The sequence below is a fragment of the Leptodactylus fuscus genome, chromosome 4, assembly GCF_031893055.1.
Source record: "Leptodactylus fuscus isolate aLepFus1 chromosome 4, aLepFus1.hap2, whole genome shotgun sequence".
NCBI lineage: Eukaryota > Metazoa > Chordata > Amphibia > Anura > Leptodactylidae > Leptodactylus > Leptodactylus fuscus.
The window spans coordinates 69510077-69623276 of NC_134268.1; the positions used below are offsets into that span (position 1 = coordinate 69510077).

Sequence of the window (113200 nt, forward strand, 5' to 3'; positions counted from 1 at the left end):
TAATCAATATAAGGATAATCTGAGAGGAATTGGTGGCTGCTCTATAATCTGTATATTACTCCATAGAGATGTGTTATAATATGGGGGTCAGGAGGCTGAGAACCTCACTGGGGGATTTCCTCACACACAGCTCCAATTTAAAGCTCTGATTTATGCCACAGCAAAAGCATAAATTTGCTTATGTCGCCTACAAGCTCCCACGTTACAAAGAAAGGCTTTCACATGCAGTTTTTAAAGCTAGAACCAGTAATGGGTTCAGACGCAGTACCTTCTCTGTGGCAGGGGCATAGTTATAGGAGGTGCAGTCAGTACTGGGCTCTGGACCCTGAGGGGGCCCAAAGGTCCTTCTGCCACTTAACATAAAGGTAACAAAGTAGCTAGGGGCTCCATTACAGATTTTGTACTAGTGCTTCAAGTTAGGGGGCATTCATACTTGCACTGCTGCCCGCCCACCGTGATTCCGCCGAAATTGCAGAAAAACAGCTTGGGATGTCTCGCATATGGTCGGTTTAAAAACCCATTAATTTCAATAAGTTTTTAAAGCAATCCACAAGTCTCTGTATGCGTCCTCTCCACCGTGAAACTGCTTTTTTTTTCTTTTTTTTTTGCATGGACACAAAGTCCTGCATGTCCGACGTTGTGTTTGTGCAAAAAAAGAGGCGTTTCACGGTATAATGTTCCATAGCGGTCCCTCCACACCGTATAATGTTCCATAGCGGCCCCTCCACACCGTATAATGTTCCATAGCGGCCCCTCCACACCGTATAATGTTCCATAGCGGCCCCTCCACACTGTATAATGTTCCGGAGCGGCTGCTGTCTGAGAGACCCCCCCAAGTATAATAATAGCTGCTTCAGGCCGGACGTAACGTAACTGCCAAGTGAACCTTGTGAGATGAATCTTGTGGGGTTCACCCAACACATACTCTTGCTGTGGGCCCGGCTTACTGATCCCCACTCCTGGCCACGACCACCTTTGCTTCCACTTCAGCCCTCCTTCAGAAATGGAAGCGAAGGTGGCCATGGCCAGGAGTAGCAGCCGCAGTCAGGTGTGAACGTTGTCTTATTATCAACACCTGGCTTTGGCTTTAAAAAACTGCATGCAAAAACCTGAAGGTGTAAGTGCAGTGTGAATAGAAGGCTAGGCTAGCCTGTGTTCCCTCCTTGCTTTGATGCCTGTGTGAAGGTGAGAGTTGTTAGTAAGCACTGCTGCTAGGTAGCAGTACAGCGCCCACCTCCTGCCTCTGGGTGAGCTGCAGCCTCCCTCCCCCGCAGCCCTCCCCGGCGCCTGCGCGGCCTCTGTCTCTCTCTCCCACCTCCCCGCCCGTCTGTGTATTTGAACAGGAAGGCGGACATATTTGTGTAGCGCTTGTGAGTCAGGAGGAGCTTGCGGCATCATCATCAATCCGGGAGCCGCAACAGGGAGACCAGCCCTGACTGTCGTGTGTGCCCGCGGGCGGAGGAAGGAAGGACAGCGCTAAGTAAAGGGATGAGAGTGCGGGCCGGATAGTGACGCCGGGCGGGGGACACACACTGAGCCGGCTGCCTCCTAGTAGTGTCTGTCAGCAGGGCCCCGCTGGGCTGTGCCACCTCCGGCCCGGGCCTGTGTGTATGTGTCCGACGGAGGCCCGTGGGGAGGATGCCGGGGTCCGATACGCTACAGAGCCCGGCACTGAGGTGGGGGTGAGGGAGCACGGAGCTGTGAGACACGCAGGCAGCTTCCTCCTCTGTCCTCCGGCACTGTGAGGCCTCTCCGGGGAGCCAGCATTGCATCTACTAGGACACGGTGACATCTCCCGCCTGCAGCCATGTCTACCGGGGAGAGCTTCGAGTCCCGCTTCGCCAAGATCGACGTCCTGTTACGTGACCCCAAATCGGAGGTGAACACGGACTGTCTGCTGGTGAGTGTCCCTGGAGCCAGTGACAGCGGTGACAAGGTGCCAGCCTGACAGGCTGCCACTGATAATGCCTGCTGACGGCAGCTGCCACTTGACATGGCCTCTGTGGGGATGGGGCTCCTCTATTAACCCTGTGTGCTTCATGCATTGCCATATCTTCTGCACAGCCCTATAGCCACAGGCTGGGCCGTGGTGGCTGCTGACTGGCGCCCTTACTGGCCTATCGCTTCTGTGGACTTGCGCTGTTTTTGGACGTTTCGTGGTTGCTGCCCACTAACAGTCTGTGTGTTTCCCAGCTATACTTTAGGCAGATGGGACCCAATGACTTTGGTTGTGAGACACGAAGATGGTATTGTGGCGTCACTAGTAACTAATGTGAACGTGGCCACGGTGTGACATACCACACAGCGTGACGGTGATGTGCCATGGCAAAAATATTTGAGCCCGCTGACTTTTTAGGTTGCATGTTACTTTGCCAGTGTAAGCCATGTGCAACCATGACTGACTGGTGACATGTCTGTTGGACTGATGGGGATAGACTACAATGTCTAGGTTTACGTGGTAACTTTGGTTACATGATGGGAGTCGCAGCCAAAGATCGCCAGATCACCCTGCAACTAATGTTAGCAAACGGGATCACACTGCAACCCCTAGTGGGTCACAATGAGGACTTATAGTCACAAAAATGTCAAGCAATGGTTGACATGAAGTCACGGGACCCCTGGATTGGTAATGTAGCCCCATTTAAAGATCTGGAATCTATAGTTATGCAATAAGCGACATAGAAGTGAATGGAGCCACAAATGTAAATAATATCGGGTACCCCTCTTGTCTTTGCTGGGGTTCCACTGCTTAGACACTTGTCCCCTATTCACTGGATGTGGTTTTAATGGAATAACCTCTCTAAAGTGGGCCTCCAGTGACATGCTTCACCTGTATGTGAGTTCTGAAGGGGACCTGCACCTCCTTCTAAAATAACATTAAAGGGGTTGTCTGGGGAGATGAACTTGACTTCCTTCCTTAGGGTCTTATTGCTGGACCTCTGGGTTGAGCATTAAGATACTGCTGTAGAAAATCAATTAAGTTGAACTCCATTGACAACCCCTTTAAGGCTTTGGCTTTGTGGTGACTTGTCCGTGTTGCGTATTGCATATCTATAGATTCCAGATCTTTAAATGGGGCTACATTACCAATCCAGGGGTCCTGTGACTTCATGTCAACCATTGCTTGACATTTTTGTGACCTATAAGTCCTCATTGTGACCCACTAGGGGTTGCAGTGTGATCCCGTTTGCTAACATTAGTTGCAGGGTGATCTGGCGATCTTTGGCTGCGACTCCCATCCCGTGTAAACCTAGGCTTACTGCTAGTGTATAGAAACCCTACTGTTATGAAAAGTTATATCTGCTTCTAAGACAGCTCTGAGAACCTTACAGCTTTCTTTTTCCAAGCTACAGAATGAAAAGTTCTTTGGGTTACACTCTCTCTTCTTTATAGTCCTGCATTATTAAGCAGGCTTGCTGTTCAGGGCTCCTGGAAAGCTGGGTGATGAATAGGGAAGCCTTAATGGTTGGCAATCTGAGTATCAAACTTAAAAACAGAGTGTGACAGAGGAAAGTATTTTCTAGCTGATGTGTATGTGTGGACTGACTGTTTTGCATTGTTTATGCTACAGGGCAGATGCCAAGTCTCTTTTAACCGGATTTCCCCTTTAAGTCACCTGATGATGAAATCTTTGGTGTATAGAGAAGGAGGGAAGTGAGTGAGTGTGCGGCAGATAATTACTATTTCTAGGTAGAATTGTCTGGGCAGGTTCTGCACTGACAGAATTGATGGTTGCCCAGTTATAGAAATCCTGACACGTAGCCAGAAAGTATGCTGTACCTGCAGCCCCAGATCTGTGATGGAGCGGGGTGTGAAATATGCCACCACTTCTGTATCCCCCTACTTGTCAGCATGAATGCTATAAAATATCACCTGTCGTCCCCCCCCACCCGACTCTTGTGTGACCAGATCTGTTTTAAGATCAGACTAACATATATATATTTTTTTTTTTCACCACAACCTCAGCATCCGTGTGCTTTTGGAATACCTATTATTGAGGATATGTCAACCAACCATGCCCTTTTTTTCTTTAATATCCAGTCGTAGAAACTTATAATTGAGTGACCATTCAAGTCTTCTTTGTCCCTTTAAATCCACTGGTCATAGCCATTTCATTGGATGAGGTAGCTGAGGGATGCTGGGCAGGAAGAGCTGTGCCTCTTACCTTGTGGTGTCTTACACTTGTGTGACTGGGAGGAGATGCCACCCCAAGCTCAGCTGCGGTACTAGAAGGCGTGCACAGGAAATGTCGTTTCTTTGAAGTCACTCTTGCATGTACTTACAGTTTGTGTTCTGTGCTATTTTCTATGCGCAAGACTCTCATCTCACTGAGCATTCTCGATTTTGTTTGTTTTGTTTGTTTTTTTTTTTCCCCCCAATGTGAAAGATAAATTTCTGGCAATGTTAGACTTCCATTTTTAGCCTTAGCACAACAGACTATACTATAACCTAAAGAAGCTGCATAAGTAAATAATGGCACATACAGTGCAGGGTGCAGGTATTTAAGGTGAATCCGTATAGTTGGTGGGTGTCATAGGCATTCTTTTTAAAGAATGATCCAAAAGTTATCTTGATACATACCTTTAAACGTGCAGGGCAGGTGACTACAGAAGTACCTCTCCCCTCCCTGTCTGAGCACCCACTGTACACTCTGATCTAGTTTGGTGATACTGTCCGACTCTACTGCAGGCCCTGTGAGTAAGGTGTGGGTGGCAATTCAGGAGGAGAGCCCTGTCTGTTAGTTGCACTCCTCCATTCAGGGATTCTCTGTGGTAATTGTATCCCATGGGTGGGAGAAGTATCTTGGTAAGTCATGAGGAACCCCTATACAATTCACAGGGCTTTTTCTGCATTTGTATATGTTATAACTGACTGCAGGTGAGACTGCTGACTCCCAAGTTCTAGGGAGCTATAGGGTTCCCAGCGATTGGCACAGATCCAATCTTAAAATTTATAGCATATCAAAGTGAAGTCTATAATTTGTTTGCAGAAAAAAAATCCTTCTACCGTGATGCCGAAATACTCTGCAAGATTATGAAGTGTTTTTCTGTGCAGACTCTTGCAGCAAAAATACCTGCTTTCAATCTGGTGAACGTTAGGCTCCCCCACAGGTTCCTCTGCAAGCCCCCCCCCCCCCCCCCCCCGAACCTTCTACCCTTATGGCAAATTTGAGTTTATGGCCGCTAACCCCCTACAAATATTGCCATTGATAGTACTGTGCAGCTTTCCATGGCTGGAGGTTCTTGTGACTGCTTAAAGGGGATGCCTGGGATGAAAATGTTGAGCAAAGGGGGGGGGGGGGGAAATAGGTTTCTAGGTCTCCAACACAGGAAATGCCTGAAAATTCTGGCCCTGCAGGTGACCTGTGCCACCCCTGACTGTGCCCTGCTTGTTGGATAGACCAGCAGCCTCTAGCACAAACTTTCTAACTACTGATGCTATCTGCAAAGGCAAATGCCCAACAATTCATGGTGCAAAAATATCTCCTGTTATAAAGTGCACTGAAACTAAAAATAACATAACAGAAAATAGCTTGGAACTGTAGATAGAGACTTGGCCCCCATCAGTACACCCTTCTGATAATAGTAGCCGCCCCCACAGTCATAGACGTTGGGGTTCATTATATGTCAAGGCATTAAAAGCCAGAGCCAGGAATGGCTTGAAGAAGGAGCAGCATATCTCATTTTTACTCTCTCCCATTATGATCCTCGTCTGCTTCTGGTTTTCAGAACCTTAACATGTAAAGGCCATCTTGCTGAAAATCTTCAGATGTTCACTTCCATAGCTAGGGGGCTATCGGCACAAATGATATTGCAGAATCGGTAGGAGGGGGTTGCAGTGTTATCTACTAGTTCATGATATAAACTATACAGTATGTTGCCTATATTTCCTCACCTGCCTCCCTACCTGGGTACAGCACTCCCAGCATCATGGTTATAGATGATGGTTCTACAGTACTAAGAATAGTACAGATAGGCTAAGGCCCCACATTGCAGAAACGCAGCTTTTTTGTTGCAGATTTAGTTTTTTTTGAGCCAAAGTCAAGAATGGCTAGAAGTGGAACAGGAAATATATAGGAAGTTCTTATACTTCTACCTTTTGTTCAATCTACTCCTGGGCTTTGGCTCAAAAAACCACAACAAAATGCAACAAAAAAGCTGCTTTTCTGCAACATGGGGCTTCAACTTAAAGCTGTGGGCAAGTAGGGATTTCAGCGTTGATCAGTCTGGGTCTCGGCTCAGGGCTTGGTCTAGGAAACATAGTATCATACATTAGCACTTCAAAAATTAAATATAACCAAACATTATTTCGTGATCTTCATATAAAAAAAACTTGCGCACACACAGATAATCGTAGTAGAACATCAGAAATGTACTTGATGTCAGCGTCCAAACGTTGCAATCGCACAGACCTTCATCCGCATGACACTTGATATGATGGAGTAAGCAGGGACAAAAATGCTGTCAATGGTGCTAAGTTGTTGACAGCCATCTTGTAGGAGTGTGAATACCATCACAGAGTTGGATTGCTTTCACAAAATCCTGATGGAATTCTTAAAGCGGTTTTCCCACAAAAGCAAGTTATCCGCCATCAATCTGTTCTGAATATAGCGGTGGTGGGGCAGTTCTTGCACCGCCACATTCATGCCAGTGGGGATGCTCAGCTATCTCTGTGCTCTCATTGAAATGACTGGAGCAGTGTGCGTGCTGCCCAACCAGTGCTCCATTCAGACTAATGTCCCTGGCTCTTATCAGTGTTGGTCTACTAATCTGTAAGCTAAGGCTGCATTCACACCTACACTCTGTTTTTGTGTAGGAATTCTGTCTCCCAGTCCACTTGAAAATAGTCCTAAGTAGGACTTCTCTCTTTGCATTTTTTGGACCCCACCATAGTCTGTGGGATCCATGGATTACCACGGGTAAGGGCTCGTTCACATCTGTGCCTGGTCTCCGTTTATACAGGTTTCCGTTTCCTGCCTGAAACTGGGCAGGAGAAGAAAACCTGCAGTCATTTGAATGGGTTTGAAAAGTGTCCAGTCATGAGCGCCGGTGAGCGTTTTGTGCTCTCCGCGGCGGAACAGTTTTTTTTTTTTTTTTTTTTTAAACCGGACACAAAGTCGCACATGCAGGACTCTGTGTCCGGTTTAAAAAAAAGTTTCGCCGCTGAGAGCATAAAACGCTCACCGGCGCTCATGGCCGGACCTGGTCTGACAGGTTTCTGTCTTCTGCTGGCAGAAGACAGAAACCTGAGTACGGACACAGAATGCTGGTGTGAACCCAGCGTAACCGCAACAAGCGGGTTGTTTTTTCTTGTTTTTTTTTTTTTCTGGTTCCCGAGCCGACGTGAAAAATGGAAACCCCATCGCTAATGTGAACCTATTTGATCCCAGAGGCTGCATGAGACGACTGCCATAGGTGACCAAAATATTCTCGCACGAGAGCAGCTGAACAGTCAGTAAAAGGTCCCTGCAAACAGGAGCGCAGATCTCAGCCAGGCTTATACGTATGAACTGTAGCGTTTTTCTAGTTTTCTGCAGAAATCTCTAAGCCTTCTTTGAAAGTTCCCAAATATTTTGGAGTTACTTAGCAATGTGTAACACGCCCCGTATTCTGAAGTGTAACCACAATGATGAGCATGGGAATGTGACTCTCCCAACAAGGTCTCTCATTTTCTTAAGTGATTGATAGTAGTGCTCAAGCACAAAAAACAAGTTTTTTCAGATTGCTGTGGGTGGTGGAAATCAAACTTTAACATTTTCCCTTTCACACTACTCTACTTCCTTTTTTTTCTTAGGACAGACACTTCATTGTTGCGTTTCTTCAAGATATTGTACTCTGCATATTAATAAGTCTTAAAGACAATAAACAAAGCATTATAAAAGCAATCTTCTGAGGCAGGGCTACACGTGGGCCTGGAGATTACCATATCCCAACCACTCCATGGCTGTCTCAGGAGACTTTCCCATAAGCCATTGCTCTGCCACCTGAGATTGAACTACAACTCCCAACATGCCCTTCATCAGGCTCTTCATGGCAGCATGCCCTTCTTGTCTAGTCACTGACTAGTGTCCAAGTCCCAATCTTTACTACCAGTTACTCTAAAACAAGTCAGAAGTTAGCACTTGTGGAGAAGCGGTTGCGTCACGTGCCAGAGGTTCTGTTTGCAAACCTTTCATCACCTGGTAAACAGTTTAGTCTGATAATAAATGAAAGCCTTCCTAGCTTTGAAAACCCAGATAACCCCTCACATGTATACATTAACATACATGCTAGGCACTTCTGGTGGAAGCTTACCTTTCTTGAGAACTTAAGGATTGGGTATGTTTAAATTCAACATGTCCAATAATTGTTCTACTCTTCCCCGTTTAGTTATTAGATGGTGGGTGGGTTTGGCCTGTATAAATGTGCATGGGAAGCCAAACTAAATTATTTAACATTAAAATGACAAGCCACTCCTCCCTTCTATGGGACTGTCAGAGGAGCCAAGTATTTGGCTGTCTCCTGCAGTCTCTTAGATGGCACCCCATTTATCTCATGACATCCCACCGGTCGGACTCCAAGTGATCATGCACTTATTTCCTTTTCAGTGAACCGAGGATGTAGTGTTACTGGAATACCACTTCAAGGAGTCATCCAGTTTTTTGGTTGATGACCTGTACTCATGATATATTAACAATATAAGTGGTGGTCTGACATCTGGGACCTCTGCTGATCAGCTATTTACATTACTCGCTGTCTGTCCCAAGTTCAACTACGTCTACCGCTTCTCTTCTTTTTATAGGTCCCAGTGATGTTTTTGTCGTTTGACATTTACAGCCAATCACATGCTTCAGCACAATTGACGCTTGATTGCCTATCTTAGTCAGTCATGTGCCGTTTGTGCAGAGGTCAATGCTCGGTTCTATGGTTGGCTGCTGTTACCTGACACAGCTGGCAATGAAAACCTCTTGTTGGAGATATTTGGGTCTTTGAGAGATTAATATTCCTTTTTAATTTGGTGTAAATATTTTATGGTTAAAGGGGTTTTCCAGGCTAAAATTTTATTTATTAGGCTGGGGGAGGTGAAGGAAAAAAACACTCCCTTGTCTCCGGTGCCCGCCACTCATGACCACTGAGGCCAGTGGAAAGGAACCAGGATGTCACAGCCAGTGACAAGTTCCACAGCAAGAAGGTGGCTGAGCAGCAGGATCAGTCCGCCCTGGGAGCATGTTTGTTTGGGAGAGCTTTAGCCTCTTGTTTTGATAGTCTAGGTTTGGTAGCTAAAATCTCCACGGAAGGCCTTTCTTAAAGGGAATTCTACCATTAAAACCCTTTTTTTTTTTTTTTTTTTTTTGTGGATAAGACATCGGAATAGCCTCTAGAAAGGCTATTCGTCTCTTACCTTTAGACGTGGTCTCCGCCACGCTGTTCCTTAGAAATGCCGGTTTTTACCGGTAGCAAATGAGTTCTCTCGCAGCGATGGAGGCGTCCCCACTGCTGCCAGAGAAGTATCTCCAAACGCCACCGCCTCCTTCATCTGCTGCGTCGTCTTCAATTTCCTCTTCCGGCGCAGGCTCATAACTTCTAGGCATCGGGCCTTGGGCAGAGCAAACTGCGCTGGCGTACAGGTCATGGGAAAATGGCCACTTGCACAGTATTGTTAGCGGCCATTTTCCCGTGGCCTGTGCACCTGCGCAGTCTGCTCTGCTCTTCTAGAAGTTACGAGTCTGCGCTGGAAGAAGACATTGAAGATGACGCAGCGGACGAAGAAGGAGGCGGTGCTTGGAGACACTTCTCTGGCAGTGGTGGGGACGCCCCCATCGCTTTTTGAGCGCTGGGGACCGCCCCCATCGCTGTGAGAACTCATTTGCATACCGGTATTTCTAAGGGCTCGTTCACACGTGAGCCCAGGGGAGGTTTTTGACAGCGGATTTCGCGTCCAAAACCTCCCCTTACAATGGTGGTCTATGCAGACCGCCAGGCTTCTTTTTTCCGCTAGCGGCGGGCTGCTGCTAGCGGAGAAAAGAAGCAACCTGCCCTATCTTCAGGCGGAAGCCGCACGGGCAGCACCCTCCATTCATTTGAGCCGACAGCGGAGGGGAAAGTCGCGACCGCGATGGTCGCAGCAGGCGGGTTTTGACCAGAGAGCCGCGTCTCTGTGTCAAAACCCGTGCGGGCAGTTCACGTGTGAACTAGCCCTAAGGAATGGCGCAGCAGAGACCACATCTAAAGGTAAGAGACAAATAGCCTTTCTAAAGGCTATTCCGATGTCTTATCCACAAAAAAAGGGTTTTAATGGTAGAATCCCTTTAATAATTTTGGGACCTTGGGTTGTTTTCAGTCCTGGAAAGAATCTACTGTGCTCATACAGGAAGACAATAGTTAAACCACATGCTGGGTCAGCAAGGAAAGCAAGAAGCATGCTTCAGGGGAAAGACATGTGAATAAACAGGAGCTGGTGTTTCCATTAAAGGTGACAGTCAATGTACAGTTAGAGATGAAAGATAAGAGTTTTATCTGAGATCAGTTCATCCATCTAAGGCTCTGTTCACACTTGCTTCATATGGGAGCCACTGTTGCAGCTTCCATTGTTTTGTTTTTTTATGCTGTATTTTTTTTTTTTTGCATCAAAATGTCGGTGGTGGTTGCCGCCATGGATGAGTTATGGTATTTGTTTACATGGCAAACCATGATGCAGCTAATGGGAGATTACTACTGGATTCCTATCTGGAGTACAGGGGTGCCAGCTGAATGGCATCGCTTGTGAAGACTTTAGGTAGATCTCCTATGGAAATTAGCTGTGCATCTGTCTGAAGAATTTACCCTGAGGATTAAAGAAGTGACTTGTAAATGTAGATAACAGACTTTTGGAGAGTTGTTCTTTTCAATACCGACGAGAGATTATATACACACGTGGACAGAATTGTTGGTCCCCCTCGTTTAATGAAAGAAAAACCCACAATGGTCACAGAAATAATTTGAATCTGACAAAAGTAGTAATAAATAAATAAAAAAATTCTATGAAAATGAACAAATTAAAGTCAGACATTGCTTTTCGCTTAAACAAATAAAAAAAAATAAAATAAAATAAAACTTATGAAACAGGCCTGGACAGAAATGATGGTTCCCATAACTTAATATTTTGTTGTACAACCTTTTGAGGCAATCGCTGCAATTACACGATTCCTGTAACTGTCAATGAGACTTCTACAGGTATTTTGGTCTCGGGCTTGAAGGGTGCCTTTTCCAGACGGCATGTTTCAGCTCCTTCCAAAGATGCTCAATAGGATTTAGGTTAGGTCCCCTAGAAGGCCACTTCAGAATAGTCCAATGTTTTCCTCTTTAGCCATTCTTGGGTGTTTTTAGCTGTGTGTTTTGGCTCATTATCCTGTTGCAAGACCCATGACCTGCGACTGAGACCAAGCTTTCTAACACTGGGCAGCACATTTCTCTCTAGAATCCATTGTTAGTCTTGAGATTTCATTGTACCCTGCACAGATTCAAGACACCCAGTGCCAGATGCAGCAAAACAGCCCCAGAACATAAGAGAGCCTCCTCCATGTTTCACAGTAGGGACAATGTTCTTTTCAAGACATACTTAATTTTTCCATCTGTTAACATAGAGCTGATGTGTCTTGCCAAAAAGTTTGAGTTTTGTCTCATCTGTCCATAGGACATTCTCCCAGAGGCTTTGTGGCTTGTCAGCAATTTTTATAACGTGACGGATTCAAGTTATTTCTGTGACCATTGTGGGTTTTGATTTCATTAAATGAGGGGGACCAACAATCTTGTCCATGTGTGTATTGTCTCTCATGTGTTAGTGAAAGTACTTTTAGACTGGGGTCACATGGTGATGCTTTAAAAAAGTGAAGGAGAAAGTGCCAGTAAAACACACGGAACTCCCTGGCAACACCTTATGTTGTGACACGGACTGTATGGGTATATTCACATGGAGCAGGTTTGATGGTAACATTTCTGCAACTATATGACTAACATTTTATTTGAATGGTAACTTGCTCAAGAAACAAAACTATTCTGATGAACACTCAAGACTTCAGATGTAAAAATGTCTGCGACAGAGCTGCTGCATTCTAGTACACCCCTAGGCCCCATGTACAGGTGTTGTATGCTAGACTTCCCTGCCTAGCTTGGGCTCCACTGTCTCCTACACCTACGTGCATTGTAGATTTCTATGATGTAGGGAGACAAACTTTGGACTGTTTAGTGCATTATACGGAATGGATTTTCCTGTCCATATTCCTTCATATGCATGGATCCCTGAAAGTATGTTTTTCCTTGCAGATGTTACTGTTTTTAGCTTTGTGGGGGGAGTAGTGTTCAGCGATTACTCGTAGCAATTGGCTGGTCCACCAGAGTCGTCTGCTTTATAAAAGTGGATAAATGGGGATATTCCCATAGTTCTGCATTACATAACACAGTAAATAAGGCTATTTCTGTGGCTCCCAAGTTAAGGAAATTCCTAGCTTGATCTGTTAAAGGGGCTCGATCACTGGGAAAAGTCATTTTTAACTAATCACATCCTTGCATAGGCTTTAGAAAGTCTATTCCACACCTACCTTTAGTATGTAGATTGGCTCAGTGGTTTCTGAATAAGTCCGGTTTTATTCATATGCTAATGAGCTTCCAGCCAGCACAGGAAGTTCCCAGCAGCACTCGTCTCTGCTATTATCTCCTATGTGTGTATAAACAGGAAGCTGAGTCAGCAGCAGCAGCCTGTGTGGTATACACCCATAGGAAACAATAGCAAAGGGGGTGCACAATGCATCGTGCACACAGTCTAATTAGCATATGAATAAAACCGGACTTATTCAGAAACCACTGAGGCAAGCTACATACTAAAGGTAGGTGTGGAATAGCCTCTCTAAAGCCTATGCAAGGATGTGATTAGTTAAAAATGACTTTTCCCAATGATAGAGCCCCTTGGCTTCTGTAAGTCCCATTCACCTCTGTTGCGTAAAATCTCATCTCTGGGTTTTTTTCCTTTATTTTGTAACCCAATGTTTCTCCACTTGCAGTATTCTCTGCCTCTGGATGTCATCCTTGCAAGTGCAATGAGCACTACTATCAGTACTGAACGAGACACTCATTGTAGTTACATGCACCTCAGGTAGAAAATGGTGAGCTGGGTTCAGTACTTGGTACGCTGCTTCCCTCTGCCCCTTGGCCTGCTGTGATGTTGGCACTGGGTGAGTTCTGAACACAGCTTACCACTTGCTTCTCAGGGTGCCTGTGACTGTAAGGAGAGCCTCCATTAGTACTTATTAAAGTGCTTATAAAGTATAGATGGCGTTTGTGGGTGTTTAGAGGGTTCGTGGAGTTGAGTGATCCATTCTACTGAATGTGAGGGCCATTATACTACATATAGTGTAATGCTTCCATCAAAGCTCCCACATGTGGGGGCACCGAGGGGGCTGCTTCATGATGAAGGCTCTAAATGAAGCTACCTTTGGTTAAAATTTATAAGTGACTGCAGTTTTGGGGGAATGAGGCTGGGTAGTTTTCTCACTTTGCAGTACTTCACTAGACAAGTTTGCAAAACTTGCTTTAGCCCACTAAAACAGGGTGTACTGTTGTGTTAAGAATGATGCTGTCACTACCCAGGGGTGCCCTTCTCTTTCTCCTGGCCCTGAATAGGGTCTCCTATTGATCAGTTGACCGGCAGACTGACTTGCTGCTAGAAGTCGCTGGTTTCTGTGCAAGCCTATGAGTGTGTTAAATCCAGGCTCTCATACCTTTGCATAGAATAAGTGAATTCTGGCTGCATTGTGAATTGGCAAGTCAATTTGTGAGTCCCATGACTAGCCAGGAAACTCATTTCATAGCAGAATAAAGTGGTTCTCCTCAGTGTGTGACTGCACAGTTCAACGTATACATTTGTCTTGCACTACAGTACCAATGAATACCCCCCCCCCCCAAAAAAAAAAATAAAAAAATAAAAATAAAATAAAAGTTCAGCGATAGAAATACCCTCTAAGGCTGCATTCACACTGAGTAACGCTGGCGTTTTTTGTGCTTAGTTTTGCACATAGCGCCGCGTTTGCGCCGCGCTATTTTGCGGTGGAGTTGCCCGGCTTTAACGCGGCATTACCCGGCGTTAACGCGGCGCTATGTGCAAAAAATAAGCACAAAAAACGCCAGCGTTACTCAGTGTGAATGCAGCCTAAGGGAGCCTTCACACGGAGTATACACTCCGCTCATTCTGAACATAAACTCGTTCAGAATGAGTGACGTTAAAACAGATCCCATTGGTTTCTATGGGTGCCGGCATACGCGCGTATCATATAGAAAGCAATAGTTAAAAAAGCCTCCCATTGATTTCAATGGGTAGTGCGTGTAACGCCGCTCATTCTGAATGAGTTTACGTTCAGAATGAGCGGAGCGTATACTCCGTGTGAAGGCTCCCTAAAGTGAGTCTTTTACTCAATACATTGCTTTATCTAACTTGCTCTTTATCCAATACAGCTGAACAAGGCTCCTCAATGCTTACAGCTTGTTGCCACCTTAGGCCTAACTCTAGGGGCCAGGCTGATAACTTAGTCCCTTTTCCCAGCCATCCTTGTTATTATTTCTCTGTACAATACACTTAGCTGCGGCGCCCTGCCAAGGTCTAGGACAGTACTGGATCAATGCTGCTATCATCTCTGGATGTAAACTTGGAGATAACCGTGTGCTGGTTATTCTTTGGGGCTTGATCTGTACATAACACTGGCTAAGCCCACCCACCAATTTGTCACTAAATCCAGGAAATACAGGGGAGAAGAGACAGGAGAACAGGCGAAACCCTTAGATAGGAAAATCCCTTTAACCATCTGAATTGAGTGTTAATGTAACTTATGGTGCTATCTTGCATATATTGCTACAATGTGTTATTTGAACTGGAATAAAACATGCACCTAAAATTCCTATTTATTACCCCCCCCCCCCTCCCCCCTTCTTCTGCTCGCTAGTAAAGTACAAGCCCTGTTTGATAAGCAGGACCTGGAGACATTTGCTGTGGAAAGTTTGTGTGTACTCTGTAGGGTGCAGATAAGCGGTGGCCATTCAGCTGTCAGTCTTCCTCTGCTTCCACTTGTGAGACTATTTGTAGGAATAAAGCTTGGAAATGGGAGTCTTATGATAAAGCTGGGCGCCTGTGACAGAGATTGTCAAGTGTAAAACCCTGAGCTTTCCATAGTAGTCTCTGACTACAGCAATGGTAAACTGCACTGCACAGCCTGTACTCCAAGACCTAAGAGTGGGTTCACATGTGGCTTTATTTGCTTTTGCCATGTTTTCTGCACGTACCCCCCCCCCCCCCCCCACGTCCCAGTGCTAATGTTCTGTGCATGCCCCGAGTTTCCTGAGGTGACCGGCCAATATCCCACTTGCCAGTCCTAGAAGCTGGGCACCCTTAAGGATGGATTGGGATGGAGGGACAACTCTAGGTTTGGGCCACTCGCACTCCAATACACGCCTGTAAAGGCAGATTTTCATTTTGGTGTGCGGCTTGTATCTATGACAACATGAAGTGTCTCCCACATGCCACGCTCAAAATAGCTGCTTCTCATTCCAGTCCTGAGCTCGCATGGCTATCATCCCATATTGTTACTAGATTAACTCTTTAGCTTGTGTCTTGTCTGAAATCTCCCTTTCTGCACCCGCCTCTCTCCCTGGTGCCTCCTGTGTACCCCCTTGGCAGTGGTGGGCAGTGATTCTGTCTGTCCTGGCACTGAGGTCATGGGTTCATTTCCTCCTAGAATAAGTTGCCTGTTTTTTTTTTTTTTCCTAGACTCCACAAGGCTTATCAGTACCAAGTAACTTCACTATTACATGCACTAGCAGAACGTGCCTGTGACTAGATACTGTTTCCATGACTAGGAGGGGGTGCAAGGGTTAAAGGGACGGCTTGCAATGAGCGCTTGCCAAGAACAGTAAGCCATCTCTAGAGACTTGTATGGGTTTATTAATAACATAATGGGAATTGCATGAATTACATCTGGATGGTATTTGTTTTCTTGCGTTGCGCCCTGCGAGCAGATACAGCCATAGTATACACTGCGTGAATGTGGACTGTGTATGGTAATCTGCTAATATCTGTGTCATTTTGTGGTATATGGTTGTTCAGACAAGTCTTAGATTTTGTGAATGGAAGCTTTGAAGCTCCACATCATCGTAACAAAGTACTTCATCTAGTTTTCGGCTTTAGCCATACTGTAAATTTTGTGGAGTAAAGGGTTGTCCGTGCGTCTGACCCACTTCTGCTAAGGTGGGGATACTCTGACCTCCTGGGGACATGGCCGTAAATAGAACTTGGTGTGCGCCATGTGTAACATTACATGTAATCCTCAGGTGAAATGGGGAATTGCTGGCAGCTTTCCCTGGTAGGAACAGCTGGTCAGGGGGACAAGCAGGATCTCCCGACGTTGGCTAGTTTCCAGAGTAGATGATCCCGATTTTGGAACAGCCCTTATAACTAGCAGCTATATGTTTGTGGAATGTTTCATTGGGCCTTCTGTGCAGCGCAAGGACAAGTTTCATAGTCCAATCTGCAATTTGCAGGGGACCCAAACAATGGAGAGGAAGGCCACTACAATGGTTGTTCCCTACGGAGCCTGCTGGACCCCACTAACTAGAAATGGAAAGCTGTACCAGTTGGGGACTTTGCAGATGTGAACATGGCTTTATGAGGAGCACTCCTCTCCTCCTCCCTATGACACACAACTGTATTTGCTATATCATAAGAGAGGATAAACCATTTGGGAAAAGTATTTGTGCTTTGTGCCAAGAAAAAGAGTGAAGAAATTTTCACTCTTCCATGGCCCAGATCGATTTAAAAACTTAGAAATGTGTATATAGTTAAGCGTTTTTCTATACTCTGTTGGTGTAACATCCTTTTTAATGTATGGATGGTATATGAAGAAACCCTTTTTGTTAGTTAACAGGACATGATATGACAAGATATGACATCATAGGATGTGGTTGGTGGATAAGTGAAGTTCTTGGTGCGGTGAATAATCCAGACTAGTGCATGTCTGTCTCTACTGGACATAGATTCTTAATGGGGTGTTTCACTCTGATGTACAGTTTCTGCCATCATTATTATGTCTCAGTTGACATGATGTCCATTCTGGTCCAGAATCCCATAATCTGCTTGCTCTGTGGCTGTGACTTCTTTCCTGTAAATTACATTGCATTTGTCCTGTGACGTATTTATTAAGGGTTCTGGCCTTGTCTAGCCCCCCTAGAATAGCAGGGTGTAGCAGTGGGTTGATCATATCAAGTGACTTGCTCTGATCCCTTACAACGGCTTTGCCCCTTAAAGTTTTTCAGAACTTGACACCATACTGTAATCTGTGCAGGACAGTATGTCGGCATAGATAAATGTAATGCAGGCCAACAATTGTTCACTATGTCAACCAATAATGTTTGCGTCTATAATAAAGATCTGTGATGCAATTAGACATGACCACATAAGTCCACGTAACACGGACGCGTTGCGACCATCTGAATAAGCCAATAGGCCTTTCATATCATCTGACAGTAGCTTACTGTAGCACAAACTTGTGTTCAGCCTTTATGAATCAGCACAATTGGTGCGAGTCTGTTCATAGGTAAAATGCTGCAATTTCAGGGCCTGCTCCATTTACTATAATCAGACTTGCATCTATACAATTACAGCTGTTTAACTGTTTGAAGTCTGCAGTCATGGGTTGTGCCTTCTGAGACACGGAAAATAGGAGTGTGCAGTGACCAGATGCAGATATCCAGTGGCCCATAGCATGGTGCTACAGGTGGGAATAAGGTTAAGGACCCAGTCGTTCAGCCTGGGTTTTTAATGGCACCAGAAAACTGTCAGATGAATGTCTGCCGGGATTTTTTTTTTTTTTTTTTTTTTTTTTTTTGTGTAGATTGAGCCCCAGTAAGGTTAAGGACCCAGTTGTTACAATGTATTTTTTTTTTTTTCCCCCATTATTTATTTCTTTTTAAGTATGTCTTTGTATAATGGGAGGAAATCCACGCAAACACAGGGAGCACATACAAACTCCTTGCAAATGTTATTCCTGGTGGGATTCGAACCCAGGAAAAACTGCGCTGCAAGGCTGCAGTGCTAACCACTGAGCCACCGTGTTGCCCCTGCCCGGGATATCTATTCTTGTGGTTGTAGTCGTGGTGTTGGCTATGAAGATCACCTTTCAGAAACCAGATGTTAAAGTCCTTTTGCGTTTTGGTTTACCACATACTAGTTGGGGTACTCGGTCACCAAATTACTAAAGTCATAGGAATGTACACTATTCACACCCAAATCTGCAGGCACACTTCAGTTCTGTAGCTTTATCTCAACTCTTATAGTGGTTGTATGAAAATATGGGCCATGTGGGCCATCCGTCGCCATCCATATTCACGTTTTATCTTCTGAAGTTATGTACTCTAATGTGGGTTTGTATTTATTTATTTTTTTGACTGTTTATTCCAAGTCCTTTTGCAGTTTTCTTGTTAGGTGGGTTACATTAATAGTGCGGCCTTGGCCATTGAGGTCAGCAGAGGTTTATTGTATTCACTAGATGGTATCAAATCCCTTGACCTGTATATCACTTCAGACAGAGCTTATGCTGTGGTTATTTTTCTTTTTAGATCCGAAAACCTTAGAATATGGAATTTGAGGAATTGCATATATTGCTTTGGCGCTCTTCCCAGTATTCACTGTTATAAATGAATCAATGGGTTATAGGGATTGTATGTGGAATGCTACTAAAACAGTCCTGAATTGGTGAAATATGTGGAATTAACCAACACTTGGTAAAATATTTATTGGAGACCAAACCCTGTTTCTTGATCTCAAATTATTCATTGATCTTATAAAGTAAGACCTCATTCAGATTTGGGTATTGTAGTGATTCACTTCTGCAACCCAGGAACCACAACAAACTGAATGAATAAAGTTTCTTCTCTTCTATTGTGTGATATGCGACATATTAAAGCAGTTACTATGTTTGTGTCTGTGCATTGAATGCTTGAAGGTTGGCCTAGAAAATGCTATTAATGTAGGAGTGTGTACAATCTGTGTGAATGTGTGTGTGTGTGTGTGTGTGTATATGTGTATATATATATATATATATATATATATATATATATATATATATAATTTTCTCCCTCTCTCCTTTTTTAATACGTTTATAGAGATTAAAACAAATGTATTACTCTCCTATCCCTGGTGTTCAGGTGTCTTCTCAGCTTGGTCCACTCTTTCTGCTCTGAAGTCTTCTCGAAGTGAAGTCCCCCACCAGCTGTGACGTCCTGGATCCCTTTGCTGATTGGCCTTGGTGGTCACATGACTGCTGAAGGCTATTAACTGCCTCAGGAAGAGACCCTGGGACGTCATGGGTCTTAACATTACATGTCCTTCACTGAGGCTGATTGGCCACAGCCGTCACGTGCAATGGACCATCAGAACTGGACTGTGCTGGGAGTGTGATTTTTATTTAACTTTCACCCCCAAGGCTTATTTTTATTATTTTTGGCCTAGACAACTCCTTTAGGTTAAAGCCCCACGTGGCATAACATGGTCTGGGACTGTTGGTCCCTTGTTGTCTTCCAGTGAAGGCACTTTCTGTAAAAAGCGCTGCAGAATAACTGTGATGCGTTGCCTCCACGGTTGTTCTCACAGCATGTGTGTCTCCCCCCACCCTTTGCAGCTTGCTTTGTGGGGCCTTAACCTTAAAGACATGTTGCTTTCAAATCTATAACCACATGGTACTCAAGTCGCCCTCTGCTCATCAGTAACGCCAAGATGGCATTAAATGTGTGTGTATTAAATATTAGATCACCTAATAGTTCGTATTTGTTAGGACATCTCAGAAATTCCTTAAAGTGGAGCTTTTTCTGGTGATTCCTTTTGTTGCCCTTAGTACCTGCACTCGGGCAGATCCCACATGTCCGCAGTCTTTATGCCTCATACTGAGACTCTTGTAAGGCCTCTTTCAGACGCTGGTTGTGAAGTCCACTAGTCAGAATGGACAATACTGACTGCACAACTGATATTAACTGAAGGCTTTCCATTATTTATCTTTTCTCAATACCTTTATTGGTGGATCACTATTCTCAAGATGGGAATATCCTGTATGGGTAACTACTGGTAACTTAGCTCTGTACAACCACAATGGCTGTGAGTGTTCGTGCGATTTGGTGAGCTGAATTCTTGGCTGGTTTTTGCTTGGCGGACCCACGTGTGGCACATTATCAAGGTCTTTGCATTGATGGGCTATGTTTATGACCATTCATAACCGGACTACAGGACATCTTCCAAGGGCTGAGACTTTGTCTTCATATGTCCTTGGACTGTTACTAGTTTGGCCCCATTCACTTGAATGGACGTTGCTTTTTCAGTGTTCCGTATTCTAAGGATAGACAATCAGTGTAAGATTTCCGTTTTTTTTTCGATTGTACTAGTGTGGTCATCTAGTAGTTCAGCCACATAGCTGACATAACTCTTTACTTGTGGGTGCCTGTTTTGGAATGCTATACATTGGATTTCAGTGATATTCAAGGCTTTCCATCTACTTTTTCACAGGTCTCTAATACCAAAGGAAGTAAATAGTTGGTAACTGTTACCATGTGTTATAGTATCCGACGGTGGCATTAAATGTGTAGGGTACAGTGGATGAAAACCGACAAGTCAGCCTGTATGTTTTGTTGGGTAACTTGTTTGGTCTCTACCAGTCTTGGTTTATGTAACTTGAGTAGACTGAATCTACCGTATTTTTCGGACTATAAGACGCACTGGACTATAAGACGCACCAGGTTTTAGAGGAGAAAAATAGGGAAAAAAAATTTTCAGGCAAAAAATGGTAAAATATTTAATATATGGGAGTTGTAGTTTTGGAACAGCTGCAAGGCCACATTGACAGGTGACCCTGCAGCTGTACGGGGATGTATAGGGCGTTTTTTTTGTGGGGCCAGGTGTAGACCAGGCATTTTCAGACACAGGGATACCTAATGTATATGTTTCACAGTAATGTTATACTTTTATATGTATTCTAGGGAAAGAAGGTGAACTTTTATTTATTTTATTTTTTATTATATTTTTTTTAAGTGGGTTTTTTTTTTTTTTACTATTTTAATATCCCCCGCCTAGGGATTGTATTGCCGTCTATGGGAGATTCTATACATTACTATCGCGGAGGGTCATAGACCAGCCGCGATAGTAATATATATCTATGACAGGCCTGGGAGCCTTCATTAGGCTCCCGGCTGTCATCGGAACAGGCCGGCTCCTGCGGCCTCGCCGTGCAAGAGCCGGCCTGCATCACTAAAGGTATGAGGCCGGGGGGGGGGGGGGGCTGGCTAACTGTCAGGACCTGCGGAGGAGCAGTGGGTTTGCAGCATGGCCGTGCTACTGCCACCGCTGGTTTTCTTCAGCGGCAGTAGCGCGGCAATCCGCAGGCCCCGGCAGCTAAGACAGTCCCCGGCATCTGCTGTAATAGACCGGCGGATGCCGGGGAGTGTCTTAGCTGCCGGGGCCTGCAGTATTGTCACACTCCTGCCGCTGAAGAAAACCAGCGGTGGCAGTAGCGCGGCCATGCTGCAAACCCACATTCAGACTATAAGACGCACCCTCATTTTCCTCCAAAATTTGGGGGGAAAAAAGTGCGTCTTATAGTCCGAAAAATACGGTACATTGAGAATTTCATTAGCTAGATTCAGAGCTTTCATTGTATGTGTGATTTTGAGTTTTCTCGTGTTTTCAGCCTATAATCTTGGCTTGTCCATGTATGGTAAATAAGCAGATCCTCATTACTTTTCAGCTACATTGGCTTACAAACTAATTTTCATACGCATTTGTTTAAAGGGGGCATGCAAGTAACTTACTTAGTCATTACGTGGACCCCTAGCTATGGAGCATGAAGGACATCCAAACTTAGCGGCCACAGTAACTAAATGGATAAACCAAAACCTACCATAGTGTTTGGTATAGGTGCTGTTTTCTTGTGTGACTAGCTTAGGATCGCTTTACTGATCAGACCGCCATTTGGGGATTGTCACAATATCGAACTGAGAACATCAAACAGCGGAGCTTCTTTTAATTGAAAATGGGTCTAAATTCTGGCACACCTTGCGCTGTAAAACTGGCACAATGCCATATACCCCATCTATTAAATGTTTTAGACACTTGCATGAAAGGGATATGGCTTAAGGTGAGACTGTAAAAAAGGGCCAAAACCTTGTTGGAAGCTAATCCAAAATAATCAATGGTATAAACTTAGACAAGACAATCTGCAGATATGCCAGATTTAGCATCCATTGCAATACATCTGGCACCGGTTAAAAATGGTTAGTGTAAACTTTTACAATTGGGCAGTTTTGGCAAATGTGCCCCAAATTGTCTAATCTTCCATTACTTTTTTTGTCTGCATGAATTGTTATTCCAGTTGTAATAATGGGATGCAGAAATGTAGATTTTCATTTGGATTTTGATAAAATTGCATAAACCCCAGTTGAGCATAATGGGCCAGGAAGTGGAAGTAATGGTACGTGTAAGACTCCAGACTGCTCTACGACCTGACCTCCTATAAGGACCCCTTCACACGGTGTAAGCGCGCCGCTCATTTAGACACCTGTCCGAGCACGGCGCTTCAAAACAGAGCCCATTGATTTCAATGGGAAGCACTTGTATATGCCGATATAAGCGCGCTTCCCATTGAAATCAATGGGCTCTGTTTTGAAGCACCGCGCTCGGACACGTGTATACGTGTCTAAATGAGTGGAGCGCTTACGCCGTGTGAAGGGGCCCTAAGATGTGTCATTATAGAGACTTTCCTAGTTCACTTACCCATATGATCTACAATTGGTCCTCCTGATCTTATATGTAACTGGGTCTAGTCTTGGAGAAGGAGATGTACATAACTATGGGATATTTTATAGCCAAGTATGATGTGTCCTTTGGCAGTGTGGGAAGACAGAAATTGGAAGGGAAATATCTGCTTGCAGATAACAAATTACAATTCCTTTCCTTCACATGCCTTTGTTGCAATTCTTTTTCTTGGGTAAGGACAGTAGTCTGTAACCTGCTGGGGAAGCGGTATGTAGAAAATAACTGTGTCCAGGAGGCTCCTTGTTTTCATTAGGCCTAAATGAAAATATGGAAGAGGTTTCTTGAGTCTCGGGTAACTGCAACTGCAATCTTAACATTCAGCCGTCGGCTTATTTCTGGATGAATCTTAAGGTTCATTCACACAGAGTTTTTTGACGCTGAAGCCGCATCAGAATCCACGTGGAAAAAAAAAGCCTCCCATTGACTTCAATGGGTTCCTTATTCCGTAGCTTTTTTTTTCCCACGTGGATTCTGACGCGGATTCCGCATCAAAATCAGCACCAAAAAACTGTGTGAAAGGACCCTTTAGAGATGCTAACAAATGATGCTTCAGAATTCATCCCCCTCCACACCCATCTTCATGGATTAAAGTACGGTATCTACTATTAAAAAAGCACAGGACATAAGACAGCCGCCCTTTAATTGTTGTAGCTAGTGCAGGATATTGTAATTTTGTGTTGTAGTGTATTCAACTTGGTGTATGAATTCCTTGGGGAGAATTTACTGATCTTCTCAATTTTCTGGTGCTGTTTGTGCTACTATCCCCATTTCTATGACTGGCAGGGGACTTCATTTCTGGCATATGGGACTTCTTGAGGTATGCCAGAATTAAAAGGCTGATGCCATTTAATATGTCTGGCACAATTGGTGCCAGGGCAGACAATATGAATTATTTGTGATGTGCCAGTCTTAATAAATTCACCGCCTTTTGGTTGTGCTGGGTTCTGGCCAAAAATCCTAAACCGTATTCAATCCAGTGCCAGTGAATAGGATTACTGCTCTGAATTGCATGCATGCCATATTTGTCATGATAGACCTGTTGCCAATCACATGACCCATTACAGTATGTAAGTGCTGTCCACAAAAATGTGACTTTAATGCAAAGGCCATATGTAGCCAGTCCCACTTTGTGATAAAATACACGCAGCGGACATGCTGCGGGAAGACAGCGATGCATTACTTCTGTATTTTTTTTTCTTTTTCTTTTTCTGATGGATGCCATGTGGGGCCTTAGCCTTAAAGGGGTTTACTAAGTTTTGAAATTATTCCCCTCGCTACAGGATAAGGGATAACTTCATGATCGACTGGGCTTTGTTGTGACCTTTCTGATCCTGAGAACAGGCTTGGGTGTTCACACCCTGGTGCTCCATTCATTATGTGAGTGCTGGAAATGGACAGTGTTGCGGTGTATTAAGCTGCCGGTATATTAGTGGAGCACTTTAGAACATGCTGAGGTTGGATCTATTAGTGCAGGCTGAAGAGCCTGTATTGAAATGGTTTCTGGAAACAATGGCGCGCTGCCAAGGCTCTTTCCACTGAAGCATGGGTAATGTACAAATAAACAAAGTGGTTAAATGGTTTTGTGTACTTCAAAAAGTTTTAAGATAAATTTTAATTTTTTTAAAGAAAAAAAACTTCTTTAAAAATAATAAAGTCCTATGCTTTTGCAGCATCCTCAGGACAGTTTCCATGACAATATGGCTATCCTTCGCCCTCCCCCCACCTGAAGATGGCGGTCTGATATCTTGTCTATCAGATGGAGCCAGAGCTGTTTGTTTTAAACACACCTCTCTGTTGCAATAGCGTGCGAAGACGGAAAAATAAACCTGGGATGGACGCGTGTAGAATAGTACAGTGTGCACATGTACAGTACGGTGACATAACAGTCTTGGAGTAATCCACTGCCTTAGCGACCACTTCGTGTTATAGGCTGAGGCCTTAGGTTGCGGAAACGCAGATTCCCCTCACCCCAGATTTTGCTGGGGTTTTTATTTATTTTTTGTTTTTTTGGGGGCCAAAGCCAGGAGTGGATACAGCAAAAACGTGGAAGTACTTTCTATACATTTCCCATTCCTTTTGTACCCACTCCTAGGTTTGGTTTAACCCCCCCCCCAAAAAAAAAAAAAAAAAAAAACAGGAAAATTTGCAACAAAAGAAGCTGGGGCCTCAGCAATAGTGTGTTTGGATTGTAGTAGCATTGGTTTGCCTTGTAAGAGTAAGTTCACACTACCGTTATAAATGTTTGTTGAAATGGATTTTACCCTTGATAGCGGCAGATGCAGACGGAGCCCGGCATTTGCATTAGCTCTGAAAAACTTAACGGTCGCTCTACCCCCATAATGTTTTATTTTTCTAATGGAATAATTTTTCTTCAGAACTTGTGTATTTTAATCCATGGTTTGTTACTACATTTTTAACTATTAAGAAGCCGCTGTTGTAGACGTCTTTGTGTTTTCACAGCCCCTTCCCCTGTTTTGCAGCTGGCTTTGTGGCTTTGCAGGATCTTGTATGTTTTCTCTGTTTTTATTCCGTATAACATCAGAGAAGTAATGTTGCTTGCCTGGTGTTCATTCAGCACTTTACTGCCATCATTCACTTGTAGGAATTTTGTTTTCTTTGGAAGCACATAAACCTTTCTCGGATTTCAGTAAAAATGCAGTTTAGCAATGTAGAAATATTCATGGGTTCATCCACCCCATGCCCACATGGACGCAATCCTGATGAAGGAATGGTATTGTCCAGGGTAACTCCTAGTGTCCTGTGCACGTATTGTGGAAGAAATGCATCTTTTTCATCATAATCTTGTATGCTTTCCAAGAATGCATTTCTTTCTTCCCATAATGGAGCACCGGGCCTATTTTTAGCCTGCTGAAGTCGCTGCTGCCATTGACGTCTGTAAAAGACATTTGGACCGCGGCAAAGTGTTTCTATACACTGTAATGGAAATGTTAGCACCTGCAGGTTATAAGGTGATGACTTACTAAATTTCCTTATTTTTAGTATGTTTTAAAGCTAAAATATGGTTCTGGCCTTGTTTGAAGTTTGCTTTTAATCTCCGATCGTGGCTTCACCTGGAAGCTACTTTGCTGCATCTGCTAGAGAATTGTATGAGTGGGTTTTCCATATTAGAATTCTTATAGCAGGTGTAAAGGAATGCTTGAAGGTGTCTAATGAAATGGCTTGATTTTAGGACCACCCTGGCATCTTTACTCCTAAGTAGTTCATACTATGTACATGATGGATCTATAGAACTATGTATGGAGGGGATGTCCATGATTATAAAAGCATGACCAAAAAAAACACCACCGCACCCATTATTCAGTTGTCCAGCATTTGCAGATTGGCTGCATTGACCTTAGTAGAGGACTAGGGATGATTTTTGCTTTTACTAGAATTCTCTACAACAGGTTCTCTTGACCAAATACTCTTATATTGTGTAAAGGCTTTCTATGAAAAGTAAGAAATTTAGAACTAAACAGATACAATATTTGCCCAAAACCTAGTTGTACTCGGATTCCCTTCTTCACTCACGTCCTCACCAATTCTTCCTCAGGTGTCAGTTTATTGAGATAAGGTATAAGTAATAATGTATTACAGCATTGTCTTATTCAAGTGAATAGGACGAAGCTCAATACTCTTGCACCACTGCTGTAAAAACAAAAACAAAAAAATGCATTTGTAAGTCCAATACCCTTTGTCCTCAAGTAAACACTGAACAAGTAGCAATCCATATCCACAGCTGACTAGTGAGGGGCCGACTCACAACACCCCACAAGACTAATTTAAAAGGCTGGATAATGGAAGACCACATACATTTTGAATACACCCGTTACCAGCAGGAGGCTGATGACTGTATCCTATACATGACCATCTTTAGTTGGTTTGTTTCGTAATTTGGCTCTCATTGTTGTATCCAGGACTCTGTTCAGCTATTAGATCTAGGCTCTGCGTCTCCTCTGAAGTTTCAAAGTAAAATAGTTAAGAAAACTCATCACCTTTAATTTCTTTAATAATTGATTGCGGTGACTCAACTGGGTTTTCTGGATTAAAAATCTAGATCGGGTTACTACAGGTCATCACTTGGATTAGGGTTGAGCACCAGTGACTACAGAGAACAGAGCTGTCTGCTTCAGATATTTATCACCTAATTTTAGGATAGGTCAAAAATATCTTTACCCCTTTTTATAAGGAGTTTACCTTCAGATTGGTCCATACGCAGCTATTAGTGTGTGTAGGGCTGTGTACCACGAGACTTGGGATTACCCCTGGTGCGACATTCAGCTCCTTTCTACAAGGGTCAGCTTTATTTCAGCATTTTGGAGGGAATGGGGGGGGGGGGGGGGTTTCAAAGCCCCAACATTAAGGGTGTGTTTGCATTACTGTTGTTGGTGTCCATTGCTGGCATCCCTTTATAAAATGTCAACTGACTGTAACAGGTCTGTCATAAATATGTTAATTCCATTGATTTAATTGGAAATTGATCTGTTTGCGTTCACCAAATTCTTCATGTCTGTTGTTTTGGCGGACATACTATGGGGTGTAGGACTCATGTTTTTCCAAAATAATGGCTTTATCGGATGTTTATCTTCAGTTAACCTTTTAACGTTAAAGTGATCCTATCACTTCAATCCCTTTATCTACAAATTCCATGTCAGAGTAGCCTTTAGAAAGGCTATTCTTCTCCTACCTTTATTACTCTGATCCATGCAAAAGTTTTTGAATATTCTTTTTTTTTTTTTTTCTTGCATATGCAAGTGAGTCTTTCAGAAAGCACGAAGAGGCCAAATGGACATGCGCAGTTGGCTCTGCCGACTGTTGACGCGGCCAAGATGCAGTAAGGAGAAGATGACAGAGGTGTTGCTGCAGAGCCTTTGGATAGCATCTTCTTACTGCATGTTGGCCGCGTCATCAGCCGGCAGAGCCAACTGCGCATGTCCATTTGGCCATTTTCATGTGGCCTCTTACACAAGTGTTCGTTCAACCACAGAAAAATGGCTGAACAGACATGCGCTGTCCGCTCTGCCGACTAGTAACGCGGTCGGGAGGAAACAGAGGCGGTGCTGGAGAGTCTTCGGATAGCATAGGAGATGCCCCTTGTGCTTTCTGAAGACTCATTTACAAATGGAAGAAAAAAAAAAAATCATAAAAAACGGCAACGCGCATGAGAATAATAAAGGTAGGAGAAGCATAGCCTGTATAAAGGTACTTCTGTCGTGGTATTTGTAGGAAAAGGTATTCTAATGCCAATGGCTGTCCGTCACATGTTTAAAGCAGACCCCTGTCCCCCAATAAGGACATTAGCAGGCACTAACCGATAATGTATCTTTTTATAACGTTTAATTCAAAACCATGGAGTAGGCAGCATCTTGAGACTGCCACAGTGCCGTACAGGTTTCCTTTGAGGGTATCTTTCTCCAGTCTTCTGATACAGCCAATCTCTGGTAACCTGTTACAAGTTATTCCTGTTTTAATAAAAACAAATATATCCAGAGCTTACCTGTAAATCAAACCTGAGGAAGTTCTAAAACCTCTGCGCACATATGATCTGGGATATAAACTATGGCCAAAAGTACCGGGGTGCTGGAGTTGGAGTTAAACCAGAATTTTTAGCCATTCCATTTTGAAGAGCTTTGGCTGGGAGGATCAGGATAGCAGTCTCCGTTCTAGTTCTATATTACTATATAAGACACTGTCCTTGGTGATGTAAGGCTTGCATGCAGCTACGGGCTCGTTCACATCTGCACCCAGTCTCCGTTCTGCAGGTTTCCGTTTCCTGCAAACAGAGGCAGGAGACGGAAACCTGCAGGACTCTTTCATACCCATTCATTTGAATGGGTTTGAAAGATGTCCGGCCGTGAGCGGTGGTGAGCGTTTTATGCTCTCCGCCGCGAAACCGCTTTTTTTCTTTTAAACCGGACACAGTCGGACATGCAGTACTCTGTCTCCAATTTAAAAAAAAAACGGTTTCGCAGCAGAGAGCATAAAACGCTCACCACCGCTCACGGCTTGACCCGGTCTGTGGTTTCCGTCTTCTTGCATGCAGAAGACTGAAACCACAGAACGGAGACCCGAGCGCTAGTGTGAACCCAGCGTACTTGGCCATGAAAAGCCATGCTATGAAGCTCTTGGAATGGGTTTTTCTGATGTTGATGCTAGATCAGGGGTGGGCATTTAATTTTCCCATGGGGCCACATGAGAAATTTAAACGGTTCTAGAGGGCTAGTTGACCTCAGTTTAATGTCCCCCCCCCCCCCCTCCATCTGCCCCAAGTTCTCTCCTCTTTCTCACACATACGGACCCTTCTCTCCTCCTTATCTTCCATCAGTCTTCACTCTCCGCAGCTTGCTCTTTCTGTGTAACACCGCACTTTCCTGTGTGGCTCCGTCCACTTAAGAGTCTTATCATAGCCTTGTCATCAAAGGTCCTTTAGCTCACATCATCAAAGGTCCTTTATCCGACTTGCCATTTGGCATCTACCTTTATACTACACCCTATGCAGGCTGGTCAGAGACAGAGGGCCAGATGTGGGCCGTACAATGCCCAGGTCTGTGGTAGATGAAGGTTGGCGCTCTGCAGGTACTGAGTCAGCAGACTGTTGGCGACTTTTATGCTTTATGTGCCTCAGCACTTGGCCATGTACTATGGTAAACGGCTACAGAGCTGAGGGCTCTGGGCGCTGAGTTGCAGTTCCTAAACGCTTCCACTTATAAGAAATACATCTCACAGTTGCCCATAGAATATCTAGGAGGGAAGCATTGTCAAAGCTGACTTGTTACACCAGTGCTGTCCTGTTACACTACCACACTGGGATTGTGAGCACCTCCTACACCTTAGTGACAGAATTGCTTGCTGTGAAGTCAGCCTGCATGACTAGGTGCTGGAACTATACGCCTGTGGTAATGGAAATGAATAGAGCACCTTAGTTCATTGATGGCTTTTATCCATATAATGTATTGTTTCCCTATTGTATCATGTCTACAAACCAAAGATTCTGAACCGCTGTAGAAGTTTGTCAACTCGGGAGGTGTTCACACGTAGGAATTTGGCACTGAATTTGACACAGAATCTGCTTGAAATCTGCCTCTCCATTCTCAATCATTTCAATGGAAGGCAGTCGCTTTTTAGCTAAAGGGGGGGAAAAAAGCATCTTGTGGATTGTGACTGGCTCAGAATTTATTAATATTCGCATGCTCAATTAGGAATTTGGGCCTGTCTAATAAAGGCTAAATACAGTGGCACTCTTCTCCAAAGTCTGATTCAAATCTAGCACCAAAATCTGCATCTTTAAAGGGGGCTTGATCAGCAAAATCATGCTGATAGAGCCCCACATATGTGTGAATAGCCTTTAAAAAGGCTATTCAGGCACCGTAAATGTTATACTAAACTACCCGGGCTCTAGGGCATTCAGGGTCCGACGTCTTCTTCATCTACTCCTCCTCTTCCTGCGATGTCCTCAGGTCCCGTCTTCCTCCGGCGCTCGCGAACTGACATTTGCTTAAAAAAATGGCCTGGGCATATGCACAGTAGCATGCTGCTTCTACTATGGCTACTACGCATGCGCCAAGGCCTTTTTTTTTTTTTAGCAAATGTCAGTTCGCGAGCGCCTGAGGAAGATGGGACCCGAGGACATCTGGAGGAAGAGAAGGCATGGATGAAGAAGACGGCGCACCCTGAATGCCCGCCCAGCGTGCACAATGTGTAAGTAGATCACATTGTTTTTTAGGGTATTATTTTAAAACTGGGGGGTAGTTTAATATAACTTTTACGGTGCCTGAATAGCCTTTTTACAGCTGTTTGTCGTGGACATGTCTTAAAATGAGCATTAGACTAAAGACACATGTTGATTCTCAGTGGAACTGGCCCGAACATTTTTAATATAAGAATATAATATCTTTACACCTTGAGCAGCTTTCTTTTAGTATGAAGGATTGTTAAATTTGCGTTATATCTGGCTTATAAATGTACATGGGGTTTCCATATCTCTGAGCTTTGTATGTTCTTTTTATCTTGCAGGATGGCTTGGACGCTATGGTGTATGACTTGGACTTCCCAGCTATGAGGAAAAACAAGAACATTGACAACTTCCTAAATCGATGTAAGAACTTTGTATTGTATTTTTTTTTTGTAAATGAAAGAAGAGGAGTCTGCAGAATGTTTTATGGAATAGTCTAAGAAGATCTTTCATACTATACATGACTGGCCTGTAGTTTCCTAGGTAAAGCTGGACTATAGATGTTGCTTAAGGCGTGGTAGTTCATGAGTAACTAGGTAAATATACTGTTGGTAAATGAGGAAACAACGTTAACGCTGAGCTAGTACTGTGCTTGGTACTATGTGGGCATAACTGACAAATTATGCCTTGAGAAGTGCGGTCCACTCTCTAGCACCAGTGTCTTAGACAATATTGCATGCTATACAGTATACACATACTTGGATTTAGACTAATGGTTAATAAGAGGACCGTGTAATTCATAATAATTTGAGCTTGTGACGAATGTTTGCCTCTTTATAAAATACATAAGTTCAGTTCCTAACCTTTTTGAGGATCTATAGTTTTGTCAGTGAATGGAAGCCTTCTTTACGTCTAGAAGATAAAAACATTACAAACCGAATGTCTAGGAGGTTACTCAGTTTTGTTTGCATTTGTTGCCATTGTAACCAATTCTCAAAATTACGTATTAGGCTTTCAAGCCTCCTAGATGTTAAAGGGTTTGTCCAAGTATTAAAGAGGCTGGAGGTGTAGAATGAAGCATACTCTCCTGCTACCTGTGCTCTGTCAGTCCATTCAATGGTCTCACGGCAGACAGGGATTGATAATATCACTCACGTACATAACTGGGTTTCTTACCAGTGTCTGCTGAGGCCACGGATAGGTCTCAGTATAATGTGGGACATGGGACTTCCAATAATAAGCTGTTGGGAATAGGTGAGTGTGCTTAGATTGTATTTTTTTTATTCATTACACCTTCTCTAGCCTCATTGAGAATACATTTTGAAAATGGTAATGGACTCCATGGTTACTGACTACAAATAAACCCTGTAGTCAGAAGCTGCAGTAATGCCTGAAAAAAAAAGTCCAATAATACGCCTGATGCTGAGTTCACACCAGCGTCCGGGTCTCCGTTCTGAGGTTTCCGTCTTCTGCATGCAGAAGACGGAAACCTGTCAGACAGAGTCAGGCTGTGAGCGCTGGTGAGCATTTTGTGCTCTCCGCGGTGAAACCGTTTTTTTTTTAAACTGGACACAAAGTCCTGCATGTCCGACTTTGTGTCCGGTTAAAAAAAACCCCCTGTTTTGCAGCGGAGAGCACAAAACGCTTACCAGCACTCACAGCCAGACACTTTTCAAACCCATTCATTTGAATGGGTTTGAAAAATGACAGCAGGTTTCCGTCTCCTGCCCAGTTTCATGCAGGAAACAGAAACCTGCAGAACGGAGACCCCGGGGCGCAGATGTGAACGAGCCCTGAGACTCTGCTCATGGACACTGCCCATGCTGAAACCCACAGCTAGTATTGGACCCTGCGCCACACCTGCTTTCCTGGCAGTAGTCTGGATCACCTTAAACTAGAGCGAATGAGACCTATTCTCATTGGACGCATGATCAGGCCCAGACAGGTATATAGAAGTACTAGGAATATTCTGGGTCTGAGAGAAATGAGGTGAGGAAAGCGGCCATCGTGCTGCCGCCTCGGGTGCACACTGGGGTTTTCAGTGACGGTAATTGATTACAGCTTCAGGTAACATGTTCCCTGCCATTGGCAGAAAATGGGCTAACTAAAGCCATAATCGAACAATGTCACAGAAAGCAATGAGTTGCAAAAAGACAAAAGGAATGGGAAATATATAGGAAGCTTCTTATACCTCTACCTTCAGTTCCATTTACTTTTTCAACAAAAAACGCGGTTTCCTCAATGTGGGGCCTCAGCCTTAAACAATGAGTCCTGTAGAGGGAGGACAGGTATTGGAAGAATAGCGAGTAATTTTCAGTAATAAGAAGTGTTACCACCTTTCATGCTTTGCTTGCACTGATTCATAGGAAACATTTGAGGTTCACTTTAAGACGTGACTGTATTTTGGCTGTGTAGGCGAGGTTGTATAATACTTAACAGTTTCTGACACTTTGTCAGTCGGATCTTCTTTTGGAGTTACTCCTCTCTTGAGGAACTGTTTTGTTTTAATGTCACTTTTGTGAAACTTTAAAGGAATCCTTGTTTTTTTGCCAGGCTGAGATGATTGAGCAAGTTCTTAAAAATCTGATAAGTTGCATATTTTGAAAGGGGGGGGGGGAAACCCTTGAATGTAATTTGTGGTGTTCTTTCTATTAAGCTCCAGCGGTTCAGTTTTTAATAGTGCTCTGTTTGGAGAACACTAGCATTCTCAACTTTTTCCATGCAATCTCATGCCAGTGTTGACCCTTGTGGATTAAAATAGCCTTTTTCAACCATGACCAAATTTGGAGCTGAACGATCTGCCCACTGGGAATCTGTAAATGTATTCTAGTTTCTGGAGTGACAGCTCTACACAAATTACTTATTCCCATTGCATGGTTTATGTTAAAGCCTATTTTTTTCAATGATAAAAATATGAATGTTGTAGGGCTGGGTGTCTTATAACCTAAATCTCAGTTAATCGGACTCTTCACCTTAATTACAATCTATGGTGACTAGGCCGTGCCCCTTTCAGTTTGTGTGTATGTGTTGGAGAACTTTGCGAGATTTGTCTCCAAATTGTTAAACAGGCGGTTTCATTTGGACCAAACCAAAACTTCTGTTATAATCTGGGGTCTCTTCAAACCCTCCAAGTATTATAAGCAGAGTCCCAGGGGCAATCCTAAATATCAGCGCTTCTCACCTCTCCTGGGCTTTGGTGAGCTCCCTGTTCTCTTTGGCACTTCTGACATCAGGGACTGCCTCAGCAATCGCATGGCGTTGTGACACTGCGGAAACGCAACAGTCTCTGACGGCAGTCAGACTACCGAAAGAGAAAATGGAGTTGCATCAGAGCACCAAAGTTTGCTCGCCTCCCCTGGGTCTCTGCTTATAATACTCTGGGGTCAGAATTGACCCCAGAGTGTGGCAATTTTTAGTCACACGTGTTTGGTCCCAACTAAACTGCAGGAGGAACCTCAGGAATATTTTAATAACTGAAATAATGTAGTGCTTAAAAATAGCATGTACAGTGAGGAAACATTTTTATTTTAGTCTTGCTTTTTATTTCCAGATAAAGATACAATCAGTAAAATTCGGGATTTACGGATGAAGGCTGAAGACTATGAAGTGGTTAAAGTCATTGGCAGAGGCGCGTTTGGTGAAGTCCAACTGGTAGGTTTTTTTTTTTTTGGTTTTTTTTGCCTGCACCATAGGAACATGGCACTTTTATACAACTTTCAACCTGAAACTCCACATGGTGCAAATGCTGCAATTTGGCAGCAGCATTTTACAATCCCTGCAGGGTGGATGGCATTCTAGCAAATCCCATCGACACTGCAGCGGAAATGCTGCGACTTCCCAATCTGTTGCGTTTTTGAAAACCTCAATGTGTCAGTTGGTATAGAAGGGCTTGCCATGCAGTATACTCCTCCTCACCTGAACTGGTTGGTGTAATTATTATTATTTATTTTATTATATTACACTATGTATGGTTAAGATTCCTTTTAAACGGAGTCTGCCGGCACAAATTTATGACATTAATGTAATCGTAGTGCCTTGTAGAGCTTCTGACACAATTTTCAAAGTGTAAATTGGGTGATGAGGGCTTTAGGGTCAGCTTGGGTTTGTCAGCACTGCAGATTACTACCTGGAGCTGCCTCAGAGGTCTGCATTTGCACTGCTTCTCTATACACGGTGTACAGACTGCCAAAGATGGCGGAGTACAGTTAATTCCAATTGACATTCATGGAATTCATAAAAATTGGATAATTTTATGTCTTATAGTTGTACCTCGAATTATTATTATTATTATTATTATTATTATTATTTATTATTATTATTTATTCTTCACTATTGGGTTATACATCTGATGGAATGACTCTTGTTTTTAAAGGTGAGACACAAATCTTCTAGAAAAGTCTATGCTATGAAGCTTCTAAGCAAGCTGGAAATGATAAAGCGATCAGATTCTGCTTTCTTCTGGGAAGAAAGAGATATTATGGCGTTCGCCAACAGTCCTTGGGTTGTGCAGGTTTGTTGGACACACAATAATTTATTTTCTTTGGTACTAAAATTTTATTATTACATCTCTTTAATAAAACTGTTAAGGAGCAATATGTCTGAATGTGTGCATAAAATAAATGACTGTCAGCCGGTTGTCACTACTTCTAAGTATAACTAGACAAATCTGTTGGCCTTTGCTTTCCATATCTTATATCTGTAACCTTGCTATATGTCCTTTTTAGTATATACTTGGGTATCCTTTCCGTATACAGGGCTGTCAATAGACTGCACACCTATGTATGCAATATGTGCATAATATGTCTATTGGTAATGTATTGTACAAAACCCCTTTCCAGTTCATTTTATTTTTCCCTTGTGCCTATATACAGAATTTTTACACTGAGAACATTGTGCTCTCTGCAGTCACATCTGAATATACTGTACATTACGGAGTAGGACAACATGTACGGAGTACTATCATATCTGTTGTATCTGAGGCCTACTTATGTGGGGAGGGGGGTTGTCCTAAGAGAATAATGGAAAAGCATAGTGTGAACTATTTACTGCCATTTTGGGTCTGTGCCAGACTAGAGGTGTTGATATATCTTCTTGATGTCACCTCTGCTGATGTCTCCATCCAACCCCACCCTCCCATTTCACTGCCAAGGCACAATTTTGGGAAGTGTGTGTGTGTGTGTGTGTGTGTGTCTGGTAAAACAACTCCTTTTTAGTTTTTATATTTAATACTTTGCAAGTACTTTCAGCGAGCTGATTAATCCATATTTCTAGACTACCGGGAACAGAACTTATCCCAATTATGGTGTATAATATGTTTTTATTGCCGATATTTTCACATGTCTGCGCATACTGAATTCTTTTTTTATTTTTTGAAATTTTTGTAGCAAGAAATGTAACCTGTATTTTTCCTGTGTGTGCAGCTATTTTATGCTTTTCAAGATGATCGGTATCTTTATATGGTAATGGAGTACATGCCAGGGGGAGACCTGGTAAATTTAATGAGCAACTATGATGTACCGGAGAAGTGGGCACGTTTCTATACAGCTGAAGTGGTTTTAGCCTTAGATGCCATTCATTCAATGGGCTTCATTCATAGGTAAGTTCAGGAAAGCTCTTCACAGTTGCATCAAGGGGTTACGGTCAGCGGCTTATTTTTATATGAAAAAAAGTGTATGTGTAAATTTGTGTGTATATAAAAATGTAAAAAAAATGAATAAAAAATACATTGTATGTAATATTTATCTTGAAGCTAGTGAGTGGTTTTCTGTCTTGCAGGGATGTGAAGCCTGACAACATGCTGCTGGATAAGGGTGGCCATCTAAAACTTGCTGATTTTGGTACTTGTATGAAGATGAACTCGGTAAGATGAATAGATGGTCCAATGTATTTGTTAGGCCTCGTTCACACTGGGCACGGGACTGCGTATTTTGGTCCTGATTCTGATGCTGGAAGCCACGTCAAAATAGGACAAAAATGTGCCTGCCATGACTATCGCGACTTCCAACAGTCACGACTTCCTGCTCCAGAGTAGGTCCAAATGAATAGGCCTAATCCGGAGGGTGCTGCCGCGAGGCGGACGCCGGGGCTGACTCAGCCGCGGAATCCGCTTGAAGAAAAGGCAGCTCGCTTCTTTTTTCCATGAGCCGGAACATACCGCTCACGGAAAAAAGGAAACTAGAGTTCTACATAGACCTCTATTGTGAGGGGGCGGATTCAGAGGTGGATTTGGCATCAGAATCTGCCCCCTCTTGCCCCATGTGAACAAGCCCTTAGTTTACGTTGGGTAAATATCTGTAGTTTTGAGCAATTGAAGTGCTCAGTAACTTCTATGGCCACCATTATAGCTGCCTCTGTCATAAACTAATATATGCCCCTGCTCTTATCTTGTAGTATGACTAGGTATATTTGCCATATAAAAGTCTGGGAACCTAGGTGACATCAGCAGTGGGAGTAGAAATGGTGACGTGTTGGTTCTCACTTATTACTTTAAGATATAATTAGAGGTGACTTGTCATCTCTCCTTAAATGTCTTAGCAAATGCTTCTATTCACCAATGAACAATGGTGCTGGAACATTGAAATTTTCACTGTTTCCCTTCCTGGAAATGTGGAAATAAACCAGTAACTGGATGTTGCCGTTCACTTGTTAGTAGGGCCAGTTGCTACACTCTTAGGGTGCATTCACACTGAGTAAACGCTAGCTTATTCTGAACGTAAAACACGTTCAGAATAAGCGGCGTCTAAAGCAGCTCCATTCATTTCTATGGGAGCGGGGATACGAGCGCTCCCCATAGAAATGAATGGGCTGCTTCTTTCACTCCGTGCAGTCCCATTGAAGTGAATGGGGAGTGCCGGCGTGTACGCTCCGGCATGAGCAGAGCTTGCCGTATACGCCGGCACTCCCCATTCACTTCAATGGGACTGCACGGAGTGAAAGAAGCAGCCCATTCATTTCTATGGGGAGCGCTCGTATCCCCGCTCCCATAGAAATGAATGGAGCTGCTTTAGACGCCGCTTATTCTGAACGTGTTTTACGTTCAGAATAAGCTAGCGTTTACTCAGTGTGAATGCACCCTTAGACATGCAGTCATTGCTCACAGGTTATAGACTTGTGCTATTGACTAGGAAAATGTCCACTGTCCTTTGATGTTCCTCTGTTGTTTCTCCTGGAACTTAACAGTCCAGAGCTCTAAGGGTATGTTCAAACTGATCATTTTTGCAAGCTGAAAAAATTCTCCTTCAGGAATCATAACTGTTTTGATAAATTTTTATTCTACACATTTGCACCCCTTCATGGTGTGGTTTTTTTTTTTTTTTTTTTTTTTTTTTTTTTTTTTTTTTTTTTTCTTTGTATCGGTTTGTTTCACATGAGCGACAACTGACAAGGCAGTAGTTAAATATCTGACAATAGGCTAATTGTAATAGACACGGTAAAGACATCATATGCCCACTTTGCGGTAAAATGAATGGGTTTGAAAAATGACTGCAAGTTTCCGTCTCCTGCCCAGTTTCGTGCAGGAAACGGAAACTTGCAGAACGGAGACCCCGGGCGCAGATGTGAACGAGCCCTAAGGGGATTAACCCCTTCGACATCCGCCGTAATAGTACGGCGCATGTCGGGTGTGTAACCCCTCCGGCGCCACGGTCAAAGGCGCCTGAGGCGCCATTTTCCCGGCGGCGCATGGGCGCCGCCATTTTGCCGGTGATCGCCGGCTCCTGGAGCATGCTCCAGGGCCAACGTCATGTTGCCATTACAGCCGGGAGCCTTGTTAAAGGCTCCCGGACGGTCTGCAGACTTTCTTTTGCAGGCTGATCTATGCAGTGAACGCCGTAAAACCAAAGCCCGTAAGAAAGTCGCAGAAATGCATTTTTTTTCTTCAAATCCACCCCATTCTGAATTTTTTTTTTTTTTTTTTCCTGCTTCCCAGTACATTCTACAGAATAATTAATGGTGGCATCATGAAGAAAAATTTGTCCCGCAAAAATTAAGACCTCATATGGCTCTGGGAGCGGAGAAATAAAAGTTACGGGGTTTAGAAGGAGGGGAGTCAAAAACGAAAATCAAAAAATGCCATCAGTGGGAAAGGGTTAAAAGTAGAAAATTGTAAACGGAGAAGAGATAAGGGCATTTGCTACCGTATATGTCCTTCTCTCTACTCTGTCCTCTAGTCAAGTCTTCTCCGAGAGTAAAAGAAAAAAATATCTAAAGCAAACGAACAGCGTTTGCTATCAGCATAAAAAGGTGTCAGTTTGCAATCAGTATGTGCATCAGTCCGTCTTTCATCTCAAACTGGATTCAAACGGACTGATCACCTAAGCATGCGTGGACCAAGCCTCAGTCAGGTATCGGCACGAGACTCATTCCTGATTAGGTTCATTCATTTGGGCCCAATCCAGAGTGCCGAGGTGGGATGCCCGTGCCCTGCATCCATTTTCCGCCGTGTGAACTTACCCCTAGAATCCCATCCACCTTGCTGTGATCGTAAAACGCTGCAGTGGTCTTTTCCATGTGGCCCCAGAAAGCCTTAGAAAGTCTTTGCTTTGTTGCTGTCTCTTCCCTCTGGTGGTTTTGGCTTGTGTGGTGATCTAGTAATGTATTTCCTCTTATACACAGGAAGGAATGGTACGATGCGACACTGCTGTAGGAACTCCTGACTACATTTCCCCTGAAGTATTAAAATCGCAGGGGGGTGACGGTTACTATGGACGAGAATGTGATTGGTGGTCTGTAGGGGTGTTCCTATATGAAATGCTTGTTGGTAAGTTACTTGAGATATATATCATCATCATTTAGTAGAATGTACTACATAGGCAATTTCTTTTCCCATGTTAGGCCGGGGCTTCATGGGATGTTAACGCCGCGATTTTTGCCATGGAAAAAATTGTGACGTTCTACAGTAAGGGCAAAGTGGATGGGATTCTAGCGAATCCCATGCCCACTTTGTGGAAAAAAGCCATGATGCGGACAGCATGTCAATTATACCTACGGAAACGCTGGCAGTTTCCCCGTAAGTATAATTGTAACAGAGGAAAACTCCGTAGACTTTGTCTAAATCGCTGCAGGAATAACCGCATGCGTTGTTGCCCTGTTTTTTCCGCAGTGCTTTTTTTTTTTATTGTGGAATGTCCTATGGGGCCTTAGCTTTAAGACTATTTTGCTTCAACATTTCCTATTCAGAATAAATGCATCTGATTTTGATACATTGGTATGTGGTCAGTCAGTGGAAATGTTGTGTTTCTGTTTTTGCAGGAGATACTCCCTTCTATGCAGACTCACTAGTTGGTACATATAGCAAGATCATGAATCACAAAAACTCGCTTACATTCCCAGAGGACAGTGACATTTCAAAAGAGGCGAAAAACTTGATCTGTGCATTCCTCACTGACAGGTAAGGTTTTCTTCAATAATTCTTTGTTAGAGGGGTGTTCCTATTTGACATTTAAAGAGGACCTTTCATGGTCCAGGGCACAGGCAGTTCTGTATACTGCTGGAAAGCCGACAGTGCGCTGAATTCAGCGCACTATCGGCTTTCCCGATCTGTGCCCCGGGTGAAGAGCTAGCGGTGCTGGTACAGTAGCCCTTCACAGTCAGAAGGGCATTTCTGACAGTTTGTCAGGGACATCCTTCACAGCAGCGCCTATCGCGCTGTACAGTGTGAGCGGGGAGGAACTCCCCCCTCCCTCTGCTCACAGTGCTCGTCCATAGACGAGTATTATCAGGATGGGAGGGGGCATTCCTCCCCGCTCACACAGCACAGTGCTATAGGCGCTGCTGTGAAGAAGGACGTTCCTGAGAGACTGTCAGAAACGCCCTTCTGACTGTGAAGGGCTACTGTACCAGCACCACTAGCTCTTCACCCGGGGCACAGACAGTGTGCTGAATTCAGCACACTGTCGGCTTTCCAGCAGTATATAAAACTGCCTGTGCTCCAAACCATGAAAGGTCCTCTTTAAACACGGTATAGGTCAGAAATACACAATAGATATGGTTCCCACCTCTAAGGACTGCATCTATCTTGATCCTGTAGCCACTCTGGATAGACAGATGGCTTTGCATGCATCAGTCTTTCCATTCATGTCCTGTTCAGCTAATTTTCAGACGCCCATAGAAGTGAATGAATAGACTTGCACATGCGTTGACCTCTGAATTCTGCGTAACTGCGAGAAAATTGATGAGGAATCTTTTGCACATTTATGATTAAATTTTGTGGATATTCGTGTTAGTTTTGAAATGCTCCTTTAAATTCTGCTTGTCCAACATCTGTAATTCAAAGGTTAAAAAAAAATTCAGACTGAGATGTAGAACTATTAGAATTGGGATCTTTTTATCTATTGGTTTGTATGCAGATGAATATTGTCTAGGTCTTCATGGAATGTCAAAAATTCAGAACCTAAGGCTTGTGGTAGACATGAGTGTTTATCTGCAGGTCATTGGCAGATGTAGCTAATCTTGGTTACATACGCTGTTAATTTCTTTGTGGAACATCAGATTTGTGCAGGTAAATATTCTGGGCATGCTTAAGTGTTAAAAGGTTGCTCCAACTATTACTTGTTAAAAAAAAAATATATATATATATATATATATATATATATATATATATATATATATTAATATATTATATAATTTTATTATGATTGCACTTTTTCACACGTTATTTCTCCTGACTTTGCTACAGGATGGCTTATTAGTATGTGGTCTGGGAGGAACAAATATAATATATATATATATATATATATATATATATATATATATCTACACACACGCACTACCTCTATACTAGCAGCTTCTGGCACTCAGAGACTTGGGGAATAGCTTATCTATGTCAGACCCCAGCAGATCACATACTGTTGACTTATCCTGTGAATAGGACATGCAAATGAAAAATTAAATTCTGTCTTGAACAATTCCTTTTAAGATAATTGTCACATTACTCTTAAACATTAAGGCAAGGTGTTTCCCTGGCCTGATGAATCATGGCTTATTACATTGTTTATATCACATCTGATATTATCCTAATTATCAAATAGTGGTTTAAGGAGAAAATCTAATTTGTCTGAGTTTGTGCAGAAGGACTAGACCACTTTATAGAAGTGTGCCCTCTATATTAACAAAAGCCACTTTCCCACTGTATAGTATTGAAATGACTTAATATCTCTTCCACTGCAGAAAGTACCTGTATTGCCAGTTGTCATGAGACTGAAGAACAAAGGGTTGAGGAGTGTTAGGGCTTGTGACTTTCTAGTGCCACTTTTACCTACTTTACACCTAGACTAAAGTAGATGCTGAAATGTACTTGCAATAAAGTATTTTGTGGTTCTTTTTTGCTATGTAGAAACAGCAAAAATGATGAAAGGCAAGCTGAGTGGATCCAGTACTATGCAACAGTGTGTTGTCTGGTTTCAGTAATTGGGTAAGCAGGGCCCACGTGGTGGCATACAGCAGTGCTTTGGAAGCGGCACCCACTGGCTAGTTTTTGCTTGGTATATTTGTGGTCGTCTTGTTGAGGGAATCCCTCTAAAGCTGGAGTTTCCAGGCAGTGAGGGATTTGTTCTGCTACAGAGCAGCTTGTAAATCATTCTCATGGCCTGAACATCTCAGTGAACTTAGTTTATGGTATGTCATAAATGCATCAGAAGTGTTCTGTGTGCACGATCTGAAGGCTGTGGATCTTACAGGTTTGCTTTTAGTGTGAGTGTGTATGTGGGGGGGTAAGATGCAGCAAATGTGAGCTGAAAAGTGGCAAATCATGGCTTGGAATAAATCTGTGTTTTATTCTACGTCCTGTAAATTGCAAAATCTAGTAAATGAGCAGTAGAAATGGTCCGTGCTCCCAGCACTGTAGTGGAAAGCCTTATAAGGCAGCAGGCAGGATGACTTGTAGAGGCTGATAAAATCATATATATATATATTCTAGGGTTTGCAAGCAGCATTGAATGCATTTAAAATCACTGTCTGGTGCTGTCATTTTTTATCTAAATAAAGCAAGTTGTGAGTATATGTAAGCCATGAAAAAGAACTGACAAGTGCCTTTGTAAGGAAATGTTTGCAGTCTGCGATTGTGTATGAAAATTGTGAAGGGTTATGTGTTGGAATTTCATTGAATTAATCTCTGCAAAAATGAAGAGTCTCTTGTGTAGTCTGACTTGTAGCTTTTATACGATTTTCTTAATGGACATATAGAACATGGACCAGTATAGCCAATATCCGTCTAAACGGGGGTGTGCACATGGAGAACAAATCTTATTTACCCTCCAGACACTTATTTTGGTTCTGCTATTTTTTAGGGTGTTCTGCTTTGTTGGTTTATGATGCCTTCTTGTGGGTATTAAAGGTTTTTGTTTGGGGGGTCTAGGAGATCGACATGAGATGTCTTAATGTCCACTTGCTACTCAAAGATGGGTTTAAGGATCTATATTTTCTCAGATAAATGCATGTTCCATATTCTGTGGGTATGCCATAACGTCTCAGATGTAAAAACCCCTGTAAGGTATACCCCTTTAAGGTGCTTCCCACAGCACACCCTCATCATTACTCCTTGTGGCTGTGTGAAGAGCCACATAAAAATGCCACTTGCAACAGTTTTTGGCACAAGCCGCATTTGTGGCAAATTTACACCAAATAAGCGACTTAAAGGCAATAGTAGATCTCCCTTAATGAGTCTACAGGGTTGGCTTTTGTCTTAGAGAACCTTTTACCACCTTCAACAAGTCCCATTTCTTAGCATCATTTATTAGTCTCTTCTCCATTGATTCTGAGCTCTGACACTGGCTGCCTCTGACTGGAGCTCTGTCACACCGCCCACCCATCACAACTGTCAATGCTTAAATAACACGTCAGGCATCAAAAATAAATGCGCTCATTGCTCGGGAATGGTGGATGCTTGATAGAAATTTCCAACTGTGCTGTAACCTGTGCTGCAGCACCTATTAATGGATGCTAAGAACTTGATTTGGTAAAGGAGGTGAAAAAGTCTGTCTAAAAATTGCTACAAGCCCTTACTGCAGCTCCAATCTGCTGATAGATCCTTCATGGACATACAGTGCATCTCAGCAGTCTTATTTTGTCCTGGGAGTCTCACTGCTCTTACATTGAAGTAGCCCCTTCTTTACTCTTGATGTTTCTTAGGCCTCTTGTTATAGTTCCGGCTATAAAAAAAAAAAAAAAAATAAATATCACTATACAGATATATTTATCCTTTATTTACCTCTATTATAGTTGTCTTTACCACTTCGTCTGTAACATGTCAACTGTGACCTGACGGCTACTTTAGGAAGAGATTTGTCCATAAGGAGCAGAGCCATTTCTTCAGTAAACACTGTTATGGTCTTGGAGAACCCATCATACTGAGATTGTAGTCCGCTCTGCATGCAGGATATTATAGGGCAGGAGGAGCCGATGAATATGTAGTTTGGTTATACTGAAGGTGTGTGGTTTTTTTTTTTTTTTTTTTTTTTTTTTTTAAACCATTTATTATGGCTGACAAGTTATTCTGGAACTTGCTTAACACCGCTATATATGTCAGCTCCTCCTGCTGTATAAGATGACGCATTCTTGTAAATAAAATGATCCTTAAATTCTAAATAGAGCTCCCATAAAACTCTTTATTCTCTGACCCATGAGAGAGGCTTATTATGTATATTGTAGTTCAGGTAATCTTCTTTATGGTGATCATATTTGTGAGATATTCACTCTGTCTGGGCCACAGAAAAAACCTTTTCATCTGACCTCACTTCTTATGTGTGGATAGGAAGTCTCTCTCCAGTAACTTCTATGTGAGTCTCAGGAATAAATGGAATAACTGACTTCCGCTCCACACATAAGATGTCGGGGAATCTCATAGCTGGTAACTTGACAGAGCTGTAACCCAGGAGAGGGTAGATCATTCACAAATACCGCCACCGATGACATTACCTGTATGACTTACATCATGTACCTTTTCTCACCGGCCAGAGTAACTTTTTTTTTTTTTTTTTTCCCTGAGGGAGTTCTACTTTAAATACAACTTTCAATAAACTTTACACAGCCACATCATAAGTTTGTCCTATTTCTTTCTTGGTGACATCACTTGTCTGGACGATGTGCTACACTGCTCACTATGGCGAATCTGTCTGTGGCTCTAGTCCCATGACCAAAGATCGCCGGGTTACCTTGCGACTCTTTCACTCATGTCTCATAGGGTGATGCTCTTGCGAGCAGTCCTATTGTGTGAATTGGCTTGCTACTCCTGTAAAGCCTCATTTTGCCTGTACTTGAACCATACAGTTTGTAAAGTGCTGCAGAATATGTTGGCGCTATATACATAAAATATATTTATTATATTATATTGTTAGTGAATGGAGTCTCATTGCACCCCTGAATGTATTGGATCTTTAAGTTGGAAAGAAATTGCTCAGTGTCTGATCGCTTTGCTACTAGAAGTAATTTTTGTAGCACCTGCTGGTCGCAATACATCTCCATTCACTGACCAAACTGTGTGTGGTTCTGAATGCCCGAACAGCTGTACTATTTGCTAACTTGCCACATATTACTGTGTCTATGGACCTAATCAACCTTTTGTCTTTTCAGGGTTTGTTATATCCATAGACTATGTTTAGGATCGGCCATCTATAATAGATTGAAGGGGCAAACAGAAAGGCCTCCATCAAACTGATCAGTGGTGGGGTCTGACTCTCAGACCCCACCAGTCTGCTATTGATGGCCTATATGCAATGTTAATCAGATTCTACTTTCAGACTGGCTCCTAAATACAAGCATATTTTTATTAGGTTTGTTTTGTCACTTACAGGGAAGTTCGGCTAGGACGGAATGGGGTTGAAGAAATTAAAAGACACCTTTTCTTCAAAAATGACCAATGGGCATGGGAGACTCTCAGAGATAGTAAGTTCATTGTCAGTGAAGATGGTGCTGAATGGAGCTCCTATATAATTTTTGAAGGTCTTTATTCTTAAAAGTTTTTGTTCTTATCTATTGGGGTTTATGACCTACTGTTGTATTGTGAAAAGGAAAAGCAGAACCGAAATCTAGGTAGGTTACAAGATTGATATATTGCCCTTGAGAACTGTTTGGCTATCAGGAGCTTTGGGGCCCCACTCTGGCAAAATGAGTGGCCCCCTCTCCTCCTCGATATGTCTTAGTTTCCTGTACACACACACACACACACACACACACACACACACACACACACACACACACACACACACACACACACACACACACACACACACTGTGTATATTATGCTCCCAAGGCTTGACCCCAGAGTAAGTTGGGGAGGTGGGTGAAAATAACACCTTCCTTGCCTCACTACTCCTGTGCATTTTCATGGTGTCATCTGCAGTCACTTTGCATCATCTTCAGGTGTCTTGTGACGTTATGATCCCTTGAGGCTAAACATAGGCCTCAGTGGACACTTGGTGATTGTGATTTAGGCTTCAACAGCGCCCCCGGGGGTTCTTGACGTCACAAGAGGCCTGACAAAGATGTCAGGAACATTGGCAGACTCTCAAGAGAGGTGAATATAACTAACTGTTATTTTAACTCCCACCCTCCCCCAGCACCCAAAGCTAAAAGCTGTTCAGTGCTCTGCTACAGATTTGGTGGCTGAGCTTATATCAGCCACCATATCGGGACTGTGTAGTGCTGTTATCCCTGATGGCTTGGCGTTGTGACACACAGTTTGGGAGTCGCTGGTCAATCACATGCTTTACTAATTTTGTATGTACTTGATTCCCGAAAGCTCTGTTTCTGACCAGGTCTTGAATTTCCTATTTTACTCCATCTCCTCCTTTCTGCGTTGCCATCAATGCTAAAAGGCCTCAGCAGAGCAGCACAAGGACAGCTAGAGCCAGTGCCATCTCTGGCTTCTAGGAAGATGGTGGAATTTTTCCTATGTGTTCTCTGTATAAATAAGCTAACATGTCTAACCTCATCACCATCATGAGGACCATTTTGATTTGTTCCATTTTCTTCTTAGCTGTGGCTCCAGTGGTACCAGATTTAACAAGTGACATTGATACAAGTAACTTTGATGATTTGGAGGAAGATAAAGGCGATGAGGAAACATTCCCAATACCTAAAGCATTTGTGGGGAACCAGCTTCCTTTTGTAGGATTCACATATTACAGTAACCGACAGTAAGTTCCTGTTGCCATTCTAGCTGAATAATCTGTGTGCATAGTAGGTTTGTGTCAAGTTTCTATCTTCTCTTACTACTCATTGATTTTATCTTCCAGGTATTTATCTGACCCTGCTTCAAGTGCTGATGACAATAGATCTAGTTCCAAAGTAGATAAAAACCTGGTATGTCCTCATGCTTGTATGTGAATTCTAGATAAAAGCATCGTGGTTCATTGCTCTGCATATTCAGCAATGTACACCTGTGATCTGAACAGAAAACATATTTGCATTATCTATAAATTAGTTGTTTCTGCCAATTGCCCTGACTACATTCATTTAATGTCAATTTAATCTGAATATTTGTTTAACCACCCTCCACCTTTTTTTTTTTTTTTTTTTTCCTCCCCAAGAAATCCTTGATTTTTAATCCTTTTGCTCATTCATTGTTTGGAATGGCCACATCATTATTATATGATCTGATCATGCTATGGCCATTCCAGACCTTATGGATTATTTCAATAATCCATTTTGTTTTTTTAGTTAGTCATAGTGACTTTTTTATATTTTTACCTTTCTTGCTGATTTTTGCCTAAAAGACAATTCATACATTTAAATTTCATAAAGCTTCTGTGAGAAACTCTATTCCACATGGTAAATGCTGTTGCCCTTCTCACATGGCAAGAGCTGTCGCATTGAGCTAGATTCTGAGAGCGAGATGCAATTGTTCATCATCTGCCTTTGTACAGAAGTGAATATTTCATGCAGATTACCCAGATGAGGATAACTATTGTTGTGGATAAACTGGTAGCTGAAACACTGAACAGTAACCAAAAAATAACAAAAAGAAACTGTTGGTTGAGGAATTTAAAGGGACGGTTTTTATAAATTGTATAATTCAATACAACATATTTCTAAGCATATCCCAATGTTTTGTCAAGGCAATAAACTAAAAATTAGATTGAGGGTTGCAAATTTTCTTCTTGGAGGGCTCCTACATGTATTGCATATTGTTCACTTTATGGTCATTAATAAACATCTGTACGTGTTCAGGTGGAGAACCTGCAGAAGAGCATATATCAGCTGGAGGAGCAGTTACACAATGAGATGCAGCTAAAGGATGAGATGGAACAGAAGTGCAGGTGAACTATGCTTCCTATTCTGTGGTCCTTTTAGCCTACAGCTTGGCACAGCCTGAATTTCCAAACCATTAATTTCCAAGTATCACTTATGTATGCTGTGCCTGGGCATGTTGGATTACTTAGTTTGTCAGCAGTTTCCACTCTTATAAATGGCTGACAGTGCAAATATATAGGTGAGATGTAAAGCAGTGAAAACCTACATACATTAAATGGCTCAAACCAATATGACTAAGGAAGTTTTATCTAACAGACAAAATTGACAAATTGACAAAATTCAGCAAGTCGAGAAGGACTCCAAATGAAAGGAGGTTTGGATAAAATCTTAACTTTTAATTAGACCATAAAACTGGATATATTGCAATACAAAATTTTGTGGGGAAAAAAAAAAGCATAAAAATCACTTATTCGTTTCGGGGGTCTAAGACCCCTTAGTCATAGCAAACACTTTGTCTTTTAAGTGTTTCTCACTAAGTGTGTGCTCTTTTTGTCACTAAATTTTGTATTTCCATATATCCAGTTTTATGGTCTAATTAAAGATTAAGTTTTTATCCCAACCTCCTTTTATTTGGAGGCCTTCTTGGTTTGCTGGATTTTGGGATATTTTTTTTCCTGTTTGAATACAACTTTTTCCAAGCCGAGGAAATAAGATTCCGAGCACTGAAGGCTGAATGCTTTCATTGGGACAATTTTCAATTTGAAGTTGGGCTGTAGTTTATATCTCTATTTCCCATGTAGAAGTATACTTATTATTCCAGTACCAACAAAACTTTTTTTCTAGAATTTTATTTAGTATTTGCTTCTTCTTACGCTAGGTTCACACCTGCGTTCAGCTGTCCGTTCTGTGGTTTCCGTCTTCTGCATGCCAGAAGACGAAAACCACAGACCGGGTGCGGCGGTGAGCGTTTTATGCTCTCCGCCGCAAAACTTTTTTTTTTTTTTAAATCCGGACACAGAGTACTGCATGTCCGACTCTGTGTCCGGATTATAAAACCCGGTTTCGCGGCGGAGAGCATAAAACGCTCACGGCCGGACATCTTTCTCTGAGAGAGACTCCTGCAGGTTTCCGTCTCCTGCTCTGTTTTATGCAGGAAACGGAAACCTGAAGTACGGAGTGCCGGGCGCAGATGTGAACGAGCCCTTAGTTGTTGTTGTCAATCAACTTTACGCCAGTTAGGGGCTGATCAGGGGTGTTTCTGACCACTTATCCTTAATCACAGTATTGGTGCTGTCATCCTGCTTGGCCACCATCACCAGTGGTTACTGATGGTTTGGGTACCATGTTATAGAGTCTTAAGGGTTAGTGCACTTGGAGTTTTTTGGTGCTGATTTAGACACTGAATCCGCCTCCAAATCAGCCTCCAAAGAAGCCTCTCAATAGAGTTCTATTAGGAGGCTTTTTTTTTTTTTTTTTTTTGGAGGTGTCAAAATCAGCGCCAAAAAGCTGTGCGCACTGACCCCAAGTCCTGGGTTGACTTCCCTCTAGTTAAATCTTCATTTGTGATGCTGTCTGGGCCTACTGGGGGCAGTGATATGAATGAGGGCTGGGGTGAGTTTAGTCAACTTTTATTCAGATACCGATCTCCTCCCCTCCCATGGCTCGCCACTACCTCCAGCTGTGACATTCTTTTGTGGCTCAATTTGGCTCCCTCACCCCAGATTTGGGCTTCTCTGAAAACAGAGCATCTCTTTGAACTTCAGACCATCCCAAAGCTTTATTGCATGGGGACCCGTAAGATGAAGAGCCTGTCCCATTGAAAAAAAAAAAAAGCTAACCTCTGTGGACTACATAGACTATAATGGGGTTCATCAGGTTTTCCATTCAAGACTTTTTTTTTTTCTCTCTCTCTCTCCTGATTTCGGACTGAATCTACAGATGTGAACCTAACCTTAGTTTGTTTTTCTCTTTGAATTTTGTTACATGGCAAACTTCATGTGGTTTAATATATTCATTTTTTTTTCTGTTCCAATGATAAAGGATGAACAACATTAAACTAGACAAGATAATGAAGGAACTGGATGAAGAAGTAAGACTCTTTTGATTTATATATTTTTTTTGAAGCTTAGCATGCGTAACTATGTTCTTTCAATGTTTTTCATAGTTTTCCTGGCTGGAAGTCACATGTTCATTCATGCAACTGATAGGCAGAAAAATGCTCATACCAGCTAAAAATACATCATTATGTAAGATGCAATCATTCACGGTTTATAACTTTAGGGTAATCAAAGAAAGAACTTGGAATCGGTCGTGTCTCAAATTGAGAAGGAAAAGATGATGCTACAGCACCGAGTGAATGAATACCAAAGAAAGGCAGAGCAGGAGAACGAAAAGCGGAGGAATGTAGAAAACGAAGGCAAGTTAATAATTAGTTACTCAACCTAATGTTGGTGGGCATGTGGTCTGTATCAGAGGTCTGAGCTGGGTAATTAGGAGTTAAAATTGGAGGAGGGGATTGTGTAATCACATTTGGACCTGATTACCATCTAAAAAGGTTAAAGTTCAGAGTCCTTTTAATCTGCCATATATAAATGAAGATTGATTGTATGCTAAATGATCTTGTATGTAGAAAGGCAGAATTAAAGGCTTTTATACAAGATTAAAGTATCTAGTCCATAGGTTATTTTGTATCTAGCATAAAGTATGCTTCTATACGTGTATCATCCCTCCTCATCCTGTCACTAAGCAGTAGTATTGGGTACATAGTGTACTGAACGTGCCCATGTTTCTTGCTGAACTATTGGATATCAGTACGGACTGTCAGTAGTAGTTTTATCAGCAATGGCGTTCCCCCAATATCTGATGTTGATCTAATATGTTGTAGACACCCATCTGCTCCCTTAATGTCAGAAAGCCTAGTTAGATGTGTGGTGGGGGATTTGATGGCAGTGTATAGATTTTATGCCGTTCCCCCACAGTTATATTTACCGGGGTTAATGTTAGGAGGTTGTGCTTACAGCAGAAGCCATATTGCTTATGTCAGACATTATATATATATTATATGCAAATAGAATGGGGTGCAAGGATGATCGTTTTTCTTTACACTTTCACACAGTGTCAACATTAAAAGACCAATTAGAAGATTTAAGGAAAATCAGTCAGAATTCTCAGATGACAAATGATAAGATAGCACAGTTACAAAAGCAAGTAAGTATTCATTTTAAAATTAATGTTGAGAACCTAAAAATTGAACACAATTATTTTTTTTTCAATGTTTATCATTTTCAATGTCTTTTTGCCACCAAAGACCGATGGAAAAACTATTCTCTTTGGTTATGGCCATAATGTATCTGTATGCGTCCTTTAATATCAATAGTTGCACATGTGGTTTGGTCTGATCCTTCATCAGTTTAAGGGCTAGACGGAGCTGTTACGAAGTACAAAATGCTAAATGCCATACATGCTGTGATTCTCCTGGTTTAATTTGGTGTTTTTCTTTTTTTTAAATCCGCTCTCACATTCAAAAGATATGTTTTTTGGAAGATTATGTGTGAACTATGGGTGCATTCACACTGAGTAAACGCTAGCTTATTCTGAACGTAAAACACGTTCAGAATAAGCGGCGTCTAAAGCAGCTCCATTCATTTCTATGGGAGCGGGGATACGAGCGCTCCCCATAGAAATGAATGGGCTGCTTCTTTCACTCCGTGCAGTCCCATTGAAGTGAATGGGGAGTGCCGGCGTGTACGCTCCGGCATGAGCAGAGCTTGCCGTATACGCCGGCACTCCCCATTCACTTCAATGGGACTGCACGGAGTGAAAGAAGCAGCCCATTCATTTCTATGGGGAGCGCTCGTATCCCCGCTCCCATAGAAATGAATGGAGCTGCTTTAGACGCCGCTTATTCTGAACGTGTTTTACGTTCAGAATAAGCTAGCGTTTACTCAGTGTGAATGCACCCTATCCCTGATTTCTCTGAGACTCAAACGGTTCCCGCCCTCATGGAGGATCAGAGTTCACATATAACCTCTCAGGGTCCGTATCTTTTGAATAGGAGGATGGATTTTAGGCCAGGGTTCTACAGGACGGAAACGCCGCGATTTGCCCACAGTGGAAACGCCATGGAAAAAAATTGCAGTGTTTTACAGTAAGGGCAAAGTGGATGTGATTCTAGCGAATCCCATGCCCACTTTGTGGTAAAAACAGCAAACTTGTTCAGGGACACGGCAAGAATCACAGTGATGTATAGCATTTAGCATTTTGTACTTGGTGACATGCCCTCCTTAAGGTTTAACTTTGATCTGGTTGTAAATCGGCTTGAGACTTGAGACATTAAGCTACATTTTGCTCGGCTTTGGTTTTTAAAGAAAAAAACAAAAAACCCTCTTTAAAATCAACAAAAAGCACACATTTTTTTTTTTCAGTCTGTTGCCTGCCTCAGGTTAAAATGCATTTCAGAATAGATTAGAGAAAGGCAGGAGAAGAAGGCTAATGGATTAGGTAAGACATGGCATTCTACAGTTTATATTGTAGTGCTTATACATATAGCTGTAGCCAAATGAAGCAAATTTTTCAATTAAATGCAGTTTAAAAGACAAATCTGAAATGCATGAAATAAAAAACTTTATAGAATTTTTTTTTTTTGATTGGCTGCCAAACTTCTAGTTTGTAGTTTTGCCCGCTTCTATTTTCTCTGGTCAGATCTATGAACTTGGCTAATAGTAATTATGGGGGATTTTTTTTTTTTTTTTTTTAAGTTGGAAGAAGCCAATGATTTCTTAAGAACAGAGTCGGACACGGCTGTAAGACTGAGGAAGGGTCAGAATGAGATGAGTAAGACGATTTCACAATTGGAAGCGCTTAATCGGGAGTTACAGGACAGGTGTCGGCTCTTGGAAAGTGCCAAACTGCAAGTGGAAAAGGATTTCTTTCAGCTACAGGCAGCCTTGGATTCCGAGAGAAGGGACAGGAATCAAGGATCAGAGCTTATTGGAGATCTACAAGGTAAACAAATGTCTTTATTTGATTTTTCTAACTGGGTTCTCTGGGATTAAAAAGGTAGCCACAAGGTAGAGAATTGTGTGGCTAGGACAAGCCATTTTGTTACTTTAATACGGTGATACTAAGAGTAGATTGTGTTCACGCTCTAAAGCCCAAATTAGTACAATTGGTATGAGACGGCTCAGACAACCGCAGAATCTAGTGTGTGTGCAAAATGGATTCTGATCTTTAATGGTGGATGGGGTGAACTTTAACCCCTAAACAACCCAGGAAGTAATAGTACGTCATTGGTTGTACACGGTGGATGCCGACACTGATCGCAGCAGTTAACTTTAGATGCTGCAGCTAATCGTGACCTTTTACCAATCGTTGCCCTCTGGTGATCGGTTGCCATGACAGCCGGGAGCCTATCGAGGCCTCCCAGGCTTGTTGTTGTCATAATTCTACTACATGGTACCATAGGCAACGTACAATAGAAATGAATGGATTTTACTATACCCTGCAATAAATTAGTATTCCAGTGAATAGTATGAGAAAACTTACTAAAATTGATACAAATGGGTACAATGTGCCACAAAGTAAAGTGTAGTTAGAGAATAGGAGAGTGTGCCTATCCAAACAGGACGTTTAATAATATAAACTTTATTGTTGTAATTTAAAATAACCCCCAAAAGAACAAAGAAAAAAATCCCAATTAAAATCAAAGGTAATACTCTTGTTGCGGAGATATGCTAATTGCCAGAACAGCAAAATTTAGCACAGGGTTACCCTTCAAAACAATAGGACAGGCAGTAAGTGTAAACCCATTAGTTTTGTCAGGAAATCTTCCTAGGGCTATTATTCACACCTATCCTTTGCACTAGAGCAAAACTCCGCTTACGGATAGTTAAGAAGAAACCCACTGGAGCGCTACACTGATCTGATATATACTGCTCAATAAATCATTAAGGGTTCTGGATGTCAGTCCAAGGTTTATAACTAAATTTGCTAATTCCAGCAATTGAAACGCGTTGGTAATCTTTGTTTTTTCTATTGTTGCTGAAATTGGCAAGTGTCCAGCAAAGGAATATAAGGTGGAGAAGAGGCACAAGCTAGCATCCTGCACAGTAGCACTCCAACTGCTCTTGGGGTCCCATCTGCCCTATGTGGACTATCCATACATGACAACTGCAGCTTTTTACTGGTCTTAGGGTCAGTGCACACAGAGTTTTTTTGATGCTGCATCCGCCTCAACATCAGCCTCCAAAAAAAGCCTCCCAATAGATTAGTTCTTTTGGGAGGCTTTTTTGGAAGCTGATTTTGAAGCAGAATACGCTCCAAAGAACTCAGCCTTAGTGGTCACATATTGACACTCACCATCACCACTGAGGCCGTGGATTTGGCTGCAACGGTCATGTGTGGATAATCTGCATCCCCTCACTTACACAGGGTAGATTACCAATGTTATGATAGAATGTCATGTTGATAGCTTCACAGGGGGCTAATGGTCAGCAAAATGTTCTTAGATTAAACATGAGTAAACTTGTAATTTATATTACTTCAATGTTCAGATTTTATTTTATTTTTTTTTGTATGTCAAAAAAACCCCCAAAAACTCATTCAATAACCAGAGATTGTTAGAATTGCAGTCTGGTGGGGGCAGCACGTGGTACTGGCATCAAACTGAGCATTGTTCTGTAGTTGTGCTCCTTATTTCTGGATGAGTATGTTGCCAGGATACTTTAGTGTGTATAAATAGTCATGTAATGTCTAAATGCACTGTTATTTAAAAAAAAACCAAAAAAAAAAACCCCTCCAACTTGTAGATTCCTCATAAGAGGTTGTATTTTTGCACTTTTTTTTTTTTTTTTTTATATATATATATATATATATATATATATATATATATATATATATATATATAATTTGCAGGTTAGCTGCTGTAACTCAATTCTTAAAACTAACTTTTAAAGGGACAGATACAAAAAAACAAACAAACCATGAAATCTACAGTTCATGTGATACATGTAGGAATTAGGAGGGGCCTGACAGTGTCTCATCTCCATAAGTCTCATAGATATAGAATGAAACGTGTACATTTGTGAGCACCTCTCCATTTAGGATGAGGTCTTGTGATTCTGCACTAGTGATTGGTCCTGGTTCCCTTTTGGTCATCCAGTTTTTAAGCATTCGTTTCCTGGTCTACCCCTTTTAAGCCACTTTTTTTTTTTTTTTTTCCTTCTCCTTATTGTCTTAAAACAGCGAGAATGACCTCCTTGCAAGAAGAATTGAAGCATCTCAAAAATAATCTTGAAAGGGCTGAAATGGATAGGAAAGAGGCTCTGGATCTTCTGAACCAGTCAGAAAAGGTGAGGAATATAAGCACTTGCTACACATTCAGCATTCCAGGGAAATATGGTTGTGTGCTCCTATTCTTTACTGGTGAAATCTACAGCAGAAGTGGATTACTGATGACCTAACCACAGGATATAGGTCTTTAGGATCAGACTGGTGGAAGTCTGACATCTAGAATCTGCACTGATCTGGTTCAGCTGCCCAAAGCCGTACACAAGGTATATGATTGTAAGCGGCTCTGCTGCAGAGCTGCAGTTTCCCATCCCACTGACACTTGGATAGGTCATCAATATCAATCAGCCATAGAACTTGGACAACGCTTTTAACCAACGTAATGTAATCTTGTTGTCTCTGCTAGAAAAGAATCACCGATAAGGGGTCTGTGCCATATATTTTATATTGTCAATTTTTTTCTCTCCAGCAAGTACCGTATTCTTATAGTGAGCTATTGTATGAATAGAAGTGAAAACTATGTAGAACTCTACCAGTAGCACACAATGTTCATACAGGTTAGGCTGGGTTCACCTAAACACATGCCAGGACATTCTTTTCATATGTTACATGCCCATAGGCTATCATTTGCAAGAAATGTTAAGTTGTCATATTATAACATATATCTTTAGCTCAGCTGTGTTTGCACTGAAAGAGTATCACTGATATCAGAACTGTTATACTAAGAACATAACTATTCACACTCTACATTGGACTTGTTCCACCTTTTTAAATTTTATTTTATTACATTATGCACTTTTTTTTTTTTTTTTTTCTTTTTTCTTACCTTTTTAACAGGAAAAAAATAACTTGGAAATAGAACTAAATTATCAGCTAAAATCATTGCAACAACGCTTGGACCAAGAGATCAATGAGCATAAAGTGACGAAGGCAAGACTGAGTGACAAACACCAGTCATTTGAGGAAGAAAAGTCAGTGGCTATGTGCGGTGAGTGTTTTTTTTTTTTTTTCTTTTTTTTTTTTTTTAAAAAAACATGCTGACAATCCTTCCTTGAACAATATTATTATTGCTATACTTAATCTGATCCACCATGTATACTGTACTACCCTATCTGAGAGTCGAATTAAGAGGGAGACACTGGGCTTTTCAGCTTTCATGAAAAGTCTTGGAGCTAGGAATCATGTGGGTACACACGGGATGCCCAGTGAGAAGCCATTATTCACTTAAAGGTTTTCCCATCTCCCACTCTCAGGAACTTTTGCCTGCTGTCTCCTCTTTTCACTTCCTGTATTCTTCAGCAAGCTGGATGGTGGCTTTGACTGTTTGGTGAAAAGGACACTATGAAGCATCTCAATAGATATAGACATTGCTGGTACCATGAGAGATTTGATACTACAAAGTTAATGTAAATGCAGATCAAATATGCACAATAACTGCATATTACATTACACAGGGTGGGAGAGAAAAAACTAACTTGTATTCTGAGGATTGAACTGACTAAATATGTGTTTTACATAGAGAAATAACAGACCCTTCTGAGCCTTTATCAGCAAACTGCAATTAGCTAACATGATTGATCTGTAGGTAGAGCTTTACATAAGTCTAGCTTTACACTTGCGTCGGAGACTCTGCTGCAGAAATAGCTGAAAATGGTTAGTGTCTTGTATGGCGGTTTCAGTATAAAACCTGACACCCGGAGGACCCTATTATAGACTATGGGGTCTGCAGGTAACCGCTGTTTTAGTAGTCTGGCTCACTGTTGTTCAGTGCCCCAAACAACTGAAACAGTCATCCCTCTGACCTGTCTATTACATATTCTAGCAGTATAGATAGGATCCTGGAGATGGGAATACCCCTTTATAGGTGACTACTGGGCATATATTGATTTGTGATACTAGCTCTAAGGTGTTTTATAGGTTTCATAAACAGTGGGAAAGTCATGTTAATAGGCTGTAAGATTGTAAACTTACACTCTTAGGGTGCATTCACACTGAGTATACACTAAGCTCTTTCTGAACGTAAAACACATTCAGAATGAGCACGTACAAAGCAGATCACATTCATTTCTGGGATTCGGCATACGTGCGCTCCCCATTGAAATGAATGGGCTGCTTTTTTCCCTATTCCTTTCAATGTGATATGCGTGTATACTCAGTGTGAATGCACCCTTACTTGAGTGTCACATGTAATGTCTTTTGATAGTTATACAGCATCTGTCACTGAGGCATCATTATTTATTGATGAAATAAGTCAACATGTCACCTGTGAGCAGTAGATGCCTACAGGCTGCTGCAAATGACACTTTACCAGTGTGATCATAGTCGCTGCACTTATGTATACTTTGCACCAGGAGGTCTGGCATTTTATTTTTCACTAGATTGACACTTGTCTCTTGAGTCACAGGAGATCCTATCTCCGTAACAATGTTGTGTTGGTATTTCAGAGCGGTCATAAACTTTTTGACCAAAGACCTTTTTTGCTTTTTAGTTGCATTAGCCAGACCTCTTGCAGACTTCAGTCAATCCAGAGTTTAGAGTCCTTTCAGCTACTCTGCTAAATAAAAGTGGTATTCCCATCATTATGGCTTATCACTATATACCATGACACTTGGATTGCTGGGGCTCTGACTTTAGGAACCCTACTGATTCTTAGAATGAAGCAGACACTGCTCAGTGGTGATCTCTGCCACCAGCTATGCTTTCAACTTCAACATTGCTTCATTCATACAATTGAATTGTTAGCTGTCAACCAAATACTTTCGGTAAAGGCTATGCCATTTCTCTCAACTTGGTGCGCGTGGTTAAATGGCTAAATTTGGAAGGAAAGGAGTGACTATTTACTGCTCAGCAGATGGGGAGAAGAGACCATTTTGCGCCTTAGTCTATTCCATTTACTGAATGTTACATGAATCTTATATTTGGTCTTTAGAAATGGAAATGAAAGTGAAAGCAGAAAGGGCAGCGAAGGAGAAAGCGGAGAGTCTGAGGATGGAGATAGAGAAGCAGTGTTCAATGCTGGATTTTGACCTCAAACAGTCACATCAGAAATTGGAACACCTTGTCCATCAGAAGGAGAGGCTGGAAGAGGAGGTATGACTGTTTGCTATTGGGATGCCAATCTCTTACCTTTTAAACTATGGGATTTTTGGGTGCATGTCTCTAGGCCATATTCTCTCACCAGTTTCCGTTTTTCAGGTGTGGAAAAACCGACTAATCTATTTTTAATCGCAGTAGTACATCTGTTTTGTATCCATTCAATTTCTGATTTTGGTGGCAGGTGTCATGTTTTTCGTCAATTCTTGAGGCCATTAAAAAAAAGCAAGGAGTGAATTATTTATTTTTTTAATAAAATTTTGGGGTAAATATAACATTTTTATATTCACCGTTTGTGCGGTGTAGGTAAAACAGCTGACACTGCAGTTGGAGCTAGAGTCGAAGAAAAGGATAACTGCGCAGAATGAGCTGAAGGTGCACGCGTTTGAGGCGGATAATTTGAAGGGATCTGAGAAACAGTTAAAACAGGAAATGAATACATTGTTGGAAGCAAAGAGGTTGTTGGAGTTCGAGCTGGTCCAGTTAACCAAGTATGTATATTTCTGTATATTCAATGTTTATGCAAACACGTAATCCTTAATCTGCCATCAAAGTGCAGCTCCAGTCTTTCTTTCTTTTTCAGTTGTCCTTTATCAGACCACTGTATAAGGCTGAATTCTCTTCTGCAAACCTCCTACTAAAATTGATTGGGATTTTGCACAATTGCCATGGATGGTGGATCATTTGCAATAATTAAACTTCAGTTGGAAGGGCTGAATAATATCGGTCTTGCCAGATGGGTGTTGGGATGATCATCAATATTAGTTCAATGGGAAAAGTATTTGCAAAGTATACAAAGTGGGAAGGAGACTGCTCCATACATTGTGTAGTGCGATTTCAGCTATAATTCAAGAACATAGCAAGGTGCAGCCACTACAATGTATGGAACAGTCTGCACGCCATGTTGTACGTTGTGTAGATAGAAGCTGATCGGTGGCAGTGTCAGGTGTTGGACCCCCACAATCATGCCTTCAGTATGAAATCTTGGGGATCTCTGTAAGGCTAGGCCCCAGGTAATAAATATGCGATGCAGAAAAGCATTGCATTTTTCACAGCACTTTTCGAGTTCACAAAGTAAACCTTTCTACCCCTATTGTACCTATACAGAAAATGGCCTGTAGGTATAATTGAAATAATGTGATTTACAAAAATGCCAGAGTCTTTGCAGAAAAGCTGCGATTTACAATGTGTGAATGGGATTAGCCAGAATAAGATCCATTTTACAGGTACAGTGAAACGCTGCGGTTTTTCTGCCACAGCCAAATTGCAGCGCTTGTGCTACTTGGAGCCAGACCTTTAAAGTCTTATTCATATCTTATTAAAGGGATTTTCTCACGCCCATAGCCATATAAAAATTTTGTAAACAATTAAACGTTTACAAATAAAGGATTCACAATTTTGTAGAGTTTAAAGCTTTTCTCTAACCATCTCAGTAGTGACAGTCTCTGTTTTGATCAGTTGCCGATGGAAATGAACATGAATGCTGGAATGTGTCAGAAACCCAGCCATGATTTTCTTATATTATGGACTAGTTTTCAGGCAGAGAAACAACATGCATGAGAAGATAACTGGTCACAATAAGGAAATCGTGGCCTGTTTACTTACAAGTGTCAAGCATAGAAAGTTGCTGCAGTCAGGATCTTATATCTATTGGTAACTGATCTAGACAAAAGGTTGTCACCATTAAGATGGTTAGCAAAATTTTTCATGACTTAAATATGCAAAAAAAATGTAACTGGTAATTGTCTACTAATATACAGTAATTATGGTGGTTAATGGAGAAAACCCATTTAAATGAAAAAAATGTATCTCTAGGATATGACTTCACCGTATGATCGGCAGGGGTCCGACCCTTACAACCAAATTGGCAACAGAGGCTGTTTGCCCAGAACTTGACTGAATGATAAAGTGCCACTTAAGCAGAATTTCTAATTATCTAATGCTGAATTAAAGGGATGTATTTTTCCTTGCATAGCAAAGAATTATGCAGCCATCATCAAAGTCTAATATAGACATTCCAGGTTTTATGGCGGCAGGAATGCCTTGTCCACCTATGCTGTGGTTTTGGCATTTTCTGCCAATTAGCCTGTTTTTTTTCAGTGCTATGTTTTGATAGCTGGGGACATAAAGTCTAGCAGAGATCCGTACAGTTCTGTTAATAACTTGCATTCTTGGCAGGCTCTATAGTATGTATACTTGCTTTGTACCTTCGTAGACATGGATGTTCTTGGCAAAATCTGAAAGGTATGCCCATGTTCCTATTTCTTGTTTTTCAGCGCTCATTCTCCTTAATCTTATCCGTTTGATTGGCCAGCACACATCAAGTTTCACTTTAGTAATGCTTTTAATATGCACGGCACCAAACTGGAGCTTCAGATATTAATAGCATTTAATGTGACCCAGCTGTTCTGTTCTTTGTAGGTTTATCAATTAGGTTGTCTTTTTTTTTTTTTTTTCTGGAGGGCGCACCCAGCTATCATTTACCTAAGTGGAGTCATTGTGGTTACACAATAGTCTTTCATAAAGTGAACCTGTCGCTTGCTTTGTACAGATTATGGCATCTTAATAATGACTTTAAACTGGACTTGTCACCATAGTCTACACTTTCTAATTGCCCGGGTGGGGTGGGGGGCTGCATGTGCAGCATAAGGAGTAAGGGCTTCAGAAAGTTTAGAAAAGTGTTAAGTGACCACTCCCTTCCTTTCTCATAGTTAAAATGTGGAGAAAAAAAAAGTTTGAACAATCCCTGGCTCTCTGAATTGGCCTTTCTGAAGGGCTTTGAGAAATGGAAACTTAAAGTGTACCTCCAGCAATAAACAACTCTTTCATAAATTAGGAGCGCATGTGAATATTCAAACCTTTGTAACCTATCTTAAGGAGATCTGTTTCCTTCACTCCTTATCTTTAGTGTGACTGTTAACATAAGGTTCTATCTCCATATTCAGCCTCACAAACTACTCTATGGAGAAGGGAGGAGGGAGTAGAAGGCTACTGCCTGTTAGTTATTTGATTTATTGGCTCATTCTGTGTGCACTGGTAGCCTCTTGTATAACACTGCTTAAAGAGGACCTTTCATCAGATTGGGCACAGGCAGATCCATATACTGCTGGAAAGCTAACAGTGAGCTGAATTCAGCGCACTGTTGACTTTCCCGATCTGTGCCCCGGGTAAAACACTATCGGTCCCGATACCATAGCGCTTTACAGTTAGAAGGGCGTTCCTGACAGTCTGTCAGGTATGTCCTTCTTCGCAGCAACGCCTATCGCGCTGTACAGTGTGAGTGGGGAGGAACGCCCCCTCCCCTCTTGATAATACTAGTCTATGGACGAGCACTGTGAGCAGCAGTCATGCCTGAATGCTTAGTCAGACCCACAAAATATGGAATAGATCCTAATCCTGTCCAGTGGTTTGCGGTTTTATTTTCTTTTTGTGCAGTTCATACACAGCCACCGGTTGCGCTCAACTGGCTTAAAGGGGTTGTCTGGGATAAAATACTAGTTAACCCCTAAGCTAAACCCCCTCCTACTGCCTAACCTCGCGCTCCTCCCCTCTTCCTCTCCAATCGCTTGTGCAGTCTGGAGGTGGCAGGCCTCACAGGTACTTCCAGTCTGTGCACAGTGAAGGAGAGAGGAGGAGCTGTTGCCCAGAGTGGAAGATAGGCAAGTATGATGTGGTGGGCAGGATAGCTTAGATAGGGAGACAGAGGGTGATCTCACGGAATGAGAGAGTAGGGGGAGGCAGTGAGAGGGAGGTAGTGTGGAAGGTATACAGGAAACTTCATAGCAGGAAGCTAACACTAGTAAACAAATTCAGAACCTACCAGGTGCTCCCACAGAAATCACTCCAAAACACTGCTAAAAATATATGGGTGTACTTTTAACCCATTATTAGCAGTAAGAGACCTATATAATAATAAAAAAAAGTCCAGGAAACCGCTTTAAGGCTCTGTTCACACATATGTAATGGAGGCGCCACTGCTAGGTCTATTACATGAGGTTTCAATTTTTTTATCTGCCAAATACTACAGAACCTGGGCCACAGCCTCCAACACAATTGTTAGTGACGAAAAGAAGCCCAATTCTAGATTCGGTTATACAATGCTTTATTGGGCTCTGTATTCTTTTGTAGGGCTCCAGTCAAAAACCTGTGCGTTGCAATGCGGTTCTGTAACACTGCTTTTAGCACTTGCTCTTGTTTGGAGTGTGAGTGCTATGACATCCACTGAAGTATCATAACAGAGACTTTCTCTAGATTCTTGCCATTAAAGGCAATCCACCACCTTCATTTAGGGTACTAAACCACTAACGGGTTCAATATTATGTCTATCTCTACAAGGGGTTCCAAAATATATTCACACACCAGTGGCTGCTTCTGGCTCAGTTCTGCAGTGGAGCGGGACCGTTCACCTCATCTTTAGGAACGTTTGAATTTTTTTTTTTTTTTTTTTTTTTTAAAACTTCTGCATATACAGGTTTTATTATAGGGGTATTTGAAACACTAAAGCACTGCTCCATAAAAGCCTATGGTTGGTTTAACATCCCAAAATTAGGTGACAGGTTCGCTTTTAAGGGTGGACTTTCTAATGAGAAATTGTGGGCACGGGAAGCCAAATAAAATGTAAAATATGTTATTAGCAGACCACTTTATGGATATAGTAATCTTTAGTGCACTTCACCACTACTTTATTCATTACAGATGTTATGAGTAGAGATGACGGCCGTTTCGAATAGCATGCACCCATAGGAATGAATGGAAGCGGCCGGCACGCAGACTTTGCCAGCGGCCTTCCGCTTAACCCCCTGCGTGCCGGATACCTCCATTCATTTCTATGGGTGCGTGCTGGAGTTTCAAATAGTACTCGCTCATCTCTAGTTATGAGGTTCGAAGGACATAATATGGTCTTCTTACTTATGAGCTGAGGAAGAAATTTGCTCTACACTCTGTAGTCATGATGGTTGGTAAAATAAAATGTGGATTTGCAGTCGGAAGATGTTTTTAGACTCAAAATCCTGAAAAATCTGGACTGTTTATTATCTTAATTTTTTTTTTTTTTTTTCTTCCCATTAGGCAGTATAGAGGCAATGAGGGTCAAATGAGGGAACTTCAGGATCAACTTGAAGCTGAGCAGTATTTTTCAGTAAGTGTTTCTTGTTCAATAGATGAGTATACAAAGTAAATCCAAGTGAACTGGTCAGGTGTCTGGCCAACTTTATTAGTTTCCATGTTATCACTCTAAATTTTATGTAAAAAGTAAATTGTATATTTCATGTATTTTTATTTATGCACAGTGTATTATTTAACAATTACTGAATTAATGTACCAAGGTCACTGATCATCTCTCCACAGGTTAAGTGTTAAATGCCTGATCATTAGAGACCCCACTGCTTGTGTCCCGCTATAACTGACTGGTAGAGCAGTGGGTCACGTGGCTGCTGTCTATAACCGGATGGTAGAGCAGTGGTTCACGTGGCTGCTGTCTCTAACCGGCTGAAAGAGCAGTGGGTCACGTGGCTGCTGTCTATAACCGGCTGGTAGAGCAGTGGGTCACGTGGCTGCTGTCTATAACTGGCTGGTAGAGCAGTGGGTCACGTGGCTGCTGTCTGTAACCGGCTGGTAGAGCAGTGCGTCACGTGGCTGCTGTCTATAACCGGCTGGTAGAGCAGTGGGTCACAGGCTTCCAGCCAGTCCATTCAAGCTCCTTCTCACTGTAGTCATTCACTGAGAAGGTAGTAGAAAATATCACGGCACTCTTTCAAGGAATATTTGACGGCAAAACTTCCTTTACGAAGACCCTATCATCCATAAAGGAAGTACGGAGACTCTTCTCCCCCCCCTCCTTATTCAATTCAGTGAGAAGGAACTGGGAATGTGGGACATCTGTTGTGGTGACTGATGGTAGTTTTAGTGGTGTGGCCCCTATGGATAGGTGATAAATATCTGTTGTAAGAAATCACTGGTTTTTATCCTGCAGGTTTGTATCACATTCCTTTTGAATGTGCGCAATACATGGACTATAACAGTGACTCCTGCTATTGCATTAGTATAATTATGATCTGTAGGGTTCCTGTCGGTGTGTGTGTGTGTGTGTGTGTGTGTGTGTGTGTGTGTAGGACTCCTTACTATGGAATTTGTTCTACTTGGCTTGAAAATAACGTCTTTATGATTTTCTTACAGACACTGTACAAAACTCAGGTTAAGGAACTTAAGGAAGAAGTTGAAGAGAAGACTAAACTCAGCCAAGATCTGGATAAGAAATTCCATGAACTTAACAATGAAAAGTATGTTTCTCTATTTGAGGAGGAGAGGAAGCTATACCTAAGGTTCTGTGAATAGGGGATATGAATCATGACTCAGTATGTCCCTCCAGGACCAAAGCTGATCTAGATGGTCTCTGATGTACCCCATTTATTTAAAATGGAATCTATTGGACCTCTGCTTGACAGAAAATATAGCATGCTTTTCTGTTCTTGCAGTCAAAAGTGCAGGACCTCTATGGGGAACCCCTGACGGGCTCAGTATTTAATTTTTGTAAATGCAGTTTTAAGGTGGGGATTTTTGTACATCTGTATGTTCAGTGACTAAGCCTTATAATTTTACAGGGAGACTCTAACTGCGCAGTTGGATCTGGCTGTAACTAAAGCAGAATCAGAACAGCTGGCCAGGGCACTTCTGGAAGAGCAGTGCTTTGAATTGACCCAAGAGAACAAAAAGCTGTCAACAAGAACCAGACAAGATGTTATCGATAAAGATCACACCATCCGCAAGGTAGCGTATTTGCTTTTCCTGAAATGATTACCTTAGTCCACTGGTACAGATGACTGTTCTTGTTTGCTGAATAAGTGCGTAGTGCCATTGTCATGTAACTACACAATGTTTTATCTGGAAGGAACAGGTTTTCTTTAGACACCTACTGAATGGTAAAGATTTTGTAAATTGTTTAGCTGCTGGAAAGAGTTGCCTGCTATCTCTCTGCCTTCCTGGTCAGTGCAGGGAGTGTCTAATGCTCAGGTTATCGGGGAGTCTCTGCAGGTGCTGCTGGGTTTCAGCAGACCCAGATCAGCTCTGCAGAGTATCGCAGAAAGCTGTATTCCCCCTGTAACTCGGGCAAATGTCAACACCAATTGACTTGATGAACACTGTTCTCCTGTTCAATGTGACATTTTTATTTTTAATGTCAGTTTCCCCATTTAAAAGATACGGCACCTGAAATATTACATATAAACTGTTATACACAAAGAGGGAGCCTTCTGGTTTACTAATAGTACATATAGGGGTTTCTGTTCACTTGATGAATCAGAGCTAGTTTTACATATAATCTTTCATATCTTTTGAGTGGATGGATTTTAAAAATAAAAACTCCAGATTGAACAGGGGCTCAACCACTATCAAATGATGCATGGCATGATTTAATATTTTGTACTCCGATAGATTCTCTTTAAGGTTATGGCCTCATAGCGGACCGCAGCAAAAAGCAGAAAGTCCAGAGGTTTCTTCTGCGGACTTTTTGATTCAGTTATACCTATGGGTATGCTGCTAGCTTTTCCATAGGTATAATTGGCATGCTATGATTTCCAAAACGCAATGTGTGGAGGAGTTATGCTGGAATCCCATCCACTTTACAAGAACTGTAAACCACTGAGGTGATCTTTTTTTACTGCCCCCATAAAGATCATTAAAACGATACACAAAACAAAAATTAAACTCCCATCACTAGCCCAAACCACAGGCATGGGATTCTCACCACAGGGAACCTCTGCTGTTCCTGTTCTCTTTCCCAGGTCTCTACTTTTCTCTGTGCACTGATCTTTCTCAACACACAAAACATGACTTCTGAGTGTGGGCAGAGGCAGGTGAAGGACCCAGGCAGCTGGAAATGGCAGAAGTGCTGCTTTTTGCTTTAATGCCATTCTCAGGGTGTTTGTGTGGGGTTTTTTTTTTTTTTTAGTTTTTGTTTTTTTGTGTTTTGTTTGTTAATATATTTTCCGCCTTGTTTTGGCAGCTAGAGGAAGCAAATCATACATTAACCAAAGATGTTCAAGAATTAACCAAAGAAAATGCAGGTCTAAGTGAAAAGGTTAAGACACTGGAAGAAGGTATTTTTCCTCTTATAATGGCTAATATTATTGAACTGTTTAATGCATTGACCACATATCACGTTGGTCTCTGTACATTGGATGTTGTAGTCATTAATAAGTGGTCTTACTTTTTTTTTTTTTTTTTTCTTTTTTTTTTCTTTTTTTATTTCTTTATAGCTATAACTGTATGATAATTAGGACTCCTCTTTTAGGTGCATTAGAGGAGAGTACATCACACTTGCTGTACCTTGTATGTGACTTCTATAGATGACACATGCCACGTGCTGAATGTAAATCATGACTTCATTGCATTTCTACCATGGATGCATTCACATTATGCCTCAGTATTTTGAGATAAGAGGCAGTCACTCATAGTTAACAGATCTCGATTCTGGTGTTGTATCAAAGAGAAGAATCTCAGTTTGGTGACTTATGTTCTACCTCCATTATTTTCGGAGGTATCAACAGTTAAAAACAGTCTGAATTGAAAGTAGCTGCAGCTACATATACCGTAGTCCCTCATGTTACTAAATCCTCAGGGTACAATATTTTAGCACACACTGGTCTTTTTTAGGCCATTATAACTTGAAACTGGACTTCATACTTGGCTGGAGGTTTAATACTTAACCGTCATTTCACTGGTAAATCTTGTAAGCTAGTGAGGTGCGTGCACTGACTAGTAGCACCTCTCAACAGTACAGTGTAGTTGTAAATGATCTGTACTCCATTACCTGTATGAGAATGAGCTGCTCCTTTTAGATACTAGGTGAGGGTGGCTCTTTGTGGGGTTTTTTTTTTTTAGACCTATTTCAACGTTTATGGCCAACTTCTGACCTTAAGCATCCTTGTCCTTGAACCTTTGCTTAAAGGGATTCTACCATTAAAACTTTTTTTTTTGTGTGGATAAGACGTTGGAATAGCCTTTAGAAAGGCTATTCGTGTCTTACCTTTAGACGTGGTCTCCGCTGCGCCGTTCCTTAGAAATACCGTTTTTACCGGTATGCAAATGAGTTCTCTCGCAGCAATGAGAGCGGCCCCCAGTGCTCAAACGGCGAAGGGGGCGTCCTCACCGCTGCCAGAGAAGTGTCTCTCAGCGACGCCTCCTTCTTCGTCCACTGCGTCCTCTTCAGTGTCTTCTTCCGGCACAGGCTCGTAACTTCTAGGCCTCAGGCCTTGAGCAGACTGTGCAGGCGCACAGGCCACAGGAAAATGGCCGCTTGCACAATATTGTTAGCGGCCACTTTCCCGTGTGCCCAAGGCCTAGAGGTTACGAGCCTGCGCCGGAAGAAGACATTTAAGATGATGCTGTGGACGAAGAAAGAGGCGGCGCTAGAGACGCTTCTCTGGCAGCTGTGGGGACGCCCCCATCGCTGCGAGAGAACTCATTTGCACACCAGTAAAAACCGGTATTTCTAAGGAATGGCGCAGCGGAGACCACGTCTAAAGGTAAGAGACAAATAGCCTTTTTAAAGTCTATTCCGACGTCTTATCCACAAAAAACAAAAAAAATAAAGTTTTAATGGTAGAATCCCTTTAAGCTACAAAGTCTGGCTGTAAATATCGCCTCCTGCCTTACCAGGTCATGTGGTGTTGGGTATTAGACATTAAATTAACAGTTCTATTTTTGCATTTTTCAGATTTTAAATCGAAGCAAGAAGAAATTAGTAATATGAAGATTACTTATGAGAAGAACATAAATACTGAAAGAACACTTAAGACACAGGTAAGTGACTGACACACACTAGCTTGCCTTACACTGCTGGGTTTCTATGGTTGTATGGGTTTTGTGAATTGAGGGTCTGTTTTATCAGAAGTGCGCAGTCAGACGCCACAACCTGACTGACTCCTGCTGTTACTGACTTCTCCATAAAGTTTCTCTAATTTGTTAAAAAGCTAGTGATTGATTGTGAAAGTAAATGTGCAAAAACTGTGGTTCAGATCAGTTATCAATTATCAATCCTTGTATGATTTAAAAGTGTTACTTAGTGTTTGTTTGTTTTCCTCCTAAATTGATCCCGTTCTGGGCTTCACAGTCCTGCTGTTTTTCAGTCTGTTTTGTATGAGGGGACTTCCACTTTTGAGTCTGATAGAAATAAGTTTGTTGTTTAGATATGGACATTAGTTATATGTGATGCTCAAGTTATCCTTTTTAGGCATCATCTTAATAAATTAAGCAAAGCATTTTAAAAAAATAATCTTTTAAGGCATTGTTAATGATGGCCATATGAGTCTCTCAATTCCAGATTGGTGGGGGACTCTCTTTGTTGACTTCCCATCAACTGAATGAACTGAAGTCAGTGGTCAGATGAACACCTCACCCTTCTTACTGTTTTAATATGGACAAAGCTGCATGTTTGGTCATGGCTGTTTCTGGTGCTGCCGCTGTGTCCCATTCAAAGCACAGATGGTGGGAAATATATAGTGGTAGCTGCACTTGGAATATTGTGGCCTCTGCTGTTGAATGGTGGGGGTGCCAGCAGTCTGACCCCAACTAATCTGATAGCATTGATTCCTACTCGTGCTTCCTGAATATGACGAATATGTAACAATCATCTATTGCGTGGTTTTTGATCTAGGCTGTGAACAAACTGGCTGAGATTATGAATAGGAAAGACTTCAAACTGGACAGGAGGAAAGCCAGCACACAAGACCTGAGAAAGAAAGAGAAGGAGAACCGAAAGTTACAGCTAGATCTTAACCAGGAGAAGGAGAAATATAACCAGATGGTTACCAAATTTCAGAAAGAGATGGAAGATATGTTAATGGTAAGTACAAAGGAATGTAATTTGAGTGATATCTGCACGTGCCAGCTCTTGGAACCCCCCTCATAACATGGCCCCATGTACATATGTGGTGGCCAGGGGTTAAAGAAAACAGCTGAGTGGGATGTGCTATCCATTTTCTGTAACTCCCTTACAAATGAATGGGGGGGGGGGGGGGGGGCTTATAGAAACTGTATACCATATTGAGCTACACTGTTTCCTTAGATCCCAAGTTTCTTAAAGCACTTGGCTCAAAAATTACTGAAGCAGTGTTGTTCACTGCCCTATGCAGTTTCGTTGTTAGCATTAACTTCCATGGGAGGTATGGAAACTGCGTAACAGACATTCTTTGGCTGTTTCTGAAATGCTGCAAAAACAAGTGAAATATACTGTTAGTTAGGGATAACTACTGTAAAAAAAAAAAAAATCTAGGAGTTCAAGTTAACTTAAAATGTTTCTATAATACTCAGCCTAGTAGCTCAAAGGTGTGCGTGTTTTTTTTTGTTTTTATTTTATTTTATTTTTTTTATTTTTTATTTTTTTGGGGGGGGGTGTAGTTTATTTTCCTATGTGTTCACCTTTTAAAATGTGTGGGTTTTTTATTTATTTATTTTTTAAGCAATTAACGGAAGAAAGCAATACCAGGAATGAACTTCAGATGCAGTTGGCCAGTAAAGAAAGTGACATTGAACAGCTGCGTGCCAGACTGGCAGAGCTGCAGCTACGTATGGACTCTACAAGTGTTGCTAGTCTACAGCCAGATGAAGCAGATGGAACAATAGGTGGTAAGGATAAATTTAAAATCTGTAATTTGCTTCCTTTGACTGTTACCCTTCGTAACTTGCATATTTTGGTAAATAATTATTTTCTCCTATGAAATAACAATCTTAGATAATATTTTATTAGAACTGGTTGTGCTGGTCCGGTTCTTCCTCCTAGAAATGTATGTATAAATTGATAACGTGGCACTTCTATTACGTGTTAAGAGGGTTTGTCCCTGCACAGGCCGGCAGAGTCAGCACTAACTGGAAGTTCTGGAGCAAGTATTTATTTAAAACAAACCAGGTCTTATTCACTAGTTTTAATATAGTCTCCAAATCAGTTGATCCAAAGTGCATTTGAGCTTATTAAACCTGTATGGAAAAGAATTATCCAGTGTTAAGGCAAATTTGGTACACTGGACCCAATGAGAACAGGACTATGGCTATGTTCGCATCACCAGTTGTCTGTCTGGTGTGGATCCATCAGAAAACACTGGATTAAAGTCCTGCTAACTGACCAGAAGAACAGAAATAATTTCTTTACCTCTCTAATATTTTATTTCTCTAAAAGTATATGAACAGTGTTTATTTTAATGACCATTCCCTTTAAAGGGAACTTTTCTTGAAGGATCTGGTCTTATCTGCAGGCAGCAGGTTATAGAGCAGTGAAGACTGATATCAAATTTTGTGGAAAATGATTAACCCCTTTCCACCACAGGCATTTTTTTGAGCTTTCAAATCCCATAACTTTATTTTGCCATTTGGAGCCCTGGGAAATTGGAAAAAATTCAGAATGGCCCTGAATTGGAGAAACATTGCATTTGTGAGAGTTTCTTACGGGTTTTGTTTTTACGGCATTCACTGTGAAGCCAAAATGACAAGTCACCTGTGTACTCTGGGTTGGTATAATTCCGGAGATACCCAACGTAGAAAAACTATAGTTTATTGATACCATTATCCCCCCCCCCAGTTTTGCTTCTAAAGTGAGAGGGGGTGCAAGTGAGGGAAGAGAAAGTGCCCAAAATCTACCAGCATTATTCCACAATTGCCAGCCCCTATTATGCTCTGGGTTTTCTTTAGACTCCATAGTATAATGATTGGAGGCCCAGGGGAGGTATGCAAACTTTAATTTAAAAAAAAAAACAAAAAAAAAAACACTACTCTCCCGGATTCTGGTTTGGGTCTTCGGCTTCTTCTGTTCACAAAGATGTCACGGAAAGGAGAGGTTGTTTTTTGTTTTTTTATATAAACATTAGACCCTTTAGGGGGCTTGTACATGCAATCTTTTCATTGCATATCCCATAGACTACAATACAACTGTATTGCACTCTAGAGGACTTTCACTACTCAGCTGTAAAGCAATGACCGGGCTGGGAGCCTTCATTAGCTTCCAGGTTGTCATAGGATCAGGACGGCTCCCATGATCTTGCGGTGTGGGAGCTGTCCTTCAATGGCAAAGGTTTGGAACCAGTCCGGAGTTTTGTTTTTTAAACTTCGGAGGGGGGTATAGCAAAGTGCAATGCAGGCCTTGGCTCAGAGTCTTCGCTATACATTACAGCGGAGACCCTAGCTTAAGAGTCCAGTGGGCAGTCCTTATCGGGGTGCTGATGCTTAGTGACCATCTCTGCATTTATGCACAGTTGTAGAGGAAGGCTGTCAATTGCTGATGAATACAAATAATAGAACAGAGATTTATTGAAGGAAAAGTTGTATTGAATCTGTTCCCCTAATGCTTTATCAATCTACTCAACTCCTTTCTGCACCTGCTGTCCCACAACTACAAATTGACAGGTTCTCTTTAAAGTTACTGCACATGCAAAAACATCCCAAATCTTAGGTTGAATTCACACGTGGCAAGTTTTCTGCAGATTTTTTTGGGGACAGGGTTGTTCATTTGAACAGAGAGAACCCCATTCAGAATAGAACTGACAGGGCCATATATCTTCTGTCCTGGTCATGAATCTCATCTGCGTCATATATCCCTGTTATCCTACTAGTTTGGCTCCTTAGTCCTGTGCCCTTGATGCTATTTGCAGTTTTAATGTGCTCTGTACAATATAGCTGTATAATGGTCATGTTTATCCAGTCTAATAGTATAAACCAACAGCATTAATTATAGCGTATTGATGTGAATGTTGGCTACATATGTTCCATTGATCTGTCGTGTTACTGTTCCTGATATACCAAAATAATGTATTTCATTTTGCTAGCATTCAGTGCTGTTGGTGGATCATCATTTCGTAGGTGTGTGTGTGTCATTGCAGTGTGTCGCTTGTACTTCGGGAAGAAATGGTTAATCTATTAATGGGGGATCAGCTTGTTGCAGAGCTGGGCATATTGTTAAAGGGAGTCTGTCACCAGAAGAATACTGTTATATCTGCAGACAACAAGTTATAAGGCAAAAAGAGCTGAGCATATTAATGTATAGTTTTGTAGGAAAAGGCTCAGTATAAGCGGTCATTTCTACATTGAAATCTTTGCTGTCTATGCTGAGAAGTCAAGCAGGCGGTCCTATAAGTGACTGCATCCCCTCTGGCTGCATACACAACTGTCAATCAATGATAGGGCCGCCTCCTTGACTTCTCGGGGTACACAAGAGTAGAAATTTCAATGGAAAATTGAGAATTTACTGAATCTCTTTCCACAAAATTATATAAATCTGTCTGCTCAGATCCCCCTGATCTATACTATGCTGCCTACAGACTGAACAGCAATTTCCATGTGACTGGTTCTCTTTTAGGCTGGGGCCCCATGTGGCAAAATATGAATCCCGTCCCCAATTTGTAGAAATACATGCAGCGGATACGCTATGATTTCCAAAAACCATTGTGGTTCTGGAAATCGCAGCATGTCTATTATACCTACAGAAATGCTGACTGTTTCCCTATAAGTATAATGGGAGTAGAGAGTCTGCAGATGAAAACGCTTTTTTGCTACGGGGTGCTACATGGGGTCTTAGCTTCAAAGGGTTTTCCCAGGATTTGGATACTGATGACCTGTCCTTTAGGGTCAGTGCACTCAGAGTTTTCTGGCGCTAATTTTGATCCTGAATTCGCCTCAAAATCAGCCTCCAAACAAAGGCCTCCCAATTGAGAGGGTTTTTTTTTTTTTTGGAAGCGGATTCATGATCAAAATCGGCGCCAAAATATGTATGCACAGACCCCAAGAATGGAAGCTGAGCTGCCATAATCTATCATGGCCACTACATTATACAGAGCGTTGTTCTTCTGACTATGCCCCGCGCCGCAGCTCTTGCTGTCAGTTGATCGGTGGGGGTGCCAGTTGTCAGCCACCATAGATGTGATTAGTGATGGCCTATCCTAAAGATACATTTTTAGTATCTAAATCCTGAACAGGTCTATTCATAAATGAACGGTGCATATGCCTAATTCTGGTACAGAACAGATTAGAAATGGTTTGAATCTATTCTTCCCACTAAATATAATGTTTGTCTCTTATTCTCCGTTTAGTCGAGTCTACCTGCATTCCTTATTTCTTTCTCTCCTATTCTTGTCTTCTGTGAGTAAATGGGAACACATCTGCCTGTTATTGGTGACCATCTTTTCAGTCAGCTTGTTGCACTTCCAGATATGATTTTTTGTCTTGGCGTTCTTGAAATCCGCCTTCATTCATATTTCTATTTCTATTTAGTTTTTTTGGTTTTAATTTTGCCTTGATTTTGTTAAACACTTTTCATGGTCCACTTGCATTTGATACTGCAAGTTCTTTTTCTGTTTTGTGGGCATGAAGTGTTGACAACTGAGTCTTCATTCTTTGCTTCTTTTCCTGCCATGCATTTTCATGCTGCATGTTTCTGTGCCTTGCAACGTGCTGTGACCGGTGGCTTATCAATAAAGATAAACTTAATTCAATGTCTTTCTCCTTTTATAGAATCCGAATCAAGAATTGAGGGTTGGCTTTCCATCCCGAACCGTGGGAATATTAAAAGGCATGGCTGGAAGAAACAGGTAACATCAGATAAAGCTTAATAACAGTCAGGTTTCCTAGCCAGATGCCTACCTGCGGGTATGAGTGTGAAAAAATCTACCACCGATCTTATCGATGTAAAACTTCATCTGGATGGGTTGACTTCTGCTGGAGGAGTTAAAGGGGTATTCTCATGTACATGATCATATCTATATTTGTAGAGAATAAGTTAGACAGTTTTGCAAGTATAAATGGTTAAAAATTCTGCATAGTTTTAAAGATTTTCTCTATCTTAGTGATGACATTTGTTGTCTTGATCGGTTGCCAATGGATAGGACCACCAATATAGAAACTTTCTATAGTCTGAGACTTGTCAGGAACCCAGCTATCATTTTCTTTATTGTAGCTGTGTTATCAGACATGTAATGGAAATGGAACGTCACACTTGTAGATGTGCCAGTAATAGTAGTTTGAGTAGAGTTAAACGTTTTTCGATATTTCATATATCTTCTTCAGACTCTTCAAATCAAAATCAAAATCCTAGCTAGGGTTTCCTGGGTTTAGATACTGGATGTGATAAACTCTCCGCATGGGGGAGCCTGCAGGGTCCGCTTAAAGAAACAAGCAATAAGTTCTATGGGTAGCGTGGTCGCGCCAAAATGAAAGCCATACGGCTGTTAGGAGAGACGTGCACACACAGGGCTTTATTTTTATGTTGTTTTTATTTTCGAATGTGTTTTAATTTTATATATATATATATATATATATATCTCTCTCTCTCTATATCTATATATATATATATATATATATATATATATATATATATATATATATATATATATATAAATAAATAAATATATCTGGGAAAATATAAACATAATAGGAGGGAAATTGTCTGGTTTTCTTTTTTTTTCTTTTTTTTTTTTTTTTTTTATTGTGTCACTGAAAAACTATATAAAATAGTTTTTCCTCTCCGTTGCGATAATTTTTATTTTGTACGCTGTCGTTGGGGGTGGGGCTATAACCTTTAATAACGGCGTTTTATTAGCGTGTGTTTTTTTTTTTTGTTTTGGTTTTTTAAATTTAATTTTTTTTTTTTTTTTTTACTGTTCCCAAGCCCCCCCTCCCCAGATTGTGTCCCCATAAGGTGATAAGAGACCTTTGGGGACATCTGATCACTTTTTTTTTTTTTTTTTTTTTTTTTTTTTTTGTATTGGTGGCTGGTACATTTAGCCTCAGTTGCAGGAGGAATATAGCCTCCTGCACGCTGTATATGCAGTATACAGAGCTGATCCGGGTCAGAGGGCGACCGCATCATGGCGGCGCCCATAGCCGTGTATACAGTGCTTATTGAGCACTGTATACACAGCGATCGAGATGGCAGGGAAGGGAATAAACCTCCAATCTCCGTGCAGCTACTGTGTTCTGATTGGATGTACTGGTACATCCTGACAGAACAAGGCAACCACTTCCCGGACGTTTATAGTCTATGGGCGGTCTGGAAGTGGTTAAGATTTTTGTATACTGACCATTGACTGCACTGTTGGGCTGATACACTGCCTGAACAGAAACCGCAGAGTTGAGCCCTGACCCCCTACCCCAACAGCAGGAAATCCATCCGGGACAGGATTTACATATAGAAGAGCAGTGACTTCCTTTTATTTTCTCCCCACATTACCAACGATTGAGGCAAAGAAAGTTCCTCCAGGATGTCAGGAGGGATCAGTACCCTGGCACTTACTTTAGTTTTTATATTTTGAGCTATTTCTGGAGAACTGTTTAAGGCCCTCCTTAGCATTTATCCAGCAGTGAGCTGTGGCACCAGCAGGTTAAGATAAGCTGACTATTTTGGTGGACACCTCCTATTCACTGTAGGACATGGGCCAATACTAGTTAATGAATGTCATGCTTGGTATGATCTCCAATATTGCTGGTTCTTTTTCAGTTTTTCATCTCTCTGATGTACCAATCACCTTGTCAGATATTGCAAAATGTATTAATAGCTTCACTAACATGTGTTGTAGAAATTGTTTCCTACCCTTTAAGCATATGTAACTCTGAAAATATTCCTCTTCCATACAGTATGTTGTGGTTAGCAGTAAGAAGATATTATTCTACAATGATGAGCAGAATAAGGAACTGTCCACCCCCTCCATGGTACTAGATATAGAGTAAGTGTTAAGAACTCTCTTCTTTACCTTGCAATTCTTTAATAATTAAGAGTTTACCTACATTTCAGTACATCTCATATAAAGTCACAATAACTAAACAAGATAGCTGGCCTGTTCTTCCATGGTCACTACTATATATAAATGTTTGTCAGAGAATATGGAGAATTTTCTTTAACACTTTGTTCTGTCCATTTAGTAAGCTTTTTCATGTACGGCCTGTTACACAAGGAGATGTCTATCGAGCAAATACGGATGAGATCCCGAAGATATTTCAGGTAAATGTCTGTTTATTGCACTCTCAAAAGGAGTGAATCCTCACAGAATGCCATGTTGTTTAATGGGGTTGTCTGTTTCTAACCAATATGAAGTGACGTTGTTGTTTGTATAATGAAAAAAGCTATACAGTTTTCCAATATTCCCTCTGTATCAGTAATCAGACATGTGCCTGGTAATGAGCTGTGCCCCTGTACGCTGTTTCTACAGCTCCTTTCACCATACACAGCCTGCTGTTCTGTCTAGACTAAATAAATAACATATGTCAGCTCACCCACAGATCTTCTGATTTAAAAAGAAAAAAATGTCCATTACCTTATGGAGAAAGGAAGGTGCTCGGAAAATTCGGCCTCTCAGCCCAAGGTGTAAGTACAAGCGTCCATGAATTGAAAAAATCCAGCATCTATTCCTTTATATAAAACGTAACTTTTATTATGAAAAAGTTTTCCGGAGCATGAGCCGCTCCATAAAATCAAATACAAGTATGCATGATGGCAGAGATGAAATGACGTCTGACTGATGCGTTTCGGGGCGTTATTGTAGCCCCTTAATCATAGCCTATGATTAAGGGGCTACAATAACGCCCCGAAACGCGTCAGTCAGACGTCATTTCATCTCTGACATCATGCATACTTGTATTTGATTTTATGGAGCGACTCATGCTCCGGAAAACTTTTTCATAATAAAAGTTACGTTTTATATAAAGGAATAGATGCTGGATTTTTTTCAATTCATGGACGCTTGCTGTTCTGTCTATACGTCAGTGCTTGGAGGGTCCCTTATGTGCTATTGTCTACTGAACTTGTAAAGAAACTAAAATAGAATATATATGAAGAGCTCAATGGAAAAATGGCCGAAGTCCAAAAATCAATATTGTGAGAAAAACGAAATTTAAAGTTTTAGCCTAAAGCAAACTGGCATTATTGTGGAATATATCTATCCAATGTAATCAGCTAATGAACACCGTTAATCCTAATCATAAATTGTATTATTTATTAAAAAAATTGCAGCTTCATGTATAAATATTATTTATTTAATATTATTAATTAATTACTACTATTATTAAACGATGAAGAATAATAATTACCTGCCTCCCTTTTCGGCACTAAATATGTGCAAAAGTCGATTTAGAGCCTTTTAAACAATAAGACAAAGTTTTTACACTAATATAAACAACAGACCGGAAGTCACAATTTCAATGAAAAAATGACCAACGAGAGTGAAGTAAGTTTGTATTGGACTTAGGCCATTATTCCATTGAATGTAAATTCTTCTGCATTGAAATATACGGACTTAGGTCATTAATCCTAGGTACCTTGTAAACCCAATGCATAGAACGAGGTACAAAGAAGCTTTCTAGGTAATAATTTGAAATATGACAAAATGTGGACTTAGCCCATTTTTCCGTTGAGCTCTTTATATATATATATATATAATCTCACACACTGTTAGCTTGTTAACCTTTATGTATTTTTATCCCTCAGATTCTTTATGCCAATGAAGGAGAATGTAGGAAAGATTTGGAACTGGATCCAGTGCAGCAAGTGGAGAAGACCAATTTTCTCAACCACAAGGGGCACGAGTTCATCCCTACCCTCTATCATTTCCCAGCTAATTGTGAAGCTTGCTCCAAGCCATTATGGCATGTTTTCAAGCCACCTCCAGCACTGGAATGCAGAAGGTGCCATGTTAAGTGCCATAAGGACCACTTGGATAAAAAAGAGGAGCTCATAGCCCCTTGTAAAGGTCTGTATTACATGTCTAAGTCTACATCTTTTAGTTGTCACTTCTGTAATGGTCTATTAAGTGTACACTATTCTTTAGTTAGGCTTGTATTATTTTAATCTTTACAGTTACTTTCTTCCTTATTGGTTTTGGACTCCCCTTTCCACCAGTTTACATGCATATTAGTAATGGCTGTTGTAATGTTTTTCTGCAGCCTTTGTGTAAAGGTTGCATTTACCAGTAGATCATTTGGCTGCCATAAGCATGAAGGGGCCAGTTTATTAAAGAAGATCTTTCAGGTCCTCGGACACACGTGGTTTTATATACTGCTAGAAAGCAGACTGTGAATTCAGTGCACTGTCGGCTTTCCCGTTATGTGCCCCAGGGCAAGAGGTATAGGTGCACTTACCGATAGCTCTTCACTGTCTGAAGGGCATTCCTGACAGTCTAGCTGGGCTATGAGAAATGCCCTCCTGACAGTCCAAAGCGCTGTACTGCGTTCCTTACCGCCCAGCCATGACCTTTCAGGTTCTTGGGGACCTGCGGTTTTATATACTGCTAGAAAGCAGACTGCGTTGAATTCAGTGCACTGTCTGCTTTCTAGCGATATACAACCACATGTGCCCAATAACCTGAAAGATGGGCTCAATATGTACTCTGCCAGTCTTAATAATTCTGCATATTTCACTTGGCACAGAAGATGTATGAAGAGGCCCCAACTTCTTTATAATTAGTATAATAGTACCTGCCGGAAACCTTATTAAAGGGGTATTCCCATTTCGCTTGTTCACCAACCTGCAAGCTGTGTGCTCTCTTCACTTCCTGGTTTTCTCGGTACATTGGTGGGTGGGGTTTCACTTGCTCTATCTGAGCAGATACTGCTAATTCATAGCAGTATGTTTGCAGTCAGTAATGAGGGATTGGTTGTAAATGCATTACCACAGTATGAAGCTGATGTAGCAGGGCTGGATTTGAGTCAGTTTGTAATACATACAGAGGTACTGGACTCCCTATCTCAGCCCTTATCCGCCAAATTCAATTAAACCAACCCATAAGGGGAAGAGCAGGAGATAAAACAGCTCAGAAATACAGGAGCACTCGCCTCCCCCCTCCCCTATCTGAGAGCAGGAGCTCCATTACTTGTCTGTGGCAGAGACCTACACAGCTCAGAGCTGCACTCAGTCCCCCTGCTCGCTCCCCCCTGAGAGCAGGGAGCTACTGACTGAGCAGATAAGCTCAGCAAGGGCCCATTGTCATAGAAACTAAGTGTAAACAATGAAGTGAATAAATTAAGATAGCGGCCAAACAAAATAGTTTTGATAAAGCAATGCATTTAAACTAGTAGTATAGATAGGATCCTTGTTATGGGACAACCCCTATAAATAACAAACCAGCCATTAGTCTGTCATCCAACACCAGTGCTCATGTGGGTGCTTTCCATGTTCAGTTTTTCTGTGGCAGTGATCTGCTGTACATTGCTGCCAATCATTGGCTACAGTGGTGATGCTGGCATGTGGCTGCCAGTGATAGGCTGCAGCGTTCCACTGGGTGTTTAACACTCCATTGCTGAAAGAGAAGTAAATAGACTGTCAAAACAATCAGCGCTTGAGTCCTAGATTTGACAGGTAATTAATGGTTGGTTTTTTCTAAAGCATTGCCTGGATGTGCTTTTGTTCTCTAGGACAACCCCCCCTTTAAGCGATATGTTTTAACAAATATGAAGTATTGCAAATAAATCAAACCCCTGTTCCTTTGTGTACTTCTGTTTTTTAACTTCAGGTAGTATCATGCATCTTATTTATTTGCCTCCTCTTCTCAATGTTCTAGTGAGTTATGATGTTACAAGTGCAAGAGATATGCTTTTGTTGGCGTGCACTCAGGATGAACAGAAAAAATGGGTGTCTCATTTACTGAAGAAAATACCCAAAACGCCACCTTCAAATTTTGTCCGCGTCTCCCCAAGGAGTATGTCTACTAGGTCAACAAACCAGTCGTTCCGAAAGCCTACAAAAACTGGTTCAGGAAAAGCCAGGTAAGAGTCTTACAAAAAAATAAAAATCTCACCAACCTTGCAGTTGGCTGTAACACCGATTTCATTCATGGGCACAGTTTCTGAAGCAGTGGGTGTTTTGAAACTCCGAGGCAGCTTGGCTCTTAGTGCTGCACTTTGCCTCATTCCTTCTCCATGTTGGTTAGTGTGGGCTACTAGATACATATACATTTGATACGAGTATCTTCATAAAATCCATATTTATAATTTTTCATGGCTTCCCTTTCTCTTCCAGCTAATCTTAGTTGGTCACTGTGCATTCATGAAGCTGGTCTTCCACATAACAGACTGGTGCAAAGAAGCTGCTACATCCATCGGAAACCGATTCACAGGCTTTCAGGGTGACTCTTTCTACTTCTTCCTATTGCTAAAGCACAGACGGCGTGTACGAGGGTCTCTTCTTATGGGCTTGTCTAAAGATAGACTAGACGGATTATTACTATGTAATGCAAGTTGTTAAACAAAGCTTAGCTATGTTTATTTTCATATATATTTATAATATCTAAATCTATGTAAAGATATTCTTTGGATATCTATGAAAGCCTGTTGATGGAAAGCAGCTTATGCACAGACGGGGATCGGAGCCGCCACGCATGAATATCGGAGGAATATGTCTCAATGAGAACAGAAGTTCCTGTATATTATCTCCATCTTCCTGAAGACTGCAAATTCTTCTTGCAAAAAAGTGACCACTTGAACTCTAGTGCCTTCACTTTTCAGCTGTAGGTAGCCTTACGGCAAAAGCACTTGCAGGGGGACAGAGCCTGTATTTGTGCTTTGTGCATATATTATACAGCCATTCATCAAAGTGAAAGGTCGACATATAATTTTATCTATGCATTTTATTTGTTTTATTCTTTTGTTTTTTTGCCAAGCCATATTGAAATGTGTTTAATACATAGAGGCATTAGAAACTAACAGTACAATCCAAGTTTTGTGTGTGTTTTGAGTACATAATTTTGGTTTTTTTATTGGTTTTTTTGCCTTGCAGTTTTTAAAGATAAAGAACGTTAAGTTAACGGACATATAAAATATGTATGCACTGTGTGGACTTGTAAATTATTTGTTAGAACACTTTATTGGGTATTGCTTTGTTTTTATTTAGTGCCTTATTTCATTTTACTGCCATGTTTTTGTTTTTTTAGTTTATGGGCACAAAACTTGTATCCTCAAAGTAATACCCTTTCCAGTTCACAGGTTTTATCACTGCTTTTAATGGAGAGAGATTGAAATGCCATTTGCAAAAGGGTTTAGATACAAAAGTTGGCTTCAAGTATTTTGAGATGTCCGTTTTACATTCCTAGTAGATGAACCCAGTATTTCTAGGGTTTTATATTGCTGATTAGATCCATATTGGAACAAATCAGTATCTAAGCCAGCGGCCAGCCAGTTAGTTTTCAGGACTGCCTGGTCACTGTTAATCACCTATTCCCATAGGTGTCCTGCAGAAGACTTTAAAGGTCAGGCCTTAAGATGATATACAAGGAGTTGCACCTGGTGCATTGACGTTCCCATTCCTTACAATTAGTCATGGAACGGTTATTGTATGGAAGGATTTTTTATTTTATTTTTTTTTTGCTATTCCATTAGTTTTGCTTTCTGAGAAGACATATCGTGATTTCTGAACAATCACTGAGCTAAACTACCTGCTATGGTTTGTTATAAAATATGCGGAGCATACAAGCTTGAAAGCATTAAACTAGAGTGTTTCACATTTTTATAAACTCTTGATAATATAGGGATTCTAATATATGTTACTGCTTATTAGCAGAGACAAATTACGGTATGGGCAATAATGGGTTTTATTTTATTTTTTTCTTGTTTGTTCTTTTTTTTTTTTTTTTACAAAATACCTCCTCAATAATTTATAATGGCTTTGCAGTTTCATTTCTTAAAACGAAAATCGGGGAAAAAAAAAGCACTGGAACCCTAGTTTGTCTGAAGGCAATTTGCATGTTACAAGTGGTATTGAAATCCGCACTGATGGATATGTTATAATAAACATATCTGTTATTAATATGCTAATGACTGTGTGATCATTTGAAAATAAATAAAAAATTATTTATAGAAATCCAGTTTTCTATTCATTAATGCTTCTGGGATATGTTGCTGCTGTTCTCCCATTCTTCTCATCATCATCTCTTCTGATCTGGGATGTAGTGAGCATCCAGGGGAACTGCTCATGGTTGAAGACTTCCCTCATTGAGTATGACATACAGGTGAGTCAAGGTTCACACCTGCTACCTTTAAAGCTAGGACTCCACACAGATAATAAAGTAAGCTGCAGTAGTCCTGATGCGTATCACATTCACTGTCCACAGGAGAGGACACACACTCCTATTCCAGTGACTGCTGATGAATAGACAGGCTCCAGCCACCATTATAATAAAGCCAACGGCACTTGGGCAGATTATAAGAAGGGTGGAGTGTGTGATTGGCCACGGCAGGAAAGTGGCAAGTAATTGCATATTTGTTCCCGTTTTAATCTGACCTTGTAATTATCTGTATTGGCATTGGCTTCAAGGGGCGCTATCATTCGGGAAAAGTCATTTTTAACTAGGCACATACATGCATAGCCTTTAGAAAGGCTATTTCACACGTTCCTTTTATATGTAAATTGCCTCAGTGGCTGTTGAATGAGTCCGTTTTAATTGGTATGCTAATTAACTTGCAGCCAGCACAGGAAGTTCCCAGCAGCACTCCCTCTCTCCTATTCTTTCCTATCTGTGTGTGCAAACAGGAAGTCCTCATCAGCAGCACAGGCTACACAGGAAAGAATAGGCAGAGGGTGCATGATGAGACTTCCGGGGTGCACCGAGAGGCTAATTAGCATATGAATAAAAGCAGGCTCATTCAAAAACCACTGAGGCAATTTACATACAAAAGGTACATGTGGAATAGCCTTTCTAAGGCCGGGCACTGTTCCCAATAGCGTGTGCGCGTGGGAGGCCGCTCACCTATTGCAGCCGCCCCACTCAGCCAGAATGAATGCCCGCGCGCTCAGGAGGACAGGCAGCAACCAACGGATTGCTGTCTGTCCTCCTGAGCATACCTCCCAACCGTCACAATTTCCACGGGACATTCACGATTTCGGTGATGTGTCCCGGTTGGAGGTATGTCCCAATTTCAACTCAGATCTGCGTCCGGAGGACGCAGATCTGAGTTGAATACATACGCGACTAAAGCAAGGAACGGTCAGAGCTCTGCTCCTTGCTTTGCCGCTGCATTCCAGCTAGTGCCTGTGTAGACGCGATGTGATGATGTCACATCGCGCCTACAACTGTATTAGCGAGACTGCGGAGAGAGCGACGGGGGAGCGAGGAAACAGTGAGTTTAATGTGTGTACACATTGAGGTGGAACATGAAACTGGGCAGATGAAGGGGGGGACGACATGACACTGAGGGCAGAGATGGAGGGACATGAAACTGTGGGCAGAGATGAGAGGACATGAATCTGGGGGCAGAGATGGGGGGGACATGAATCTGGGGACAGAGATGGAGGGGATATGAAACGGGGCAGAGATGGAGGGGGGACATGAAACTGGGGGCAGATGAAAGGTGTAAATGAAACTGGGGAGAGATAGAGGGGGGACATATCATTTACGGGTGACTATAAGAGGATTATACTGTGTGGGAGCACGTGAAAAATGAATGAGAATGGGCAGAGTCAACATAAGTGGGCGGAGCCACATTTTGTCCCCCTTTCTACTTTTCAAAAGTTGGGAGGTATGCCTGAGTGCCGGGTCGACCCGTCACTTTCCTCAGCACCAATCACACTGAGTGTGAAGTAACATACAGCGTGATTGGCTCATCACCACAACCTAATCTGCATGTCATTACTACTGGTGGTACTGTTTGGACATCAGGTTGCCCATCATTGACGGAGCCTTGCCCAGCTCACTAGCTGTTCCGCTCAGCAGCTTCCAGGGCTTAGAGGGAACATTGCCCACGGGATGTAAATGCCACGATTTGCCCGCAGCGGAGATGCTGCGGGAAAAATCACGGCGTTTTACAGTGCAAGCAAAGGGGTTGGGATTCATGCGAATCCCATGCCCACTTTACCGGAAAAAAACGCAGCGCGGACACGCTGTGGCTTACAAAGCCGTTGTGGCTTTGCAAATCGCAGCATGTCAATTATATCTACGGAAACGCCGGCGGCTTTCCCGTAGATATGTTAAGAGAAAGTCTGTAGAGGAAAACTCTGTGAACTTTCTCTTAAAAACGCTGCAGAAAGAACCACAATGCGTTCACGCAGTGGCTCTTTCCGCAGCGCTTTAGTGCTGTGATTACGGTTCGTGGGGCCTTAGCCTAAAGGATGCAAGGATGTGCTTAGTTAAAAATGACTTTTCTCAAGGATAGAGCCCCTTTAAAGGGGTTGTGCGGTATAACTGGAAATCCCTACACTAATGGTGAAATATTCTCTCCACATTCTAAGCTGCAACAAAATGTATAAAAGTAGTGAGTTTCTTCTATTGTCACCCTTGAGCGCTGTGCTAATCACTGTGTTGAAGGTACTAAGAGGGCTGTAATGTATTATCTGCCTGGAGATAACAGGGCCTTCAGCCTTATTCAGGTATGATAAAAGAAGATTTTCATAAAAAAACGTTTTTTAAATGTCATATACAAGTAAAGCTGTCATATACTAAAATTCCATGACTATGTACCATTACCCTCTGGGTGCTTCTTCACTCACAAATTACTACAATAAATAAGGATCACTGAACCAACTTCCGCAAGCACTGCTATGATCCCTCCTCAACATGTATAATATTCGAGATTAATAGTAGTTTGTTTACAGGTTTTGTCAAAAATCAATGACCCTTTTCTATCTGACCTTCATCAGCTGTCATGCTGTAGTAGAATTTTGCTGTGTCTGATCTACCAGTGACAGAATTTCACCTTCAACTTGTAATCTTGACCTTTGTTCCATGTGATATTGAGAAACTCCTCTGGCACGCTAGGGTAAACATGGAGCAGGCAGTCCAATAGGTGTTTGGTTTTTGGGGGGTTTTTTTTGTGCAGGTGGTACAAATTTGATGCATTGAGCTAGACACTTAACATTTACTAACAAAAGTGCAAATTATGCCCAAGAGTGGACCCGACAACACCTGCTTTCTTTTTGCACTTGAGAAAGGGCCATTGTAAGACCCGAAACTCACCAGCACCTGCACAGATCTTCAATTAAGCTTAGGCCATACACCGTGGCTACACTGCACAGGTCCCCAAGGTACGCATGATGTGCAATGAGCCCGAGGTGTACTTGGCCTGCTTCAGTGAAGAACTTTAGTGGCAGCATGAGGACATTTTTATTAAGGGCATGTGTGGCTTTCTAACAGGTACTAGTATCATAGACAGTATTTCAGATGACCCCCAGCACTGAATTCAAGCTCTCAATGAAAATGTCTGGTGTGTATAATATGTGATAAAAAAAAAAAAAATTGTCACAGGAAATCTACAGAGTTTATTGTCTTTTATTGGACAGATTGTCATCACTCACATCAGTGCTTGTAGTGGAATATACTTTTTTTTTTTTTTTCCCCCCAGAACTGCAGAATATACTGGCAATATACAAGCCACAGGAATCATTAACATGTCTTTTAAGAACTTTAATTTTACACGTCTTATCCTGTAATGAAAATTCAGGCAAAATTTAGAGATTCCAAGGAATCTCACCTGGAACACCTCAATATCAAACCACCCAGAGGCTATTCTATGCTATGTCATGCTGAGCCCGCTAGCCTGCCACATCTAATAAAATTGGTGCCTCTGCATTTTTGGGGTGTTGCATTGTAGAAATAGAGGTTAACGATACCTCTTCTAAATGCAACCCTAACTGACCTGGTCTGACATTGATATTCCAGGTGCTGCCACCTACTGGATTCATTGCTTATCAGGCAGCACTTGATTTTACCCACTATTTCAGCATCTTTTGTGCTAGAAGAGGTCCTGCCCACATCTCTGCACTTCGAGAGATGTGGGCAGGAGATTATTAGGGTACCATTACAGTAATAGTGTCAACCTGTAGGTAATAGAATTACTTATGGGGGGGGGGCACTACTAAGGTTGCCTGTAATGGGCTATAAATGTGACTACACCTAAATTACTTTAATTTGTTCAGTTGCAGAATCTCTAAAGGTTCTTTGAAGATAACCTTAAGGCTGGTGTGGCGCTTGGTGAAAATGAGGGTGTTTTTTTTTTTTTTTTACAAATATGCAAATGCGATTCAAGTGCAATGGGGGCAAATCAGGCCCCCTTTCCCCCCAAAGGTTCTATCTGTGAATGGCAGCCTCTTTCTATTCTACAGCTGTGATGATACTTTTTGAATTCCTGCACGTCTGATGTTTCCCAGTTGAATCCCTAGAATACTCTGGCATGCCACATTGCACTTCAACCTCAATAATTCAGCATGATGGTTCAGTGGTTAATACTGCAACCTTGCAGCATTGTAGTCCTGGGTTCAAATCCAGCCAAGGGTGTTCTCCCTGTTTTTGCATAGGTTTCCTCCCACACTCCAAAAACATACTGATAGGGAATGTAGATTGTGAGCCCTATATGGGACAGTGACTGACAATGTCTGTAAAAGTGCTGCGGAATATGATGGCACTATATAAATAAGCTAAATAAATAATAATGTTCCCTACAATACACTGTGACTGCTTTGATATCAAGTTCTCTAGTGACACACTCCCTTTAAACATACTTGTCTACATCTATACAATAAAGCATGGGAGAACAGTGTGCTTTGAAAATTTTTAGACAAGGCCACAAGCCCTTGATGTGATCGGTGCATAAAGTTTCTAAGTCATATATGTCTCAGAAATCATCACCCCCCCCCCCCCCAAAAAAAAAAAAAAAAAAAAACAACTGGCCATTCCAGGTGAGTTGGACAGTATTCCTCTAACACTATGCACGTGAAGATAGTAATAGTAAATATAATAGTAGAGAAGGATGTTATCTGAGCGCTTTTCATTGTACACTTGATTGTGTGCATGAAGTCTTTTTGTATAATGCTACACGCTGCCTTTGCACAAATTGTACAGTGCTGCGGAATATGTTGGCTCTATATACATAAAATATTATTTGTGCAACCAACACCAACTGCTGTTTTGCTCTCCAACGCTTTCATTCTTGTTGGTGAATGGAATTGCATTGCAACCCTGAGGGTAATGCAACTCTTAGTCGCAAATAAAGATAAAAATAGTAACTATATATTAATACATGAAGATGTGAGTAGTAACTATATAGTAGTATATGAAAATAATATTAACTATATAATAATACAAGAAGATAATAGTAACTATGTAATAATACATGAAGATAATAGTAACTATATAGTACTACATGCAGATGTGAGTGGGAACTATATAGTAGTACATTAAGATAATAACTATGTAATATATGAAGATGTGAGTAGGAACTATATAGTAGTACATGAAGATAATAGTAACTATATAGTACTACATGCAGATGTGAATAGGAAGTATATAGTAGTACATGAAGATAATAACTATATAGTACTACATGCAGATGTGAGTAGGAACTATATAGTAGTACATGAAGATAATAGTAACTATATAGTACTACATGCAGATGTGAATAGGAAGTATATAGTAGTACATGAAGATAATAACTATATAGTACTACATGCAGATGTGAGTAGGAAATATATAGTAGTACATGAAGATAATAACTATGAATTAATACATGAATATAAGAATAGCTCTAGCAGTGCCTGCAGATAACACGCCTACACATCACATCACTGCACAACCGATCTCTATTCTCTCCTCTTAAAGGGAGTTTCCCTCCTCTCAGTTCTCCACTTCTTGAGGCGCTTGCAGTCCTCCACCAGTAGTCGGCGCTGTAAGTAATGTCCCTTCACATTGCACAACTTTCAGCGTTACCTACAGCTACTACATAGGTTGTGGTTGGAGACAGAGCAGGCGCCTCCTATAGGCCCTAGCCTGTTACTACACATATCGCTCTATGAGCAGTACGAGCACCGCGGCTCTGGTTCTATGACGGTAACCCCAGAACTTCCTCTCGGCTCTGTACCCGTCCATGTGACTTCTGAGGAAGCAAAACTGCTATCCCTTCCGGGTTACTGCCCATGAACGCTGCCTTCCATTGGTCGAGCTGTAAAAGTTGTGTTGTGTGATTGGCTGCTCAGCGGCCGGCCTGCCGCCTGATTGGAGCTGGTACCGGGTTGTACTTTGGGATTGGCTCGACAGTCGGTGCGGCGTGCGATTTCGCAGCGTCACTGGTTTGCGGGGCCCTGTTTGAATGAGACCAGGAGAAAGCGGCTGCCAGGCGATCTGACCGTACGGCCCGAGGACCCACCATGCCCATGTATACAGGTACGGGGGGACAGGGGGCTCGTGGTGTACCCCACATGTAACATGGAGGAGCCTTGTAACTCCGGATACATGTGTGTATGTGGGGACTACTGAGGAAGTGTGCTCTATATCACATACTGATCAGCAGTGATGGCTGTGGTGGGCTGCATGCTCCAGGACAGTCCACATCCATAGCTGTCTCCAGAGTGCTGAGGGTCCTCATGTATGTCATTACCACAGGTCTGATGTCAGCATTGGCAGAGAGTTGGGGGAGACCACTATATGATAACCCTGACATGTCTGCCTGTTACATCAATTCCCCAGGAAATTCTGTATCAGATTTTCGTACAACTCTCCTTTGTCCTGTTTTATTCTTCTGGAATACTTGACAGCTGGGTGTTACATTTTCCACTGTCAAAGTGGTGTCAGTGCAAATAGGTTCTCTCTCCTACTGGTGTCGCACACTTGTCACTTTATTCATACATTTCCCGGAGGAATAAGAGAGGGACCACACACACGTTATAAGAAAAATCTGTCTTTATGGACCAAAGGTTTATTATCTCAAAGCTGTGCTTGCACTAAAAATAAAAAAGCTGTATACTCATTCAGCCAGTGTTCTTCAGAGGAATACACCGCCAGACCTTGGGTACATGCACAGCTGGGATGTGCTGCACAGGTGCCAGGAAGCACCAGAGATGGGCCTTAGTATTAGGGCTCATTCACACGGGGCAAGAGGGGTGGATTCTGACACCGAATTCACCTCAGAATCCGCTCCCTCACAGTAGAGGTCTATGTAGACCGCTAGCTTTCTTTTTTCCGTGTGTGGTATGTTCCAACTGACGGAAAAAAGAAACGAGATGTCCTTTTTTCAGGCAGTTTCTGCGACTGAGTCAGCTATGTGCTTGTTGATGTGTTTGCTGTGCTGCTTAGTCATGCAGGGTTTTCTCATTAATAACATACACCCTTTATTCACAGGATATGGGAATAAATAATGTCTGACCACATTAACCCCCAATGAACACAACAACGGGGCCTGAAAGTTCCCCTGAGTGCTTCATGTGAATTAAAGGGGCTCTATCAGCAAAATCATGCTGATAGAGCCCCACATATGCGTGAATAGCCTTTAAAAAGGCTATTCAGGCACTGTAAATGTTATATTAAACTACCCCCCCCCCCGTTTTAAAATAATAACCTAAAAAAGAATGTGATCTACTTACGCATCGTGCACGCTGGGCGGGCATTCAGGGTGTGTCGTCTTCTTCATCCACGCCTCTTCTTCCTCCGATGTCCTCTGGTCCCGTCTTCCTCCGGCGCTCACGAACTGACATTGATATAAAAAAAAAAAAATGGCCTGGGTGCATGCGCAGTAGCATGCGGCTTCTACTACGGCTACTGCGCAGGCGCCCAGGCCATTTTTTTTTTTTATATATCAATGTCAGTTCGCGAGCGCCGGAGGAAGACGGGATCCGAGGACATTGGAGGAAGAAGAGGCGTGGATGAAGAAGACGGCGGACCCTGAATGCCCGCCCAGCGTGCACGATGGGTAAGTAGATCACATTCTTTTTTAGGGTATTATTTTAAAAGGGGGGTAGTTTAATATAACTTTAGCGGTGCCTGAATAGCCTTTTTAAAGCTATTCACGCATATGTGGGGCGCTCAGCATGATTTTGTTGATAGAGCCCCTTTAAACAGTGGCTGAGCATGGGCACCTTCACCTCATTCACATCGTTAGGGGGCCAAGTGATCTAAGAATAAGAGCCAGTTATTCCCCAAAATGGTATACCTAAAAAGTACACCTGCCCCCACCACCCCCGAAAAAGCCTTTTGCATCCCCATAAATGGAAATATAGCAACTCCAAGAAAAAACAAATTTGCAAATATTGGATTTTTTAAGGGGTAAAACTATTAAGTACCCCTAGTATCGTACCAATCTGTAGAATACACTTGACGTGTCAATTTGGCAGCACAGTGAACACTGTAAAAACAAAAACCCCTAAGAAAGTTGCACAAACACTTTTTCTCCAATTCCACCCCATTTTTTTCCCCCAGTTTACCAATACATCGTACAGAATATTAAATAATACTATTACAAAGTACAATTTGTTCCACAAACATTAAGCCCTCGTATGCCTCTGGGAGTGGAAAAGTAACAAAGTGACAGGGTTTAGAAAACTGGGGGATCAAAACCAAAAATGAAAATCAAAAAATGCCTGTGGTGTGAAGGGTTTAAAAACAATGGTGGGAGGGGGGAAATCATCAAGTTCAGGGAGTGTTTGATTCCTGATGAGAAGGTGCAGGGCTTTTAGTTTTATCACAATGATGGATATGTCACCGTGCTGGGCACAATCTACACTACAATACTAATTTCTATCATTTGTCATACTTTGGGTTCAGCACATAAACCAAGTTTTGTCCTGCACCCTGTATCTAGAAGTTATGCTGTTACAATATGTTGGAGGCCTGTTGTTCTCTCCTGGGTGAATGGGGTTCCCTGTTACTTTTTTTTTTTTTGTTCCTTCTATGCGAGGCTTACAATAAGCTACAGAAAAGTCCCCTTTGAATTTGCTTACATTTACTTGTAAAAAAAAAAAAAAAAAAAGTCAGTTTTTCATCTGGGGTACACAAAATGGGACTCCTGCCAAGCCCCACCCCCAAAATGTCTTCTAACCAACTTTGTATAAATCAGTAGTGTATCCAAATATAGTATAACTTAGCGATAAAACTTTATAGCTTATCTGAGCAAAATGTCTTCACTTATCAGCGTCTTTTCCTGCTCCCCCTCCTATACTGACATTCACTCTGAAATACCTGCTGAATCCATCTTGACAAGATGCAGTACAAAGAGTTAGTGTATTACATAGAGATCTATAGTGAGAGGAAGCAGGAGAGTAAACAGGAGAAGAGACCCAAGCATAGCTGGGTGTTTGGAGATAGTGAGTTTCCATTGGTGCTCTATTCACATTAATACATGTTAGAGGTTTCTAAGGTCCTGTATGATGCTTCTGAATGAGCAGATTCTCCTCAGATTCTGTGTGTGCTGTATGGGAGACATTATAGCAGTTAATCACCACCACCAGCTTATTGAGAACTGAAAATGATAAAGTAGAGCCTGCAGAGGGAATAGCTGCAGTATACAAGTCATATAATGGCGTTATATACTCACTGTAATGTGGGTTTCTGCAGCTGGTTGAAGGGTTGGGTACTCTTTACATGGTTATATAACTGGCATCAGCGGTAACTTCTGTCATAGCCTTTGCACTACTGTGTGGTATTTGGTGTTGCTAGGGGTACAGTGTGCGGCACAGTTGCGTCTGTTTGGCACTTCATGGTATTATTCCTTGCATTGTGACAGATTGACTTGTGAGGCCTAAACTGAACAAGTTTGAGATGTCCTGTCATGGTCTACAGTATATTAAAACTGCTGAGTCAAGTGACAAACCGTAAATCCTTTATCAGTATCTCCCTCTGTCCTGTACTGCCCCCATAGACCTGACGGAGGCGCTGTAGCTTACATGGACTAGCATCGGGCATGATACCCAATTTCTGTTTGCCTTTTGTTATACTGCTATATATCAATGTCTTTCATTGCAAATGTATTTCATGGATTAGAAACCTATTGTGACCCTCACTATTTACTAGAATAGAGGATCCTGTTCCCACCACCCCATGACTACAGTTCGCAGTTTGTGTGGTGCAGTCGTCAGTCTTGTTGGTTGCTTCATATACTGTAACACTTACTGATCTCATTGTCTTTGTATCATTTATTTTGCTCTCTGTGTCTCCGGTATGAAATAAAATGACTTGTATTAGGTTCACACAATCATCGGTTTTCCATTGTTCTGCTTAGTCGTAGGATCAGAACGCCAAAAAAGCAGGTAAAATAGCGGTTACATTCAGAGCTTGACGGACTCCATTGACTGTATTGGGTTCTGTCGGGTGTCCGTTGTAAGCTGCAGACGAAACTTCTTTTTTTGTCGATTTTAAGTGCTCGTTGTGATGGATCTTCTAGGGAGACTCGGGCGCAAATGTGAACGTAGCCTTATTTACTTGTAAAAATAAACCTTTTAGGACTTTGAAATGGTTTTTTGTGAATCTGCGAGATGCCGGGATTGTGTAACCTGTGACATTATACTCTTACCTGCTAATAGTAAGTCACTAATATGTCTATGTACATACCCATGAGGCCATGTTGCTGGAGGGATGTGATAATCATCATCCTAACAATATCGCATTGTTTCTTCCGTGTATATTGTGTAACCTCTTCTGTGTTTGTGCATCTGATCAGACAATGTACATAGTATTGTTGTATTCCGCGCCCTGTATCATCGTGTTCCCCAAAGTACTGTAACCAACACATTGGGGAAGATTTGTTAAAACTAGTAAAACTATTACCAAATCCAAGCCGGATAAGTCACTATGGATGGCTGCACTCCTACTCCTTTGCACCAGCTTTAAAGGGGTTTTTCAGAAATGTCAAAAAAGTGCCCACTGTGGAGATTTTATAAAATAAGTATACCCACTGCTGATCTGCGTCTTCTTTGCAGTGGTCACAAGGGGTATCCAACTATGTCAACACAGCAGGCATCCATCATTGGCCTCAGCAGTATACAGCACAGGACTGCTGAGGTCAGCCATTGGTATTTGGTGCATCATCGCCACATCCTAGTAAACGTATACTGTTGGCTATGACTGAACTACAACAGGATTTAACTGGTTCTTCTGTTCATTTATAACCCACCCCTCTCCCCCAAAGAAAACTCCCCCACTCTTTTATTCTTTGAGATTTCATAGGCTACAATCACATTTGCGCCAGAGTCTCCAATCCTGAAAATTGTCAGAGGAAAAAGTTTCGTGTTCTTACACCCGCTGCCATTCAGTCCACCCCTCTGTTGTTTTGGTCCTCCAACCAACCAGAACAGCGGCGAAGAGGCACCAGTGTGCACCTAGTATCACCCAAATATTAACTGTACTATTTTGTGTCCCCAGTAAACGTGAAGTGGGGGAAGGAGAAGTTTGATAATGTGGAGCTTAACACCGATGAACCGCCAATGGTTTTCAAGGCCCAACTATTTGCCCTGACTGGGGTGCAGCCAGACAGACAGAAAGTCATGGTTAAAGGAGGAACATTAAAGGTATGAACTAATATAAGGTACCGTACTGGCATAACACTGATTTTACTGGGGAACTTCAAGTTTTATAGGTTTCTTTGCAAGAAATCAGGGTCACTTGAATGAAAGTGTTTTTTCCTTGTAAATCTGAGGTTCAGTCGCTGAGATCTCACTGGTTTTGACAATATCCAGATGAGCTCTTAGGAGCAATAAGAACATTGCCACTTACTATTTTGGTGCAACAGCAACACCCGTGTTGCTCCAGACAGGTTATTTGCATATTGACACAAAAAAAGCCCAAATCTCAGCAACTGAGGCACCGATTCACAAGGGGACAGCACAGTATGATTCAGTTGACCCTAACCAATTTATTTTTGGGGGTTGATATGTTTAGTTCTGGTGACACTCCTTATACCATACATTATAATAAACTCTACACCATTTATGTGAATGGTCTGAGCCTCGGCATTGAACACAGCAATATGTCCAGAAATGGTGTTGTGTAGCTTGTAGGGCAAGACGTGGAATTGAAAAATATCCAAAACCGACCATCAATCTGGATAACTAATGTTATTGGCTATTTTGGCTTAGTTATTGCAGTGTTCTTCAGCTTTTACTTGGTTTCGTTCTGACCAAAAATGTGTGACCCTAAAGTGCCCTTCTAGTCTGGAGTCTCTTCAGATTCTAACACTGCAGCCACTCATATACTGTCCATAGGGTATTGTGTACGTCACTGTACAATCACTTATTACACCAGCAACAGTGAAAGAAATCAGTCCTTACACAATCTAAGCAGGTCACAGGTTCAAAGAATGTGAGTGTCAGTCCATTCGCATGAAGGTTTTCATCTATCCCTTTATACACCCTGCTTCATTGCCCTGGCACCCCATATATCTCCCTCCATCTCCTCATATTATTGGACACCCATGTGATTCATTTCCATCTAAGTCACTGTTTTATTCATATGCAAATCAGGGGAAACACACTTTGCTTGGGAATCTATAGCTGACATGAAGGCACGCTCCGAAGCACTTTTCCCTAATTTTATATGTATAAAAATATGATCTATATGACAATGGGGCTACAAAGACATATTTGGAAACTCTTTAAGTGCTAGAATGATCCTTAAATAACATCTTATTTATGGTGTAAGAAAAAGTCATTGCACTTTCCTCTGTCTATCGCTTCCTCACCGGTTTCTGAGATTTCACATTGCTGTATCAAATGAAAAAATCTTCTAAAAACCTGTCCCTGTCACCCAGATCAGAGCTGGAAGACTTGGCAAGGCCTCCATCTGTGTGATCGGTACAAGGTCTGGGCAGGTTTTCAGCCTCTTTCCTTCTTTCCATTCATTGACCACACACGTGAAGTGAAAGACAAGTTTTATTTAGAAACTGCCGACATTTCTTTTATTCCTGAATAAGTTTTATTTGCATAAAACCTGAAGCCTGTTTTACCTGTTCTATTACTTGCATTGATCCTTTTACCCCTTCTGTCCAGTTAGCAGATGAATTGTAGTGAATTGGCATTTATAATGTTAATCTATATTTCTTCTTTACTTCAGGACGACGATTGGGGTAACCTCAAGATAAAAAATGTAAGTCATTAACCATCCATAGAACACATCCTTTTACTCCATGGTGAAGGAGTTGGGCAGCTCTACAACTCTGTTGAGCTCCTTTATCGTATAGATGGTTGCTATAACATGTATACTTTTCTCCTGTATTTCTTTGTTTCTAGGGGATGAGCTTGTTAATGATGGGGTCTGCTGAAGCTCTTCCTGAGGAACCTGCAGTGAGACCCATATTTGTAGAAGATATGACAGAGGAGCAGTTGGCTTCTGCAGTAAGTGTGTTCATACCTGATATTTCCTTTTGTAGATTCTGAATTCCTGACAGTGAGGCAGAATAATATCTCACCATGAGGCATTTCTTGTATATCTTTGAGGAAATCTAATTCATTTATACATTATGCAAAACTTAAAGGAGTTGCTTACATGTAACCTAGCCTAATTTACAGCTCCTTTCTTACGGCGATAGTATCCAGGTTGGCACTGCTGCTGGGGCCTGATGATGTCATCTTGCAGCGTTCTGCTTGACGGCAGCAGTCACCGATACCAATCGCTAATCTCACCAGTCACATGATGTTTGTGTAGTGGTCACCACTAAGATTAGTGGCTGTAGGAAGTCGCCTGACAATAAACTATACATCGGAGGAAGGAGCAACATGACCTATCTTCAGATGGATTCTGTCTTGAAAAACCCATTGAAATTGAATGGGAGGTGGAAAAATACAACACACACACACACACACACACACACAAAAAAAAAAAAAAAGAAATCTTTCCCAATTCCTAAAGCAGATTTTTATTTTTTTCAGTGTACATATAACTCCATACCCTTACTATAACTATACTTACCATACTTGCGTTAATTATATTTTATTTGGAATACTTATTGCCCATGCCTACACAGTGCTGTAATATACATGTTTTGTTGTGCCCCCTTGTGTGCTTTTGATTATTTAAGAATGGCCATCTAGTGCGGCGACACAAACCTTATAGTTCTCCTGCACAATGGCAGCAATCACTCTAGCTGTGTATAATCCAGGTGGTGGGATGAGCTACTTGGCCATCAATATAAGATTGGTGGTCTCTAAATCCCAGAACTCTGATTGAAAGGGTTGCATTGGTCATAGTAGGATTTTATAACACTGGCTGGCATTTATTACTGTATCTGCACCTTCCTTTTTTTTTTACCTTAGGCCTGGTTCACATCTACGTTCAGTATTCTGTTTGCGGAGTCAGCTTTGGGACCCCCTGAACGGAATACCGAACGCATTGACAATGGTTGAGCTTATGAAAGCACATGGACCCAATAAACTATAATGGGGTCTGTGTGTTTTCCACGCGGTGTCCGCAGGGAACATGTGGAGAGTAAAGTACTTCACAAACTACTTTCCTTTCTGCATGATTCATGCGGACACTGCGGAAAACACACAGACCCATTATAGTCTATGGGGTCCATGTGCTTTCGTAAGCTCACTGCTTATCAATGCGTTCAGGGGTCTCCATGTGGACTCCCCAAACAGAATACAGAACACAGATGGGAACTAGGCATGATACGTTTTACTCCAAAATACTGTTGTATCTTGCTGCTTTGCTTGGGTATATAAAATAAAAAGATACACTTTGCCAAATCAAGAAACAAGGTTGCATCTGTACTACACAGACCCTGGAGTATAAAATGTGTTGCCATCTTGCAAATGTAATTTATATTATGACTTGTTCAATAAAGGAAGGTCATTGAGTCCTACAGTGCTTAGCTATCTCTGGCGCTCCCACCAAAGTCCCCTGTTCTCTTGATCAGTGGGTGTCTCAGCGGTCAGACCATCACTGATCTGCAAATTATTCCTTATCCTGTGGATAGGAGATAATGTTGGTTTGTGGAAAAACCTGTTTAACTTTGAAATTTGTTAAAATGACTCCACTTTTGATAAACGTGAACCAATGTGTATGACCTGGTGTAACTTACTGATGTCCAGACTTTCTGTTCATCATACAGATGCTACAGCCTTGTTTGGCAGCTATCTCCTCTGTCTCCCCCATACATATACATGCTCATGTCATTTCCATAGGGAACATACAATAGTGTACCTCCTAAGTATGAAGTGTGGTAAAATCCTACAAGCTGGATACAGGCACAGGAATAGAGAAACCTATTTATGCTTCTTCCAAATCCACTTCTTTGTTTTAAAACTGTCAATTCATTATTCTTACTTAATGCCTGAATTTTCCTAACTCTTGTTACACATCTTTTGTGTCTTGCAGATGGAATTGCCTTGTGGGTTAACAAACCTTGGGAACACTTGTTACATGAATGCCACAGTTCAGTGTATCCGCTCAGTGCCAGAGCTAAAAGAGTCTCTTAAGCGGTATGATTGTGGATCATGGAGAATAGATGGGGTTTTGTCTCTGCTGTCCTACAGGCCCTTGGCTATAAATCGTCGCATGTTTTGTTAAATGGCTGACATCGCTGTTTTGTGATTTCAGGGCTGTTTCGTTACAGATTGACACAAAATGAAGTCAAAAGCTCTTAAAGTAATCCATATGGGAAATGATATTATATTCCAGATTATAGGCTTAGAGACATATAGTTTACTATAATAATTCACGTTTTATTCCTGGATATCTAGTAAGAGAGGTCGGGAAAACCATTCTGAGGTTTCTAGACAGGGGAGCTTACTGGGCCAGACAGCTGATACATTGGACAATATACACTCACCGGCCACTTTATTAGGTACACCATGCTAGTAACGGGTTGGACCCCCTTTTGCCTTCAGAACTGCCTCAATTCTTCGTGGCATAGATTCAACAAGGTGCTGGAAGCATTCCTCAGAGATTTTGGTCCATATTGACATGATGGCATCACACAGTTGCTGCAGATTTGTCGGCTGCACATCCATGATGCGAATCTCCCGTTCCACCACATCCCAAAGATGCTCTATTGGATTGAGATCTGGTGACTGTGGAGGCCATTGGAGTACAGTGAACTCATTGTCATGTTCAAGAAACCAGTCTGAGATGATTCCAGCTTTATGGCATGGCGCATTATCCTGCTGAAAGTAGCCATCAGATGTTGGGTACATTGTGGTCATAAAGGGATGGACATGGTCAGCAACAATACTCAGGTAGGCTTTGGCGTTGCAACGATGCTCAATTGGTACCAAGGGGCCCAAAGAGTGCCAAGAAAATATTCCCCACACCATGACACCACCACCACCAGCCTGAACCGTTGATACAAGGCAGGATGGATCCATGCTTTCATGTTGTTGACGCCAAATTCTGACCCTACCATCCGAATGTCGCAGCAGAAATCGAGACTCATCAGACCAGGCAACGTTTTTCCAATCTTCAATTGTCCAATTTCGATGAGCTTGTGCAAATTGTAGCCTCAGTTTCCTGTTCTTAGCTGAAAGGAGTGGCACCCGGTGTGGTCTTCTGCTGCTGTAGCCCATCTGCCTCAAATTTCGACGTACTGTGCGTTCAGAGATGCTCTTCTGGCTACCTTGGTTGTAATGGGTGGCTATTTGAGTCACTGTTGCCCTTCGATCAGCTCGAACCAGTCTGGCCATTCTCCTCTGACCTCTGGCATCAACAACGCATTTCCGCCCACAGAACTGCCGCTCACTGGATGTTTTTTCTTTTTCGGACCATTCTCTGTAAACCCTAGAGATGGTTGTGCGTGAAAATCCCAGTAGATCAGCAGTTTCTGAAATACTCAGACCAGCCCTTCTGGCACCAACAACCATGCCACGTTCAAAGGCACTCAAATCACCTTTCTTCCCCATACTGATGCTCTGTTTGAACTGCAGGAGATTGTCTTGACCATGTCTACATGCCTAAATGCACTGAGTTGCCGCCATGTGATTGGCTGATTAGAAATTAAGTGTTAACGAGCAGTTGGACAGGTGGACCTAATAAAGTGGCCGGTGAGTGTATAGGGTACTGGCATATGAATTGCTGGATTCAGTTATTCCTGATTGACTATGCTGGGGCTCTCCTTATAGGTGTCATTGTAACTTTGCTTGTCTGATAGTTTATTATTCTATTGGATGTAATTTTCATTATATTTTATACATATAATATAATATTTGTCTTTTCTTTTATTTCAGCTATACAGGTGCCCTGAGAGCTTCAGGTGAAATGGCCTCAGCTCAATATATTACTGCAGGTTTGTGCCTTGTTTCTTTCCTGGTGATTATATAGTCTCAAGATTTTTGCCATGTTTTCTGCTCTGTACTAGGATTCCACAGGGCTAGATGATGACTGTGATCTATATATTCATCCAGTGTTACTGAACAGTCATTTTCATCTTTGTTGTGATTATTTGTCACCTTTCAGTACATTCTTGTGGTTGTAGCCCTCCCTGCTTTGTTACACATCTGAGTTGATGAGGAATAACATAGACGTCTTTCCATTTTAGCCCTTCGAGATTTATTTGAATCCATGGATAAGACCTCTTCCAGTATCCCGCCAATCATTCTTCTCCAGTTCTTACACATGGCCTTCCCACAGTTTGCTGAGAAAGGGGAACAAGGACAGTATCTACAGCAGGTAATTTAACAATTGAGTGCAATGTAGATTTCTGGCTTCCTAGGAGAAAATGTTCTAACTGCACCTCCCTTTATCTGCTCTCTAATAAAGTTAAAGGGCTATACCCATCATGGCATATCGCCGCCATGACGGGACTAGCTGCTCCCTAGTCACAGCCGTTAGGGCAGGACTTGCATGAAGTGCTGAGCTGTTTCATTAATTCCCATAGATTGTTTCTGAAATTGTGAAGCTATAGAAGTGGTGTAGCTCTGCTGTGCGACGCAGATCACTGGGGTTTTTTAGCTCTATTTCACTTGCAATGGCGTTACAGGAACAGCATATAGCAGTGATGTTCCGCTATTCCCATAAGTCCCAGACCAAAGAACGGGTAGCTGCAACTGGATGCTGGTGCAGTGCATCGGCACTCCACTCCAGATTAGGCCAAAATGAATGGGCCTAGGCGAATCCGCCTGAAGAATGAGCATGTTGCTTGATTTCAATGGGAGATCCTTTTTGTCAGGATTTTGAGGCTGAACCCGCCTGACTAAAATACTACTTGTGAACTCAGCCTAAGCCAGAGTAGAGTTCTGCTCCAGCAAACTCTAGCCACCAAGAAACGCTACATTTTCCTTTGTAGGGGAAATGTCTGGCTGGCCGAGGCTATTCCTGACTGTTTTCCAAGGGTGCTAGCCCACAACTGACTGTGGTGATTTGAATATATTATTTGTGATGAGACAGCCCTGTTAATATTTTATCTCTCTATGAATGTGTAGCAGTCATGCAGAATATAATGGTACTATAAACCTACAACAGCTCTATCTTGTTGACCTATGTGCCTATGTTGGAGCCTTTGGTCACTTTTAGGCACCCATCAGACCTTCCACTTGGCTTGCCATAAAATTGGTCTGTTTATTTTACAGGATGCTAATGAATGCTGGGTACAAGTCATGAGGGTTCTGCAGCAGAAATTAGAACCCATAGAAGGAGACACGGAGATGGAGGTAATTGATCGGAGCACAGTAGGTACCATTCATTTCCCCACTTGCTGTATGTATGTACAGTCCTATGAAAAAGTTTGGGCACCCCTATTAATCTTAATCATTTTTAGTTCTAAATATTTTGGTATTTGCAACAGCCATTTCAGTTTGATATATCTAATAACTGATGGACACAGTAATATTTCAGGATTGAAATGAGGTTTATTGTACTAACAGAAAATGTGCAATATGCATTAAACCAAAATTTGACCGGTGCAAAAGTATGGGCACCTCAACAGAAAAGTGACATTAATATTTAGTAGATCCTCCTTTTGCAAAGATAACAGCCTCTAGTCGCTTCCTGTAGCTTTTAATCAGTTCCTGGATCCTGGATAAAGGTATTTTGGACAAACAATTCAAGTTCAGTTAAGTTAGATGGTCGCCGAGCATGGACAGCCCGCTTCAAATCATCCCACAGATGTTCAATGATATTCAGGTCTGGGGACTGGGATGGCCATTCCAGAACATTGTAATTGTTCCTCTGCATGAATGCCTGAGGATTTGGAGCGGTGTTTTGGATCATTGTCTTGCTGAAATATCCATCCCCGGCGTAACTTCAACTTCGTCACTGATTCTTGAACATTATTCTCAAGAATCTGCTGATACTGAGTGGAATCCATGCGACTCTCAACTTTAACAAGATTCCCGATGCCGGCATTGGCTACACAGCCCCAAAGCATGATGGAACCTCCACCAAATTTTACAGTGGGTAGCAAGTGTTTTTTTTGGAATGCTGTTTCTTTTTGGATGCCATGCATAACGCCTTTTTTTATAACCAAACAACTCAATTTTTGTTTCCAAAATGAAGCTGCCTTGTCCAAATGTGCTTTTTCATACCTCAGGCAACTCTATTTGTGGCGTACGTGCAGAAACGGCTTCTTTCTCATCACTCTCCCATACAGCTTCTCCTTGTGCAAAGTGCGCTGTATTGCTGACTGATGCACAGTGACACCATCTGCAGCAAGATGATGCTGCAGCTCTTTGGAGGTGGTCTGTGGATTGTCCTTGACTGTTCTCACCATTCTTCTTCTCTGCCTTTCTGATATTTTTCTTGGCCTGCCACTTCTGGGCTTAACAAGAACTGTCCCTGTGGTCTTCCATTTCCTTACTATGTTCCTCACAGTGGAAACTGACAGGTTAAATCTCTGAGACAACTTTTTGTATCCTTCCCCTGAACAACTATGTTGAACAATCTTTGTTTTCAGATCATTTGAGAGCGGGCTGTCCATGCTCGGCGACCATCAAACTTAACTGAACTTGAATTGTTTTGTAGAAAGAAATGGTCCAAAATACCTTCATCCAGGAACTGATTAAAAGCTACAGGAAGCGACTAGAGGCTGTTATCTTTGCAAAAGGAGGATGTACTAAATATTAATGTCACTTTTCTGTTGAGGTGCCCACATTTTTGCACCGGTCAAATTTTGGTTTAATGCATATTGCGCATTTTCTGTTAGTACAATAAACCTCATTTCAATCCTGAAATATTACTGTGTCCATCAGTTATTAGATATATCAAACTGAAATGGCTGTTGCAAACACCAAAATATTTAGAACTAAAAATGATTAAGATTAATAGGGGTGCCCAAACTTTTTCATAGGACTGTAAGTATGTGTGTGTGTATATATTATGTCAGTCCTCTGGTTCTTCTAATTTAGCAGCTCTACATTAATACCAGAATTGTCTGATTGTACTCTGGAAAATTGGCAAATCCTGAGTTCTATATGCTGAAGGGATCCTATAAGCCAGTGTGGTCCATTGATATAACAATCCAGTGGCCCTTGCAGACCAACATATATTTGTCTGACCTATTCTCCAAACTTCCTTCCCTTTAGTCCACAAAAAGGATATCATATTTGAGGTACATGGAACAATCCTTGCTCTTGTGGTAGAAATTACCCCATCAAACATTTATTAAAATTTTTTGAAATGCCTGAATTGCTCTACCTATTGCAAAGTAGTTTGCCTTACTGATCTGTTTGGCCATAGCTGCAATTTCCTGTTTTGTGAATTTACTTGGGACGGAAGAAAGTAAAAAAAAATTGTCTTTTATAGTCGTACATCAGTAGCGTCGCCATTTAAGGTCCTCCCTTAATTTCCCAAACATACAAGCATTAAACATAGCATCTCTTATCTGTATATTGTCTGATTTCAGTGCTCCTCATGTTATATGGATTTTCCTATAGAGCAAGGACTTTAACCACCCCTCACTTTACCCACTGTGGACCATATATCGCATGACCATGGACTGATTTATTATTTAATAGTTCTCCTGAAGAGGACATGAATATGAGGCTTGGTTCACACTATGTATTTTGGCTCGTAATGTGGCACGTAGACAGCGCGGGAGCTTTTACAGGCCGTATACGCTCCCATTGATTTCAATTGGAGCCGGGACTGTATACGCAGCGCTATTTTACGTCCACCGCAAAATCACGGCCGCAAAATAGCACCACGTATACGGTCCCGGCTCCCATTGAAATCAATGGGAGCGTATACTGCCCGCAAAAGCTCCCGCGCCGTCTACGTGCTACATTATGAGCCAAAATACATCGTGTGAACCCAGCCTAATACTTTAGTCACCTCTCCCTATGCCTTCACTTCAAGCGTTGACGGGTCTGATTTTTAGTTTACAGGTCCCCAGGCTGTTTGTGCCAGGTGGTTGCTACAGTCAATCGGAGGCGTCACCGCTTCACAAACTGCACGTCACAGCAGTCATGTGTTGTTTGAGACAGGGTTACCACCGAGACCTGTGATTGGTTGTAGTGGTCCCCTAGTGATGTTACTGGTTATGTCAACCAGGGAGCCTGTGCACATTATAGGTGATATTTGTGTGACCACAACTCCATTTAATCTCCTTACTGTGGTCACTCGGTACCTAGGCTCTACTGATCATTGATGGGACACCCAGCCCTCAGATATTTATTACCGGCTCTCTATGTAGGTGATAGATGCTAACCATGGGGAATAACCTCTAATTCTAATGTTAAAAGCCATGAGAAATTCAGTATGAAAATATGAAGATGGTCTTGAAGGATGTTACCGACGTCTTTCAATAAAAGTGGTGACTACCCCATAACAAAGATGTTATTCTGCAGGGTAGTGCATATTACTATGCCTCTAGTCTTTCATTCTCTCTTGGCTTGGGGAGTAATTGGTTAAACAACTTCATCTTGTCTTTTCAGACTGATTCAGGAGCAGCTGCTGCACCAAAGAAGAAAAGTTTTATTGACCAATTTTTCGGCATTGAGTTTGAGTCAACGTATCCTTTTATGGCAAAAATTAAATGAAATGTGCATCTGAAATACATATTGCTTGAAATCTAGTGTCTTATATAGGGGTCATGGGAACCATGTTAAAGAGGACCTTTCATCAGATTGGGCACAGGCAGTTCTATATACTGCTGGAAAGCTGACAGTGCGCTGAATTCAGCGCACTATTGGCTTTCCCGATCTGTGCCCGGTGTAAAGCGCTATCGGTCCTGGTACCGTAGGGCTTTACAGTCAGAAGGGTGTTTCTGACACTTAGCCAGGGACACCCTTCTGCCCAGCAGCGCCTATCGCGCTGTGCTCTAAGACTGGGGAGGAACTCCCCCCTCCCTCTCCTGATAATCGTCTATGGACGAGCTGTGTGAGCAGAGGGAGGGGACGTTCCTCCCCGCTCACACAGTACAGCGCGATAGGCGCTGCTGGGCAGAAGGGCATCCCTGGCTAACTGTCAGAAATGCCCTTCTGACTATAAAGCGCTACGGTACCGGGACCGATAGCGCTTTACCCGGGGCACAGATCGGGAAAGCCGACAGTGCGCTGAATTCAGTGCACTGTCAGCTTTCCAGCAGTATATAACACTGCATGTGCCCAATCTGATGAAAGGTCCTCTTTAATAAACTACATAGCTTGTCTCCAGAAGGACTTCTTAGGGTTTCTTGTATCTTGCATGGTCCAGACTCCTATTGTTTCTCGCGTGGTTTTTATCGTGTTTCGGCCTACATGACTCCTAGCCCTCTATTTTTCTTAATGATAAGCAAAGCATGAAATGTACTGAATCTGAAGAAGAAGATGTAACCAAAAGCAAAGAAAATCAACTCCAACTCAGCTGCTTCATAAACCAAGAAGTGAAATATCTCTTCACAGGCCTTAAACTGGTGAGAGCTTCTCCTTGTATTATATAGTAGTGACAGCTGAGTGGTACCAGATAGGGCTGTGTCCATACACACACACTATCCAAGCAGAGTAGCTAGTGACAGATACACCCCTGTGACAAGGAGAATCTTACCACCCATTTGTCATTGTATGCATTAATTTGTGAGAGGATTAACAGAGGGACAGCACAACATTAAGTTATGCGTAAGGATAGTCCAGAATTACTTTAGGGGAAAAAACGCTTACTAAAGCAGACATGTCACCTGAAGTGCCTGCGTCTTTTTACATTGTAGGACCAGTAGGTGAAATGGTAACTGTTATGTATGTATGGTTGTTAGTTACAATGGCCGATGACGTACACAGCAGTTCCTTTAATAGAACCTGTCAGGCTGTTTGGGACCATTAAACCGGCAGCATGTTGTTAAGACGCTGGGGTTTATGGTCTCAAATCTGTGTATCCTTAGCAAGCAAAGGGTAAAGATCCCTGGTGCTTGCTGAGATGAGTCCGCTGAGGGACCCCGGTTGCATTTACATTGCGTGCAGTGAAGCCATGGTCAGTTTACTTTTCTTATTATTATGACCCCGAAGTGCAGAACGCACATAGTGAAGCAAGGTGTACTTACCTTGGCTTCACTTCTGACTATGCAAATGTCTCTGAATTCCTCAGCAGACATAGGGGATAGCAACCTTTGATTGTTAAGGATACCAGAAGTGAGCAGTGATAGGATGCAGAGGTTTTTTTGGGAGCCTGTACCCCATCTGCTGCATGGTATGCTAACTGTTTGGTCCCAAACAACATGACAGGTTCGCTTTTGAACAGGAGGTGTCATCAGTACAAGTACAGTGTTAGTCATGGTCGACCAGTAGAATACAGTACAGCCTCTGCGGTATACTCAATCAAAGAAGGTGTGATATCATTTAGGCTGGGCAAAGGTTTTCCTTTGATGATGTGGTGCTTATCTAGTTGCTTTTCTCTTCGGAGTCTGTATCAGGATGTCTGCTTTTTTGCACAGTGGAGAGCTAAAGGCTTAATAAGACTCCACACACATATATGGTGGTCTCTCTCTATAGAGTGACGATATCCCCCCGACCCTGCTTTTTTGCGGTAAGTTTTCTATGTCCAGCATAAATGATATCCCTGTTTTCTTTCTCTGAGGATATCGCAAATGCTCTACTGGACACGCATGCTTATACATGCACAGATCTATATGTTATGACCACCAGGGGGTGCAATTACAAGCAAATAATATTGCTAGCGTAATCCAGTTAATAATAGTCAGTCCAGTGCTTATGTTTCTCATATTAAAAGGTAAATGAAGATCATTTTTCTTCAAGTGATAAACTAATGTATTATATTAAAGCTTCTCTGCCCAAAACCTACAACTGTGGACTGTAGTTAATCCTGGCATCCTATCCCAAGTCTACTAAATAGCGGGCCCTTTCTCAGCTTCCTGCTACCTTCTGACTGACTCTGTAGAGAACAGTTTCTGGTTGTAAACTTGTAATGGATGATTTTGCTTTGGTTCTATGTGTTGGATGGGGCTCTGTTATACTGGTCTGTTTAATGTTTTCCAGCGCCTTCAAGAAGAAATCACCAAACATTCACCGTCATTACAAAGGAATGCTTTATATAACAAAACTGTAAGTATAAAAATCTGTGAGGAGAATGAGACACATTATGCTGTGTGTGCTGTTGTCTTACTATAATCATTTAGTCCTTAGTATGACATTGCTTTGTGTTTATGCTGTGAACAGAGGTTGTGATCAGAACTTTGTCATGAGACAGCTCTCATCCATAGAAACTTTCAGCAAATAAGATTGCAATAGAACCTTTTTATGTATGCATTAGCAGGGTTTAATATAGCGTGGCCCCGGGAACATGACGCTATAGAACTAATTCACCAAAATTATTACCCCCTGTAGGACAACTTAAAGGGGTCTTCTGGTATAGACCCAATGTTTGGATTCCTGTTAGTGTATGGGGAGTTAATATTGGGAGTTCTGACCCCTCAGCAAATAACCAAAATAGCGAATGACTCCAGAGAGTATTTATCGCTCTGCAGGACCTGTCGTGTTTGTCCATTACACTGCAGCCACTCTGCAAGGCATAGATAACATCTGGATGTGTAAAGCTTCCAGCAGTGGGACATCTTATGATCAGCTCCTTGTTTTTCAGGGGTCCTTCCTAATAGATATTTCCTAAAGTGGGCGATTCCTTTAATTGTCTATTAATAATAAAACTGCTGCTTTTTAAGTACATCTCATAAGAAACTGTAACTACTTGACCTTTGGAAATTTTGCTACATAAGCCCTTCCTACCTTATTAGAAGTGAACGTTTCCCTTTTCTTGCTCTCTTCTCCACAGTCCAGGATAAGCCGTTCACCTGCCTACCTGACAATCCAGATGGTGCGGTTCTTTTATAAAGAGAAGGAGTCTGTGAATGCCAAAGTTCTCAAGGTATATGTTAAGGGATTACAAGCCGTGCGTCCCAATTCCTTATGGAACTACGGTAGATACCAATCACACTTAGTATAAAGTCTCCTCTTTAGTGAACATAGCAAGAAGATACCAGATGTTCATGTGTTCTCTGGTCTTTTCAAGGCCTACTTTGCATCAATGTAGACTTTTTTTTCTTTAAACAGGATGTCAAATTTCCTCTCATGTTGGATATATTTGAGTTATGCACACCAGATCTGCAGGAAAAGATGGTCCCTTACCGATCTAAGTTTAAGGAACTGGAGGATAAGAAAGTCTCAGGACAGCCACCTAAAGTATGTACTAAATCTGTTCATTGCCAGGAAATTTGATCTCATGAAAATTCATATTATCTATTCAATACAGCAGATTAGTGATGTTTGTTCTATACTAAAAATCTGCAACTAAACTACAGCACAAAACATGTTACATGAGTTGTCTGGGCCCCAAACCGTCTTAAGTATGTGATCTGTGGGAAGGGTGAAGTACTTTTCTCTCCGCGCCTTTAAAGCTGAATGCAGAGCGTAATCCCCCAGCGGAGACCCAGCGCAGGCGTGAACCTAGCCTGACTTCTGTGATTTGGTAACCACTGTGTAACGTGCTGTATCTTTTTTTTTTTTTTGTGTTGATATCCAGGAGTAGGCTAGCTGACCCTTGATGGTCACTGGTCCAGAAATCCCTTATTATGTCACACTAATGATATCTATTTCCTTGACTTTGATAGGTAAGCCAGGTTGCAAAAAAAGAAGTAAAGTATGAACCATGTTCCTTTCCGGATGGTAAGTCCATAGTACTTTTTATTTTCTCAGTACTGTCACATTAAATTCACTGGAATGAAGAATGTGTTAGTGTGTGTATGTGTATATACGTGTGTGTGTGTGTGTGTGTGTGTGTGTGTGTAGATAGATAGATAGATAGATAGATAGATATTTTTAAATGCCATCGGTTGTGACTGGTATAAGGTGGGCACAAGCTCTAGGCCAGGTCTGACTGGTCATATAGTATATGTGCTCCAGGTAAGAATTTGGTCTTTACTGGAGATGAGCGAATATGCTCTATCAAATACCTCCAACGCATAGCTCCCGGCGCCAGGGAAGGTGGGAGGGGCAGTAAAAATTCGATGCCCTGGAAGTGTTTTTGCACCGGGAGCTATGTGGCGGAGGTATCCGATCGAGTATATTCGCTCATCTCTAGTCTTTACAGATTAATAGGTTATATAAAGCTACATCCCTTTTACACATTAAATGTTGTGGCTTGTATATTTCTAAGCAACAAAAATATCCCAATGTGGATGCACAAGACCATCAACAAATAAACTATAAAAAATAAGGAACCTGTCAGATCAATTTTAGACACTAAACCACCCACAGGTCCTTATGGACCAGGGGTTCAGTGTCCCCTTTAGACCTGTAGCGATGCCATCCGTGCTCGCATTAAAAGAAACAAATGTTTATTCTTACCTGGAGTTAAGTCGGAGGAGGCACATTGGATTTCTCTCTGGCGTAGCTCTTCAGTGAAGCCAGAGGAATACATCCCAACTTCATTACGCATGTGCCCGAGGTCTGATATGTGTACTGAAGCCAAAGGTGTAATCCTCCAACTTCACTGAAGAACTGCGCCAGCACTGGGAGGACAGGAGCCAGGTAAGTATACGTATTTTTTCCATCTTTGTCGCAGCACTATTTGGCAGGACGCTAAATTCTTGGTCCATGAGGACCTGTGTGTGGTTTGTCTACTTTTTTTTATCTTACATAAAAATCTTTATATGTTAGACTGCGAAGTGTAGATGTTCCTTGCAGACTTTTCCTTTTGTACATTGTGGAATCAATTTTCAATATACTGAATATTAGTGTGCACTGTGTATTATAAACTGCAATTTTCCATGATTTCCTCAATCTCTAACCATTTTTTGTTTTTGTAGATGTTGGTTCCAACAATTGTGGTTACTATGAGCTGCAGGCAGTTCTTACTCATCAGGGAAGGTCAAGTTCTTCAGGACACTATGTTTCATGGGTCAGGAGGAAACATGGTAAATAACTCTCTCTATTTTATATGCCCACATGTAATAAGAATTGGTCACACATACCCTGTCGCAATAACTGTTTCTGATGCGCCCCCTTGTGGCAGAAACACTTTGATCTCTTCTTTTTATATACAGCTACCTGTTCATGGCAATACATAAAAAAAAGTTTCTGTAACTAAGGGAAACCTGGCAGATGCTTTATGGACATTAAACCAGCAGCAGTGGTTTAGTGTCATAAATACCCCTATACTATGCTATCATTGCTTGCTGATTTATTTCATAGTATAGCTTTATATGGGTTGCTGTTGCATTTTTCTAAGGCTAGGTTCACACCTGCGCCCAGATTCTTCAGGGATTCAGTCCTTCATTCCGCTTGAAAACTGTATAGAGAAAAGTCCTGCAAGCGGGACTTTTCTCTCCGCATTTTTAGGGCAGAAACCTGACGGACCCCATTACAGTCTTCTTAAGCAAATGGGGTTTCTGTTTTTCCCAGCCACAAAGAGTGGGAACCAGATGCAGGTGTGAACCTAGAGCAAGGCCGCTTTCACACTACTGTGTCTCATACGTCAAACTTGATTGGCTTGTACACCAGATTACCGACCTGTGTGGTAAATTGCCAGGAGATGGATTCTGCTGCATATTGTCCCATGGTGGTTGCAGTAGGGAGAGTCTACTAAAAAAAAACAGAATTTTATTTTTTATTTTTGCAATTACCTGTGGACTTTATACAAAAAGAGTGAGGTGGCACTACTTAATGCAGATTTGAAGTAGCAAGTTAGGATAGGGGAAATATACTATTGAGTAATCCTTTGGTGGTGCTCTCAGTAAAAAACATAGTCCATATTGAATATAAAGAAGAAGAAAAAAACTGGGCACTCACCAACAGAAGGATACGGTAAAACCTTACAACTTTGTTTTCAAAAATCCATTAAAAGTATACACGGGAGGAGGCACGCCTGAGAAGAGGGAGCGACAGCCGTTTCGTGCTGTTTTAGCACTTTCAAGCTTGAAAAAGTGCTGAAACGGCTGTCGCTCCCTCTTCTCAGGCGTGCCTCCTCCCGTGTATACTTTTAATGGATTTTTGAAAATAAAGTTGTAAGGTTTTACCGTATCCTTCTGTTGGTGAGTGCCCAGTTTTTTTTCTTCTTCTTTATATTCAATACCTGTGGACTTTGTTGCAGATTTGACCTCAAATTCATTTGACATTGCAGTCCATGAAATCTGAAACCACTTCCAGTGTACAATACGGCTACATCTTAAAATCTGCAGCATGCCAACAATCTGCTGCAGCTTTTCTTTAATTTTTTAATTTTTTTTTTTTAAATAAAAATCAAAAGAATTGTGCGTTGTACTGCTTTACGTAAAAACAAACAAACTGCAATGTCTTAACTTTCATGTGACCACGAATCATGTGGTTCATTGCTATGGATGTCACTATTCCCCTACCTCCTATAACATACAGTTTTCATCCCTGTACTTGGAAATATATTAGTAGGGCATATTTTATGGAATATTATTAGTAAGCAGCATCCGTTTCTTCTATTCATTATCTCATGCTTTTCTTCTTTCAGATGAATGGATTAAATTTGATGACGACAAAGTGAGCATTGTGTCTCCTGAAGATATACTGAGGTTGTCAGGAGGAGGAGACTGGCATATAGCATACGTTCTTCTATATGGACCCAGGAGAATTGAAGCTACTGAAGAAGCCGAACAATAATGACATTTTGTCGTTTTAGTCATTTTTTTTTTTCTTAGGTGTGAAATAAATGTTCTACAATTAGAATCACCTGACCCAGAAATTTTTTTTTTTTTCAATTTTTTTTCTTTTTTCTAAGGGAGGTGTGAAATGTATATTTCAATTCCCCTTTGGCGCACAAACTGATAATCCTCATCATTTCTATTTGGAGAGCTAAAACGCTAAAGCGACCTTTTCCTATTGTCTTAACATAATTTTAGAATTGGAATGATAAAATGACTAAATGTCCAGCCACTTCCTGGTGGTGCTAAAACTATTTTTTTACGCGTTATTGAAATGACAATATTTATTGCACACCTACATCATTCATTGTTACTATTGCATGGTTTATACCACAGTACTTGCCGTCGCCTTATCTGACAGTTCTGCCAGGAAGGAGGAAGGATACGTGTTGCCTCATTGTAACAGTGCTGCTTCCCATAACTTAAGACGTGGCCACAGTCATGTGTCCAGCTTCATCTGACTATCTGGTCCAGGCCAATGTTGGCATCTTGGTGACTTCAGAATAAAATTGTGATCAATTTCTGTCTCTTGACTTTTATTTATTCATTTCATCATAAAAGACTGATGGGACAGATTATAAATGTGCCAGAATTCTGACATAATTTGCATAAAACATCTGGCCAGTACGCTGTGCATGACCTTTATGAGCTTCCATGGCTCCTATTAATTTAATGAAAGGAGCCTCGGAGGCACGGCACATGTACAGGTGACACAGGGGGACATCCCCGTGCTTTTAATTCACTGCAGGCCGGTTGTAGCACAGTCATTTGCAACCGGCCTAAGACACACATTTCACCTGACCCATGTGCCACACCTGAGTCTTTTTTTTTTTTTTCTTCACAAAATTGTGTCACTTTTTTCATAATCTGCCACTTCAGAGAAAAGTGGGAAAATGTGGAAGGGGATGTGTCACTGTGACCCAGCTGAACTATACTAGCCATGATAGAAGTGTTTAGAGTTTCACCAAAATTTTTAATCTTGTATTGATAAATTCTGTGCTGTTTTTGTCTGACTAGTTCAGTTTTAATGTCAATTTAGTATTAATAAATCTACCCCATTGTTACATATGGAAACAAAGCAAGAAAAAGGAGGAAGTACTCAACATATGTAACAAAGATTAAAAAAAAAATGTATTGATAAATACAACAAAAAAGGGACACATACAGGTAGATAAAATCAGCCATGTACAAAACCTTGGACATTGGTAAAATATGCACTCCATGGGGCAATATCACATACGGAAATAAAGGTAAGTGTGCACAGACATCTATATAAATACAGTACAGCAATCTAAGAACAAGGGACCAAGATGAATATCACATTCTGGGGATCAAAGTGGAAATACTGCAAGGTGGTTATAAACTCAATGGAGCAGTATCAAATCAAAAACCAAAGTGAATATCACAGTAATAACAGATAGGGGGGGAGGGGGACACATCAATGTATCTATATGGTGTTGGTGTAATAGAAGTATCCTATACCCATCTACCGATTAACAGAGTACACAAATACCAGCAATGTGCATATTGTTAAATATATTCCTACACTAGCATTTTCCTGTGACTTTGTCTGCTGCGCCCCCACTCCCCTCACATATCGTGTGTGCAGATGGTGGGAATGTCTCAATGTGGCCATTTACCGCTGCGTCCATCACCCGTTGTGGTCGAGATGAGTCCATGGATTTTGCAGAACTTTGGCCCAGTTCCTCCTCCCCCTTCCTGCCCCCGGCGTACTCACAGAAACGGTACACCCGATCCACGCCTCGCGCCCCCAAATGAAGTCGGCATGTTTGCCACTCGCCTGCCTACACATGAAACACCATTTTCTCCAGCTCTGTTTGCTTGGCTTCATCCTATATAGCTCTGCCCACACTATAGCGCGATCCTATCGGAGAACTGCTCAAGGACCTGAGATGACGTCATCTCAGGTCCTTTAGCCTACACCGAACCTACATTCATTGCTCGTGGGTGCGAAGCCCGGTCATTTACAGGGTTAGTAAACAGCCTATATTCTAATCCGGGTGGCATTTTATGTAAGTGTGAAATTTGAGGCAAATCCGTTCAGCTGTTTTGGCGTGATTGAGGACCAAACATACAAACTTTCACATTTATAATATTAGTAGGATCTAGGTCTAAGATATATACATCATATATGCATATAAAATAGAGAGGACCATGATTATATACACAAAATAGCCCCTAAAAGATGGAGATATAGTAAATGGAAGTACACATACCTATAGTCACTAAATCCAAGGTAAAGTCAGGCCGCCCACCTCGTTTTTGCCCACACATGTTTTGGCACTCTGCTTTCTTCCAGGATCTTAGCTCCCACATTTGTCAAGACCGTGTTTTTGCTGTATCCCATTGTTACATATAATGAAATACATGAG

General features: G+C 41.7%; 2 protein-coding genes across 4 annotated transcripts; both read left to right on the top strand.

Moving 5' to 3' along the window:
• Positions 1 to 1335: 1335 nt before the first annotated feature.
• ROCK1 (Rho associated coiled-coil containing protein kinase 1) lies at positions 1336 to 81903 on the top strand. Of its 3 annotated transcripts, XM_075270625.1 has the most exons (33): positions 1336 to 1900; positions 30862 to 30943; positions 34071 to 34171; positions 34893 to 35030; positions 35941 to 36116; positions 36296 to 36380; positions 39134 to 39278; positions 39770 to 39908; positions 45306 to 45397; positions 46492 to 46651; positions 46751 to 46817; positions 47685 to 47773; positions 49749 to 49797; positions 49989 to 50124; positions 50824 to 50915; positions 52466 to 52712; positions 54951 to 55057; positions 55833 to 55983; positions 57925 to 58085; positions 58395 to 58579; positions 63156 to 63225; positions 64263 to 64366; positions 64688 to 64853; positions 66088 to 66181; positions 67801 to 67886; positions 68740 to 68928; positions 69545 to 69710; positions 73578 to 73654; positions 75696 to 75784; positions 75981 to 76059; positions 77542 to 77803; positions 79610 to 79814; positions 80068 to 81903. In XM_075270625.1, exons 1-33 carry the CDS (start codon positions 1808 to 1810, stop codon positions 80069 to 80071), a joined length of 4086 nt encoding a protein of 1361 aa, XP_075126726.1. In that variant the 5' UTR covers positions 1336 to 1807; the 3' UTR covers positions 80072 to 81903. The 3 variants fall into 3 exon arrangements, 2 of the variants coding, with proteins under 2 accessions (XP_075126726.1, XP_075126727.1); XR_012715448.1 differs by lacking the exons at positions 75981 to 76059; positions 77542 to 77803; positions 79610 to 79814; positions 80068 to 81903 and adding an exon at positions 73157 to 73205; XM_075270626.1 differs by lacking the exons at positions 73578 to 73654; positions 75696 to 75784; positions 75981 to 76059; ... (1 more) ...; positions 79610 to 79814; positions 80068 to 81903 and adding an exon at positions 73157 to 73305.
• A 6134-nt stretch (positions 81904 to 88037) lies between these two features.
• Positions 88038 to 111330, top strand: USP14 (ubiquitin specific peptidase 14). Its single transcript, XM_075270627.1, has 16 exons — positions 88038 to 88189; positions 93155 to 93300; positions 94841 to 94873; positions 95017 to 95121; positions 97106 to 97209; positions 98950 to 99008; positions 99261 to 99391; positions 100291 to 100371; positions 103591 to 103667; positions 104435 to 104549; positions 106123 to 106188; positions 106913 to 107005; positions 107191 to 107319; positions 107748 to 107802; positions 108945 to 109052; positions 110618 to 111330. Exons 1-16 carry the CDS (start codon positions 88174 to 88176, stop codon positions 110764 to 110766), a joined length of 1467 nt encoding a protein of 488 aa, XP_075126728.1. The 5' UTR covers positions 88038 to 88173; the 3' UTR covers positions 110767 to 111330.
• Positions 111331 to 113200: the final 1870 nt, after the last annotated feature.

Coding starts and splice junctions, on each gene's coding strand:
- ROCK1 (XM_075270625.1), top strand. CDS start 1,808: ATGTCTACCGGGGAGAGCTTCGAGTCCCGCTTCGCCAAGATCGACGTC. Junction 36,117..36,295: donor TCAATGGGCTTCATTCATAG/GTAAGTTCAGGA, acceptor TCTGTCTTGCAG/GGATGTGAAGCCTGACAACA. Junction 66,182..67,800: donor GGTTAAGACACTGGAAGAAG/GTATTTTTCCTC, acceptor TGCATTTTTCAG/ATTTTAAATCGAAGCAAGAA.
- USP14 (XM_075270627.1), top strand. Junction 99,009..99,260: donor AGCTCAATATATTACTGCAG/GTTTGTGCCTTG, acceptor TTTCCATTTTAG/CCCTTCGAGATTTATTTGAA. Junction 100,372..103,590: donor AAGGAGACACGGAGATGGAG/GTAATTGATCGG, acceptor TTGTCTTTTCAG/ACTGATTCAGGAGCAGCTGC.